Source organism: Myripristis murdjan, chromosome 19 (genome assembly GCF_902150065.1).
Source record: "Myripristis murdjan chromosome 19, fMyrMur1.1, whole genome shotgun sequence".
In the NCBI taxonomy this organism is placed as follows: Eukaryota; Metazoa; Chordata; class Actinopteri; order Holocentriformes; family Holocentridae; genus Myripristis; species Myripristis murdjan.
In genome coordinates, this window is record NC_043998.1 from 16510207 (window position 1) to 16645712 (window position 135506).

Consider the following 135506-nt stretch of genomic DNA (forward strand, 5'->3'; position numbering starts at 1 on the left):
GGACCCAGAGAGGACATGTGAATGTAATATCTGTTAAAATTAACCATAGTCTCCTCGTGGGTCACTCCGCATCCCCAGTATAGAGGCATGGACAGTGGAGGAAGAGGAGGCAGGCACGCTGTCAGAGGACAGTGGCAGTGGGCAACACACACACACACACCTACGTATCTGAGGCACCCATCCTGTGCCTCTGCAGAGCTCGGTTTTGTCTCAGCGGCATGTCATTGAACCCCGCTTCATCCACAGCCTACTCACTACCACTCTCTTAAGCTTTTTTCTGCCTCTCTCTTTTTGTCTCTGGTTCAAATCTGCATTGGTGATTCATAAAGCGCAGCGCTCTAACATTCAGGTTGCTCTGCTGTCTGTGCGTCGCCCACTCCCACGCAACCCAGCGGGCTTGTAGTGAGCAGTCAGATACAGAATGGGGCCAGTTCATTCAAAGCAATAGCTCACTGTGAAGTGGATTTCGGCACCCCTGACAAAGACATGTATTCAGGCCATTTCAAAATCACTAAAAGCTTATGGGGAGAGGTGTCAGCATTCAGGCTTTGTTTGTTAATACCTCAAGGCTGTAGAGGGGAGGATTTTATTTCTACTGTTGATATTGTAGAGTGTCAAGCTGATGCTCTTACGCTTTGCAATAGCTGAACTAGATTTAATTCTTAAAATACACACCAACGTTATGAGTGTGATAATGGGAGGGGTCAGAGCCAGTGTCCTGATATTGATCATTTAAGACTGAAAAGCTAAGAATAGTTTTTTTTTTTTTCATCTGTATTACTGCTTTAGATTCAACCAAATAACATATTTAAATGCAAACTTTTTTTTTTTTTTTTTTTTTATAGGGAGAGACCTCATTGTATATCAAGTCACCTCTCCCCCACAGCTGCAAGAGCAATCATTTATCATCTACTACCATCTAGTGCTCAATCCTGGAAACTCGACCTCAGCAGTGTGAGCCGAAGTGAGACAGCTAAGGGGTAGCATAATACAAAATAATTTTATTGTAAAAAGAACTCAATGAAAGAGGTACAGTTTCCAATTTGACAAAAACTAGTTTCATGAGGTGTTAATTGTGAAACGGCGTCCGCCACAAGACGGTGTTAGTGATCAGGGCATTTGCAGCGTGTTTGCAAAACAAAGTGATTTACAGATTAGAGAAAGGTCTAGAATGATTATTACTACTGGACAGCCGAATATAGGCCATCTGTTCTTGCTGCGATAGAACACAAATCAGAGAAAATTTGCTCATGATATGCAGAGTAAATTAATTTCATTATGCTGATAATACACATTGAGTAAAGATCCAGGCTCTGTCAAGTATTACCTTGAATAGATTAACAACCGTTGTCTGAGCTTCGGAGGTAAGCCCGCAGACCATATGATTAGCCCTTTCTCCAATGACACTGAACTAATCCGCAAGGGGAGCAGAGAATTAGATTAGTTAAGCTGGTTGAAAAGGGGTCAGCGTGAGAGAATATGCCGTGAAGCAGACGCTTAGGCAAACATTTCAGCACTTTGAAATAAGTGGTTCTGAGAGAGGGCAAATATGCCGTGTTGACCGGGACTAACATGGCATGTTACACCTGTATTGAGACTACATAAAGCTAATGTAAAGGCATACCCATCAGGAAGTTATACCCCGAAAGATGGTTTGAGAAATTACATGTACATGCACTTGTAAATCAAGTCAAAGTTGTCTTCATTGAGTACACATAAAAAAGTACACTGATGAAACAAAGCGTAGGCACAAGTACTGGAATCTTGCAGGTCGTTGCGGTTTATGTCGGCATTTTTCCAGCAAAACTAGGCGTTACGGTTGAGTTGCTAGATAGTGAACCAGTCATTTCTCCACCCAAGTCCAGGGATCATTGGCTTGTAGCTGAGACCAGAGAGGGTGTGGGCCTGCAACATGTCAAATGGGAAAAATGCCATCTGTGGAAGGCTGTGGCTAGATGGAAGAAGAGAGTCCGGTCTTCTGTTGCTGTATAGCAGCCCATGTGGGACAAAGTTCTCCAGGAGATGTTTTTGTGTGGTTTTATGAGAGATTTGATTATTGTAGAGTAAGACCACTAGCCACCGGGTCAGCTGAGGGGGGGTCAGGCATGTTTCTAGGCTGCAAGCATCTCCCTCTGTGGCTTCTTCCTGGCACGTTCCTTCTCTGAAACAAGGACAGATCCACAGATTTAGGTGGACATTGAGAGAGTAATATGTACAGTAAGACAGCATAAAGAAGGGAAAACACACCAAAAAAAAAGAAAAAAAAAGCTGAAAGAGAGAAGCGGGGGAATGACACATAATGAAATCTCTCATGGGACAAACTGTGACATGGATCAGCTAAGGTCAGCATACCTGGCTTCTCCTCTGCTGCCTCGGGGACCTCTGGCAGCTCATCTGAGGGGACTTCAGGAAGCTCAACGTCTCCCTAAGACACACACAAAAACACACTTTATAGTAAAGACCTCAAGCTCAAAATGGAAGATCGAACTGTCGCGACAAATAACGCCACTTTCTATTTTGAGACGGATTGAATTTGTGTTTTGAAACTTCATTCACACGACTGATGTCTAATTCTGTATTGTAAACATTTTGGCAAAACCAAATGCTTTAGAATTGGTGAGACTCTGCAAATCTGGGACCAGTGATCCAAATGTGAACAAATGGGTGGATTTTCCAGCAAAAGAAAAAAAAAAGACATGGTGCAGGGTACAAGAATGGGATGGACAGACAGACACATGACTGAACAGACAACCTGAAAACATAGAAAGTTAAAATTTTAAGCATGACAACCACAACAGACTTTTAATTTGAATTAGAAAATGGACACCCCCTGCCCTGGCGTCTCAAGTGATGTAACTTTCATCTGATCATATTGAAAGCGGCAAAGCAGCTATGTTGCTTTGTAATGTGATTGCATAACTTTGTGTTTCTCTATTAAAAAGGTAAAAGGAAAATAAATCAAGAACTGAATGAAGTTCCTTTTCCATTTTATTGTCCCTCAGTGGGAAATTAAGCGATACCTTTTCTTTTAAACATTGTTTAATAGAAAAATGACTGATTTGAAGGCACACACATTATAAGGAAGTCTTTGTGCGAGATATTTAAAACAAGATAAACACAACAAACAAGAAGCATCATCATCATATGATTGTCATGACACTTTCTGTCAGTAGTGTTGAGGTTTGAAAATGTTTCAAAAGTTTAAAACTTGACATCTCTCGTTAATAAGACGGTGTGGGCAGAGAGGTCAGGGCCTGTACTGAATGTATGTAACCACGTAATCAGTACTTATTGTTAAAAGCTTTGTGAGCAAGGTGTTCACAATGTGGGTGAGAGTGACTGTCCTGAATCCTTTCAGTCTGCTGCTAATTAGACTAACCTGAGTAATAGCCTCCAGCTCAGCCAGTACAGCTTCTTCGTCTTCTTGAGATAAAGAGCCTGCCAGCATCTCATCTATTTGCTGTGGAAAGGCAACAATCTCTCAGTAAACAAAGGACAGCTTCAAATTGTGGACTTTAGCAATCAATGAGGACTTAATCACTCCTGACAAAGGTGTATATGGAGTGGCTCGTTCCAAAACAACATCCACTTTGGAGACAGTTTGCTACCAGAAATCCACTTTTCAATGCTTCAGAAAACACAGATGAATTTAGCATGGAGATGTAATTACAGTTTTTCTTAACTTTAATAATAAATTAATTAATTCAAATCTTTTTGTAAGACACAGATATCTCATTTTGGGAAAAAAAAAACAAAAAACTCAACATAAGAATGATCTGTAAGCACACTATGTAACTCGACTGAAATCTAAGTTTGAAAAGGTTAATTGTCCTGGATCTGGGAGATTCATGGGGACCTTACCCTTTGGTACTCAATAGCATCTTGGGTTTCATCCATAATCCGTTCTACCTCCTCAACGGACATCACCTAGTGTAGGGAAAAGCAATCGACAGCAGGAGCCCATCAATATCTAGTAACACGAGGTAAGATACAGAAATATATACCCAGGACACTTCAAGCCGCATACCTCATGCATTTTTTTCAGACACTCATTTCCAACTTTCAGTCCTTCAATGACTTTGATTTCAATCTGGGCAAACTCGAGGTCTTGCACCTACAATGAAAAGAAAACAGGAGCCTTGAGTTACATCTTTAACAGTGGGATACACAGTGACGTAAGCCCACTGTGTGTCAGTGAAGGCTGTCAGATTACACACCATGCGCTCCAGGTTGCTGATCTGGTTCTCCGTCTTGTCTAGGAGCTGGTCCTGGTAGCGCTTCTTCTTCAGCAAGAGGAGGGCTTTCCTGTTTGAATACAAAACGACTGTCAAAGTCGAATCACCTGCAATCAAATCCAAACCTGGGCAAGTCTGAACGATGAAAACAGATGACTCATTTAAAACCTGACACGAGAACCCAACTGTCCCAAGAGAGAAAGAGAGAGAGAGGGAGAGCAAAAAATCAGTTTCCATTCAGAGAGGGTGTGTACGGTCTTACTCTTTTTTGCCATCTTTCAGCAGCTGCTTGGCTAGGAGCCTCTCCTTCTCCAGGTGCAGGCTGATCCTCTTCTGATACTGCCTCAGCTTATCTCTTTGCTGTTTCAGTTGCTGACATCAGGAAAGAGAGAGACATGAGCACAAGAAGTGAAAGTGGTCTCGCTCGAAAAGCCAGTGGGTGTGTTTCCTGTTTCTGTGATGTGTACAGCACAACAATTTTGTCTCAGTTATGCTGAAAATTCAATCTTTCTATTACATGCAGTGGCCTAACCAGTGCTGAGACCAGGCCTGTGTACCAACATGTCACTGGCAATAATTATACCATAAAGTAAAATCTCAAATTTAATGACACTGCCCTTACAATCTTACATGGTGTATTTGAATTAGTGGGGGAAAGCTGTAAGCATTTTCAAACCAGTATTACAGGAATTAAGGTTTTCTTGACAAGAAAGCTGCTTTGGGTTTTATTGAGAGAGCCGGATTGTGCAGTGGTTCCTGAAAACTGTTCAAAGTTATGTTTATTTTTAAGTGTGTTGGCAGATAAAATAACAATGACAACACATGACTAAACTTCTGCGAGGACTTTCTCTGCCTGCAACAGACACCATGTACAGTATCGGAGCTGAATGTGACAGTGGCTAACGCTGGCGAGCATACTCACCAAAATTGCCTTGTCTTGCTCTGTCACTCGGGTGCGTTTCTTCTTGCCAAATATATTTCCCATTCTGACCCAGCATACCAGCTACTATTGACAACCACGAATGAATTTTAATTGCGTTAATACTACATTAATAGTCCAACCTTGCCGGCAAACAGTTTAGCTTAGCCTCCATTATTTGTGTAGTCATCTGTTGACAGTGTCCGCACCCACTTCAGGAAGTACGGAGTCCGAAAAGGGATAAAAATGCAAAAGGTATTGTGAGAATGTATCTGCAGTATTTGTCATAGATTAACTCACTACTAGACAGCTAGAAGCGAATTCAAATCAGTGTCTGGCAATCAAAGTAGTGTTCACGTCTGTCCGTCTTGAAGTATATTCAAAACAAAAAAGGCAAATGCATCATTTTGATTCACATTTATTCATGAGAAGGTGGTTTAGGGACCACAGTTCATTAATGACCAGTGTTCATTTAGACATGAGGGCGATATAGGAGCAAAATACAGCACACTGCTAAACCACACAGTCTTTCAAAAATAAAATCAGTGCACAGATAATCTTACAAAGATTGCATAATATACAGAAAGGTTATAAAATTTCCCAGAAATAGTGCAAGTATACCACCACCAGGAAAAACAACACAACCGTCTTCTGTTTCAATGCCAATGTCAGTTTCCTTTACAACCTGTTTTCCACAGAGCCAAAATGGTTTTTCCTCCTCTATACGTGAGACACTCTGTACTATACTTGATGTGATTCTTTCTGTTCTGGCAGCAGGGGTTAAAGAAGTGCAAAAAAAGCAAATGTTACTTGGGTGGCTACATTTTACTGAAACTAAACCCACAGACAACATTTGGATACTAGAGTATGACAGACTGAGTAGAATGTTTGCTGTGAACAACACATATCCAAATATTGCACTTTGGAAAAAGATAACTTAAAAAAAAAAAAAAAAAAATGTACCAAAAAGGCATCCATCCTTCCCACGCACAAGTAATGCAGAGCCAAGACTCTGTGCCCGAGTTCACGGCACAAGGCTACATGTGTGCAAAAAAAAAGTTGACAGTTTAAGTTATCATAGTTAAAAAGGTTAGAATATGCCAACCAAATCATATGAATGTTAAAAACCTCAAGTGTGTACTGTAGTCTATAAAATATATTTGCACTGTATGTCTTTCCCAGCAAACAGCTTGCCATCAGATAATAGTCATCATCAAAACTCACAAAATTTGCTTGAAACAACTCCTCATGCTTTTAAAATCTAATTTTCATACTTAGTAAGAATGAAGGACAGCATGGCAAATTAGCTCTCTCTCACTTTGTCGAGTGTTAACAAACAGAAAACCGAGGTAAAACGCAGAAGCAATAAAATCGGTTACAATACAAAAAAGTAAAGCAGTGCATTAACAAACATTTTAAGTCACTTATCCCAAACACGTCATATAAGACTTAAAAGCCCACCACTGAAATCAACATTTCAAGCATATGACCACTATAAAGTATGTGCACTCCGAATTTAACAGGTCAACTTAAGAGCTGAACTGCAGTTGAGAGACAGAAGATGGATTCATGTTGCAAGGCAAAAAGAAAAAGGCTCTGGAGAGGCATTTTGTGCCACGCCCAGCCTAAACAGAGGTTACAACTTCATTAAAAAGGCCTCTCAGTATAATGACTGGATAATCCTGACAAACGCATGCCAACAACAATGACTGATACCAGTAGCGTCTGCCCCAAACACCTTAGGATGCCTTTACAAGAAGACGATCAGATTCTACTCCATGGTTGTTCTCTAGCAGGAAAGGAACAACTACCAGGAAGATAAAACGGACTGTCAGTGCTTCATATGAAAGGAGGACACGGTCTTTGACTTCATGCATGAAACACTGTGAAGCAGAATGCATTCTTCATTTTAAGGGAAACGTGATATGTAGTTTGGGTATGACTTTCTCCTACTTTACCAAGTCAGGGGCCATAAGGGTCACACTCTCAATCAAAAGATTAATTGCTGACAACTGGTTAGCAAGTATTACAAAAAAATTTAAAATAAATAAACACAAAAAACACAATTCCTGCCTAGGAGCGGGATGTGTTTGCCTGCTTATCTTCACTGACAGGCTACATACACTCAACTGAATGAATCACATTTGTCTCTCAAGTCTGTTCTTATTGTATCTATAAAGAAAGTTTCTTTCAATTTCCCTATAAATATCAACCTCTCACCTGAATTTCATGAGGAAATTACAATTTAACGGTTTGCTGATAGGTATTGCACCAACAACACACCTCCCAGTATAAGTACTAGCTTATTTAAGAACATCCCCAAGATAGTCATAGCTATACAAACACACATATGTACAATAAACACACACTGAACAGGCTAGATAAATCAAACAAAACACATTTGTGAGATTACACGTGGCACCAAAGTGAAACAGAGTGACAAAGGAGCTCCACAGATTAATGTATCTGTTGAGGAGGAGTTGGTCACTCCTATGGTACAAACCCCCTCTCACTGGAGGCCCAACATACATTCAAAATCTAGTGTCAAAGACAACTATCCCTACAAAATCTGGCTAAGAAAATACTTTTAAAAACATCACAAGAAGCCCCATACATATCTCCATCTCAACACAATTTCTGCCTCATTTCTCCGTGTTTGAAGTTCGTGCCCATGACAAATGTTTGATGAGGACAGTGTGCTACATGTACTGGTGTGCATATTCTCTTCTACATTCTCAAGCTAAGAATTCTACTTCAGAGCTAAATCTGTTGAGAGGAAGGCCACGGGGCAGCAGTCATCTACGCCAAACCCTCATCCCAACATCCATCTGCCACATTTCAAGATAGTCAACGTCCTCTCGAGCATGCATGCTAAGCTGCTCCAAAAAAGCAGGCCTCTTTTTCTGAGTCCTGGAAACTGTGGGGAGATGTGTTTATATGTGGGTTTAGACAATGAGATGTGCATGCTGGTGTAAATGAGGAGAAGGGACTTCAGCCTCAGTGAAAAACAGTAGCAATCCCTCTACTGAGCAGGTAGTCATGTGAAATGTTCACCTGTAATGAGTGTAAGGACCCACTAGAGGGCACTGTAAGAGGGAGTGCTGCTGCACAACATGACAAAGCATCTCTTCTACTGTACGTTAGTGCATCTGTGCAGCAACCAGGCAACATGTAAACTGCCTATTGCCCAACATAAATATATCTATTTCACTAACGATTTATCCACATGCTACTGACACCAAAAACAAAAACAAACAAAACGAAAAACAGCACCTCTCAGTGTCAATGTGCCAGGAGGTGTACGAGTGTGTGGTTCAGAGATGTGCTGCTTTGGTACTATCATGGATGGATCCCAGTACTGCTAGTGCTGAAAAAACACGTTACTGTTTCACAAACACAATGGACGAAGAGTTGAAGAGACGAGCAAAAACACTTAACCGTAATGTCTCCCATGGAGGAGAATGGATGGAAAGTATTAGAAAGCATAAATATTATATATATTTATATAATTTATATATAGTTTCCATTTACCGACTCCCCGTGAAGATTAAAAAAACACAACATTAGAAAGAGGAGTTGGTGTCAGGTCAGTGTGTCTTTGAGAAAGACTGCAGGCCCCTCGGTCAGTGCGAGTCAGAAAATACAAAGCACCAGTGGATGAGGGTAACAGACATGCACACCTCAGCTCCGCAGAAAGAGGGCCTTGAACACCCCCAGCCCCAACACACACAGACAGTCCCAGTTTATGCAAGCCCCCATCGTCTAGGGTCCTGCCCATAGTAGAGGTCTGTCCCGATTGTTTGGGGATGGTGGGCGGAGTGTGGAGGGGGCGAGTGCTGGCGTGTGCCCACAGGCAGCTGAGCCCTAGCAGGTCAGTGTTGAGCAGCGCCGCCCCCACCCCTCTCAGGTGGAGTTCAAAGCTGGTGAACGATGCTGTCTGTGTGGTTCACTGAAACGGAGCCGTCCTGGCGCAACCGCTGCCACTGGAACGTTGTGCTGAGAGAGCCCACTTCGTCCTCCTCGTTCTCCTGCTCCTTGGCAAACTCCATGAACACCTGTTCAGGTGAGGAAATGGAAAGCAGAGGAGAAAGGACAGGAAGATGAAGGACTTAGGACGCTAAGAGTTAACAAATGTTGATGCTGATGTAATGGATATTAGCCTTATTGAAAACATCAGGGGAACAATGAACAAAAACAATCTGCACACTGATAGGTAAGTAAGTTGTAAGTTATAAGTGTACAAATGTATTAACACCACCTTTATACACTTTGGGACTAACTTCCAGCGTGCAGATTCAACTTCAACTTCAATGATTTCCATTCTGTCCAGCACCTACTTATTTTGTTTTATACAATTAATTGTTGTTTTATAAATGTAACTTTTTTTCCCAAACAGAACTTTGGTATGTTTTAAACAAGCTCTCTCAATAAACTTAACTTGACTCTTCAATTTGATGTAAAAATGAAACAGTTAATGGTGTGTGTGTTTTTTTCCCCTGCTCAGACACGTTACAACGTACCTGTTCTAAGGTAGACTGGGAGAAGTTGTACTCTTCAAAGTTGAAGGTTTGTTTAGCTGAAGATAAAGGGAGAAAGGACACATTAGAGCAAGAATCCATTCAGAATTCATTGAATATGTCAGTAAATATGAGCCAGATGGCCTGCAAGTGTGTGTGTGTGTGTGTGTGTGTGTGTCTCGAAGATCAGCAGTGACTCACCACTCTCTAACTGAGAGAATGACTTGGCCAGTGATTTGACATCTTCCATGGGGATCTTGTAAACCATCAAAGTGGCAAAGCTGCAAGACAGCATCAGCAAACATTAGCATCTCATTACACACACACACACACACACACACACACACACACACACACACGCACGCACGCACGCAAAGTGTTGGGCTGGACCTCACCTCTCCTGTCGAGCAGCATGGGGGAAGATTCGGAGGATCTCCTTGTGCAGCAGCGCCACCTGCTGGAGCCCAGTCAGCTCCTCTCTGAGCTTCACCTCCAGGCTGTAGCCTCGACCGTACTTCCCTTTTAGATGCTGGATAGAGCCAATACATCTGATGGGGTGAGACAGAGACTTTAAATAATGTCTGCTGCTTCAGAAATCTCTAACTACAGAACAATGCTATGAAATGTGCTGTGTTAACGTATAAAGGATGCCACACAGTTGAATCCCACTGCAAGAACAAACCTCAGCTGGCCAGAAACCATTATAGCCACTCGGTCACACACGGCCTCAGCCTCTTCCATATAGTGTGTGGTCAGGACAGCTCCCCGCTGCCGATTCTTGAAAGCAGCACGAATGGCCCTCCTACACACAAAATATAATGAGATCAAGGAGCCGTTCAAGCTGAAGTGTAGCAGTAAATGGGAAGGCCCAGGTTCAAGTCACTGTGAGAGGAAGCATCCGCCCTGTCAAAGTATCCTTGAGCAATACGCTGATGCCCTACCAGCTTCCAGCCGTTCTGCAGGTGAACCTGCACTTTGACAAAGGTTATTATCATGGACTGAAAGTACAAAAACACTTTCGTGACTTGAGATAAAAACAAAAAATATTAAAGTTAAAAAATTATACTACGTTGCCTGGCTAACAAACTAAGTAAAACTAAGTCATTATTATCACTGAAATATTTTGACGATTATCACAGTATCAGTAAGAGTATCACAAATAAATATGGGGCCTTATAGCCATCATGTCATGTCAACTACAACTGAGGAATACTTTTGTCATCTATGAATACTCAAATAGTGTCTCACCACATGCGCTGTTTGGACTTGGGATCCATCCCTGTTGAGGGCTCATCCAATAAGACAATCTGAGGATTCCCAATCATACTCAAGGCAAAGCACAACTGTAAACAAAAGAGATAACATGCTAGTCAGCTCCATGTGCAAAAATCTGAGAGAGGAAGTATTAACCTGATAATGAGGAGCTGAAAGTGTGTTTGCACTTGGCAAATTAGCTGAGATGGGGCAAACTTAACCTAAATCTATTTATCTTTTATTCATAAAATCTCAATGAATTATTGATTGTGAATAATGCAAGTCTCGACTCCAGTGAGACATAATTAAGTCTTATTCCAGTAAGGCCAAAAGTTGAAAGCTCCAGGATTGCTGAGTTAGTTTAGGGAGGGAACTGAGTGAAAATGGAGGATTTGTTGTTCTTACCTTCCTCTTAAGTCCTGCTGACAGGCTCTTGGCTTGCTTGTTCAGGTGGTCCTTCAGCTCAAGAGCATTCACCACACTGCGAAACAAAACAAATCCTGTCATTGAGTGACAAATCACAAAGTTTGACAAGGATGACTATGACTGCATTATACAAAAAATTGACCTTAGTTGACAGCAGCTTTGGTTCACAAATGCCAACCTACAAATCCATTTTGTGCTGTGAGTAAAAGCTGTGCCTCGACTGCTGACAAGGCTGGGGACACAGAACACTCAACACACACATACCTAAACAACTGGCATTCACACACTTTCGTCTTGCATCACATGGGCGTGCACACTTGACAATGAATTTGAACACGCACTAACACCAAACAACCCCCTGATCTTGCTCAGCCTTCACTGGTTATTGCAGGACTTTGAGTCACACCACACAGGGACGTCACTACTTGCAAGATTCGTAAAGAACAAACATATTGGAAAAAGTTGTGATGGGCCCAGACACAATAGAGAGCACAAAGATTAAGTTCCTATCTCCCATATGCTACATGATCATCTGTGCTGACTGTCCATTGTAGCAGCCTCATACTGGGAACAATTTAGTGTGCTTGTGGAAATCAGTCATGATGGCAGACTTGTGGATATGGTAACTGAGGGTGATAGCTTACCGTTTGATGATGCCTGGTACATCCTGTCCTCGCAGGCCCTTAATGGCAGCGTAGATCTCCAGGTGCTCCTGTAGAGTGATCCTGGGCCACAGCGGGTTGACCTGCGGACAGTAGCCCACATGCTCTAGGGGGCTGTCCACTGGATGAAACTCTGTGCTATAGTCACCCATCATTATCTGGGGAGGTGTGAAACACAGATAAACACAATTTAGTATGATGTCATGAACTGATATTAATATTACTTATTCATCGTTATTCTTCCAAGGTGGACTTAGAGAAAAATGTAGAAGCAGTATTGTTTAAACACAGGACCAGCTGACAGCACAAGAGTCAGCCATGATCCAGGGGGAGCGTCTGAAAATATCAAAAGAGCTTTGAAGGTGGAGACATGAAAGGAGGAGGAAATATAAATCTGCTATTACTTCTTGGGGAATGGGAGGACACTGGCCAACAAGATGGATGAGCTAGGGCTGTTGACAAGGAGTTTTGGGGACACAGCAGCAAATGCTTCACCAAGACACGGTTGCAAAACTACATTCCAGAAAAAAAGCTTGGCCATCGACAGCTCTCTGACCATATGGGCGGGAGAGCACTCAGCCTGTGATGCAGGACACCGCGTGAGCAGGAGTCTCAGAATGCCATGGTGTACCACTGAGCAGAGCCATAGGTCCTTCTTACCCATCGCCATCAGTATAGTAGAACTCTGCCAAGAACTGATCCCCCCCCGCCGTGATAAACCTACCTGGATCTTTCTCATTGAAAATCTGGCAAAGCAACTGCGTTGTCATGACTTTAAGGTAAAACAAAGAATGTAACTGCTAATCTCAGAGGTATAACGGATAAGTAATTTACTGAGTTGTGCAATAAATTTCTACTCTCACAGGAATAATAAGCAATTATATTGCTACTGAAATTAGTAGCAAGTGATGCTTTTTGGAACAAGTTCAACAACAATTAAAATAGTGACTTAGCCCTCAAAGGTAACATGAATGAAATTCATGAACAGCATCTCCTATTACTGGTTAGACATGGAGGGTGGGTTAAACAGTGTGTACCTGGCCAGCGGTGGGGTCTGTATCACCAGATAGCATATGCATGATGGTGCTCTTCCCTGCTCCATTGGGACCCAGCAGGCCCAGAACCTCACCTGGGGAGACATCGGTTGGGATTTGTGAATTGTGACAGGTAAACTTTTTCCTTACAATGCTGTCGGAGCTTCAGAAGCAGACATGAAATTGGCCAAAAAGCCCAGACCTTTATTAGCAATCATTTTGTGTCACAATCTGTGTTGGTGTTGGCTGGTTTGACCAAGAAGTGAATGTACCTTTCCGAACACAGAAAGATATGTTCTTAGTGGCCACTTTCCTTCTCTTGCTGAGAGAAAAACCTTCTCTTCTGCCCTTGTACTGTTTCTTCAGGTTACTGACAACCACCACTGGTTTCTAAAGAGACAGGACAGCGAATAGAGAAAACATTAGCTTGCATGCAGTCAATAGTTAAAAAAGCCAAAAAAAAGCATAATGGATAAAAGCACACCACGCACACTTAACCGCTCCAATGCACCTTCACATCAGACAGTGTTTTGAGTCAAAAGCTCTTCATTAGTTGCCCTATGTAAAAAGTATTTATCTCTATTTAACATTATTTTAATATGGATAGCACAGTATAACAGCTGCAGAAAATGCACAAAGTGACATGTTTTTTTCTGACAGTAACAGATCAGAATAAGTAAATTCCCTTCAACAGGGTTCACAAACAAGCACCTACCTCTTCACAGCTCTGGCAGTTGAGCGCCTCCCTCACCCTGGCTTTCTCCATCTGCACATCCTCATCCTCATTCAGCCCTTCCTCCATGTTCCTCTCCACTTTGGGCTTGGCCTTGGATGAGATCCTTTGAAAATTATAAGGAAATATCAAGGTTTGGGTCAGCATGCTGTCACTCAGTCAACTCATAAAAAAACATATTCTTCAGATTAAAATATTCAAGATGCTGATTTTCTATTTAGTCTAAACACAACTTTTAACAATCAGCTATTCTGTCCAGAGCTATAATGACTGTGAATCAGATGTAAGCCTCCATCATTACAAGATAAAATGGATTAAATTTACATTTTGGAACAATTTGAAATGTATGTGTTGATGTAGATTATAGGCAATGAGCCTATATGATAAAGCAACTATCTACTGAGGTAATAATCTGAGTTATTCCCTGTAATCTCGGTTATCACCTGCAGAACTGGTCAGTCTTCATTGTCCTCCCTCCGTAGTGGATCTCTAGCCAGCGAAGCAGGAAAAGCAGCAGGATGCACTGGAGATAGGGCTGAACAAGGCAATGGATACATATTAAGGTGACCAGAATCCTGTACAATTACCATTTTTTATGTATTTGGATATCAAAAAAGGTAAGTTAAATTAAATACACACAGCTACAACTGCAATGAGCAGATTCTTCCACAAGAAGTTCTCCTCATAGAGGGAAGGGAGGAAGGTAGCCTGGAAATGGAAAAATGCATCAGCAAATTAACTGAGTCTCCATTTCTATCATTTTCTTAACTGGAGCCACGGTCTAAAAACCCTGACAAGGACTGAAATGTACACACATCATCCCATTTTCACCGGAATTAAGAGCCCGATGAAAACCCTCCTGAACCAGCAGATATCAATTTATTCTATTTGCAATTTAACAATTTGGACTTCTACCGTAAATTGAGAGAATATGCAGTTAAGAAGCTTGCCAAGTTTTCAGGGGAGAAACAAAACACAAGATGCAGCATTTTAGTTGCAATAAATCCAAAGGACAGTAAAACCTTCTGCAAAAAACTGAATACTGATTGCCTGTGGTTCTTACCTTAGTGATGCAGTTGAGGCAGCCCATGAGAGGGTAGAGAGGGTTGAAGAAACACAAGGCATTGTGCAGGTTCCTGGTCAAACCAGGATTATCATTCACAAAAGACAGCTGAACCAGAGAGGCAGACACCACACAAACCTGCAGCACAAGACACACATACATAAAGTTAAGCGCTGCAATGAGTAGCTGGCAGCATGTTCTAAAAATGACTGACATCTTTAAGTCGAACAACACACCAAAAGTGTTGTGTTGCCACAGTTAGAGTAACTGATCCCAAACGTCAATGATTTAGGAAGTTTTTTGCATTGTTTGTATTGTATATAAACATTGCTTATTTTCAACTGCAGTGTTCTTCTTTACAGGTAATGTTCCCAGAGTCTACATCCTCTCTCACCATCATGGAGACCACAGAGAAGAAATCCCTGTTGCTCTGGACGCGGGCAAAGCCAAAGGAAACCACATAGGTGAAGAGGATCATGGCTGGGCCGAAGCCAACGATGCACAACACCTAGGAGCAGGGAGGTGGAGGATGGAGCGAAATGAAGGAGTGATGGTGTAAAAGTCAAAAATCTTTGCTAGCAAGACTTTTCATTATTTTATGCTCATGGTTTTGAGATATTCCTTGGAGATGAATTAATTAAGGACTCTACTCCATCTCTTTTGCCTAAAAAAATAGGTGGAAAAGAAAGCCCAGACTCGGTACAGCTAACATTATTCCATGCACAGACTCACTTTTCCAACTTTTTGATGTTTTAGATACCCCATTAAAAACACCTTGTTGACATCCCTGCCACCACACACCAGCCACACAAATAACATAACATGACTTTCTTTCTTACATCTATAATCAGTTTGGTCCATAAGTATTTGGTCAGCGACACAATATTGATAATTTTTCCCTTGTACACCTCCACAGTGGATTTGAAATGGAGTAATCAAGATGTGATTGAATCCACTGTGATGGTGTACAAAGGCAAAATTATGGATATTGTGTCACTGTCCAAATACTTATGGACCTAACTATATACTGACTTTAAGAGTGAACCTGTAATAAACCACTAGATCCAATACTATATGTATTACATTACATTACATTACATTACTACATGTATACAACAACAGTACAGACCACAGCGGTGAGGTTGCTGGAGGTGAGCAGGTTGCCAGTGTGGAAGGAGAAAAGGATGGTGGTCATGCAGGAGAGGATGAGGTAGTAGAAGGGGATGTCCACTGCTGCCTGGCCACACCAGTAGGCCGAAGGTACCATGCCTGAAATACGGAGTGTGGAACGGCAATTGATCTGCAGGGGAGAACACAGGCAAACAAATATATCATCACATATTTAACAGGTTAGGCTGCTAGAATGTTTTCCACATTTTTCCACTTGTTTTTTTTTTAATATGTTCACTGGATTTGGGGTTTTGCACTCCACTGAGGATCCTATTGTTCAAACACAACCTCCTTTTCACATGAGGCCTTAACACCTAACATGGATGCAGTGTAATAGGGTTTGTGAGGTACTATAGATTCTTAGCTGTTTATAATTAACAACTTGCTGTACAAATAAAATAATCAATCTTATCATCATTGGGGGTGTGTGGCTACCTCTCTGTCTCGAGTGTGGTCCATTGCAAAATAAGCAGGCATCCCAGCTGCAAGCATGCCAAGTATGATGGCCTCTATGTACACCAGGGCGTAAGATGTAGCATCTGGGATTTGCTGAGGGATAGTCATGATAGAGGCATTCAATCAGTACCTTTAAAATTCACTAAAAAGCAAATTACAACAGATTACATTTTACAGAGCATTTTTGTTGTTGAATGCTCACATAGTCGAAAGGTTTGGTCCAGGTTCGGATTTGTCCGGTACCGTTCAGGCCTCTTAAAAGAGCGTTGCTGAGTATGTTGACAGCCATGGGTAAGGAGTGGACCGTGGTGCTGTTGAATGCAACACTGTATCTGAAACCCTGTTAACAAACGAAAAAAGGAAAGCATTTAGAATGGCACCGGTGCCCTTTTTACATGTTGGCAGGTGACCGACCCTTCCACCAAGTGCCTCTTCACTGATAAAATTGGTTCTCAATTAGAGCACTTAGCAGCAGAGCAGCTCTTGTAATAAGAGCTCTTCATTTGCAACACTACCAACATAGGCTGAGGTGATAGAGGGAATATGAGGCCACGACTGTTTTTTTTTTTTTTTTTTGATCCGGTCTCATCAAATATCTGGCAATACCAAATAAATTCAATCTGTCCAATATGAAAGTGACCTTGCTGGATCCTGTTACGTTGATGGCGGCGCTGTGTGGTGCTGCCGCCATGTAGTCCATCTGCTTCATCATCTCCACCTTGATGTCCTGAGACTCCAGGTTGTGGATAAAGTCAGAGATATCAGAGCCTGATGAGAAAGGGAAAACAGACTGCTAAATACTGGGGGGAGACGACATGTATTCAAAGATTGGAGTTGGGGCAGGGGAATGTTAACAAACAAATAACAAATACTCAAAGACGACCATATCAAGACGGTCAACCGGAATTGCAGCTTTAGGACAAGAGGTCACCACATTACAAAATCATCATCATCATCAACATATTTGTGAAGGACAGAGATGTGAATCATCTCATTGAAAGGGTACATTATAACAGTACGTTCAGGAGGCACAAAATATGGACTTGCCATCATCTTACAATTTAATACAATGTCTAGGTTTCATATTTTCAGACTGAAGGATTTATTGTGAAGCTAATTTCCGGAGGCAAAGTATCAGCTGTCAGATTTTGCCCTACAGCAGCAACTTATTATCCATTAAAGAGACAGATCCATCCATAAAATATATTTCTTTTTATTTAGAAAATCTCTCTTGGACTGACCAGAGGAGTTCTGCACCAGGAGGCTGGTTGCGTACTTCCTGGGTGCCTGGTTCCTTTTAAGCAGGTAGATGGGCAGGAACTGTCTGTCAGGGGAGTGGATCTGGATGTTTCCTGTGGCCAGGGACAGGACCAGCACTGCTGCCACAAACACCAGGAACAAGGCCAGACTGGGTGAGAGGGGAGAAGATGAGGACAGAAATGATGAATGGAAGAAGAGGAGAGATACATGGTGTTAGACGAGGGGGAAAAAAAAGGTAAAGAAGAACAGTTAGATGGGACAAAGAAAATTGAGTCAAATCACCCCTGTTGTTAAAACATGCTGGTTTGTGAGCAGAAAGAGGGGAACTGCACTTGCACATGAGAATGGAATTATGGAAGTTGAGTGAGTTTTATAGTTAATTTTTACAATAATACAACTTTAGCATGGTTTTATTCATTAGATATTACTCAATAAAAGAGGAGATTTGTAGGTAAGGATGTTCTGTATACTAGGATAAGTGTCTCAGTCTTGATTGATTGACATGAAACGTTTGTTTTGATGGAAACAGCAAGAATTTTTTTTTTTTTTTTTAAACTATTTAAGTTGTTCAGTTCATATCAAGTTTTTGTAGATGCTCACGTGTAGACAAAGGCCTTCCTCTCTCTGCGCATGTTGAGCATGTGGAGCCAGGCTATGGTGCTGAACTGCTGCCTCCACAAAGCATGGCCTACCACGGCATCTGGCTTGCTGTCTGAGAAAGTCAGCAGCCGCTGGTCAGTATCTTCTGAGGGGGACGCATCGTACTCATCCTCCACCTGCTCCTGATTAAAAACACTATAGTCTGGGCACAGACACACAGACACACACACAAAGTCAAAGAGAGATACTGGTGTGTAAGTACATAGCCCTTTTACTCAAATGGATCATTTCAGAAGAGAACCTTGGCTTCGTTGCTGATTCTCTTCAGATTAGTGCAGTAATTCTACACTCACCAGCTTGGTCCACTTCGGCTTCTGCCTCTAAACGGAGGAAAACATCTTCCAGTGTTGTCATGGAGACCCCATAGTTGATAATTCCCAGATCAGGTCGACAGTCAAGCTCTGAGAACAAGCCTGCAAAAGACAAATTATCATTTGCATCCCTGAGATGGTGCTGGTCAGTTGGAATCACAGTCAAAGCTGGGTCTAAATTACTTGTAAATATTTCGATTGTTAGAGAATAGCATGCAAAGTGGAATTTTTAATACTTTCATGTGAATATCTTAACCACTGTACCTGGCTTTCAATGTGCTGCCCTGTATGGGGACAGACACTGGACTGGTACCCAATTAGACTGAAACCTACTGCTGTATATGGCCCAGATCTAGTTTTAGTGCACTGTACATCAATTATCTGACTGGAATTGGGAAGTATTATTTTTATTGCTTACAGATAGTGAGATCTAACCTGGAAAGGTGTCCATGCTTTCAAAAGGCAGAGTAAATGTCAGCTCCGCCTCTTGTTGCCGTGACAACTTTGCCTTTGGAACATGCTGCTTGACCAATGATGTGATCTTATCTGCCTCGCATCCCTCGCTAACAGACATTCTGTGGAGAAACAGTGTAAAAAGTTACCTAAAAAGATATACAGATGTGGCTGGGATATAACTTACAGACTTTACAAAATGCATCCACAAAAAAACAAGCAACATAAAAATATATTTACATTATTAGTGTGTATATTAGTGTACATTTGATGTGTTGTGAGGCAACAGCTACTTGCCTGAGATGGTATCCCACACCACACTTGATCTTTAGATACAGTGAGGAGCCGACACACTTCAGTTGGCCTTGAGAGATCACAGCTTTGCGATCTGGAGATAAAAATGTGATATATGTTGTTTAAGACAGCCATTACAACAGTAACAAGTAAAGACTTACTACAATGATGCCATTGTGGTTTTGCAAGCTACATCTAGCTGGCTAAAAACAATTCCAAGACCTGCTATAAAAGTGCACATATCGGTAGTAATCCATGTCACATAAGGTTGTGCATAATTACCAAAAGGGAAAACTGGCAGGTTTAGTTAAAGATAGAGTAGACAGGGTATTTCTTTCTGAATCAAAGTTTGAAAGACAGTAGCAGCTATGTGCAAACACTGTGTAAAATTTCTTAGTTCAACGGAAGTTTTCATACTAGCAGAACATTTATCCACATTAATTAAAAAAGACATTGCTCTAAAGAGAGAGAAAAATGAATGCTACTTGAAAAAGCGTACCAGCCAGTATGTCAGCCTCATCCATGTAGTGAGTGCTGAGGACCGTGACTCTGCCGGCTCTGCGGCTCTTCAACAGCGACCAGACCTGGTGTCTGGAGCAAGGGTCCATCCCTGCAGTGGGCTCGTCTAGCAGTAGGATCTAAAACGAGCACAGATAACACAAACTGGTCAGTGTGGCAGGAAGCAATTGTTAGCCTGATAGTGCTATTGACACAAACCTTAAGAGCTTCCAAGCTCAAACATGAGATAAACAAAAATTGAAAGTGAAGACTATTAATTAATGCCACCATAATATGTCAATTTGTCCAGTGGCAAGCTCCGGGTACCTTGGGATCTCCGAGAATGGCAATGCCCACAGAAAGCTTCCTCTTCTGGCCTCCACTCAAATTCTTGGCCTGAGCGGTCATGATCTTCTCCAAGTCCAGATCCTTCAGCACTTTGGTAACCTATAAGGCAGACAAACACAGTCAGCCATCTAAAGCAAGAAAAAGTGGCAACTAGGAAGGATCTATGCCAGAATGAAGGGGAGAAAATGCATGTGAGACATATCACTCTTAATTAATAAGTCAAAAGTTGATCAGAGTTTCAAATTCCATGAGACCCTGAATAAGAATGGATATGGAAAACTGATGGACAAGTTTCTGGGTTGCGAATACATAATTTTTACTATCAATTGCTGACTGGGTTTTTCCAATTACATTTTAGCAACTTGGACATTGATGATTCCAACTTTCCCAGTCATATTGATCATGTGAATGTCTATACACATTTATCTTGCAATTACTGTATTTCTAATATCACTTGAAGGCAGCAATAATGACTACTCATCTCATTAAATGAACTTAAAAACAACATTTACAAATAAAAACAGACTGTTCAATCAGTGTTTGTATGAGTGCTTTCTACAACTTACCTCAGCATCAATGTCTGCAGGCAGTATGCCTTTGATAGCAGCAAATATCCTCAGGTGCTCCTCTACGGTGAGCACATCAAAGATGATGTTGAACTGGGGGCAAATGCCCACCAGCTGCTTCATCTCTGCCCCATCAGCGATCTCCGCCACAGGGGAGCCATAGATGGTGGCTGACCCATCAGTGGGTGGGCAGATGCCACACAGGATGTTCATTAGAGTTGATTTGCCAGCCCCGCTGTGGCCCAACAGAGCTGTGATCTGGCCCTCGTAGATGTCAAAGGTCAAGCCTGGGGAGGGGGAGGTAAAGCACGAGGATAAGGGAAGGAAAGCGCTGAGAGCAATCAGGAATTGCATATAAACAATAGAATGAACTCTGAAAAATTTGATATACTCTATAGACCAATTGATTTAGTCTGCCAGAACTCATTGATTTGTTGTCATATCACATCACCTGCTATTTGAGAAACACTTGACCTGAAGTGAACAAATCAAATGAAAGTGCCGAGTCCTCACCTCTCAGAGCCTCCACCACGTTGTCCCTCTCCTTGTATACCTTGCGGATGTTATTGATGCTGCCGGAGGTGGAGCAAAAGGGCAAAGAAACAACAAAAAAAGGGAGAGAGAAGTGTAAACACACCAGCTGGGTCAGTGTGAACAGCAGCTCTTAGGTTACAGAATGGCCCCAAAGGGCTTCAGCCAGGGCTAATGGAGCCGTTGTGTCTGGCACTGGACCAGGAAAAGAACAAAATGCCCTTCTCTACGAGCTTGACATTGATTTCCTCTGGAAACACAAAAAGCCTACATTTCTCTCCTCACGCATTAATATCAGAAGAGTCTCTAAATGTGTGGTCAAACTCTGTAGTTTATCCAGCCCTGCAACAAGTTACACTTCCAAGAAGCACTTATTACCACTGTCTAGGAACACTGAAATGAACAGCAGCTCTTAGTTTACAGGCTGGCCCCACAGGGCTTCAGCAAGGTCTACTGGAGCTGTTGTGGCTGGCACTGAAAACAAATTCAAATTCTACTGATACACATATGAGTTTGGACTTTTACCGGATTGCCTCTTTCCCTCTGAACTCTGGTGAGACAGGTTCGACGGACTCGTCCCCACCAGGAGTGCCATTCACTTCTGTCTCGTATACCGAGCTCACTTCCACGTAGCGCTTTCTGCGCTTGGACCAATAAGACGGCTTCAGGAAGTACACCAGGGACCGCCTCATACCAAATTCACCTGAATATGGGACAAAACAAAAAGGATAACAATCACTGTGTGATGAGATGATCATGGAAGATAAGATGAGATCAAACTTTAATAATCCCTGTGGGGAAATTGGGCTGTGACCATTAAAAAAAAATAGAATACAACAAAGTAAAAAATTGTGTATAAAGAAGAAAAGTACTCAGAGACATGCTCCACCCATGCTGCTTGCTTATTCTGTAATTTAAGGTTCAGGAGGGACAATGCCACATATGCCATATTTTACAAAGTGGACAGAGGCTAATTGAGCTGGACCTGTTTATTGAGATTTTAGCTCAAGTTCAAGTGCTGATTGAGCAAGCTAAGATTCAAGATGTGTGTGTGTGTGTGTGTACACCTACCTGGAAGGACCTGGTCTAGGTAGACAGCCAGCAGCAGGTAGAGGACACAGTCCAGTACAAGCATGAGCAGGGGGACGTAGAGAGGGTGAGGGCCATTGGCCAGAGTGGAAAACACAGCACCATCTCCCTGGGCCTCCAGGTACACCACCTACATGCAAAAGAAGTCAAAAAGACCATGGCTGGAAGGCTTATATATACTTCAGCTACACTGAATCACTTATTATTAGTATTATTAGTATTAATATAATAAGCCAATGTTTATGAAAAGTGGCTGAGAATATTTCAGTAAGTCTGCAGCATTAACAACATTACCAAATCCTAGCAATAGACCGTTTTTACAGCTGCCATTTTGGCATGAAATAGCAGGCAAACGCAGGTGTTACTCATGATATTAATTAAGGCTCTGTTCCATTTAACAGAGCCTTTCCAGTGAGAAACTAATAAGCTTATTAAGTAATTCAATGTATGTCATATTCCCCTAGATGACCAGTGGAGTGCATTACCTGTGCGATGCCAATGGAGAAGGCACTAGGGGAGAGCAGGCAGAGCAGCCAAACCAGAGGCTGTGGGAAGTCTTTCATCAGCACAGTGAACAGCGACAGGCAGCCAAACACCACTGTCAGCATGGAGCCCACTGTGCTGGCAAACTTAGGCTTCTTAAACAATGGAGTCAGCATGAAGGAGAAGAAGATCTGTGCAAAGAGAGAGAGAGGGATGAAAAGCAGGCAGGAATATGATCAACAGACGGTCAACATCGAGCAGTAAGTGACACAGAGAGGCTTAGAGATTAAGCTCCTGGGGGTAATTTGGAATTAAAAGCCAGAGGTCTAATCCTCACCATGTGTGCTTATGCATTACAACAACTTAGATAAGCCAAACTGTGAAAAATGCTGAAGTTGAGGTTTAAGGCTTAATGATTTGGGGATGATACTAAAGGATATATTAGTTGTTTTTATGTTAATTTCAGCCTATGGCACGAGTGTGGATGGCACACTTTTGTTTTGACTAGCAAATACCAGAAAACTCATGCATTCCCATTCCCTTCCACTGTCCACTCTGAATCTTGACTCACTGTAAACTTTTGCCCTCTGTAACTGCCAGTATGTATCACACAGGCTCTAACTATCTTGAGCCCACTTTCTCATCAGTCACATGGTCTTGTTTATCTCACTGTGTAAATGACATTCCTCTATCTGTTCAGCCAATTTAGCCTACTCAGACTGACTTGCTTCATCTCTGTATGCTGCACCCACACGCGTGTTGAATAAAGACTTTGCTCAACAACACCGACCCAGTAAGAGGCTCTTTTTCCTCAACAATGTGGTCACTTAATCCAGATTGCAGTAGATCTTCAAGGTGACCCTTACCCAACTGAAACACAGCAGTGACTATTATCCAGACTTAAGAGGTAAGGGAATTTTTTGAAGCAAAAATTTATATCACTGTGTTTGTGCTTTGATTCTCCCAGCAGGGTGACATGATCCCATACTTTAAACTGTGTTGTTCACAGAAAAATAACAAACTGGGTTTAGCTGAAGAATAAATGGGTTATTCTATGTGTTCTGGGACACTGAAAGGCATACCTAATGTGGTAAACAGTTAACTGAATGTTGTGGGAGCGTTAATGAAATACTCTACACTCTGAGGAATAGTATTCAGAGAATACTTTAAAGCATTTGGGGAACACTAAGAGAATTAAATAGTGTTCAGGGGAACACAGAAAATAATTCATCTGAATAAAACAGTCACATAGGCAGAAAGAAAATTGGTTGTAGCACCATCAAAAACAATTATACGAACAGTGGTGATTTTATAGGTCTAGCTAAGTATATGTATGGTTATTAAGTCTGAGAAAGCATTGAAAAACGGAGAAACAGGTCCATATAAAGATTGACTCTCAGATTTCCTCCAAACAGCAATTCTGATCTGTAAAGCGAGAAGAATGCCACAATTACGATCTCAAGCAGCCTCATTAAAAGATACTTATGCGAAGCAAAAGCAAACTCTCCACAGACACAAAGCTGAATTAGAACAGTCCGGTTCTAGCTCAGAGCCCATTAAAAGGAATATATAAATCTCTAAAAGCCATGTCCATCTCTGCCTGCCTGCTGCATTGAACATATATTTTGGCACTAAAAATGACTTCAAACGCCAAGGTCTAAATGTGGATTACACCATATTGAAAAAGATTGTCTTATTGTACGTTAAGGCTCCCAGGATGGAGTGCAGGAAGAGAAAATTGTTCATAGTATATAATCCTAGTCTACGCCATGTAGATCAGTTGAACTTTGGCTATCAGAGAGCAAATCAAAGATGACTCTGACTGATCCAAACATCTTGCCAACTATGATAAGGGATATTGAAAATAAAATGTTTAAAAGGTAGCTGAGTTGGTCTCAAAAGAACCCAGTCCAGGGTGAACCAGTCAGCCAGAGCTGAAGTACCACCAGAGTAATACAACTACCACCTTCTTACAGCTATGACACAGCACAGTGGGAAGAATGCAACAGAAATAGGAAATGTGCCTCCCACCTTTTGAGCGCAAAACCTTGTAGGTGGCCTTCAGCCTACACACAAAGATGAAGTCATGCTAACTATCGAGCTGGTAAAACCAGACTATGGCTGAAATGTTGACTACAGCCTCTCTCAGTTAGCAGTGGAAGAAGTCTGAACAACCGTAAACCAAACTAATGGCTACAAAAGTATCTCAGTTCACGAGTAGACCTGGGCAAGGAGTGATAACAGTGATGGGAGGGTTCACCCCCAGCGGATATAGGCGTGGTTACAGAGGCACAAGAAAATGCAGGTGCGGATAGCCAATATTTCCACCAGCACCCCAATATGGTCAAGCTACATCAAGATGCAGGCACAAAGACCCACTGGTGTTTTAGACCAGCAGTTTTAGACAGAACTGAGAGTGGCCCTGAAATAGGCAAATTAACAACAGGTCTAAAACAACAGGCCTAACCCTAACCTGAGCAAACCGATGCCAACGCATAATCACTTCTAACCAGTTTGACCAGTTTAGAAGCCCTGCTGTTGTCAAACTGTGGTTCTGAAGCTCTATGCCTGACACTAGAAATACAGAAACAGATGCAAATTACATTAACATTCCAGCAACACCGATTTAGACAGTAGATAAAAATGAGAAATCTACATTAAAAGCAAATACAACTTAGTGATACTGCAGCTCTCCTGCCATCAGTTCTCACAAATAAATGCTGATTTTCTGAAATTTGCAAATAGTCAATACTGTACTGTACGAGTAGCAGAATAATAGCAACAAATCCCATTGGCCCCCAAGCCTTTTCTGAAAATGATGATGGCTCGAATCATCTGTTTCAGTTTTCCACCTAGCATTCCTAGAAATCTGTTGGGTACAGGATTTGTGACAATGCAAATGTACTATTCATGTGCTTCTGATTGACAGTTCTGCAATTACAATCAAGAGGTGCAACAAATGTCATTATCTTCAAATCCAGCTGAACCACCATCCAGAGGCTCTTCTCCTCAACAAATATTTTCTAAGGCAAAATGTCAGCACAAAATTACTTCTATTATATGCAGAGCTACTCACAGAGGAGATTCCATAGAGAAAGATGAGGAAGAAGATGACAAAGAAGTCACTGTTGGGGAAGAGGGCAGTATACGTGGCAATGATGGACATCAGGATGGACATAGTGGTCACCAGAGCAGCGTACAGGAGGCCCCATGACAACCTGTTGTGGAGCATAACACAATGTGGGCACACACACAATGAAAGACAAACATACACAGAGGGCTCCTATAGATTATCTTCATACAATCAAAACAAAACACAAGCCTCTGAAACCACAGTGACTGGATCTCTCATCCCCCTCACTCACCAGAAAGCAGTGTCATAAAGCCCCATCATGCTCATGGTGTCTTTGAGGCGGTGCTCCTTCTCGGCTGCCACGTTGACAATGAGGAAGGTGACAAAGGGTGTGAAAGCCAAGACCAGGTAGATAGAGATGAGGGCATGAGGGAATTTCTGCACCTCCACAGAACCTGGCTGGCCCATCATCACCACCTTTAGGTTCATTTCACTCCACACCGCACGCTTTGTCTGCATCTAAACACAGAAGGTGGACATGCTGACAGTTAAGAAGTTATTAAATGCTATTCTGAATTAAACCAATTAGGCTGTTATTTTGCAATCCTGGAATTAGCTATATGAAAGATCCAATTTATAAAATGCACCCTTGATAATTCAGTACTAATTGTAAAAATATCTGGGGTTGATACATTCTTCTTCTAATGACAGTGACTCTACAACTACATCAAGACTAAAGCAATTCATATAAAGATAGATATTTTTTATACAATTCCTACAATTTTTCAAGACCAATAAATTATTTTCCAATTAATTTTCCACACTTTTCTGGGCAAGAAAAATATAATCTTTTATCAACATCATGCACGTTTTCTTTCTTGTGCAAGTAACTGATCCTCCACAATACACAGTGTATCATGCACTGAGTATCCAAATACACAGTGCAACATGCACTGTGTATTTAGCTTCTTCCTGGGGAGCGTTCTGCTGATTTTAGCCCGTCTCACCTGGATGATGGCTGCATCGATAAGAGACTGGAGGCGGATGAAGCCGGAGTACCAGTAATTGGCCGCTCTGCAGTTCACTGAGCTGGCAAAACAGTTGGCTGGGGAAGGATAACCACAATGACAATAACCATATAGTCAGCACAACTTCACACTGACACTGCCAAACACTTCAGCTTCATTACTAACAAGTGACAGCCTTATTGGCTTTTATGTGACTGTATCAGGGAAAAGAAAATAAACACAAGTGGCACTTTTTACCAATAGATTCTGTGTAATCACTGGGTAAGGGCAGCTGGTTGTATGGGAAGCGTAGTCTGTAGGAAGTGGCAGAGCTGTCCATGAATACCACTCCCACATAGCCTGAGGGCTCATACAGGCTGGCGTTCTCTAGGTCCTCCTCACTGGAAAACATCTCCAGACGATCCTGCATGTCTGAAAACACACAGAAGGCAAAAGTGGCGACCTCTGACACAGGTTAGATTTGAAAGTCTACTAGACCTTTTTCACAGCAGCCATTCTGACATGTAATAGCAGGTAAAGACAGGTGTTACTAATTACATTAATTAGGGCTCTGTTCCATGCAGGTCTAACAGAGCCATGGTGTTCATGCTGTTTCACTGAAATGGAACAGAACCTAAGTACCAGCTTTGATTACCCTGCTGTTCAACATTAAAATGGCAGCTATGAGAAAGCTCTATTGTTGCAGCTCAACACTACCTAAGGATGACAGAGGTCTGTTTTAAGGGTGATAACTGTGGGTAGTTCATGGGGAGCACAGAAACTCACGCATCTCCTGGGCCACCTCTTCCATAATGTGGTTGGTAATGTTAGTGATGGGCGTGTAGCCCAGGCCCTTCAGGAAGGGGGTGTCATCACGTTCCAGCTCCGTGGTGCTGATGCCTCCATAATAAACGTGAGGATTCAGCGTGCTGATGAGGATCAGGAGGCCCAACAGAAGCAGAGGTAGGATCAACTCCTGGATAGAGACATGATCATAACAAACAGTTCATGAGCATACAGGAAAACATACAGTTTGCCATAGTTCACTCTTGGGAGAAATGCTGTATTCTAAGCTGCTGAATTTTAGATTTCCCAACAGTTTTTTTTTTTTTAATTACTCTGCATAAAAGACTGTTTAACTGCAATGTATAACAGCTAAAGCATACACTCTTGGGAAACAGCAAATAAAACAAAAGCAGGTTTTACTTTAAAAAAAAAACCCTTGCTGAGATGCTTCGTATTAGAAGAGGATATATTGTATACTATGGTCCTTGTACTCTGCCCCTTAGCACATAAATCCTAAAAAACATTCCTGCAAAACTTCCCTTAACACGCATTTCTAACACTGCTTGTTTTCAAGGGCTCCAGCTCCACCACTCTATTTAGTCCTGTGTGATAGGAGCTCCTCTCTCTCGTGCGCTCCATAAACATGATGCCTCAGCTTCACCTTGAGTGACAGGGAGGAAATTGAAACTCTAAACTGGGTGCCAGTGGCACATCAAGACTTGAACTCAGAGCCAGCATGTCTTACAAATGGCCATAGATCAAGAGATGTTTGGGGGCTTGTGCCTCACTCAGTTCCATTGCCTAAAGTGGATCAAGTAGATCATACTGCATACAAACATCACCCTAACAGACTAACAACAGAAACAAAAGATCTAGGTCTCTAGAGATTAGGGTCATAGGGGATTAGTAGTCATGTACACAACAAAACTAGAAACTATTTTGGTTAACCATTAAGATAATCAACAGATTTAAACCAGAAAGTCTGTGACTTGTGCTTGCCACACAACATTGCGTAACACGATTAATGGGATTTCTTTTTGATAACAGACACGGGTTGCGCCAGGCTAAGACAGCCAATGACAAACACTGACATCTCTGGTATGTAGGAAAACAAGCGCTATTATTCACTACTCTGCACTGCCACTTCCTTAACAGCAGCTTAATTCCAGGAGGCCCCCAAATGCTACCCCCAGGAAGAAAAGATGAAACAGAAAGAGACATTAAAAATGCATTAGTGCAACTTAAATCCAAATGAAAAATGCATGGTCTTACAAAGACGAAAAGGGGAAAAGAGAAAGAGGGAAGAGGCATAAGTGGTATCACAAATTCAATTCCAAAATCAAAAGTGTAAAAGTTGGCAAAAGCCCTAGCAAGGAGAGATGGTTTGGGTTTGGTTTGTTTGTTTTTTGCCCAACTGCAGCAGCCTCAGGATTACAGACCCTTGTCCCAGGGTGTGATAACATGACAAAGATAAAAGGCTCACTTAGCAGAATAACAGATACCCAAAAAGAGAGCCCTCTCAGACCAACAGACTGAGAAATAAAACGTAACCCTGAGTGACAGTGCACCAGTCCTACAGGAGAAGTACAAAATGGACTAAAACAGTTCATCACCAATAAAGCAAACCTTCTAACCTTATCAAAAAGGTCAAATGGAGTTTGAGAGGTAAAAGACACTGGTTGATTTGACAAATGTAGAATACTTCACTTATCAGAAATAAAATAGTAAAATATTCAAAAGTAACCAAATACTTTGCCAAGATAAAATAATGGAGACAGTTAAAGCAATAATATAAAGAATGTAAAAAGCCAAACACAAAATTTGCATAGAGTAGCATAAATTACCTACATTATTAGGAGTATGAACCAATTAATTATTGATAACCGACTGGCCTCATTTACCTGCACAAGCCATTTTCCACACTTTGTCTATCTCCCTTCTCCATTTACTTTACTGTTACACTTATTGCTCCATACATAATCTACATAAGATGTTCTGATTATTGACTCTGTGGTAAGATGAGGTGTGTGCAATGAGGACAACTGTCAAACACAACAACAGAAGTGATTACTTGGATGTGATAAGCATTAACAGAGCAGAACTAGCTTGCATCTGAACTTATTCAAACCCATCCCTGGAAAACCACACACCTGCAGACTTTGTTGCTTTGTCCTCCATTTGATGAGTAGGTTCTTGTAGAGAAGACTTCTTGTTTGGTGCCAGACTCCAGCATCTCTCCTATATAAGGGCTGCATGCTTCCAGCATGCCTCATCTGGATGACGTACGGACGAGAAGTCGTCTCCCTAATGCTGGGCTCAGCTGCAAGTGAAAGAAATGCCAAAGAAATAACTAACTTCCACCCTGGACATCATTAAATTTATGTGACTGCAAGAGTAGCCAAGTAAAATACTTAACACATTTTAATAATATCACCACTGTTGGGATGCAGAGCCGGGCAATGTGTCATTTTTATACTGATAACGTGATACAATTAGATATCACCTGGACTTTGGATATTGCAATATTGTGACAGGGGTTGCCTTGTCCAGGATTTAAATGCTGTATCACAGTAAAGGGGTGACATTTTCTTAACTTGCCAGTTGTAGCTGTTCTATTATTTGCCTTTACCTGCTTGGTCATCATAACCACATTACTAATGACTGTTTATTAAAAATCTCACTGTGTAAATATTATGCGTGAGTACTAATAATATTTCCTACAACATGTCACTATATCAATATAGAGGTAATTGGTCAACAATGTAGCGATATTTGATTTTGGCCACATCAGCCAGACCTATGATATTCCTCCCAACACACTGATGCACCCGGGAATACATTGTAATGTAAGGAAAACTACCAATAAAATCAAAAAGTCCTTCATTTTCAGCATTGAGGGATTCATTTTAGCATTAATTTCTATTTTTCCTTGTGCATACCATGTGGAATTCTTCTCAGATGGCTGTTAGTTAATATAAATTTACATCAGCTACTGCTTATTGCAGTGAATTCATTTAATAAAGTAATCAAGACAAGACTATACCACAGTAACACTGGATGTAAGGTTAGCTTAACTTCTCCTTCTTTATAGTATGCAATATGCAGCGGACTGACGCTTGCCCTACTGTAGGTGGGTAAGTTATGGTACGAATAGACGAGTGTACTTTCTCATGGGGTCATGTTTTTAAGAAGGCGTATCGCAAGCAAAATTAACCCGTTATGGCTAAAGTCAACATTTACACAGTGCGGCTAGCGTATGTTAGCCAACCAAATAACCTGACAGGTGCGATGCTGGCATGGCTACCACTCCGTACGCTAGCCATTAAATGTGTTAACGTGAGGCACAAAACCGCTGTCCACTTTGTTGCCCAGGCTCAGTGGGAATTAGAAAAAGACAGTGGCTAAACAGAAAAGTGAAACTGAGAGCCAGCGTTGGCCGAGAGGGGGATTTGACGCTGGCTCCTTACGAGCTAAGCAGCCGTGGCAACTGACTGTACGCAACGCCACAAGCAGGGCAGCTAGCGGGATACAGCACAACACAGCTACTCATAAACACCACGCCAGAGAGGAAAGCGTTCCGTGTACTCACGTATGAAATACATTAAGGCATGTCTTTCCGCGACGTCTGCGTTTTAACGGTCTTGCATTTCAGCATTCAGGTGTTATTTTGTGTCAGCAAACCAGAGCCGAGGTCCTTGTTTCTCTCGCGTCGCCACTTCCGCCTGTCAAACGGCAGGTCCCAGAAAATGTGACGTCGACCAATCACATCTGGGTTACGTGTTAGTGACAGCGGTTTGCACCAATCACACGGCGACCAAAACGCCCCTTATTGTCCAATGATGCTGCGTTCATCATATTTGATTTACTGTAAATAATACAAACTGCTGTGCGGATGGAGCTGTTCATGTCACCCTCCTGGAGGTAATTACAGGTTGGACACTGGACTTGGTGCGCTGTCCAGTTTGTCCCACTCAGGTACGGCTGCAGGATGCCAACCCGGGCGGACAGTAAAACAGCAGGTTATTTTCACAGTAATGCAATCAAAGCGAGAAATTGCTGTTGTACTTCGTTTATGTCTGTTCTCGAATAAGAAGGTATCTGAATATGAATGTTTCCACGTATTGAAAAAAAAGACGTTTCCACTTCTTCCCATGTCACCTGAACGCAGCTTATGATGTTGCAATATAACAAATTCACAACTAGAAATGATCTGAATATTACTATTGAATGCATATTTCATGGCCATATCAAAAAGCTACAGCTTTTGTAGATAAATGTTTTAAGGCCAAAATAATACCTTCTTCTCAAATGGCTTTCACCTCAGGCGCACGTCCTTCGTATTAGTTCTATTACATGGGCCGCAGTAGGCACACCCCTTTTTATTGCTACAAAAAGCGTAATTTATTTTACATAAATCATTTAACGGATAAGTAATGGATTTTTTTTATTCATCACAGCTTCCATGGCCCGTGACCCATGTGACTGTAAATAAATATAATACTTTTATTGCATGAGAAACATAGAAAGAACACTCCTCATCATTTTCAAAAGCAGGTTAATTTTGGTTACATAGACATTTCGATGCTGAAAAGCAATGTAATTACTAGGATTTTTCATCGGCTTCCAGATCGCCACCCAATGTCTCTAAATGAACCGTATTCTTGTCTTCTTGTTCTCAAAATCAAGTTATGGAAACAGAAACACGCCTCCAAGGCCAGAAAATCTCTGTGAGCACAAAGCTGTACAATTCAAGACCAGATTGGACAAAACACATCTCCACAAAGAATAAGGATGACAGCTGCACATAAAACATATGCACTGGTACATATGAATTTGATAAGATTTCCATTAACACTGAAAAAAAATTGTGAAAATACATGAATGAGATTAGGTCCCCCATGCCATTTATGTGCTGCTTAAACAACTGCAAAAAAAAAAATCCATTAAAATATTTCTTCAAAACCAATGAAACACTTATTAAAAGAGGTGTGCACCATCTACCTTCTGTAGACTGTTTTTGTATTGATTTGGATGGATAACTTGACCTGGAAGCTGCTGAAAAAAATCCATTAGTTTCCCATTCAGCTTTTTAATAAATATGAAGCACTTATGCGGAATGAAAGAGGCATATCCCATGTGGATCATGTATTAGAAGTTTTTGATATTGATTTTGAGGCATTGGTTCATATGACCTGGAGGCTGCTGAACAAAAGCCATTATTATTCCATTAAAGTGCATATTAAAAATAAATGAAGCACTTATTAACAAACAAACAACAGAAAGTCAGCAGAAGTATGAGGCGGCTCGGGATTTGATTGCAGGATGCAGCAATGCTCTGTAAACACAGTCTTTATGAAGGGTGAATAAGGGGCAAAAGTAGTGAGAAATGAATTTCTTTGGTAGATGATAGTAGATCTTCTTAGCAGTGGGAAACGAGTCTTTCTGAGAGCAGATTGGTAAACAACACTCCATGCTGTCTGTCAATAAACTGTCACAAAAGTCTAGATTTATCTTCTACTTAGCCATGAATTCATGTGTTGAATGACAGTGTTTTGATGGTGACTTTTTGGCAATCCTTTCTTTAGGTGAACAGGATGAAAAATGGTGGATAACAATGTATATTTCTCGCTGTCTTTTTAGTGCATGGTGATTTCTAAGATACCACTAAAAACCGAGATATCTTTTCAAAACTAAATGACAAAGTCCACAACCAAGTGTGCAGGTGAACAAGCCATATTTTCTAAATCTTCTATATCAAACATAAGGACCTCTGGGCGTCTCCCAAGTGTTCTGTTTGCAGAAAGACCGGCAGTATCAAACACAAGAATGGCATTGTCTGAGAGGTCACTAATCTGCAAAGTCTTTAATGTTAGTAGGAAAAGAACAAATGCTTTCATTGAAAAAAAAAAAAAAAATCAACATGCGAACAAAAGAAAAAATAACTTGACAACTGGACTGGATTCCTCAAGGAGTTCTGTAGTTTCAGCAGCAAAGTGTGAAAAAACAAATAGAAGAATATGATGTTTGCAGGATAGAATAGGGCTCAACGATATGATAAAAAAATCATATTGTGATTAATTTTATGGATTTTGAGACTGCGCAATGATTCACAATTTTAGTGGGAATTATAGTTTACATTTTCACTTTAAAAGCTATTTATCACCTTTATCAAAAAACTGCAGCTCCTGAGATTTGGATATTGCGCTTGGCCATATTGCGATTTCGATAACATTCTGATTAAATGTTCAGCCCTGGTATAGAAATCCAATTTAGAATGAGTGATGCAGCTTGTTCCTGGAGATAATGTGATTTTTCTGTGTAGCACCACAGCAGCACAGGTGTCTGTTTATACAACATGACTGTGTCTGTGTGTCCTGCGGTATCCATCTATTCGCTCCGACATGGGTGGTGAGGGAGAGTGTGTGTACGTGGGCTCTTGGATGTCTCTGAATTGGAGGTAGCTGTGTAGCTGGGAGGGCACAGGGAGCTGCTGGACTGCATCGGTCCTCATCAGTACATCCGATCCCAAAACCTCCCTGACCTGCAGTCTGCAGAGGTGAGACAGACTGGGAACAGGCTCTGAAGGGAGGAAGAGAGACAGAGGGTCAGTCTTTAGTCAGGACCTGCTAAAGATTAACACTCTGAAACCTAAGCAAAGTCACCTGATTTTTTTTTTAAACAAAAAACAGTATGTAATTAAAATTAAATGACCATAAAACTACCAGAGAAATACACAAAAACTTGAAAAAAACTTCAGAAAAGACTTTTTGAAAGAGAATCACCAGAAAACTATATTTTGAAGTATTTAATCTAATATTTAAAATTAAATTATAAGAAAATTACCACAAAATTAATGAAAAAAAATGTTGAAAAAAAAGCACCTGCTCCCGAAAAACAATGACAATAAAAAGATATAAATTGAATTTTGTTCAGAGAGTTAAATAAAATCTTTTAAATTAAAAGGCCAATCAATGATTCCTGGGTTTCAAAGCATTAATAGAAACAGATCTCATCGCACTGTGTGGTTTCATCACTGTACCAAAATTTGGCCATGATGCCCAAGTCTTCTCCGCCTGTCTTCGGTCCAGAATATGTTTTAGAGGGAGAGACAGAATCGACCAGTTTACAAACCCCAGCAGGTAATTCAACACCTCGCTGTCTGCCTCCTCCATCCTAAAAGCATTCACAAGACGAGAGAGACAAACAATCAAGCTTAAACAGCTGATAATGCACCACAGAGTGAGAGAGCAAGAGACAGAAATAGAGATACTCACATCTTGGGTTGCAGCAGCAACGACGGTTCCAGTCCTGCCTTTAGAAGCAGAGGCAGCCAGCAGGCGGCAAAGCGCACCTGACCCAGCGCCACGCAAACCAGCTCCCTCAGTTCCTGCAACTTCAGTGCAGTCCTCCCCTCAGTCCAGTCCCCCCTAGAAGGGGTACTGCTCAGGCTCTCTGGTCGAGGGATCCACCTGTGCTTAAGTATCAGCTGCAGTAGGTCTGTTCTCTCAGTGGCCAACACATGTATCCATTCCATCTCACTCAAACTTGCTCCAGCAGCTATCAGCAGCCTCGCCGATTCACTGAAAGAGATTTTAATACAGTTCAGAGGCAAACATATGTCTTTTAGTTATGTGCATATGCTTGCAGTGTGTGGGACAGTCCCAGGAGTTTGTTTACAAACCTGTACGGTTCATATGATATGACGAGCAAGGCGAAGGAGAGCGGTGAGCGAATGCCCAGGATGTCGGTGCAGTCCTGGGCATCGGGGCTATAACCCTCCCTCAGCAGCAGCTCCACGCTGTTGCTCTGTTCCCTCACTGCCACGTACAGCGGGCTCACCATGCCAACGCCACGGTCACACACACGATCCGTAACAGCTATCAGCCTCTCCAGGATACTGGACACACAGCAATGCATTGTAAAAAATAATAACTTCATTTGCATAGCACTCTTACTAACAAGGCTACAGAGATTTTATTAAACTGTGAATGCAGACATGGAAAGAAACTAAGTACATTCACCCAAACATTATAATCATAATTTTGTTGTACTTGTAATTGATTATTTCCATTTCACATGACTTTATGCTTTTGCTCCACTACTTTTGTGAGGGAATTATTGTATTTTTTTACCGCCCCCACATGTATCTGATGATTGCACGTGCCACTAATAGCAAATAAGGTTTTATATGCAAAACATTCAGCTTAAGCTTCTAAATTACGAAACAGTGTCAGAATGTAAACTAGGCAAACATTACATAGAGCAGTTAGGATTATAGCATCAAAATACTTCCATCAGGTTAGAGTATTTATATTTTAACACTATTAAAGGAACCATTCTTCAAAATGATCACCTTCATGCTTAATACTTCAGTAAATATTACTGGTAATAGACATTTTTTCACAGCAGCCATTTGACAATAAACAGCAGGGAGCATAAAGGTGTCACTAATGACAATAATTAAGGTTCTGTTCCACTGGGCTAAACAGAAAGGAACCTTAATTAATACTTTTACTTAAGTAACATTTCGAATACAATAATTTTTTTTTTACTAGACCAGTCAGTGTGGGAGATTTGGATTAACAAGGCTCTAGTTGCAGCCTGTAGCATGTCATTAACAAACAACTTATGGATCAGTACCGGCAATGGCCAAACTCAGCTGCAGCATGAATGGGGAGCTGCGGCCAGTCGCTGCTACAGGCCAGGTTAGGGTCGGCCCCGTGATCCAACAGAACATGCACACAGCCCTCATGGCCCTCTTGAGAGGCAATCAACAGCGGCGTGGCCAGGTCGTCTGCCTGGGCGTTCACATTGGCACCTGTAGCGGAAACCACGTCAAACACCAATCATTATGTATTGTCATTTAAGTATTTTTCCAGTCCTACATACACACAAGGCATACACAGTAACAGCTGTTTACCAGCATTAACAAGGATTTCCAGGCATTCCAGCTGTCCATACTCTGCAGCCAAAAAGAGAGGGGTGATCTTGTGGTCATCAAGTGCCTCCAGGTGACACACAGTAATCAGTTTGCGCACAATTTCAGTGTGACCCTTAGAGAGTAAAAGAATAAGTGTGTGTTAATAGGTAGGATGCACCTGACAGAGTTGTATGTGTGCGCGTGTGTGTGTGTGTGTCATTACTTTGTAAACAGCTTGATGTAGGCAGGTCCAACAGGACGCAGTGTGTGTTCCGTTCACTTCTGCACCTCGGCTGATCAGCAAGTCCACAACCTCCTTGTGTCCACCATCTACAGCTGTTAATAAATAATTAGCAATTAATACATAATACAGATCCAATTGTGGCTATTACAGTACTGTGTGACCGTTTTACCTGCATAGAGAGGACAAGACAGGTCGTTGGTTGGCTGGTTGATGTTGGCGTGAGCTTTCAGGAGGAGTCGGACCACAGCCAGGTGTCCGCGCTGTGCTGCCAGGTAACACGCAGTCTCCCCTTCATGTGTCAAAGTGTCCACATAGGCACGACAGCCACGGGATGAGTCTGCTGTTGACAGTCAGACGGGGAAAAAGGATGAATGAAATGAATGAATCTTTATCCACTTGATGACAGCCAACAAAGGTCATTGGTCATGAAAAATTGATGTAATTAAGAGGACAGTGAGAAAATCCAACAAAACTGTAACCTTGTGTTGTTGTGGATCCTTTCTTACCAGCAGCAGACAGTATCTCCCTGACACAGTCCTTGCTGCCGGCGGCTGCAGCCTCATGCAGGGCGTTCCAGCCTCGGTTGTCTCGGCTGTCCACACTGAAGCCTCTGCGGATCAGCCTCCGGACTCTCTCTTTGCAGCCTGCCCGAGCCGCGGCGGCGACACTGGACACGGTGTCTCTGTAGCACTCGGTGAAGTCCATCCTCTGCCCCCAGCCCGCCTGGAACAACAGGGACAGGTGAACAGCTGAAAACTCGGGTGCATGAAGGAGCCATGGGTTCACTTCTGCAGCACTGTCACCATTACTATGGTTATCAGTGTTGTGATCTTCCTGACATTCACACTGCACGCTCCAACCTGCCTCAAAATCCCAGTAAAATATGTGAGACGATATGCTAAAAGGATTTCTCACACCAAACCCTTTGCAAAAATCGTACCGGAACTCAAGACGTAACTTCATTTCAAAACACAACTTCAGTCGTTACAGGGTTTGATAAGAAAATAGCAGCTAGCTGGTAGCCAACAAGCTAACTACTCTTACCGTGGGGCTAACGTCAGTGGCGAGACTTCCTTGCTGGATAAAAAAAAAAACTGGCTATACTTTGAATATTGATAATTATTTCACACAGTGAATGCGTTTTGTTAAAAGTGAAACAAGTAATATCTTTGTCCGACGTGGATATAAACGATTAGCTAGACAAACATTGCGAACAGAAACGCAATTCTGCCTTTTTCCGTCAACAGACAAAATACGGCCTCTACGATTCGATTGGTCGAAAAACTAAGCCCCGCCCACCAGGGGGAAAATGGAAATTCATGTTGGATTCAGGTACACTGGGACTATCCAATTGTCCACCACTGATATGGAGGACCTCTTTGATTCTGAAAGAAAGGACAAGACAACTAGTAATATTTCTAATAGTACGCTTATATATAAGTCCCCAGTTTCCCCAACATGCATTCAAGATGCAATGAAAAAGCTTAAATGTATCATCTGTCCTGGTGGAGGTGGGCCAACATCTGAATTTTTAAAGCCGTCTCAAAAGAATGATCACCTTTCATTTAAAAAGTCCATCCAGAGAGCATTAACAATGAAAGACTTTTCGCCCTCTTCACCTCAGGGTTTCATCAATCTAATCCCTAAACCTCAGAAGCAACTGGGGTTCCATATGTTTTTTAAATGAAGATTATAAAATCATAGCCTCTTTCTTTGGCTAAATAAAAAAGTCTCTCCTTTAACACCAATTAGTTAAAAAGTTTAGTAGCCTGATTGGTGTATTGTTCACTAGTTGTTTGATTTATAAGTTCATCTTTTTTTTTTTTTACTATTATGCATGAGTATGAATAAGGGTATCCTGTTAAACTGTTTCTAATTAAACTATTTCTTTTCAAAATTAATGTCTTCCTCTTTTCTAATAGTCTGAAATTTAAAGGTGGTGTCACAATATTTTGCAGTGGTATTACAGTTAGCTGTGAAAGTTCCACTAATGCTTTACTTTGCTTTAGATAAAATCCATGTTATATGTGCACTGTGGTGTGAGTTCCTCCATTAGTGCGCCCATAGCTTTTATGGCCTTTATTTGTTGTTATACTAATGGTCTCTGTGATTCATCATAAACAGGCCCAAACAGCCAGAGACCACAAGAGAAAGGGAAAACAATATTTTGGCAGCTATTTCTCTCTTTCAGGGCAAGCAGATCAGTATAAATGAGTGATAATGTTGCTACTTTGGGTGTGGGACACGGATGTTTCAATTCCTGCTCTGAACTGTTGATGTTTTCCTGCATTCTTAGTAAAGTGCTTCATAAAGTTTCAGCCTCTGCTGCCTGTAAAGATACATTCTACTGAAGCACACTTTATGCAATTCATACTCTTGAAGTTACATTATTTTCCACTGACAAATTTCTATATTTCAGCACTGCATTTTGTGCCTCTGTTAATGTTTATGCTCCTTTAATCTTTTAAATGTCAGGCATTCTTATTTGTGCTGATAATCAAGCAAGTCTTTCAAAAGAAAACTTACTGGATATGCAATATAGCTATTTTCACCTTGCCCACACATTTTCTCAAGGAAATGTTCTTTAACTGGGTAAAGGTATTTGAAAGCTTTTCTTCTGCATATTATGGCAATTATATTTGGCTTGAATTCCAATATATGAAGTAGTTTGTATTTCTTTGTCCTTTCTTTTGGGTGTCAGATGGACTGCTTGCACTTTCACGTCATTGAATTACGTAGATGTTAACTATTTGCACAAGAACGATATTGGTCAGTGCAACATCACATATTGGAAATTCACATAAACACATACGCAACCATGCACTTTCAACATATTTTCCAAGGCAGGGACATTGCTGAGGTTTACTTTCGTTCATGTTGCATGATAAGGCTCTTGTAGTGCTCTACAGGACTTGCAGGTTGATTGTGAGTTGGGTGGAATCAGTTTGGCTCTCTGTCCTCTGTTACAGATACTTCGCACTTAGAACATATTTTCCAGTCTTACAGCTCTTACATCTGACCAAGAAAAAGAGAAAGAAACTTGTTTCCATAGTGACTGGTGGGCAATTCTCTGCTGTGGTAGCCTTATCACTGCCCTATCTGTTTCATCTCCAGGCAACACATATGGCATCCTGCCTTTTAAAACTAGGCCTGTTTCTTTTGAATGTGCGTCACAATGTCTATTTACTGACTAGACCGTGGCGTAAGTGGTTGCCATGTTTGGGCAACAGCCATGGGCAAACCTCATGAGACTGGACATGAAACACGTTCTCATTTGAATTTTTGATGAGAAAAACGTAGGAACTTCTGTCTTCTCAAGAAAACTGTTTACAACCCATTGGGGCATCAAAGTCAAAGTAAATCATCTTCCAACATGTAAAAAAAAATAACGGCCTGTATCCAAACAACACAGGCACTACTGTGCTGTTTTAGTCTCTGAGACTTGTTTCTGTCAGGGTCTTTGGCACTGTCCTGCCTGAGTGAGTTTGACCATTTCTATTGAGTGCCAAGGGTTTTACAACATGGTAATGAGAAGCGCTGGCCTCCTCTGTCCACTCCGCTCCTATAGCTGTTGCCGAGAGACAAAGTAGAAGTCACCCAGGCGCTCAGAGAGACAGAGAGGGGAGAAGAGGCCTTTAAGACAATGGCACCACCATAACTCATAGTGTCCAGGGTCTGGGACAATTGGAGGGGGAGGGGAGGGAGGGGAGGGGATGGGATGGGATGGGAGTAGAAAAACAGAGTGTAAATGGAGTGAAATGAGAGGGTGTGTGTGTGTGAGAGAGAAAGGGAGTGAGAGAGAGAGAGTTGGGTTTAAGATGAGGGAGAAGGGTGCAAGGGCAAGAAGATAGTGACTTTTAAACTTCTAGCAGAGCACAGAGGATGATGGGAGGGCAGTCTTGTGCCAATGAGAGGAAAAAGATTAAATTATGGAATTTGAACAGATGCATCTGATGATGTGATGGGAGTGTGCGGAGTGTTTTGTCTTCAGGGGACTGTTGTTGGTGTGTTCTGCAAAATGACACACACAACAGCGTCACCAGCCTGGGCTCTACTGTGGATCCTGTGTGTGGCTTTGACCGCCACAGCTGGAGGTGAGAAGCTTCACTTTGTACTGAACTGGAGAGAACTCAGCATTTGTATGGTATGTATGACAGATGGAGCTCATCAAGGCTCATGATCAGAGAGTTAGTCTATAATATCAGTTATCATTGCTCAAATGAAATATTACAAGTGAAGAATTGTATAATAAGAAGAGCTGCACCTATTGCTCTGATCTAATAATTTGTTGTGGTGTATCTGTTCAAATGTTACGGTGCAATGATGAAGACTGTTGAAAAGTAGGTGAATAGAGAACACAAATGGTATTTTGAAAGTGTAATTCCTGTCTATTTACATTCACACTCCCAGCAATAGCACTTCATGGATTCAGTGCACATTCTGTCATTTCTCTACTACATAAGATATTTACCAAACCCATCCCACAGATATTGCTGTCAATTTTGACAGTTTGGAACAATCAAACAGTGAAACATCTATAGTAAATATATGTCTAGGATTTATGGATGGGATTTAAAATTTGGTATCCCAGTGTTGAAAAATGACGATGCCGCGTGCTATTACAGAATCAACTTTTTTCCGGTTATTGCTTTCCAGAGGAGGTTACTTGCCCAAAAGGTGGTCAGATCCACTTGGCCAGCCTGCGATGCTATTGGCTCTCTTCAACAGCATCGTCGTGGTCAGTGGCACGGGATTCATGCCAAGCCATCCAAGGAGGGGATATGGCAGCTGCTGGCAGCCAGGAGCTACAAAAGTTCATCTATTACGCCTTTCCGATGTGAGTCCAATAAACATAGCCTTGGATCTGTATATGTTTTTTCTTCCAAATTGCTTCATATGCCTATGCTCAAGTTTTACATCCTTCTTCCTGCTTTACTCTTTTAACAGAAGACCTTTCTTGTCTCTGTTTGTCTAGGAAAGCCACAATGTGGGTATGGTTAAGGGGAACAGAGGAAGAAGCTCCTGACCAGGTTGGGATTATAGGGCCAAGGAGTCAGGGGGTGTGTACTCAGATGGCTTTAGGCACACTGGGACAGTGGAGGAGGGCTGCATGTGTTGGACAGTATCTCTTCCTCTGTGAAAAAGAGGTAGCCGCTGGTAAGTCTAAAATTCCAAATGCATACTAAAACCACTAAGTGATTTAGTGACAAAGTGAAGTGTTGGTCCCATCAATAGGTAGAGCACAGGACTATTACTGCCAGATTTGAGGGTGTGATGCCAATTAGAGCAAGCCATGTAGGAAATGTATGCCCTCAGGGAGCTATAAGGCAACTTAGATAAAAATAGAGTGCATCAAATGCCATATGTTGTGTTACTTAGTAGGGACTAGCCAAATATGCTCTTGTTCTTGTGCGCCCCCTTTTTTTGCAGTGTCCCTGCCATCTTTGGACAGTTACCTGATAGGATTGGCTCTCATGACTGGTGTCTATGCCAGAGCCAAGATGGAAACCCTTCCCACTCCTCCGGACACCAGACAGCTTGCAGTGGAGGTCAGTGAGGTGTTCAATCTAAAACACAGCTGAGATGTGTGAATTTGTGTCCTATCAACCATCAAAGACATGTTGTTCTTTCTCTCTTATGCTAAAAACACTGCTTAGTACATCATTGCCTCCTTTCAATTATCCTGATAATGATTTGTTATCTTCTTGTGACACATGCAGATGCAGCTATTCCCAGGATTGTGGTTCACTCATGCAGGTCAGTTGGCATCGGTAGAGCTGGTGGTCCAACCCAGCCCACTGACCTCTCTGGCTCGAGTTCAGATCCTGCGGCCCTACTGCAGTCCCAGCCACCATCTTGTACCTCCAGGTACCACAGCCGTTGTGCGAGTGATGTCTAAAAAGTGGTACATGATAGATGAGTAATAATGAAGAAAATTTGGTGTGTTTTTAAACATTTTCCACAGCATTCAGTATTCTTCTTTGCTGTTCAGGTTGCAGCTCGCTCCTTAACCCCTTCAGCTGCTGCTCAGTGGTGCCACTGTGCAACACCACAGGAGGCTGCAGCATAGGAAGGTACTGGTGCCATCTGCTGGAAGCCTGTGTGCCCATCACCAGTCCCTGCAGCCCCTATGACTCTGCAGCAAGAGACCGCAGCTTTGCTTTGCCCCCCAGATACTCTGCAGTACCACCTTTCTACCACTTGGTAGCAGACCTGCCTTTCAGAATGAACCCCAGCTCTGAATTAAAAACTATTAGTGTGAGTTGACTTTTATTTCCAGTCGGACCAGTGCAAAACCTTTCATGTATCTAACTAGCCAGTGTTTTTCTTCTGCCTTTACATACTAATAATACCCGGTGAAGATTACGTTTTATTGAATAATTTTCCATTTTCATGTATTTTCTGCAACAGCTGGTTCTGCCGGAGAGAGAGATCATGTTGTATCCTGATGATATTGTGGCTATACAACACACTCGCAACTCAGGAACATTCCTGCATTGCCATGATAGTGACGCATCACTTAGCTCCCCTTGGCGCCAGAGTTACCTGTCTCTGAGGGGGGCCGAGTGGGGCGGTTGGTGGGAGGGAGGCTTCTCTTCCCTGCTCCAAGGAGGCCAGTGGGTAGATGGAGTGGTGTGTAATCTAAGGATGCTGTATGTGGACACTCTGCATAGGAGCAGCCATGATCTGATTACAGAGCATGATGACCTCAATGGCTTCACCCACACAGAAATGACCACGGCCCCTGACATCAGGACCCTAACTCCAGATCTGAGTCCTATATCTGGGCTTCATGTCATCCATCCCCAGCCTGATGAAAAGAACCAGATTCATGTCCAAATCAATGTTCCAACTCTCATAATTGTCAAGATACAATCTGGACAGAGAGCCACCAGCTCATGGTCAGCCCCAGTGCTCCGGATGGGGGTCCCCTTCTTTTCATCTTGCCCAGAAGAAGTGGCTCAGTCTTGGTCTGGTTGTCAGAGAGGGTCCTATGATACTTGGTTTTCCTCTGTGACCCTTGTGTTGCCCTCTGAGGGGGTTCAGATTCTGAAAATCAATGTGATGAATGCAGTGAGCTTTCAGAGTGCTAGTTTTAAGGTTTATGGCTACAAGGCAGTGACAGGGCTCAGTGTAGAGCCACATGGACACCTGAGGATGCTCGTGGACATATCACAGGTGAGAACCCAAACACCCTCTCAAACACAGACATATTTCATCTCTTTGACCAAATAGTTTTGACATTCTGTCAAAGGAATCTGGATCTGGAAATGATAGTTTTTGTTGCCCTTTTCAAAAGGTCAGCCTAGTTTGATTCGCTCACCCTGCACTTTATTTCTATTTTTTAACACATTAGTCATTTATAGCCAAAGTGGAGGGTGGTACTTCAGTGAAATTCACCTGGGTGATTGACGACCTGCAGAAGTTTGCCTACGAAGGGGAATCTTACAGTGTGGTTTTCAAGAAACCTGCTGAGTATAAGCTAATGGTAAGAGGGTTTATTTTCTGCAATGATGTTCAATTAGCTTAGTCACTTGTTTCAGATAAGGAGCGTATAAAGATAAAGATCTTTATACATTCCTTGGTTTCAAATTGTGTTTTTCGACTTGCACAGCAGTGCTGTATTTATCTGACACGGGAAATTAATTAGCCACAGACTATTGCAGGAATAACACAAAAGACAACAACACAAACTCAAATGCAGTTGTAGACATACTAAAGGAATGTATAAGGCAAAGCTCCATAAACATCATTCCACAACCCTGTGGCCCTTCTAGTTCAAGATCTTAATCTCTCTGTAGATAATTTGGATAGTATGAAACTGCTCCCATGCTGTTACAGAATAAAGCGGAATGGTGGATTTGGTACTGCCTATGATGCTCTGGATCTTAGACATGGACCTTCTGGAAAAATATTGTTGATAATGTCCAGCTGACACCTCCATTGTGGAGCTATCTTTGCAGATAATCTCATCCAGTCTGTTACAATCTGCTTTACTAAACCTGTGTCTTATCATCGTTGTTTAAAGAATAACATAATAATCTGTAGCCTTTCCATTATCCAAGGTGACAGCCTCCAACCCTGTGAGTTCCCAGAGTCAGTGCATCCTTCTGACTGCTGATGAAATGGCCCCGCTGGCTGAGCCAGAGTTCCTGTCAGTCAGTGAAGTTGTAGCTGTGGATGCCGCACAACTCTACACCCTCAGGGTCAAAGTGGACATTTCTCTAGGGGTCACTTTTAGGTACAAACCATCTGAGACCTATGCTCAAGTATTTTTCATAGGTGACCCTCAAATATCTTCAGATGTCATTTAGAACAAGAAATACCCATGGAATCATGTGCTTGTAAAGTTGTGCTTTATAATTTCTGGTGTCTCTAAATAATCATGTGATACATGCTATGTAGGTGGGATTTTGGAGATGGCAGTAGCAGGGTTATCCACACCCAGCCTGCCCCATGTGAGACCATGGAGGGGCTTGAGGAGAGAGGACAGAGACAAGTTTATGTCCAGGATTCAGTTAGCCACACCTACATTACCCCCGGTAAGACAATTTAACAGTCATTGTAGGAAAAAATAATGAAATGTTAAGATTATTTGATTATTTGTCCTTAAGACTCTATTTATACTTTTCTGTCTATAGAATTGAAACTGCTGATGAAATAGCAAATATGAAAATTGACTACTAATGATTTTCTGGTTTAGTCAATCAATCAGAAAAATGAATGTCCCCATGCTTTGTTTTCCATCCAGATAACTGCACACTTAAAGTCCAAGTCTTCAACCAATTTGACAATATTGAGACATCCATGAAGATAAAAATCTGCCCTCTGTTGATTCGTCTCATCCTTTCATCCTCTACTCCGGTGCCTTTTGTCACAGAGCCTTTCCATCTGGAAGCTTCTCCAGATCCCTCTCCCTATGGCATCTTTTATAACTGGGACTTTGGTGATGGCTCCAAAGCTGTCCAGGGGATCTATCGTCAAGTCACCCATGCTTATGGATCTGCTGGGATTTATAATGTCACAGTGTGTGCTAACAACAGTTTAAGTGCATTGACTGCCTGGCTCATGGTGGAGGTTATGGAAAAAGTCACTGGGTTGACTTTAAGCTACAACGGACCAAACGAACTGAGTTCTGTTACAGATATCAGAGCTGAAGTTGCCACTGGTGCAAATCTCACCTGGGTGTTTGACTTGGGTGATGGGTCCTTTCAGAAAAACCCCACTGGCAGCTCTGTTTCTCATGTCTATAAGTCTCCGGGGAACTATACAGTAGATGTAACTGTCTCTAACTATGTAAGCCAGGCTCGTCAGTCAATCCATGTGGAGGTCTACAGGTTAGCTGTTAAAGGAATACTGCCTGCAGAGTGTGTCATGAGTGGAAGAGACACACAGTTTAGTGCTCAGGTGAATGGGAACATATCCATGCTGACTTTCCAGTGGAGGTTTGGAGATGGTTCACCTTTGACTGTAGTGAAGGGAAAGCCGACAGCCATGCATACATTTTCAAACCATGGAGTTTTTAATGTGAATCTGACTGTGTTTAGCCCTGTTAGGTCTGTGCCCTATAATGCAAGCGTGTGTGTTGAAGCCCCAATAACTGGCATAAATTTACATGCATCACAGGATGCTGTGGCAGTGGGAGAACAGGTATGTTTCAGTGTGCTAGTTTCCCCTAATCAGACAACAGGTTACCAGTTCATGTGGTTAAGTGACGCCTCTAGTCCCTCTGTTAATACAGCCAATGCTCAGAAGTGCTTTGTCTACAATGAGGAAGGGGTTGAAGAGGTGTCTGTAATGGCAAGTAATAAAGTCAGCAACAAAACAGCCAAATTCAGTATTGCTATTCAAAATCCTGTGAGTAAGCTTTTTGTAGAGCACGATAGTCAAAGTAATGCACTGACTGTCAATACTTTAACATCATTTTGGGTAGACAGTTGCACTGGGACTAATGTTTCTGTCCTGTGGGACTTTGGAGATAGCTCCCCTGTGGAGCAGAGCCAAAATGTCTCCCATGTTTTCACCTCAGCAGGCCAATTCACAGTCACTGCCACAGCTTTTAACGCAGTCAGCCGCCACTCTGTGACACTTGAAGTGAATGTTTTACTCCCGGTTTCAGACCTTTCACTTCACACCAACCAGCCTTATGCTGTAGTAAGTGAAGAAGCTGTTATAACAGCAGTTAGCAGTGCTATCAGCAGCACCAACTACTACTGGACAGTGGATGGTGTGACTACAGCCAAACAGGGAACCTATCAGTTTATATATGTGTTCTCTAAACCAGGGATGTATCAAGTCAGAGTTGTAGCCCAGAACTTGGTGAGTAGGAGGGAGGCAGCTATTTTTATTGAGGTCTTAGAAAGGATAGAGGGTCTTCATATTGAATGTCAAAGTCTGACAAACAGGAAATACATACCAACCCAGGAGAGAGTGCTGTTTATTGCTTCGTTCACCCAAGGCTCCAATGTCACTTATCATTGGCTTGCTACACAGGGAAGTATAAATCGCCAAATTACTGGTGATGGACAGCATTTTCATCTGTTAGTTGAAACTCCTGGCAACATTACTGTCCAGCTAACAGCCTCTAATAAGTTGGGTGAGACAATTAGTGTTGTTTCTGTTGTGGCAGTAGAGTGGGTGACAGGTGCAAGCTTGACAACAAGGTCAAACATTGTGGCAGTGGGAACATCTGTGAATATCTCTGCAACTGTGGTTACCGGGTCTGACCTCCACTATCTTTGGTATGTGAGCTCTGACCTCTTATCCCTGCAGACGGATGTGCCCTTTATTCTCCACACTTTTACAACTTTTGGTCATTGCCTTGTCAAAGTTTCAGTTCTGAATGTCCTCAGCCACAGCAATGTCACCAAACAGTTTGTAGTCCAGGAGGGGATTGGAGAGACAGACTTTCAAATAGACAGAAAGACACACCCATTTTACATAAACACAAGTACTGCTATCTCATTCCATGGGCTAGTCAATGCAGGTAGCAATTTGCACTGGGACTGGAAAATTGGCACAAATGCTAAACCCACTCTGTTTAAAGGTACCACTCAGACTTTTATCTACACTTTTACACATGCAGACATCTACAAGGTGTGTTTGAATGTGTCCAATGAGATAAGCTGGCAGACAATTTCACACACTGTCACTGTCCAGGATGCGATCAAAAGTCTGAGTCTTGACATAAGCAAGTCTACTGTCTGCACTCAGGACCCAGTTATTTTTACCCCAACAGTTTCCAAAGGAAGCAACGTAAGCTTTGATATAGCATTTGGTAAAGGGGATTCAACTCATAGTCAGGACTTTGTCAGAGGACAGCTCATCACAACTAGCCTTCTAGCTGGGACACATTTAGTGACAGTGAAAGCCTGGAATGAAGTCAGTAGTGCTGAAGTGGTGTCTAACATTGTGGTCATTGAGCGTATTCAAGGTTTGCGGCTAGTAAACTGTTGCTCCACTGCTCTAGAGGCTCTGAAAGCTGTTCATTTCAAGGCAGAAGTTCAAAATGGATTTCCAGTCAGCTTCACCTGGATATTTCACTTGGAGGGGTATGAGCCTTCACAGGTTGTAGGGCAGGAAGTGATATTCTCTTTTCCTGGAAGTGGTTTATTGTTGATTACTGTGGTAGCTAGCAATGGCATTTGCCGCAAGACCCTAAATGAGACCACTACAGTTCAGTGGCCTGTTAAGGAGGTCAAGCTTTTCTGTCAGTCAGAAAGGGTCTTCAGTGGATATACTGTGAGGTTTTCTGCCCAAGTGAATAGTGGGAGTAATCTCAGGTACCACTGGGACTTTGGAAACTCAACAGAAGTGTTGGCCACAGACTTCAACACAGCCAGTCATACTTATCATATTGTCGGGAGGTACAACATCACCATCAAAGCGTACAACGATGTCAGTCAAGTGTCCACACAGCTACAAGTGGAAGTGAATGAGCTCCAATGCTCCAGCCCACAAGCTCTTTTAGTCCCAGGGCATTCTACCATCCTCAGGTCCAGACCCAACTATTTCGAAGCAACTTTGGACATCAACTGCTCTGCTTACAAGACCACCTATCTGTGGGAAATATTCAGAACGTCTGACTGTACAGATGGCAAAAAAGATTTCACTGAGAACATTGTAGTCCTTAGTAATCAGGTAGATGTGACTTCACCTTTACTCTTCCTTCCAAAGCATACACTGGAGGTAGGACAGCATTGCCTCGTATTCACTGTTTCACTCAAGGGAACTCCTCTATTTGTGAAACGGAAGATGAAGGTTACAGTGGTCCACTCCCCACTGGTAGCTGTCATCAAGGGAGGCTCGCACAGACTGTGGCCCAGCTTCAGCAACCTCATCCTGGATGGCTCTGAGTCTCAAGACCCTGATGTAGAGCCAGGAGTGGAGGACCAGCTGCAGTATCGCTGGGACTTCATAAATGCAGTACAGGCCTCTTGTTATCACATAAATCATAGTGTTGTGACAACAGTATTTGTTATCACATGAGTTTAATAAATAAAGATGACACACTAATGATCCTACTAGTGAAAGTGGGACATTGTAGCAGCAAACACTAGTATCACATACAACACAGGAAAATAGACTATTAATAATAATATAGAATACAGGGTGTTAAGTCATTATGTATTGACAATTTCAACACAAGTTAAATGGAAATGGAAATATTAATGAAATCATCAGTCAAAAGAATACATTATGTGGGTTTGCAAAACAGCAGGACAGCACACTGAGACAAAGAAAAAATGTGCAATGTGCACAATATGAAAATATATCAAAGATGTGACATACATGCAGCATGAGCTAAATGAAAACATATAAGAATACCAAGATGTGTACAATGTTTCACATCTGAAGCATGTGTGTTTATCAAACAGAATGAGTAACATGTGTGTCATGTTCACTGTAGCAGCCACAGAGGGCTATGCAATGTTCATTTGACAGATGCACAGAACATATGCACAAAGCACACAGATTGTTTATGTACATACTAACTGCTCAGTTTATCAACATAACCTTATTACATGTTTAATTCTGCAGTTGTGTTATTACTGAAACATGGCAGTCCAGCTTTTGTAATGCCTCTGTTTGTATTTGCAGAACTCCACAGAGTCTGAGTCTGTAAACCAACCTATGGGGACCAACAGCAGTACAATGACTGTACTCAGTGATGACCTACACCCAGGCAAGATCTATGTTTTCACCCTCACTGTGCACAAAGCAGGGAGGAGACCTGTCTCTACCACACAATCTGTGAGTATCAGCCATAATCTCACCTCACACTCACACAGTGGCATGCTTTATTTCTTTTAAATGGGTTTTTACTGCATCTGTTTGGATCTGCAATCTAGTTGATAAAACTTCTGTGAAGCTATTTTGAACACTTGTCCCTTGTAAATAAAATGTCCTGGTAAATTTGTTGATTCTGGAGGAAATCAGAATGAGCACATCGATTTCATGCGTGCTGATACTTTAGCTGAGCAAGACAGACATTTGGTGTCACAGGTGTCTTCCTCAGAGTCACTTCAGAGTTTGATTTACTCGCAGTGTGTTGTCCTGGCCAGGCAGCACCCTGTGGTCTCTGCAAAATTTTGGCTCAGCTGTGGTGGTCACGCACACCTCTCTGCCTGTCTCTTATGCTTAGGTATCAGTGTGTGAAGCTCCGGTGTTTCCTGTGACAGTGGAATGTGTATCCTGTTCTGTCCTCTCCTCCTCCCACCGTGTCAGCTACACCACTACAGTTGTCCTCTCTGGACACTGTGGACAATGCAATGACCATGCACAGGTGATGATTCTGACACTAAATTTTATTCTCCCACTTAGCCCTGTTGAACAATGCACATGAAGAGAGAAAACATTTATCAAAGGTATAACAGTAAAAAAAAACCCAAAAAACACTGATAGAGCAAGTGCAAAGAGGGGTACTTGTTAGGTAGTGATGTTACAGCTAAGATGAATGAGCTACAAAAACACAAGCATCTGCTTGAGGTTGGTGTTTATCCACTTAGCCAGGATCCAATCTAAGTGATCTATCGCTAGATAAGAGTATTGTAAATACAATGTTTTGTTATTTGTAGCTCAAGAATAAAAACTCATACATACAGACATGGGATGGAGAGTAGTATTCATGAATTAACATCTTTTCCTCACAGTACAAATGGAGTGCAGAGGACCACAACGGCCTGAGCCTTGACCTTGATGAGGTTGCTACATTCACTGGGGCTTATGCCCCTGATCTGGTGGTTCCATCAGGGGTTCTCCAGGATGGACACACTTATACCTTCACCCTCAATGTGTCTCAGCTGGGCAAAGGACAGTGGGGCAGTGCGAGCCTGACGATTTTACCTAACCATCCTCCCTATGGAGGCATCTGTAGCCTGAGCCCAGAGTCAGACATACACCTGCTAGAGACTGTGGTCACCTATAACTGCTCAGGTATGCCGATACAGTGGTGAAATCCAACTTGCATTTGTATGTTTGTTTGTCACATTAAACAGTGAAAAATAGCTACAAATGTGTAGGCTTCCACATCTGACTCATGATTCACACTTGACAGTTTTTTACTACACCTTGGATCTGTGTAAACTTGGTGTTGCTGTGAATATGATTTTAGATAGACATCTGTGATGTGACATGAAGTGTGTGTGTATGTGGGTGCAATGCAGTGTGTTTACAGTGGACCAACCAGGTCTATAGTACACATCAATTTTCTGTATGACATTCTCCAGGTTGGCAGGATGATGACAACGAGGCCTCTCAGCTGATCTATACCCTCCAGGTGACACCATGTCAACCCACTGGCACTGCCTGCCCTCTGCTCACTCTCTACAGGTGAATATTGGTCCTGACTTAGGAAAGGTGATCCTGACTAGCTGTAAGGCCTGCATATTTAAAAACAGTATTGAGAACTGGTCTTAAGTTTGTTTGATGTCAAAATTGTGATGCAAGCTGTTTGTCATTTAATCATGTTTATCATTATTTATTTACATGGTCGGGAATGTTGTATGGTCTTCATTTATCTCTTTAGGGGAACTCATTCAACATTTGGTAGCCTGGTTCCCATGGGAAGTCCTGCACAACAAAAAGGCATGTCAGTTATCACAGTAACTTTGCTGGTAGAAGATCATCTGGGAGCAAAGGTCATTGCTCTCAACAAGTAAGATACTTGGATTTGAAGTCAAATTCACATTACATTTCAGCCCCTGACATTTTTAATGGAAAATGGAAAACTTATTTCAGGTCATGGCATGCAAAAAAAAAAAAAAAAAAAAACGAAAAAAAAAAAAAAGTTCCTGATTTCTCTTTTGTCCAGAACGTTGACAGTTGAACATCCTGCAATGGGTGAGGTTGCCAGTAAGTGGCTTAGGAAGAAGAGCCAGACAGATATGTGGGCTGTAGTCCAACATGGCAACCCTCTGGAGATCATCGCATACTCCATTGCCCTCACCAGCCAGCTCAACCAGGTATGATAACTTCAATTTTTCAAACATCAGTGAGTGTCACCACAAAAATAAAACAAGCTGAAATAAACCAGCAGCTATCCATCAGGGGATAACTGAAGGGTCAGAAGGCTACAGACTGAAAGTGGGAACATGAGTTTTCATTTGGTAAGAGTATTGATTAACGAGTGTCACCCACCTTTCCTGCAGATGGAGTCAGCGCAAAGTCTCAGGGAGCTCAGTGAGAGGCGGGAAATCCGGGGAAATGTGACCCAAACTCTTGCTTCTCTTCCAATTTCTTCCTTACAGGATGTGGTTCAGGTCAGCTCAGCACTGGCCCAGTCCACAGTGAGTAAACACCACTGCTTTCTCTTCCCATAGTTCTCAGTTTGTGATGATGCATGATACCTGACATAAAAATGTACAGACACAAGGGCAAGGCTACAAAACAGCATCAGTACATCCAATTTGTGATAATGACGGGAAGCTTTCTGGTGATATTACAAATGCCTCCTAGGAGACAATCAGAGGATCTCAAGTGTGGAATATATAGGAGTAGAAATACACACACTCACTCACACAAATGTAGAGACTTCGAGGATCAGGGAGACACCCCACTTTGGCTCAGGATCACATGTCTAAAACTCAACCTACTCACAAACACATTTCTTATGTGTTGACATTTTGCTCATTTTCTGTGTTTAATCCAGGCTGTTGCCAGTGAGTTGGTATGCAGGGGCTGTCAAGAGAAGGTCCTGGAAGCTGTGGGGAAGATGATCCACGTGATGCAGGAGCAGACAAATGTTGGTGTTGCATCAGTTGTTGACACAGGGAGGAACGTCCTTAATGTCATAGGTGCTGAACAGCCACAATGTCCGCTCTCAAATGGTTACAGGCACTACACTAATTGTGCACCAATATCTCAGCTGATTCATAGATTGGCTCTCATAAATGTATGTAAAGGAATGTAAGATTAACTGAATCTCCTTTGCTCTGTCTGTGTTCAGGTAGCATTTTGGCTTCTGTGTCTGAGTCTGTTGGTGTTTCCACTCCTCACTCAAACTATTCAAGCACTCTGGAGTCGGCTTCTATAACCACCCTGTCAGCGCTAGACCATGCTGTGGCCCTCATGCACTCTCTGATGCATTCCCGTGTTCGTGGTGAGGAGCCCCTCTTGCTCGCCACTCCACATATCAGCACCTTTGGTTTCCATGGACGCCCCTCCGACCTCCTCTGCACTCAAAACAACACCTCAAGGCAGTACATCCAGAGAATGTCCTCTTCTACTGATGCATCCGAGGCTCACCACCCATGTCGGTTTCATATTCCCAGCTCCCTAACTGATCAACTAAAGAGTCAGAGGACAGATGTGGTACAGACACTGCTAAGTATGGATGGAGGAATGAGGTCCAATCCTTTGCTGACTGCAGCCACCCCTCCTATCTCCACCACTTTGGTTGCTATGGAATTCACCACCCCTCAAGGCCAGCCAATATCCATTGAAGATCTGGACCCCAAACAGGCAATACAGGTCACCCTGCCCAACAGGCACTCCATGGAGGTGGGGTTAGCAGGACTGGGTAATGGCAATGAAGCTGGATATACACTTTGGAATGGGAGGGTAGGTGAGGGCGAGAACGGGACAAGTCCACTAAATGTAACTCTCCCTACTGATGGATCGCTGAACTTCACAGTTAAAGCTTTGAACGGGCTGGATGAAAATGCGGGGCTATACATCTCCTTCACCTTTAGCCTGGCACCAGGTACAGTGCATTATTTTTAATGCTGTTAAACAACTTTCCACCCCAATAATATGTAAGCACCACTGGGTTGCAATGCTATTTTACTGTGTAAGAGTCTATGATTCATATATTTTTCCTCATACACCTACTTGCCTGCTTTATGCATAGGCACAGTCCCCATCTATTTTTATTTAAAACAGAATTTAACGTTGATACAGTGTTGGGTTGTGTAGTTACCTGAGCGTTACATGGTCCGCATGGTGGCAAAATATCCTAATCAGTTTGTCCATGCTCTCCTGGGCTGCTAATCCAGAATACCGTATTTCTATCTCTCTATTCACTTCTATAGCGTGGCAAAATGGGTCCCAAAACATTAATTTCAGCCCATATATGATCGCCAAACAAGTGGAATATGTCACTATTAAAAGCAACAAGTCATGATAACCATTGTTTGAGGAAATTTAATGGATTCTTTTTCCCATTTGAATTGGAAAATAGATCCAGTGAATAGTGTCTGCAGGTAATTTATGCATAGTAACTTTGCACCAGGAAGAGACCACCTTATTGTACATTCAGAAATAAATGTGATTACACACACACAAACACACACACACATACAAAAAAAAAAAAAAAAAATTACCAAGACTTGTTACTTTTTTATATTAGAACAGTCCTCTTTGTTTAGTCCAGGGCAGCACAGAGTAACTAATAAGGATATTTTACGACTGTTCATCCAGGTGACTATACAACCAAACACTCTGCCAAAGTTTAATTTTGCTTTAACCCTCCTGTACATCTGTAAGTCTTGCATGAAACAGAAATGCATGGGGGATGTTTTGCAAACTGCATTATGCATTTCTAGGGGCTGTTCCACTGAGCTCAGGACATGTCAGGATAGAAGTGAACACCATCCGGCCAGGTCTCAGTGCATCCCAGCATTCCCGTGTAAGAGAGATGACTCTCTCCCTCTCTGCTCCAGCTGCTTCCGTAGAGGAGACCATCTTTCTCTCTCCACTGTGAGTCAAGGCTGTGTTTAGCAAATTGTTTTATAAGTAGTATAATTATAATAAATGCAATTTGATGGGCACTTTGGATAAAACTGAAATGACTGTGTATGTTTATCCACTAAGCTACACAGGGCCTGTACCAAAATGATTAACATAATGACTAGACTTGTACTCATTGCTCATTTTATTGAACACCACCCAAAAAAGAAACATACTTTACTTGATTGGATTTTCCTCCCCAACAGTTTGAACGGGACAAACATGCCTCTCTCTGTCAACCTGAACTCATCTCTGGCTGATGGTGGCCCGGTCCAGGCCTCGGTGTGTGTGTTCAGTTCCCTGTGCCGGTATTACAGTGTGAAGGAGAAGCGCTGGAGCAGTGAGGGTCTCCGGCCACTGGAGGGCAGCACGCTCCACACAGCACACTGTCTAACCCAGCATCTCACCATGTTTGGAGCCAGTCTGTTCGTTCATCCTGGTGCTGTTGTGCTGCTGCCACCGGTAGGACAGAACACAATGCTTGTCATTTGTTGCTGAGTGGAATTTTGAAGCCATTGTGAATTCTTGACCAATTCCACAGCTGTGATGAACACACCTGATCATTTTCGGTGTTACATATTAAACCCCTGATTAAACACAAGGTTATAATGAGGAGGATATCCATCAAAGGATTCTTCCCCCTCTCCCTCCATCCTTATCTCTCCAGTCAGGCGGTCCAGTGCGTAACATGGTGGCGGGGATTGTGTGTGCTGTCCTGGTTCTGATCCACCTGCTGGTGGGGCTGATTGCCCACAAACTGGACCACCTGGACAGCCTGAGACAGAGCCAGATCCCACTGTGTGGCCGACCGGGGCTGTACCATTACAGAGTTCTGGTTAAGACTGGCTGGATGAGGGGAGCAGGTCAGCTGATCAAGCCTGAATTCACAATAGGGATGTGGGGGAAAAAAGTAGAGCCAAAAACTGTATAATTAATCCATGCATGTTTATCTAATTTGTCTTCCACTCCTACAACTACAAAATGTGGTCTTTCATACCCATTGAAATTATTCTAATGTGGTGGTATCACCCATCAGGCACCACAGCACATGTTGGCATCAGTCTGTATGGCGTGAATAAGAGCGGTTCTCGCCATCTGCAGAGGGATGGAGCTTTTCAACGCGGCAGCCTGGACCAGTTTCACTTGGAGACAGACGACAACCTGGGAGAAGTTTGGAAAATTCGCATCTGGCATGACAACACAGGTACTGTGCATGGTAATGTTGGGGGTGCAAAAATATTCATCTTCACAAGTAAGTTAGCCTTAAAATCTTGTTTTCCTTTAAACAAGTGAGAGAAAATCTGCCAGCAGGGTGACATAATTTCAGTTGTTTCCAATGCATTTTCAACAGTGGGAAGAATTTTCTTCAAAGGAGAAATTACCTCATCCCCCGTGGCAGATGTTTTGACTTAAGAAAAATGTGATTTTAGGACTGAACACTAGACTAAACGGCTTGCTGAGATAGATAGATTTTGCACTGCAGTGGCTGCATGTTTCCAGCAAAACAATCTGTGTATGCCTGTGTGTGTGTTTGCATGTGTAGTCCAGTTACAGTCCTGCCTGCTCACACCAGCTTAAATGCCTTAGATCTAAATGTAAAATGGGCCTTAGGTCTGGAGCCATCATGGTACGTTCAGCATGTGGTGGTGTGGGACGTACAGACAGACCACATGTTCTTCTTCCTGCTGGAGGACTGGCTCTCAGTGGAGAAGAATGGCACCGTGGAGAAGGAAGTTCTCGCCTCATGTAAGCTTGCACATAACTCTCTTCTTGTGCGCTGCCAAGCCATCCATCTGAACAAGTCACACAGTGTTCTATTGAATCGGAAAATCCAATTTTTCTTCAAATAATTAAAAACTCTCCCATTGAGGTGAGGTAAATACATTTGTTTTCAATTGAAATCATCACAATCATCATTGTTTCCAGACCTTTTTTTTGTCATGCAACATTATCTTGAAACAAGCAGGGTGCTTTATTTCAAGATATTATTATTAACAGGTGAAACTGCAAACTGCAAGTTGAAATTATGACATTTCACTCAAAGAAGACTGGAACTCGAAGCTAGACTAAATGACTTGTGCAGATAGACATTATTTGCAGAGTGAATGATCCATCTGTGTCCCATACAAACACAGACTTTTATATACACTCTCTCAATATTTCAGCCAGTGTTGCGGCATGCTGCTACTCTTGTAAGCCCAAAATTGCAGTTGATCACAATTTCTTTCTTTTTTAGTGAGGAGGGATAAGCTGAGGTAATTTTTGATATTGCCAATCAATCAAATTTCCAATCAAAATTTACAACAACCTTTCCTCACTTCATGTCCCCCAGGTCCTGAGGAGCTTTCTGAGTTTGGTCGGATTTTTAACTCCCAGCTGCTGTTTGGGATGGCGGAGCGCCACCTGTGGCTGTCGCTATGGGAACGCCCTGCACACAGCCGCTTCACCAGGGGTCAAAGGGTGACCTGCAGTGCCCTCCTGCTACACCTCTACCTGGCACTGGGGGCGCTGTGGTACGGGGCCGTGGGTATTAAGGGGCACAGGTGAGACGGCTAATTGGCCAGCATGAAACCCCAAAAACTTTAAGAGCTGAATAATGTGATAAATTGTCCAAATGGAACAAAGTGTTTGTCTAAATGAGTCAAAAATGTAGTAAAACCTGTTAATGTGATATATTTATTTATTTTTATTTCATTTTAAATTTCATAGTAATAAAATTTTAAATATGTAATTAAAATAATTATAAATATAGTTTTTCATAGCTTTTTGTACAGGTTATTTACTGGTAATTTTCTTTTAATTTGAACTAATTTGTTTATTTGGTTTTTTTTTGGTCAATGTCTTGAAGTAATTTGTGGTAATTTGGAAATTTTCTTGTAATTTAATTTGAATTATATAATGTTTTTGGACAAAAAGTGCACTTGCACAGGCTAATATAATATTATACTGCATTTTTGACTCATGTAGGATGTTATTACATTTTGAGGGGTTATTAGATCAGACAGTAGATATTACATTGTGTTCTACACGGCATAAATAAGATTTTTGCGGGAGTTGTAAACCAGTCTCAGTGCAGATTTTATGGGATGAAAGAAGAGCACTAACATGCGCTTATTTTGTATAGTGGACCGGTGTCAGCTGAGTTGCTGTTTAATATGGAAACGGTTGCGGTGGGGATGACTGTTGCCGCACTGGTGTTTCCTCTTCAGTGTCTCCTCTGCTTCCTGTTTAGAAAGGCTCACAGTCAGGTAACTTTAACTTAAATTATCAATTATATTGCCAGATTTTTTTTTGCTTTTCCTTATGACTCTATCCTCATATGACCCATACAACTAGGTTTACGACATACTGTAAATGAACCAACCCTATGTTCTTTATTGCAGTCCTTCACCTCTCAGCATGCACACACACACACACGCAAACACACACACATACATAAGCACATTCAAACTGTTGCCAATTAGAGGTCATTATGTAGACTTGCTGTGTGACCCTGCCTTGCTTCTCAAATAGCCTTATCTCAGTGTGGAAACAGTACAAGCCAGTGTATCCGCTTTATCGTACTGTACACTTCATGTAGAAATGCTGAGGCAGCATGTGTGTGTTTGGATGTGTAACCCAGGTAACAGTGGATGTGTCGGTTCCTCCATCCCCTGTTTGTCACTCTGTGGAGATGGATGTCTACCTTGGTCAATCAGCTCTCTCCGGTCCGTCCTTCCTGTCTTTGCCAGACTCCTCCGGCCCAGAACAAGACAGTCCTTCATCTGTAAGAACAAACACATACAGACATTCACACATTTCTCATTACATTCGATATGACACTCAGTCTGTCACCCTGATCTCCTCCAGTTACTGGGAAGCAAGGCGTTTGACTCTGGTATCCTGGAGTTCTGGGCTGCGTCTGGCCTGGCCCCGCAGAGGGATGGAGCAGGTAGAGAGGGGGACATGGTGGGGTGGCCGTCCTGTGACAGCCTCCTGGATCTCCCAGCAGCCCCCAACCCTGGCAAGAAGTGTTCTCCTCTGGGCCCCACACGTCTGTTGAGAAGGAAGAGGGCCCTGATGCAGCTCCGTCTGGCTTCACCCTCCTCCCCTGACTCACCCAGCACCCTGCTCCCTTCTCCTTCACACTCCCCTGTGCCCCCTCACCCAGTGCAAACCCACAACCTAACAACAGCTCTGACTCTGTCAGGTGAGAAATCAAAGTTGAAACATTCTATCTCAGGTTAAAGGAAAAACCCATCCCAGAGCCTTCAGCATTTTAGGCTGTTTACATACCCCTGTACTGTATGCCCTCTTTGATTGAAAGCAACAAGTATACCTGCGTTGGAAGAGAAACTTGAACTTCAACAATGTGATTCTCAATGGAGTGAATTCAAAATCCAATGGGCATATTCATAAAAATGTGAAAAGGTTGCATATCCCTAAGTTTCAAGGCAAGGAAGAGAAAACATTCACATTTTACCTGTTTATTTGGCTCACATCACACTGGAAAAATGCTTATATGTTTTGGCACAGAGCCTTCATCAAAGTGTTTGAGGTTTACAGGTTCAGTGAGGCAATATATACAAGGGCAGAGTTCATACACAGCCGGGAGTGGGACCCAATTTACCTGCTCTTTGAAAGCTGTTAAAAAGGCATTATGGGAAATGCACTGTAAGAAATAACTAACCGAAGTAGAAGAAAACAAGGCAGGTTGAGGGATAGTAGATACACCAAAAGTAAATTGCAACACTTCATCACAAAAGAATTCATGAAACTCAACAAACAGAATATTGCAGATTGATGATATGTAACAGTGTGAGGGAACGCACTTATCTGACCCTGTGTTTTTGCACTTGTCAGAGGAGGATCTGCTGATGTCGATAGTGGCAGCGGCTGAAGACACAGTAAAGGTAACCAATAGTGCGTCCACCTCAGACAGCGGACGTGATTCCCCTAGGCCTCCGTCCTCACTCTCAGCCACGTAAGGCATCACCGCTGATTTAAAACCTGTTTTGATCTTCTGCAGTTCGGAGCTGCAGAGAGCCAGCACATATAATGACAGCAATAACATAAGTCAGTTTCTAATTGCACCCCTTTTTCATAGTTCACATCACAACTGTCTCCTGCTTTGAAACTCTTTCTTTATCCATTTTCTTCCTCTTCATCTACATGAGTTTCATCTCTCAAAATAATAAACAGAAATCCAAGTTGCCCACTTTTGGCTTCCATTGCATGCTTGACTGTCCTGGTAGAGAGATCCCTGTCTTTTAGGTCCTTCTCACTGTTTTTCTTTCCAATGAGGTTTGCATGGGGACTCTTTCCTTGTTCTCATTGAGGGTCTAACCTCAGGGCATGTCATTTTTCATTTGCTATAGAACAGACAGATTTTTTTGGCATTAGCTCTATTGTGTTGGAACTATTAGTGGTGGAAGACTCTGAAATGGTTACCACTGTTCACGTCAGCATGAATCTCATTTGAGTGAAGACTTTCTATGCAATTCTCTAATCATCCTTTTTTTCTCTTTTTAGCCAAAGCAGTTCCTGTAGTAGCTGGTCAGAGCAGAGTGTGGATAAACCCCAGTATGGCACCGATATCTATAAGCCCTCCTGTCCTTCTCCCAGGTCCCTGTATGGGACAGGGCTCTATAAGTGCCCCTCTGATCTGTCTGTTGACTCTGTGGCCAGCACCTTCCTCCCAAGTCCTTCTCCTGACTCCACACGCTCTTCTTCCACCACACGCATAGGTGAGATGCTATGAGATGTAAATGACAACACTAGAATGGCATCCTGTTTTCCAGATCTTGTCATTGTGTCTGATCCGTCCATCCTTGAATCCCACCTCCACATCAGGTGTGGCTCGAAGACAGCCTGGCTGGCTGCTCCCTCCCTGGGCACTATGTGTGATTTACCCGCTGGTGGCTATGCTGCTGGGAGCCTGTCTGGCTGTGGTTGGCCTCTACGGCAGCCTCTTCTCCAGAGCAGTCCTTCTGATGTGGCTTGTGTCAGCTGTGTCAGCCTTCCTCACCTCTGCAGTGCTGCTGGAACCTCTTAAGGTGAGCTCCAACATGTTGTCTGCTTTATTCTAACTCCCTTGGTTTATAAGTGATCACTCCTTTGGTCTTTGATAGATTATTCCTCTGATTTACAATTTAGGGAGCCCAAAAAAAGTGTGCATTCACAGGGAAACTGCAAACCAAACATATATCAAAATGGACTTTCAGAAATGAGATTCAAACTCAATGCCTCCATTTGGAGACTTTCCAAACTCTATGATTTTAAAGAACAGCCAGGCTCTATCACCATTTCGTGGGATGGTTAAGGTGCCTGTTTAAGCTAAGAAAGCATCAAAGATTTGTGTCTTTCTCGTGTCTTGATGTAACAGCTGTAATGCTAACCCCTATCCATCCATCCTTCCATGGTCAGGTGTGTGTGCAGGCGTTGCTGCATTCAGCACTGTGGCGGCCTGTAGATCCAGAGGTGGAGGACCAGTTGGCCCAGGAGACCACAGTGATAAGGGCACTGGGAGATCAGGGTGGGAAGGTTCGGCCACCATGCGGCTACGGGCTGCTGCAGGCCAAGGAGGAAGCCCGCAAAGTCCGAGCCCTGCGATCTCTCATGAAGGTGGGAAGAAAACTAAATGACTTAGCCAAGAGAGCGACACAGCGCTGGGCATCAAAATTAAGTTAACTTTCAGTTGAAAATGGGATATAGCATTATTGTTTTTCCACATTTGTTGACTCTGCTGTGCTTAATGTTTGGTAAATGGACACCACTAATTATTTCCCAAAGTGTTATTCAGCAGTCTGTTGCTCTGAGAGGAAGCAGCAGTTGTTTTTTTTTTACCTGAAGAGTGAAAGAGAGTGACTACTGTAGCCAGTGAGCACTAAAGCCAACAGGATCTATTGTTTGCTTTTTAAAGGTCAGAAATCATGATTAGGTTTGCCCCTTAACATCAACAAAAATTAAACCCACTCACAATACTTTGTCTGGACAGAGGATAAACCAAAAGGACATATTTTTCTGTCACTCCTGACAGTTTCTGCCTTTGGCTCCCTTGGCATGTATTTGTTGAGACAGCAAGGAGGCTGAGAAGGACACAGAGCCAGGTAGACACCGGAGAGCCAGAGGGGCTTTGGTGGCAGTTGATCCTAAACTAGCAAAGGTACATGTACCTCCAGAAGCATCTCTTTCTTTTGGTTCATTTCTTCTCTCTCGTTTGCCCTGACTCTGTAGCACTGTGTGTGCCAGCTGTTATTCCTGCTCCTGGTGCTGATGGTGAACTATCAGGACAGTGTAGAGGAGAGGCAGAGCAGGCTGCTGCACTCCTTTGTCAGACGCCGTCTTCACACAGCACCCGGGGGGGCTCCTAACCTCACCTCACTCAGAGGGTAAGGGAAACACTCACCTACATGCTGTCAAAACACTCCACCACACTGAACTCTCACCACTGTCACTCTACAAGTTGTGGGGGGAAACTTTTGAGCCCCGAGCTCAGTGTACATCTGCATTACATGCTTAGTCCACCTGAAGTATTTACTGTGACATGTTTTGACTGATCAGGTGTTGGATGAACAAGCCTCCTGTTCTCTAGCAGTGACAGAAGTGGGTGTGTGTATCACATTTTGTCTTTAAGAAAAGCTGGAAGAAGTGGCAGATATTCCTTCTGATCTGTGTGTGTGTTGTTGTTTTTTAAACCACCATGAGCTTTTAATGATTTTCATGGATTTGTGAAGACAGCTCTGTACATTTAAGAAAATTTGAATCTAGTGAAATAAGAAAATGTAATACAAAATGTTTACATGCCTACCTAAACACACAGATGCACATGCTCATATGTTTTCTTTTTTCACCCAGCTGGCCAGATGCAGGGCAGTGGCTGGACCAAACCTTGGTGCCACACCTACACCAAAAACCTACCATGCTCGTTGTAGGGTTGCCACGCCTACAGTATACACATGCTCTTGGTGCTATGGCGACAGTCTCCCTGGGAAACAACAGCGTGAAGACACGGCAGCTCCTAGCTGACCTGCACATCACAGACTGGACCACGACACAGTGAGTGGATTCATTACAGGCATGATGTGACAGCACCACCAAGCCATGCCAAGTCTGTATTCATTAAAGATACTTTGAACCATCAGTTTTTTTCTTTTGCTCAGAGCAATAAACAGTTCAGTTACTCTTTGGGAAATATAGCGGTGTCAGTTCACAAAACCCTAAAATATGGCTAAGACTCTGCAACTGCATCTAACATCATTTGCCACTAAAAGCAAAACACCCAAACCCTTTGTTCTCCATTATAATGATCAAATGCCACTAAGGCTGAGATATACCAAATGTCATGTCTTGCCATACCCATCTGACCTTTTTCAGTTTACTGCCTCTTTTTTTTACCTATTTGTCCATACAGAATTATTTTTTCTGTCTTTGTCAGATTTAAAAGTCTTTCTGTGGACTTCACACACCACCACAAGGAGTCTGGTTTATTTGTGTGTGTGTCCGTGCACCTAGAGTGGACTCAGGCACATAGAATCACTCCCTCCCTCTTTATTCATCCACTCCTCATCCCTTCATCCTCCTCTGGACCAGATCTTCAGGTGGCACTTGCGGTAACAAACACTCTTCACATAATAACTAATAGAACATAACTATTCTTAAGAGAAGGGCAAGAAAAAAAGTGATAAAATCCACTTGCTTTACACTGCAGGTGCTTCTTCTCCTCTCCGCTCTCCTCTTCCTGCTTGGTGAGCTGTGGTCCATGGCAACTGAGCGTGCCAAGTATGCAAGTCAGGGCTGGCACTGGTTCCAGCTTCTCCTGTCCTTCTTGTCCCTGGCAGCAGCTATACTGCAGCTGTGCTTCCTGTCCCAGGCTACATCATGTGTGCTTGAGGTAAAGGTTCACTCTGAAACACCCATCCAGATTATCTCACCCATAGGTGTCAGCTCGGGTATATAAAGTGTCAGAACTTGCCATAGCCTTTTGTTACGGGAGTCCATATTTGACTTGGCAGTTTGGTCAACTACATCTAAAATCTGACCAAATAATACTATCTTGTCAGTCACCGGCCATTGCTCCAATTGTCCTCAGAATTTTTGTTGAATTAGGGATTTGGATATTATGGCGGCATCTATTTGCACTTTGCCATCTCAGTGTTTGCAAAAGAGATTTATTCTAAAAAAAAAAAAAAAAAAAAAAGAAGAAGAAGAAGAAAAAAGAATATCCAAGTGACACTTACAAAATGATTGCTGACACATTTATGAACTATTTTTACCCAACTTTTCCCACAGAGTACAATCTTATTTGAATTTGCTTCATTTCAGGTTCCATTTTGTTTGAATTGTAGCTATAAAATATGCAGCACTTCTAAATCTAACTGAGCTGAACATCCAAACTCTTTGATATTGAGCTTGCTCTAGCATATAGCCCAATCACCTGCCCTCCTCCTCCTTGTAATGACATGTCAATTTATAGTAATTTTTCATGCATGTTGGCTTCAGCAAGCACCAGGCAGGTCAAAACCCCTCATGTACTGTTGCATAAAACATTAAAATTATAACCTCACCTCTAAAACAACAAAATCACTAACAATTACCTTGTCTATGTTAATGTGTGCATATTACCCTTTAGCTGCGGTCCCAGCCAGAGAACTTCATTGACTTCCACAGCGCTGCCCTACTGGCCAGGAGGTCTTCTCAGTTTGCAGCCGTGCTCCTCACTCTGCTCTTCCTAAAGGTGGGAAATGTCTGTTTCCTAATTAGACAGATTAGAGCTGGTCTGTAGCCATTCCACACTGCTGAATGTCGACTCATTTATATGACTGTGTGCTCCAGCTGCTAGGAACCTTGAGGTTTGTGCGGAGGTGGGTCGTGATCGGCAGAGTGCTGCAGAGAGCCCGGAGGCAGCTGGGGGCTCTGACTGTCCTACTGCTCCTACTACTGCTGCTCTGCGCTCACCTTGGAAACATGGTATGACAATGCAGGAGGAATGAAACAGAGTTCAGCTGAATGTAATAATAAAGAACAGATATAACTGAGTTTTGTCACAACTGTGCCCGTGTGTGTGTGTTTCTTTTCCACTGTCTTGTCTTTAGCTCTTCTCTAATTCAGTGGAAGGCTTTCTGTCGATACCTCAAGCTGGTGTCTCCGCGCTGTCCATCCTACGTGGCCGAGTGGCTCTCCAGAGACTATGCAGGGCCCACCCAGTCCTGGGACCCCTCTACGGGCTATTATTGATGGGGGGAGCTCTCTGGCTACTGGCTAGACTCTGTGCAGCAATTCTCATCCGTACATACAGGTACACACAATCAGTCTAGTGTTGAGAAGGTAAATCCCAGGACAATATCATAGCTTAGATAAATTCAGAACCACCACCATCATTTTTAAGTATTCCTGTGTTGAACAACTGTGTTTATGCAAGACAATTTTTTAGGTCAGTGGAACCCACTCCATCTTTTTGTAGTGAACTCCCATTTTTTTTTTTTTTTAATTGAATCTTTCAATTGCTTTGGACAACCTTTGCACAGCCGAAAGCACAAATACACCAAAGGCATCACAAGCACAAACGTTTTCCAACAGCTTTTCCAATAGCTCTTTCAGTGGTCCAGAGTGCTCCACAAGCACCAAAGTGGCCTACTATTAAGTCACATTGACATGTCTGCCCCAAGATTGATTTGTTTTTAAATTTCATGGAGGTGCAGTGGCCATTCACTTCTTTCAAGGCAAAAGCACTTACAATGGTAACACCATAATTACTCCTGCAAATTTTGTCGCCCCTTGCTGTGTTGAAGTGCAAGTGCCATTGCTGCTGACACTTTAAATTTACCTCCAGCTGAGCAGAAAAGCTACCAGCAGACCAACATAAAGGTCAAATTTTGAGTGTTAAATGGCACACATAAATTATTATATCCAGTGAGCTTTGCAGATATTAATGCAACCATTGCCTGTCCTTCAGGGCAGAGCAGGCTGGGATGTACTGTCCAACCATTGAACCTCAAGACTATGAGATGGTGGAATTCTTCATCAAGAGACTCAAGCTGTGGATGGGACTTACCAAGGCTAAAGAGGTAGATTATGGATGAATGAGTAAATGAGAATCTCCCATTGAGAATTCCTGTTGCTGATTCTGGCCAATTTCTCTCCAGTTCAGACACAGGGTGAAGTTCGAAGGCATGGATGCCCCTCCTTCCAGGTCCTCCCAAGAGTCCCGTCTCTCCACATTGTCCTCCAACCTCCTTTCTTCCCGCTCCCCTTCACTCTCCTCCTGCTACTCGTCCCCCCGTCCCCTGTCCTCAGCTCTCTCCTTGAGGTCAGAGGACTCGCTGTCTGAGCCAGGGTTTGACGTCCAGCCTTACCTGGACCACCTGTTGCCCTGCGTCAACAGTCTACTGTTTCGTTTTGACTGCGTCAACCAGATAACTGAGGACCTTCATGATCTGGAAGTGAAGCTAGAGGAAGCTCAGATCAGGAGAAGGAAGAGATGGATCAGAAGCCAGAGGGAAAGCGCTGGAGGATTGGGAGAGTCAGGAGGGCCAGAGAAGGTGGAAGGGGAGGTGGGGAGAGCTAAAGAAATTAGACACAGGAAGACAGGTGTGCTTTACCCTAAGCTACACATCTCTACTGCAGCCTCCTTTTCTTATAATCCCTCTACCCTTCACCCATCTCCTACTTCAGTCTGCATCCTTCCCCGTGCACAAAGCTCCTACTCTGAATCAACGTTTCTTCATCCTCATTCATCCAAAGACACTCATCTCTCTGAAGTGACAAAGCCTACATCTGGAAACTGTGGTCTGGGCCTATATTCTGCAGAATCTCCAAGCTCTGGAATGATCCCCAGAAGAAGAGCGTGGCACTCTGGGAGCTCTCATTCGGCCGATGCAGCTCAGAGGGCCCTTCAGGCCCCAGGTGGGGTTGTTTTATATAGAAATGGAGGAGTTGGTGCCTCAGTGAAGGCCAGGCCCAGGAGTGAAGAGGGTGTAAGCAGACGTATCAGTGATGGCATCCCTGTAAAGAGGAAGGCTTGGATCTCTGAAGGGCCAGAGACTGAGCAAGATTAATTGTGTGTTCCCACTGCAAACGTATCTGTGACAAACTCAGCAACTCAGTGTAAACACATAATAAGAGGGAGAGAGCAAGAGAGAGAGAGAGAACAAGACAGCAAGAATAAGTATATTTTCTTTAAAGCTTAACTGTAGGAAACTAGTGCAAGACACAAGTTTTCACTGTTGTCTACCTCGGCCGTCAGTTTTTACCATAAGAATATTGCATAGCTAATTGCTATTGGAGTCCTATGAATGTAATTATATTCTGTTTTGCTTTTGTAAAAGGCACGGTGTACGTTATAGCTATGCAGACAAATAAAGACCTAATGTGACTTAATGGTCGGAAAGTAAGAGTTTGTTTATTGTCAAGCATTCTCCTTCATTTACACAAAGAATCAGTCTTCAGTTGTAACTGTACTCTGTGTACTGCAGTTTTGAGTAATGTGTTTAGTTTAAGTGATAACGCAATCAGTTGAATCTTATATCAGCAGTAATTCTGCCTCCTATCCATGTTAAGGAAAAGACCTTTCCAAGCTGATATGAGTAAACAGCTGACAATGCAGCAGCTGACACTATTACCAAAGACACACAACTCTGCACGTGTTAAAGTTATAAATCATGGGATTTTGCCCTTTTTGAATGAAATATGAGGACAAAAATGGAGAGTGGTTTGATGCAGTACATGACTGGAGAGTGCATTTTAAGGATATCTATAATTTCACCTAGACTTCTTGGTATCCCAAATCTCTTTTACTTTTTCCTCTGTAAATGAGGAAGAAATATATAAACTAACTTTGAAGTCAGCAGGTCATGAGGGTCATGATTATCTTAATATGAGGCTACTGAAACAATGTCTCTGCTTTTCTACAGCCACTAGGCCACATCTTCACCTGTTCCCTTCAAACAGGTGATGTACCAGACCAGCTGAAATGGGCAAATGTCCTCTCATTTTTTCAAGTTATAGACTAATTTCTTTAGTACCATGTTTCTCCAAAATACTTTCCAAAAATGTGTATAGTAGAATAGTCAAATGCTTAAATAAGGATTACAAGTATGACAATATATATGCTATATGACTATCAATATGGATTTCATGAAAAGTATTTTAGCTCTACTGCCTTGGTCTGAAAACTACAAGCTCAAGGTGTTATTGGCACTGAACTTAATTGGTTTAAAAGCTACCTGCTTAACAGGAAACAATGTGTCATTTAGGATGAACCTAATTCATCACACAGCCACATACAGTCCACAAGGTTTCATACTAGGTCCTCTTTTATTTCTCATATACATATTTGCAATTGGTATCAAAAGAAGGGCTCTTCATTTCATATGTTGATGATACTATTTTTTTTTTTCTTACAAATAAAGATGAACATAGGTTGTTAACCCATATGATCAATTTTCTAGATAGCATGACTATCTGGTCCAAATGCAATAAATTGGGTGCTTATATGAATGTCAATCCTAAAAACAGAGCCCCGTCAGATCATCTTTGCCCCATTCTCATAGCTAATAAAGTGCATGAATATGTTTCCCATGTTAAGTTCTTAGGGGTAATCACTGATGATAAGCTTAACTAGAAAAAACACATTTCTTATGTTGCCAATAAAGTTGACAAGAATATTGTTATTTTACAGAGAGTAAAATATATCTTGTCAAGAACAAAAACTTTCTGGATCTATATTATTATGACAATATGGTATTAACAAGCACATGTAAAGTCACAAAAGAAAAACATTAGAATTGTCACCAGCTCTTTCTGGAATGCTCACACCGCCCCATTACTTCAAATCATGGAGATGTTAAACATATTTGACATAAATAATCCTGATAAGTAGTTTTGTGTTTGTATTTCTTAACAATTCACTCCTGATTTTTTCAGTTTCTTTGTAGTTAAGTCACAGATCCACTGTTATCACACCAGATCTGTTGACTTCTACATAGTCTAGCTCTACAGAACCAGCCTTGGTCAGTTTTTAATCAGGTACAGAGGCCCAGTCATATGGAACAGCTTTTTAAAAAACAGAAACTAAACAGCTTTCCTTGAAAGGGAGGTATGATGACAGTGAATGAAAGGAGTGTAAATATATGTAATTATTATTGGGGGTATTTTTCTCATTCTTTTAGTTATTTTAGAAATATTTATGTCTGTAAATTTGTGGCAAGCATATACAGCTTTCTTTAATTTCAGTGAGAAGTAGGTTCTTTTTTTCAAGCCATCAGGTGTTTTTTTCCCCCCACCTTTCCATTTTTATGTAACTATATAGCCGTACTTTTTTGTTTTAATTCATCACATACACAAATAAAGAACTAAAAAAGGAATTACATATATGTGTGTGTGTGTGTGTGTGTGTGTGTGTGTGTGTGTGTGTGTGTGTGTGTGTTTAAACAAATAAATAAAAGAGTTAAATCTTGAAAACTGAGGGATTTTGATTATATACTGTGAAATCTTACTTGATTTACAAAATGGTTTGTTGCAATGTAAAATGTGGATAAACAGCTGTAAATGGGCTGCTGATTAGCATCTCTCAGATGCAGTGAGAGACTGTTTCAGAGTTTGGGATTACAGGGACAGAAAGCAGAATCACCATAAGCATCTTATTTTTGTAACCACCAGAAGAAGGCAATCCATAGTCTAGAGGCCCTCTAGACTATGGATTGCCTTCTTCTGAAGTGTACTTGGTAAACATATCATTAATGTTGTCTGGAGCCAGGCCGCAGTAGAAATTGTGAAAAGAATCTTAAAATGGGAGTTATGTGAGCTCTCTTTTTAGTGCCAGTTAAAACGCAGTAGTATTCTGTTAAAGTTGTAGTGACCATGATGTCTTGTTGGAAAGACGAGAAGAATACTTGGTTGCAAGGGGCCAGTGTACATAACCCTGTGGCGCAGATATCCAAATCTTTTCCAAACACTTAAGTTCCTTTTTTTAATCACCTCATTGACATTGTCTCAAGGTCAAGCATTATTTGTCCATTGCTATCATGTTGTTTGGAAATGGTGCGTGTACTTTTGGTTATCACGATTCCACAGTGGCAGTCTGCCTGTATAAAAGACGATGTGTGCCTGTCTTGGGCTACTCAGGTTTTGGAGTCTAAAGGTGAGTCCATGAATGAGTAAGCTCTGGCATTTTCTGTGGTGCTTTTGTTGCGTGTGCTGGATAGCTATTGTTTGCGGTTCTGCATTTTATTTAGACTAATATTGCAGACTTTCAATGAGAACAGTTCTTTGGTGTATACGCGCTTAAACAGTGTCATTTTGCTTTGATATTCTGCTTGACTGAAATGTGCTCTCTTTAATAGTTGACCGAAGGATAGCAACAATGAAGTGGGCCTTTGTTTTGTGTGCCATGGTGGCACTGTCCGAGTGCCTTGTCCAGTAAGTCTGCCTGCCTGCTCCAACAGGCTCCTATGCTCCTATGCTACTTGCTCTGTTTTTGAATTGCATTTCCCAGGACCAAAATGTAAATACATTTTCTGAAATGACTGAGGAAATAAACAGCATGAATTATATCTAAGAAACTTTTATGAACAGATGTGTGTTCCAGAGAGAATCTGATTTTAAATGCAGGCAGCTGGGTCATAAACTGACTCAGATGTATTGCTCAGTTGTATTTTTTTCAAATAGCATCAGGGAAAGGTCTTAGGAGCAATGATGCATGAGCAAAGATCTCTTCACAGATGAATAAGTGTGCCTACAAATGCAGCTGAAAGAAAACGATAGACTTCAGACTTTTCAGATTGCTTCCTTTTGTGTATCCCAGAATCCCTCTAGAGAAGGGTAAGACTGCCAGGGAGATCCTGGAGGAACAGGGTCTGTGGGAGGAGTTCAGGCTGAAGTACCCTTACAATCCCATGGCCAAGTTCAACGACAGGTTCGCCGTGGCCGACCAGCCCATGACCAATGATGCTGATGTAAGTAACAACTGATGGAGTCAGTGGAAGTAAGGTTAGATGGATCAGTGCTGTGGTCAGGCCAATATTCTTGCATGGTTTATTTGGTCCTGTCTGGTTTATTGAATAATTCCCCCCTCTTTCCCTGCTCTGTAGCTGGCTTACTATGGAGTCATCTCCATTGGAACTCCTCCTCAGTCCTTCAAGGTCATCTTTGACACCGGCTCCTCCAACCTGTGGGTGCCCTCCGTCTACTGCAACAGCCCAGCCTGCAGTATGTAATACAATGCACTCGTACACATCATCACAAACGGATGGTTTCATCCTTCAGTGACATGGAAAAAGTCACCCATGCTTTCAGTTCTTCATTTTCAGTACTTTTTAAAAAAAATTCTCTGAATTCCTTTAGAAAGTATTTTTAACTGCGGCGAAAAGTGGTGTATACATAAAGATAATTGTATTGTCGATGTAAATATACACCCGCAGAGTTTATATCACCATACATTACCCATATTTTTGCATCTGTTCCCTTGCAGACAACCATGACAAGTTCAACCCTGGCAGAAGCAGCACCTTCAGAAACAATGGCAGGAGTCTCAGTATCCGCTATGGCACTGGCAGCATGACTGGCATCCTGGGATACGACACTGTGACGGTATGAAAACATCTGCTAACACCTTGAAAGGGAGAAGTAATGTCATTTCATTGTACTTTTGCATTTTATTTCTACTTACACCATTACACCATGACTGAAAGTTCCCAATTTTGAATGAGCACCATATGATTAAACGTAATAATCCACAACAGATTAGGTGATTAAATGTCTAATTTGCTACTCCCTATCTGTGACTCATTTATGAGTGAAACACAAGCATCAACAGAAAATCCAAGGAAAGATCCGTCACAGCACTGGCCACACTGTTTCTGACAACTGAGCTCTGGGAAGTGCAGTGCAAAAGTACCACAGCAATGACTGCCTAGCACAAAAGATGTTACTACAATAATAAAGTAAAATGAAACTGAACTGTATAAACACGTATAGTGCAATGCACCTTTAAAGATCCAGACATGAATTTATATTAAATCCCAGTGTTTGTCTTTATGTCTGGCTGTTAGGTTGGTGGACTTGCTGTGCGTAACCAGATCTTCGGACTGAGTGAGAGTGAGGCTCCCTTCATGCAGTACATGCGTGCTGATGGCATCCTGGGCCTGGCTTACCCACGCCTGTCGGCCTCTGGTGCTACCCCTGTCTTCGACAACATGATGAGGGAGGGTCTGGTGAACCAGGACATGTTCTCCGTATACCTGAGCTCGTAAGGACTGGCAGCAATGTTTTTTGTCACCACTAGGGGGCTCCAGTAGATTAGTCCTGCACCATAACAAGCAAAGTCCATGGCTGCCACTAGGAGGCTTCACTATCTTATTTCTGAAAAAGTCAGTAAGTCAGTGAGTGACATACCAGTTTACCAGTCTTCCCCTAAACTGGAGGTCCGGAATTGAATGGTGTCTAATAAATAAGTCCTTTTTTAAGGAGAAGTGACCTCGAAAAGATGCAAGCCGTTCCAAAGTTTTCTTTCCTTTGTTACAGTGGACAGCCGAGACACACCTCTTTTCATACCCGTCTTTATCTTGCATCTCGAAAGGGTCTGAAAACATGTCTTCCAATTTCATTCCCCTCTACATCACTTCGTTCACTATGTCCTTGTTAGAGACACATCAGGACAAATTAGCACGTACACTACAAAAAATATGCAGTTGGATGCATTCCACACCACATCGGCAAGTGGTTTGAGTGATGGTACCTTTTATGCTTGTATTTAGTGATGTCCTCTTGTGATCCGATCACCCAAAACACATGTCGACACCAAGTGTAAACAGTGTCTCGTGGTAATGAGGGTGAGCATAAGTCTAATAAAGTCATCAATAAACTCAATCTTTTTCCTCTGTAGTCACTCTCAGGGCGGCAGTGTGGTGACCTTCGGTGGCATTGACCCCAGTCACTTCTATGGTCCCATCACCTGGATTCCCCTCTCCAATGAGCTGTACTGGCAGATCACAGTTGACAGGTAAAGCTGAAGATCCACCACCGCAGGACCTCCAAAATATATTTGGAACACGGTGATGTTACAGGCAGTGTGTGTGCTCTGCTTGATACATGCCATATTTCTCTTCTAGTGTTACTGTCAATGGTCAGGTTGTGGCCTGCAACGGTGGTTGCCAGGCTATTGTGGACACCGGCACTTCTCTGATTGTTGGGCCTCAGAGCTCCATCCAGAGCATCAACCAGTGGGTGGGAGCTAGCAGCCAGAATGGAGATGTAAGTGCTGGGATGAGGTGGAGCACAGGACAATTTTTCTGCAGCCTCCATCCGAATGAAACGCAAGTTAATATGGATGAAAGTTGGATCAATTACCAAATGTCTCACTCTTCCCTCTCCCCTCTCTTCTCCCTTCTTGCCTTATTCTCTCTCTTTCCTTGTGCTCTCAGTATGTTGTCAACTGTAACTCTGTTTCCCAAATGCCTGATGTGACCTTCCACATCCATGGGCAGCAATTCACCGTCCCAGCGTCTGCCTACGTCCGCCAGGTAAGTGCATGCAATCTTGTGCTGGTGTGCAACATTGTTCACGTCACTGTTCTCCTTCTCAACCTCTCCTTTGTCCCCGCACAGTCATACTATGGCTGCCGCACTGGCTTCGGCAATGGAGGTGACAGTCTGTGGATCCTGGGTGACGTCTTCATCAGACAGTATTATTCCATCTTCAGCAGAGCCCAGAACATGGTGGGCCTGGCCAGAGCCAGATAATCAAATCAAGAATGTTTGATTAGATGTCTTCAAAAGCAATAAAATAAACTGCATCTCAACTGGTGTAATGCTTGTTTGTTTAAATTGCACTACAGTGACAGAGGAGACAATGAGAATTGTGGGGGAAATTATTTCTTTGTATGAGAGGTGCCAAGTTTTCAGAAGAAGTTTCTTACTCAGTTCAGATGTTCTGAATCAATTCTTTTATCACGTGCAGCATGGGAGAGGCACACAGCAAGGTAGCTGGAGCTCTCTTGGGGGTTAGGGTGTCTTCTCAGACTCAGTTTTAATCCAGTAAAATGAACCAGTCCAAGGGCATGTCTGAAGCCACGGTACGAGTTACAAAACATTTCTTAAATGAACGTCCCTTCCTCTCATTTCAAACTTCCTTTTTCTTATCAAAAGTGGGAATACTAAAGTTTGCTGAGACACACACCTATTGACGCCAACTCCCAGTCAAAGGTCTCCCAAAGTCTATGTTTTCACTAATTCCTGTTTCTTAAAACACAGATGTGTTTCACATCACATTTCTGATAAACATATTTCCAAGCATTTCTTTTTGTACAATCTTTTTCCTACATTCTTATTGTCATGCAGTATACAGCTAACACCCCCCTCGAAATGGCAACCTATGTAAACAAATCAGAGTAGACCCCTGTGGTCTGATATGAAGACATGACACATTAAACATATGTATTACCCACCCTCGTATTAACTACGGACACTACTATTTTACTTATTTTATCGGTGGAGTCCTGGTTTACCAACATGAATGGTCTCTTGACAGATTTTTACATGTTTCTTCTCATTATTATTATCATTATTATTATTATTATTATTATTAGTAGTAGTAGTAGTGGTAGTAATAGTATTACCCTATTTCCTTTCATGTTTATATTTTAATCACTGGTGGTGGAGCTTTTAATGAACTGAGATCAAGTCTGCTAAGAATGAAATGTCTTAAAACTTTACCATTAATTCTATGTCCTCACATATTTATAAATGTATCTAGTAGTAAGCGCCATACCGATAGTTTATTTTAAATTAGGTGAATTCTTTTAGCTTGTAAGCAATAGTAAACACACATGACTTATACTATAAACATAAGAAAAAGAAACAAAATGAGCATACATAAAATCCTGTATAACAATACCCTCTTACTGCTAACACTCAATTACCCAGCAGTTTACCTTTACCTAAACAACGTAACAACCATGGAACATTTGAGATTTCATTAGCATTGACAGAATGAAATTCAGACAAGCTACATATGCAAGAAAACAACTTTGCGTGGAAGATTGCTGCACATAGTGTTGAAGAAGAGGCATCTGGTGGATCTTGTGTGGTCCCCACCTTTGTGGTTCAGTGGAACAGGCCCAATGCGGTGAGCCAATGAGGGCCAAACCGGGAGAGGTAAGAGGAGCTGAAGATGGAGAAGAAGAGACTCTCGGTAAGAGAGCTGCTTGCCAAAGCAGCAGAGGCAGAGCCCATGGAGAAAGAGGAAGCTGACACCCTAGAGCAGTTCAAGAACCAACCACTCTGACTGCCTCCCTGTAATTGCATCTTCCACTTCTGTGAATCAACCCTGAAATGACCCCTTGTTTCTCACAAATAACTTCTCACCCTGCAAGGTCAGCCCATACATACTCCAACACACTGCAAGAAGATGAAGTAAAAACACCCACAACTGAACCAGTCAACGGTGGTGTCCTGATATAAATCAGTTCTCTAATTTTTTTTGGTAATCCTCTGATGCTGTGGGGGAGAAAGGTATAAAAAATTGAGACAGGGATCTTTTTGAGCCATTTTTTTGCCACTCTGTCATACTGCACTCTGAATTTTTGCATCAATTATTCTTGCCAGTGTTATTTTTTAGGTTTTGAGTGTATAGTCTAGACTAAACACATAAGAAATCTAGTCAGTTCATCTTTGTATTTGGCAGAGCATTCTGTCGTATTTTGCTCTGATTTTTTGCATGAATTATTTTTGCCCCCTCCTCTTGGCAGCTAGCCTTCTGTTGCATTTAAAGATTTTTTGGCCAATCCTGTTGGGTAAGTGAATAAATAACAAATACATTGTGACTGGCAAGCCTTTGGTCTAGTATTGCCACCACAGTCAGCTTTCTCTTTCCATTGGGAGCCTCAGCCTGTATAGGCAGGCCCACACATACTTGGAGAGTATAGTCTCATTAAGAATATGTAGCACTCATGGGTCTCATACTTTTGGTTCAGTGGTGGCTAGGGAGCAGTCTAGTCTCCCAGAGGACATTTTAAGTGACCTGTTGCCTGGGCCCTGTAGGATGGATAATCGGCTTTGAGGGCAGATGTTTGTCCTGGAGCTCATCCCAGGGACAAGTCACCTCGGGTTGATATCCCACCGTGTGAGCTACCTTGAATGCCCTGCACTTGCCTGAGGTAGAGTGGAGCCAGATCTGAGTTGCCATGTGCTCTTGTGCTGTTATTTGTGCTTTTTTACTGTATTTTGTCCATGTGCCTGTACTACACCCAGCTAGGTGGATGGACAGTGTAATTGTTTACGCTGACTACTGGGGTTCATGCTAGGATTTTTGAAGAGAAGTTTAGAAGTTTTCATTGCGTGATCTGATCTCAGCCACCTGTATTTTCATATAGCATTGTTTTCCTGGGGATTTTCCAGGTGGTGTTGTGCAACATTAACGCCAACTAGCCTCACCACTCTGTCTCTGTTACAATATATTAAAAGTTAGATTCTCTATGTGTTGCCTAGCTGTCAGGGAGTGCAGTAGATTGTAGATAACCCAGCTTCTCTTGGCATTTGAGGTCTTGAAGATATTTTGAAAAGTAATTTTGGATTAAAAACCTAGATCAAATGTACAAATTCATGTTCTGTCACCTGAGTTGAACATTTACCCAGCAGCACAGCAATACACACAATAGTGATTAATATACCAGATGAGTATCTCACATTTTTTAATGATTGACAATTGCAGCAGATGTTCTTATTGTTTAACTGGGATGGCAAGAACAACAGCTTTGTTTTTAGCTTGATCACTATGCCGTTCAGTTTATTCAATGGATTTTGGAGGAGTTTTAATTAACCCAAGGATGGTGGAATTTCCTCCTCCAGAAGAACACCATGTAATCCTTGAGTTGGAGTGAACTCAGGAAAATAATCAAAATTGGAGTTAGGAGGTTTTCATGTGACAACAATGTAATGTTGAACAAACATAGTAAGGACAATTCACACTTTCACCCTGTACTTAGTCACTAAAACCTATTACTAAAACCTGTACTGAATAAAATCCTGCTTTTGCACCATCCTGATTGTGCCACCTTAAAGATAAGAACACACAGAGAGAAAGCAAAGGTTTTTTTCCCCCACAGTACAGAAACAATGTTTAGGAGGAAGTTGTTAGGTTTTATTTTTAGTAGATTTCCTCCTAGGCTGGACTGACTCATGACAAATATTTGAGTGAATACAACAGGTAATTTTTCTGTGTCCTGAAATTACTGTAAGCATTTCAGGAAATGCATGGACTCCCACTGACATATTACTACTTCCTGATGAGAATAAATCACTGCCATGTGCACCTGACTTTACAACTAGGTAACACCTCACTGCTTCACCATTGAGACTGAAGAGCGGAAGGACAAGAAAAGGAGCTTTTAGCATCAGACAGCTCAGACTGTAAACAGGTATAAAAAGGAATTGAGACAGCGTTCATTCTGTTGCATTGTGCTCTGAATTTTTGCATCAATTATTCCTGCCAGATTGCCTTCTGTTGCATTCAAAGATTTTTTGATGAATCATGTCAGGTAAGTTAATAAAAAACAAATACATTGTGATACATAGACCAGGCCTCGTACTACACAGACAGCTTTCCCTCTATATGGAAGCCTTGCCCTCAGCCTTTCTCTCTTGGCCGGCAAACACACTTTGGTGCCTACTGTTATGTGACATTTTATTAATTTTGAGTGACAATCTCCTGTATTTTGTGAGAGATTTGCATGTTGAGTTGCACATACTGTATACAGAATTTCAGATGGCTGTAGCTGCAGACCAAGCAGAAGGGAGAGAGGGAAAATCTGGCTTCTCCAACTGGATGTCAGAGCTGCCAGATCAACTGCATGACATTCCCCTGTGGAATTTGGCAATACCAGGTATGATGCTGATTTCCAACTGCACAGCATCTTGCTCAGCTGTTGCACTGTACTAAATACCGTCATGGCTTTAGGTCATTAACAAACTTGGCAATTGCATGATGAAGCCAGTAGGGTATGGTGGCTAAAACCCACTGCTATTCTTAATAATACTAAAACAATCAGCTTTATTAAAGTGATGATATTGTTGCGAAGTTGGTGTGTGTGTCTGTTTGGCAATTCCTAGGTAGCCATGATGCAATGAGTTATGACCTGGACATAAAGTCATCTATAATGGAGCCTGATCAGCTGATATGCTTCAGCAGCCTGGCTTGCGTTCGCCAAAAGGTGTACAACTGGTCGGTCACTCAGGTCAGAATTATTTACCTCTTGTGATTGTCTACTGTGTGCAAGACAGAGAGATCAGATCAAAGTGTCAGTGTCAAACATTGTATTGGTTTGTGATACAGGAAGTGAACATCACTGAACAACTGGATGCAGGGATCCGCTACTTTGACCTGAGAATTGCTCGCAAACCAAACGACAGCGACCCCACCAGGCTGTACTTTGCACATGGCCTGTACACACGGACAGATGTCGAGGTGAGGATGATGAGAAAAATGCCATACATAATCTCATTATTAGCATGCTATGCCATTATGGTGGATTATGAACAACTTTCAAAACCTAGGGAGGCAGCAACACTTCACCAATATTTGGTCTGTGGATAAGCAGTCACTACTGGCATGCTGGATTTTCTTTTTTATCTGCCAAGCAAAGACTTTGTCCATTAATTACAGTGCCACCATCAGGCCAATGTGTGTAGTGTTTTCAAGACCCAATATAACGACATTCATCATCCCCCCATGTTTTGTCAAAATTGGACCAGTGGTGTCACAAACATTACTCAGCAGGCCAGTCAGTGTAATTTGTGAGGACAGCTTTTAGCATTTCATTTTAAAAAATGCAATTTTGACCTTTAAATATAACATTGCCATCAGGCCAATAAGTGTCATTTTTTAAAATGCCAGAGCACGGTACAAAGATGCATCACCCTTCCAAGTTTCATCTAAATAAAGCCAGTGTTGTTGAGATCACTTGATATACCGCATTTGACAAATGGACCTCTGAACACAGCATCATCCATAATCACCAAGGGAACAAGATATTAAACAAATAAATACATACATAAATGGGTGAGGTATTTCATCCAATACTCAATCAATCCAATACTGAGCTACATAGGCATGTTTTTTTTTTTTTACTTCAGAGGTCAGGCTCAGTTATAGAATATAAAACTGTTCGAAATTAGTGTCTTACTCAGGCACCCCTCTCTTGGTAATGGGCAGTCTCTTTAACACTATGGTCATCTTGCTGGCTGCCTATTAATGATTAATGACCAATTTTACCATTGGCTCCCAGGGCCCTTCTAATGCTCTCGTAGAGGTATATGCAATAAAATATGTAAATGATCCACCAAAGTGAACCATCCCTTTAAGCATTTATAGCAATTGAACTTAGACATCAAATTAAGTTAGGGAAAATAGTGAGGATCTCTTTATTTGATGCACTTTGCACTGGAAAATCACTCCTCTCCCTTGTGGTTAGACTGTTCTCAAGGAAATAAAAGACTGGGCAAAAGGACATCCAAAAGAGATCCTGATCCTGGCTTTATCCCACTTCCATGGGATCGACAAAAGTGTTGAAAAGGAAATCTACGGCCATCTTATCAAATTCATCAAGGACCTGTTTGGAGCCAAACTATTCCCTACAAAGGTAAAGCACACAGGAGAACATCTGCATGCCTCTGAAAAGAGACGTTGAGATGGATGAGTGAAACCTATCACATTATTAGTGTAACTTAGCCAACAACTCTGTCCTTCTGAAATAAAACCTCAAGCTAAAAAAACAAAATAGCTTATGCTGCTTTCAAAATTAACAACTCCTCCTTTGACCCAACAGGAAACTCCTACCCTGAAATTGTGCTGGGAATCAGGGAGAAACGTCATAGTTTCATTAGAATATCCACGTGGTCAAGAACATGACCCCGACATACGGGGAGGGATAACTTACTACTATGGTAACAGTATGTATCCTGAAGAAATCAAATCAAAACTGGATCACTACTTGACAGATGAGAAGCGTTATAACAGTAAGTTTCTACAGTACTCATTGTACTATAAGGTGCTTTGGATCACAGCCTCCACTAAACTGCATTATGTGAAAATACAGTTCTCTTTGTAGTGCAGTTCTTTTTCATGTGGTGATGCATGTGCACTATCACCTAAAAAGGGTACTTCATTCTACACATTTATGGGATTGCTGACCTTTGCCCTCTGTGATCGACAGTTTTCTTCATCTGCGGCTTGAATCTGACTCTGCCGGACGATATCAAGGCAGTCAAGTACATAATTTCCTTAAGTGCCACCCTCGTCAAGGCCACTGAGAAGAGTCTGCCGTCTATGCTGGAGTGGGTGAAAAAGCAAACGCCTGGAGATGGAGAAAAATGTGTGAACATCATCGCCTCAGACTTGGTGAATCGTGACGACTTTGTCTCCACTGTCATCAAGCTCAATGACAAACTGCTAAAAACATAACTGAGAGTGCCGTGGGAAACCACACGTCTCCCTCTCTGTCTATTACACACACACACACACACACACACACACACACACACACACAATTTACTGTTAAGAACAGAGGACTGGATTCTATTGTTAAATGAAGTTGTCTGTGTAGGTTCCTTTTCTTGTGCACTTTTCTATAGAATGAGGATGCAATAAAATTCACACTCACACTCATATTGAATTGTTGTGATGATTGGTCTGTTCTTGTCAAAGCACCCTCATGCAACCAAATTATATGACTGCAATAAAGGAAAGCACCTCAACCTCTCTGCAGGGGTGGACTTAGTGATTTTGGGGTCTGAGGCAAACACATGCATGGTCCTCCCATATCCCTCTCTTCTCCCCCAGGTCAATCCTTATTTATTTAAAAACACCACTATGCACCTGTGGGTGTTGCCAGTTTAGAACCCTGTTTAATCAGAACTGGAATGACAATTAAACAGAGGCGACCAGCGCAATGGAAACCTCCATTACTTTTATTTTTAAACACATGCACAATGTGTTCAGCACATCTGGAAACTTGCTCAAATTCCCTGTTTCGTGACAATGAAAGAGGACAGGACAGGACAAGATAAATACAATAAACACAACTATACAACACAATGGAGAATAAAAAAAACTTAATTGTGTGCATTCTACATGTTTGCTAAAGAACACTTAATATGTTTGTCAGTGCTAACTATTCCGCCAAAACAAATAGATGGCTGTCACTCAGAAAAGACCACTTCACTTTTCAGTATTTATTGTCTTTTTCCCACCACATGCAGGACTGCTGCTGTGGGCTATGCATAGCAAATTCACATTTAAGAATTAGTCTGGAACCACTAATTTGTCATCCCCCTCTTCCTGGCTGTTGTGGCGGCGCTGTGGCCAGGGGCGGACTTACCATTAGGCAAAACTAGGCGGTTGCCTAAGGCCCCAAGTTCCTGAGGGCCCCATAAAACTCCTCATACGCTTATGGTTAATACAGTTGTTACTTATTTGCGCACATTAATTATGTTTTGATTAAAATCCTTTCACTAAAATGCCAGCAGAATGCTTATCGTTTTATGTGTGTCTCGGGGCCCCTGTTTTGTGTGTTGTCTTGTAATTTCAGAGGGCCCCATGCCTGCCTTTGCCTTGGGCCCCAAATTTCTTAAATCCGCCACTGGCTGTGGCTGGTCCTTATGCTGTGTTGCTGTGGCTGCAGCCTGCCTTGGTCGAGGGCTCCTGCTGCTTCTGCTGTCATGTTGTCTGCTGGTGTTTCTATTGCATTAAGACTATTGTTTGTACTTTGCTCACAGGGTAGGCACCTATTGCACACCTGTCCAGCCAGGAGGGTGCATGAAAGCATGGCACAAGGTGACAGCAGCAGCTGTACAAATCAAATGTGCAGTAAAGGTGTTTTTAATATACTGACCAATGCCAGACTGAAATGGCTGTGACATTGGTCTATTTCTTAAGAGAAACTCTCTTATTTACAACTTTATGAGGTGTTGCTGGGGGCCAAGGCGGTTGCCGACGTTTACCTACTGGCAAAGTCCGCCTCTGTCTTTCTGTTGCCTGTTCTCAGAGTTTCGCTGGTGTGTTACAGGAGCTGGAGATAGTAACACACACTGGCTTAGCAGACAGTGAGTGTGTTGGATTAAGATGTTAAGACTAGCATGGGGGCGGGCGGTGTCAAAAAATAGCCGTGGGGAGCCTGTTCGTCTGCTAAGTGTAGTTTTGGGGGGATTGGACAGTCCCCTGCAGATCTCCGGGGGTAATACCAGGGGTGTCGGACAAACTCCTCACCTGCCAACAAGCGACAAGTCCCCGCTCCTCCTTCCCCGGCCCGCGCGCTGCCGATTCAGGTAAAATGTAGCTCAGGTTAGCTGTCAGCTAATAGCTTGGTACTTTGACAAGTTGTGGCCAGCGTTAGCATGCACAGAGTGGACTGCTTGTAACATGGAAATTGATGACACGCTATCTGGCCAGGTGATAGCTTACTGTTAGCATCATAGCTAACATACAGTGAGGTATTTTTGCCCCGTTAGCGTATGCTCTCCTTTTTATTACAGGCAGGTGAATTAAGCCAAAGCTTCATTCAAAAAACATACTATTTAACGCGTCTCTGGTTATTGGCAGATGTGCATTGCGTACAACCCAGGTTTTAAGACACTTTACGTACTTGATAGGATTCACTCTTCAATTCGGCATACAGTTAAACACTGTATGCGCAGTATAATACATGCAGTAGATGGGAGCTACTGTAAAGCCATTGAATCATAGCTAGTGATAGCTGAGTTAGCCGGTAGCATGAAAGTGGCTGCACTTTAGTGGCTTGCTTGCTTAATATACAGAAGCCAAATTGAAAAATGGTTCTCAACAATTAAGAAAACATACAAGTTGTATTTCCTGACGCGTACGGCTTTGTCGATAAGCAGTGTCATTGTAAGTTGTGACATTTTTAATGCAGCTAAAACACACCATGGCTTCTGTGTGGCTATTGGCTAACTAACATAATAACCACTCTATGGACACTGTGTAGTTATGTGCTATACAGTACATTCTGTCTAATCGAGGATACTGTAAAGCCACCTTATGGCAGTGATAGTTAGCTATGTGGTGTGTATGTCAGTTTAATTGCTATTTTGGTAGAATAGCCACCAGTAAACTTCAGGCATTGGGGATAGCCAGTCATGCTAATGTTGCTAGCTGTTAACCAGTGTTGTCTAATACAAGATTTAATGTTCAGCCAGTCAATGTTACATCATGCACCGTTACTAAACGCTTACTCAGTGCAGATGCTCAGTGTTTTCAAGGAATTTGCTGTTGACATTTGTTGTCATGTAAGCAGCTGTTCTAATCTTTTACATGGATACTGTAAGTATGTACTGGTATACTTGGACTTATAAACAGGGATACATTATTGTGCAATGTAGTGGTAAAATTAGGAATAATGAGGAATGGCTTGATCACTTCAATGTAGCTGGCACAAAGATGTTTACAATATAATTTTGCATTTAGCTAATATGAAACTTTATTTATTTAATTTGCAGTTATTTTTTTTTTATTTTTATTTTTTTATCTGACAGATGATTTCTTTTGCCCTTTTTACTCCATAATATTTAAGCATATTGTGATGTTTGTTGCAAGTCATGTGTTGCACGCTTTTGTATCCAGTTCCTCTGCTACTGTGAACATGGCATCAGGGAACGAAGAGCCATCATCCAGTCCTCCCAGACACACCAACAGGTTAGCCAAGGAGAGGTCACCCTACCTGCTGCAGCATGCACACAACCCTGTTGACTGGTGAGTGAGTTTCACATGCAGAAAGACACTTGGCCTTAAAGTCTACAGTACATTGCCTAATGTCATGTTTGTCTTAGGTATCCATGGGGACAAGATGCTTTTGACAAAGCCAAGAATGAAGATAAACCCATCTTTCTGTCAGGTAATAAACACTATTACATCTGACACTGACACACATCCTGGATGATGGAATTGTACATGAATGGAGCAAGAACACATAAATGGACACATTAAGAAAAAAAGTGCCACATATTTCAGATTGAGAGGAGGTAATAGACATATTACGTTGAGGGAAGAGAAATCCGATTCCACATGAGTGAACACATGAATTTATACTAATGTACTACAGTAGTATTCTTATTGAAAGTGTAAGATCTCTTTCACGCCTTAATGTCTTTTTCTTGGTGCCCCCTTCTTAGTGGGCTACTCAACATGCCATTGGTGCCATGTGATGGAGAGAGAGTCTTTTGAGGATGAGGAAATCGGCAGAATCCTCAGTGAGAACTTTGTCTGCATCAAAGTTGACCGAGAAGAGAGACCAGATGTCGACAAGGTCTACATGACTTTTGTACAGGTGAGTGTGTGCATTTAGGATTCTTACACATGAGTGTAGTAACGTCTCTGCTGTCGTATTTACCCTTTGTGGATTTGGATGTGCTCTGTGTCTCCAGGCAACAAGTGGAGGTGGAGGATGGCCCATGAATGTGTGGCTGACCCCTGACCTACGACCTTTCATCGGGGGCACCTACTTCCCTCCCAGAGACCTAGGACGAAGACCAGGGCTCAAAACTGTCGCCATCAGAATTATGGAGCAGGTAACAAGACTTCTCTCATACACTTGGAGCATGTTTTGTTTTTGGACGCTTGCTTGAAGATTGTTTGAATTTTGTTTTACAATTCAAAGTGTTTCCCCACTTAGGGAATTGGGATGCTGCATGTAAATGAATCAGTGATTAAAAGTACATCATGATTGACAGTTTCACAAAGTTTAAACATGCAAGTATCCCTGCCAGTTATTATCATGATCAGATGTCCAGGTGGAAGAGCATATAGTGTATAGTGTAATATATACTGTAGCTGTAGCAGATACCTAGCCTGCCTTTTGGTCATCACTGTTTATATTGATGTACTGTAACTTCTGCTTCTCAGTGGCTGAATAACCGTGCTGCTTTGGAGTCGAGTGGCGAGAGAGTCCTAGACGCTTTGAAGAAAGGGACAGCCGTCGCTGCAAACCCAGGGGAGAGCCCTCCTCTGGCTCCAGACGTTGCTAATCGCTGCTTTCAGCAGTTGACCCATTCTTATGAGGAGGAGTATGGAGGCTTCAGAGATGCTCCCAAGTTCCCCACACCAGGTAGAGACACTAAAAGCCAAGCAGAAGTGGCCATCTCCCTGGCTTTGAACCCTTCTGGAATTGTTTTAATCAGACCTGTTTAGCAGATTCTTCTGCCCTCTCTCCTTTCTCTCTCTCTCTGCTTGCATTCCTCACTCTCTCTTTATTTTCCCACTCACACTACCTCTCTCCCTCTTACTGTCTGTTCTCTCATCACTTTTTCTCTCCCTTCCCTCATAGTGAATCTGATGTTCCTCATGACGTACTGGTCTGTGAATCGCTCCACCTCAGAAGGGGTCGAGGCTCTCCAGATGACGCTGCACACACTCCGCATGATGGCACTGGGAGGCATCCATGACCATGTAGCGCAGGTTAATACACATTTATGCAAACAGACACATACATAAACGAGTGTGTGTTTGAACATAAACATAAAAACTTTATTCTGATTTGTGCAAAACCGGTGTGAGTCTGTAATATAGTTGTTGGAATATTATAGACATTAACTGGTGACGAGTCATAGTTAAAGGACCATACCAGTGATTTTGTGTGTACTTCATGCTTCTGCTAATCTTTTCCCAAAGCAAGCACTTGCAAAAGCACAAAACAAAAACTTTCTTCACATCAGTGTTCCATCATTGGATTTTGATTATATGTTGTGAAATTTTAGTGCCCCTGCATGATCTGTAAAATGGTTTGTTGCAATCAAAACCACTGGCATGGCCCTTTAAACAAATTCATAGAAATTAGTATTATCAGCAGAAAACACATCTCTTTGTCTTTATGTTTATCATGTATGCATGGATTATCTCTTTTTCCTGCTCTCTCACTCGCGCTCTCTTTCCCAGGGTTTCCACCGGTACTCTACAGATTCCTCCTGGCACGTTCCCCACTTTGAGAAGATGCTGTACGATCAGGCTCAGCTGGCGGTGGCCTATATAACTGCCTACCAGGTGTGTGTGTGTATGTGTTTGTGTTTGTGTATGTGACAGTGTAATCATCACTTCTTCATCCCATCTCATCAAAGTAATTCACTGCCATATTAGCCAGGCAGCCTAAAGCATCAGGGTGAAACCGTCCGTTACCTTATTTTGAAACCATCTGCAGTTGCAAAAATAAACACAAACTCTAATGATGGCAGGGAATATACTAACACACACTCACAATGACAGAGCTGGCTAATAAGGCATTACAGTCCTAAATTATCCTATAACAGCATAATGGGTTGTTATTTCAATGTCAGTAACAATGCAGCTCATATAAAAATGTTACTTTTGTTATCAACCCCTGTAAACTTGAGATTAGATTACTAAAACGTTATTTCTCCTTGTGCCACATATATGTGTGTGTGTTTATGTGTGGTAACAAGAGGGACTAATACACACATTAGTCCCTCTTTCAGTTGATGCATTGACCTAGTCAACAGGAAAAAAAAATGTCTGAAAAGTTTACTTTTCCTAAGTGGAAATACTTTCACTACTTTGATTTTTATTTTTATTTTTTATTTATTTTTTTTTTTTAGTACGCAAAAGTGTGACACTAACATCAAACGTCCGCTCTTATTTTGTTTCTCTAGTTGTTTACAGGAGAGGCAAGTGAGATATCCTGATTTTAAGACAAATTGTGACCCCTAATTTTGGGGGTCTAACAGGAAGGTCATGAGTACTTTAATGAATTACTACTCCCAGGGAATAAAAAGTGAAGTTACATTTCAAATGAGTGTTAAGTAATAAGTGGCTTATTTGGGTAATAAGCCCAACACTGGGCAATTTTGAATGAGCACGTTGTACTCAGCACTTGAGTTGGATGCCACAGTTTTAAGTGTTTCCTCAAGAGTGTATGCTTGGCTGGCCTGTTTTCCAGAGTGGACAGAGACTAAACACTAAGAAACAAAAAGTTAATTAGGACGCAGACACACACACATGTACACACAAACACATACATGCTAGTGTTTCTTGTGTTTAATGAGCAAAAAGAGGCTACCTCAGCACTGATATTGGAGGTCCCAGTTAATATGTGGCATATAAATAACGTGTCTGTATTATTAAGGTTATGTTAACATTGAAATATGACTCTAAGCAGGTGTGTGCGCTGTATTTTTGTTTTTCCAGGTATCGAACGAGCAGTTCTTTGCAGATGTGGCCAGGGATATACTGCTCTACGTCTCCAGAGACCTGAGTGACAAGGTGAACCATCTCCTCCTTTGTTAGCACGTGTGAGAGGGTGTGTGTGTGTGTGTGTTATGTTATATGTGTAAGGTGTTCTACTTCTATCCCTATTAGGACCAAATGCACTCACAAGGATAGTGTGATGAGGAAACTGCTCTGAAGTGAGAACGTTTTGCCAGTCCATACTACAGAGGGATTTAGGACTTTAGAATGATGGTTAGAATTAGGTTTAGAATGGGTTAAGGTTAAAGGAACAGTCCACCCATAATACAAATAAAATATTTTCCCAATGAGCCTAAATACAATTTATCTGTCTAGATAGTTTGTGTGATTTAGTGAGGTTTCCACCCTACTTTTACCTTGGCTCCTGGCAGTTTGATACTGTGGAGCTGGATGGGTATTTCTTGAGGTCAGAAACTTACATGGGGAAAAACTCATCAGTAGCAGCTCTTTCCATAAATGATGACATGGAGACTCGGAATAATCCACAGTCGTCAGAGCACCAGCAAATTGTATCTCTCCACCTCTAATATGTACTTGTGTAGGGTAGATGGGTACAGGTTGGTCAGGTGTTCTTCCTGAGAATATAGTTTGCAGTGAAACTCGTGAAATCAGTGATGGTTGTGGATTATTCCTTGTGACCGTGTCATTGTCGTTGGAAAGATTTGTTGCTGTTATGTTTTTCACATGTAATTTTTTTGACAGTTTGAGCGCCGTAAACGAAAACCCATCTAGTGGGTTTGTATTGGTGCGCCAGTTGACAGCCTGGAAACGTCGCCAAATCACATAGAAACTGGATGGATCAGTTGCACCAGGGCTTCAGTGGGAAAATAGACATACATACATTTTTTTTTTTTTTTTTTTTTTTTTTTTTTTGTATTTTGGGGCGAATTGTTCCTTTAACATGTAATTTAGTCTTAGATAATAAATGCAGTCAATAGAAAGCATTCATAAGCAGAGCCAAACAAAGTGTAGTTGCAACTTCTGTATATATTTATATATGCAGCTATATCCGCTGCTAACAAAGCATATTCTTACCTGCAGGTTCCACCAGGAGATGATCAGTTTTGTGTTGGGTGTGTGTGTGTTTGTGTGCATGCACGTGTGTGTACATGGATGAGGGATAAGGGTGGTGCCCTTTGACAAATAACACTTATAACCTCTGCTCTTCTCTAAGGGTCAATCCCGATCCCTTCTACTACACAGGCACGGTGACCATTTTCTTTTGATTAATGACTTGACGGCACCGAACGGGGCACACAATTAAAACCACGCTCATTGTGATCATTATATTCTCCAAGATTTATTATGTAATTATACGCTAATGAATTATGCCGCAGTGGTAATTTACCATAGATAGTATGTTTCTTTTGTGCTGCGGTGGCAGACGGGGATTTTCCTCAGCAAAGCAGGGTTCTCAGAATTACTGTTGAAATACCCTACACAGAGTGCCTGAAGGTGCTCTGTGTAGGCCATATAAGGCCCTGAAAAAGTCTTAAAATGTCTTTAGTGATAATTTGCAAACCCAGGGTGTTGAATATGCTTGGATCTAGCATTTTAAGACTTAAATTCAGTTAAATATGTTTTTGCGTGCTCTTGGTCCGGTGAGAAATCAGCCCAGTCACAAAGACCTGTAGTTTCATAGATCAATTGTTTCACCTTCATCTTCATATTGGTTTCATTTGCAAAATTAGTTCTGAATCTCATTCTAACTGGCATTAAAAAGTGCTTAAAAGTCTATTATTTAACTTGATGGAACTACGCTGCCCCGTGTATAATAGAGCAGGGCTATTGAAGCCAGCTGTGCTGTCTAGACTCAGGGCAACACTGATTCGAAGATAATGTTCCTCCTCAGCAGACTTTTTTTTTCTGCTGTCCCTCTGATTCATTAATCAGTCAATTATAAGCCCACCAAGGAAGAAAGAGAAATAACCAGCACAGTAATGTTGAGGTCTTGGTGATGAAACAAAAATATCAGAGCCACCCTCCTTTTCATTAAGTGAAGTCCAGTGCCAGCAGTCTTTCATCCCTTCATATCCATATTTGTCTTGGCTGATTAATGGAGAAATAACATCACTTTTGTAGCAGTGATTCTGAAGAGCCACGGAGAAGTCCACTGAGAGCGTGCACGCACACACAGACACACACAATACACCACAATGTAGATATGTTGGCCACTGAGAAATCCCTCTAGAGCAGTGTGGGAATTAATATTGTCTTGTTCAAGGTCACATCAGCAGTACTTACAGCTGCGAGAACTAGAACAGTTTTAGTTACACATTTACAGTTTCTCTTCAAATCAAATTTACCAACACTGGTTTTTAACCAGCGACCTTAACCTCTGCTGTTGTCCCGACGTTGTGATCATGTCAAAGCAAATTCAAGTTGTTCAGTCAAAGGGAATATTTGCTCCAAAATAGAAAAAAAAGAAAAACCCCGATCCTGGGGTTAGGTTTAGGGTTAGTTTCTAGTCTCCTGGCTCCTGGCTCCTCCCTAGGTATTCGATTGTGGAGCTCAGACTGTCAAAAATGTGCATGTGAAAAAAATCAGTGGTATAGATACCCACCATGACACTTGCAAACCGCATCTCTCTTCTCTGAACACGTACGAATTTGGATAGATACAGTTTGTTGGTGTTCTTTGGCAGGAAATAGTTTCCAATGAAACTGTTCCCCCTCGTGGGCGGTAATTTTAGTGGTTGTCAGTGTCATAATTTTTGTGAAGGAGCTATTGCTGCTGAGTATCTGGATACATAGATTGCAACGGGGTAAGTGGGAAAATGTCTTTTTCTGATCAGGTGAACTGTTCCTCAAACTCGAACGGTTTAGAAGGAGGTGATTTTTTGTGCCTTTTGCCTGTTTTTAATGATCACAAGAAAGGTTATATTATTAAAACTTCACTTGAGTTACCAGTTTTTACATCACAGCTGTGCACTCTCACATTATTTTTATAGCTGTCTGCTAGTCTGATAGAGTCAGTGTCATGAGCCATGGGACTGAACAGCATCTGCACTTTTTTAATGTCAAGGCTGTTGTACAGGCCTTGTGTGCCAGTCATACACCTCTACATCTCAATCTGTCTGACTACTCACTGAATACCAATTCACCCTCTGCTCCCACCTCCCTTTTTCCTTTCCATCTTCTGGCACAGTCTGGAGGATTCTACAGCGCAGAGGATGCAGACTCTGTCCCAATGTCAGGGGGGCCGGAGAAACGGGAGGGTGCTTTCTGCGTCTGGACGGCCTCAGAGGTTCGGGAGCTGCTGCCTGATATAGTGGATGGAGCCGATGGTGGCGCTACGCAGGCTGACATCTTTATGCATCATTATGGGGTCAAGGAGCAAGGCAATGTTGACCCAGAACAGGTGAGTGGTGCTGCATTGTATTAATATTAATAATAACACCAAGATTCCTGGTGACATTTGAATGTGGTCATCTTCTGTAACATTGCACACTGAAGTCACTTTTTGTTTACGCAGACTGGAAAATGTCATAGTAAACACCTGAGTGTTTGCATGACAAGTTAAATAAACAGTCTGAGCAGATATCTCAGGGTATTAATTGGATTCTGCTTAGGCTAATTATGTACTAACTCTATCAAAGTATTACCATGGCAGTTGCCGCAGTCTAGAGTGTCACTTCATTCCTGTGCACGCCCTCCTCCCTTGTGTGTTGCCAGGACCCCCACGGGGAGCTGCTCGGCCAGAACGTGCTGATAGTGCGCTACTCGGTGGAGTTGACGGCTGCTCGTTTTGGCATCAGCGTGGAGAAAGTCAACGAGCTACTGGCTTCTGCTCGGGCCAAGATGGCAGAAGTGAGGAAGAGCAGGCCGCGCCCACATCTGGACACCAAGATGCTGGCCTCATGGAACGGTAAAGTTGAGATAGGGTCACAATGACAAGGCTGTTTTATGTACCTGAGCTTCTGCCAATAAAATGAAGCTTAGTAAGGACCATTCCAGAAATGTTGGAGTTTTTGTTTACATCATTACTTTTCTATATTACAGTATGTCATTTGCTTGTGCTTCTGTGTTATAAAATGTTTTTAATTTGTCTTGTTGTTTTTAATCTGCTGTTGCTGCCACTCACTGTGTGCCAAATTTTGCTAAATCAGTGTATTATATCTATCAGCCATAGGAAGTAGCAAAATTGCAGTTTATTTATATAAACATGTTATGGATAATTAATAGGAGTCACTATTTCTTACTTTTCCCATCGGCGTGACGCAAACTTAGAGCCTCCTCAGCATTATTTGTCCAACACAGTGTATCAAGGGTAGTTAATAAGAACAAGAACAGAAGGAACACTGCACATGCACACATACACAGACAAATGCTCCTCACTGGGCTGACGTCTTAAGACAGAGTGTGTTAGTGAGGTAATGAAGCGCTGCGATCCCAGGAACTTTCCAATTAGACGCAAGAGTGTCCTTCTCCTCTCTAATGAAGAAACCCCTCCATTAATCACCTGTCCTCCGCAGCAACACTTTGAACACCAGGCCCTGCACTCAGCAGGCTTTGATACGCTACATGAAAGGGGAATAGAGGGAAGCAGGGAGGGAGGGATGGAGGAATGGAAAGAGGGAAGAGGAGAGAGAGAGAGAGAGGAGGAATGAGACAGAGCAGGGGAACTTCAAAGAGCGGGAATAATAACCAACTTGGGAACTGCGGTGCTGCCACATATTTGGTAGCCCAGAGGAGCGGATATTTTAAACCAAACTATCGTAGTCATTTCATACCCTACTCCTCCTTCCACCCCTCCAGGTCTGATGTTGTCGGGCTACGCTCGCGTCGGAGCCGTGCTGGGGGACAAGGCCCTGCTGGAGAGAGCGGTGGAGGCCGCCAACTTCCTAAAGAATCACCTGTGGGACACAGAGCAACAGACCATCCTCCGATCCTGTTACCGCGGAGACCAGATGCAGGTGGAACAGATGTAAGAGGAGAAAGTTTAGGCCAAAAAAGTTGAATTAAAGCAGGGGTTCTCAAGTAATATTGTGTCATGCATGATAGGCTCCTATCAAGTGACCAAGACCAATTTTATAAGAGTTTGTCCCAGGAACCTCCATTAAGCTAGGGTTTTTTAATTTAAAAGTTGTATAACAATCACTGTATATTTTGGAAGATAAATGTGATGAGTAGAATAGTCATTCCTGTACATCGTCTAGTTGGGATAATTTTCAATGAATTACGTTACCGTGAAATTTAACTATTCCCCATTTTGCTGGGGACCTCAAACCAAATAGTCTGACGGAATAACCATTCCATTTCCATGCCATTATTCAGTCTGAAATTGCCCCTCCGCCTATGGAAATAGGCTAATATGATTTCTGTGGGCGAAGGGATTTGAACCCCGCTAACCGCAACCACTGTGACGTAGTTTTCACTTGACATGGTAGCTGCTTTAAGCCAGTTTACAGTGCCGCTGCGCATCAGTCCAGCTTAGCAACTAACGCCACCTGCAAATCAATGTTGGCACAATAGAGACTAAACTGGCATGCTGAACGTGCGTGTTGCAGGAAGACCCACCCCTACCCTAACTCTGATTGGCTAACCCTAACTTTAACTGAAGGCAACAAGCCAGTCAGAGGCAGGTAGGGTGGGATAGGCATGTCCAGTATGTCAGTTTAGCCTCTCCCATGTTGACACTTTGTGCCGTTTATGTCAGCTCAGTTTGTTGATGAAAGGGGCTTAAACAAATGCCAGAAAGCCATTGAAAAATATTTGTATGAATGATTCAGTCTAATTCTAACAAACAGACCTTGGGAGCTTTCCAGCAGGGCTAGTTAATAAATTAAACTTTAGCCAGATATTGTTGGCAGAGTGCAAAAAACATCTTCCCCTTTCAGAAGTGCCTTCAGCACATAGCATTGCTCTGCTTTCAGTGTTTTTAGTTGTAATTCATTTTAAACATTGATAGCAACATCTATGGTGTTATCTTCCATTTTCTTGTGTTAGCCAGTGTTAGCTGCTATGATCTCTGTGGCTCTGGCACAGCAGAACTACATCATCAATGTTTGTTGTGCCCTACGGAGGCACTGATTGGGCTGGTCACTTTTTTAGCTGAGAAATCGCAGTTGATTTGGCAACACCAGACCCACTGAATCACTCTGAATTTTTAAAAAGTGAATGTGTGATTCACAGATCTGGAACCAGACTAGGGGACCTCTTAAACTTGAAAAAAAGGCCCCTGGAATTCCTCACATCCCAGTCCGAGAATGAGTGTTTTTACAGTGTTGGATTCACAAATGTTAATCCTATGATCTTGGACACTTGAGCATTTTTTGGACATGAGCCAACCTTCTCCCTATACTAGAACCAAGCAAATGAGTGAAGGCTCTCCTGATGATCTTATCCCCTGACAGAAAATGGGCGAAGGACGTTGTCAACGCAATTAGCTGATGAGGAGTAAATTTATGGGGATGTAGTCATGCTGGTTCATACCAAGGGCTGCACAATTAATCATGTGTAATCATGCAGCATGACTAAGGTTTCCACAAGTAGCCTAATCGTCATATAATGTAATGTGGCACTTGATACCTGTGGGGGATTCTCATCTTTTCTCTGACTCTCCTCCACAGGGAGTTCAGACTTAGTTACAGAACAGTACCAAGGAGCTGGCAGGGATTCAGTGTCTTGTGCAAGGGCACGTCTTGAGGGCATGTTCTTGCCGAAAGGGGATTGAGCAGACCAGAAGCAGTTTCTTATCGCTTGATTCTGCTAGAATTACTCATGATTCATCATTGTAACAAACAGTTACAAAATATTCATCAAATTCAAAACTTTTTACTCAACCTAATTTTTGTTTTCCTGTTGTCTAATATTGTCTTGTTGTGCTGCACTTTAGTATATGTGCCAGTATTATAGTACGCCCATTTATATCCCTGAAACAACTTTGTTATTATTATCAAGGATTCACCCACCAGCAGATCATGGCAATGAATGTGATAACTCAAAGCCCTTTTCCAATCTTTGCATTGTGGGCTAGATTAGAGGACTGAATTATAACATCTCTGGGGGCAGCCATAGTCAGTGCAGCCATAGTGAAACCACTGGTTGATCAAACCAAATTCGGGACAAAGACATAAAATGTTATTGAGGATTCAAGTCATTTTGGGCATAACCCCTGCTCTTGTTCACTGAATGCACATTAGTTACAACGTTCAGTTAACTGGTTTAAATACAAGTAAAAAATATAAAAGCTAAGCTTACTCAGTTAATTTGTGCATTTGCCAAGAATGAGTCCAGTAACAACTAAACAACTAAAACAGGCTGAAAGCTTGAAAATGAAAATTGGAATTTATGAAACATAACATATAAGTGGTACAGTGCTTGCAGGCACGCCTGTCTCCTGTGATTACAATAGAGATGACTGACATAGGGAGGAGTAATGTGAATCATCATGACAGCACCACACAGCAAGACATGTTTAGTAGTACAGTGGACTAAGTGTGCAACGGATCCCAAAATTATGGATTGTATCACGGTTGTATCATGTGCAACTTTGCATTTCGTTTATTCCGTAAAACACTTTTCAAGTGCTTCCCCTCTTCGCTGGCCGTGGCTGCTTTTGCAATGAACAGCGCACTTTCTTCACATGACCATACTTTGCACTTTGGTTTGTTTTTCACTTGCAAAACATACATCTCCCTTGTCTATCTTTTCAGTGCACCTCTGCATTGGGATTTAGGGAGTTAATACATAAAAGCTCACTATGATTTCACTATGATGCTTATATTTAATATATATTTATATTAGTAATCCGTGGTTCACATGGGTGCCAAGCATTTGTTGGTGATTGGTATGGATCACACATCAGCTACATTCTGTTACACCCCTATAGTGGACTGTTTATGCTCCTTTTTCCTCTCAGTGTATGTTGCGAGTACACAGTTGGGACTTATTTTCTAAACAGGTAGTAGCAGACTTCTCCTACTCTGCCAACTGCAGATATACATCAGCAAACAAATGCTGTGGACCAACTGTTTTCACAGATTATTAGCTGCTGGACTGCAGTCCTCTGATGCAACAATACCTTTTTTTTATCTGTCATTATTACAGAAAATATTTTGAATTATCTGTCGAAAGCGTTAAAATTTGGTTAAACAGAATCCTTGGTCTTGCCATATTTGTTCAACACGAAAGAAGATGTTCTGCAAACATTGGTTCATACACGTGTACACACGCAGCCTCTTGTTGATTGTACAACAGTCCTCTACTCCAGGTGTCCCCGTTCTGTTGCCTTGGCCAGTGCTGTGCCCTAGTTACTGTGAATGAGTGAGTGCGAAATGCCACCGAATCAGCAGGAAAATATGCCAGGAGTCCCACAACACACATGATGAAACACACACCCAATTCTAAACACACACGTGCACAGATGCGCTCTTGTGCCTTTAACACGCTGGCCGTATTCCACAGCTTCCGTCTCATTCATACTTGTCAAATTCAGGATGTGTCAGCAGTGAGAATGCTTACCAAGGCCCTTTTCCAAAGCCTGGTTTGGTTTCCATGCATGGGTAAATGACTCTGTCATGCCAGGCACGTATGAGCCGCGAGCTAATTTACCAGGAGGAATGGTAGGTGCTTTGAGTAACTGGGTTAATAGGCTGTGCAAGTGTCGAGCAGTTGGTGCCATAGATTTTCTGTGGTCCGTGGTTGGCACCGGATGATTTAGAGCACTACTGCTGCCCTCGGAGAGCAGAGAGGAATGCCTGACAATAAGAGCACAGGGACCTTAGCGAGGCCCTGGTGAAACATGGGAAATGTTGACTTGCAATTCAAGTGCTAATCCATCTTCGGTGCTGAGTGCTCATTGCTGTGGTGTTTCTGCAACTTCACCTCCCAGAGATCACCTGTCAATCACACAGGGAGGGCGGGATTGTGAAGTGTTTTTCTTTGGATTTTCTGCTGCTGAATTTTGAATTTTGTAGGTGATGCTCTTTTTTTTGAGGCTGTTGAGCCATGGTGGCTGTTGTTGTTCTTGCTAGTAATTACTCAATGCTGCTTCTATTTATTTCAAACAAATAAACGAAACCAGACACCATTCATCAGTGGTATAGACCTCAGACGTAACTTTGACTGCAAATTTTTGCCCAAATATGGAATTCCCTGATCCAAAACATTTTCTCAATGGGGAAAATCCATGGGCTTTTCACAGTTATCCCTGCCATAGTCTGTGATTTAATCTGGCATTCAAAACTTGGATGCTTTTTATCTGCACATTTCTCACTTAAATGAGACTGGATCCCTTGAATTCTGCTGCCACTTTCTAGCCAAAATAATTATTTTGCTAAAACAAAACCTGCAGTCCGTGTTGAATACTTAACTGTTTTTGTTTTTGCTGTCACCGGCTTTACCCAATAAATTTAGGACCAGCTTGCTGTTCAGTCACATGCAACGGGTCATCATGTGTGGTTAACCACTTAACAGTTAGCAATTTGAGCTTTGAAACTACAGTGATCATGTTCAGGTTAAAAAGAAAAAAAAAAGAGATGATTTTTTTTTCTTTTTTCAGATACAAAAAAAGGTTAAAATGATTTTTTTATGCTTAGAGCTCAAAAATAACAAGACATCAGAGACAAATGCAGACATGACTTCTGAGCCCATTATCAGTTGTAATACACACTTGCAACATGGAAATTTATTTTAAGGTACAGGTCACCTTAAATAATAAAATTATATTTAAAAAAAATATTTTCCAACTCACCCCTAGTGCAGCCCAGATAGTTTTTGTGTGATTTAGTGATATTTCTAGTTTCTAAGGACCCTTATGCTAAGAGTTTTATGATGAAAATTGCCCTTTATCCAGGTAACCTTCATGTAGCATACATGCTCTTTTGCAGCAGCACTCTGCTTTACTTTCACATAGTTACACTTTTTTTTTTTTTTTACAAGAGGGAATGTGTCCTGTGGCCTTTAGGGAGATGGTATGAGTATTAGAAAGAAGCAAAAGCCAGAGAGAGTGAAAGTAGGAGATAAAGTATTAGCCCTCAGTACATGAGCTGGTGCACACAGAGCAATTAGTTGAGAAGTACAGGAATGTATGAGAAGAATTCCTCTAGTCTCTGGATTGTCCCAGGAAAGCAAACACCAGCAGTGTCTCCTGATTAATGAGACCAGCCGGGAAATCTCCACGGATGTCTTTCTGTTTTTCTTGTCTTTGTTTCTAACCTCTCTCTTATTCTTCGCCTCTCTCTCCGGTTCTCTGTATCTCCCCCTCTCACCTCTGCCATTTTTCTGTGTGACATTATTTCATATGCTTTGACACTGAGCATTACTTCAACGGTACATTTTCTAGCACGGGCAAGCGCATTAAATTACTCACTAACGTAAAGGTCACCACTGTTGTAATGATGGGATTCAATGTACTATATGTGTGACCCAGATCGTCGGCTTGTTCAGGGGGAGGAAGTGAGGCGGCTAGTGTACGAGGGAGCCATTATGAAGTTATTACAATAAAACGGTCTCTCAGCGCTCTATGATATGGTAGACTGACAAGGCTTTTTATCTTTTGTCTGGGGGAAGTGACTCATTTAACACGCCCAATTAAAGGTGTGAATGAAAAGCCTGCTGAGTATTTGTGAAAGGCTCTTACCTGTGTGTGTGTGTGTGTGTCAGGAAAGTCCTCTTGAGACCATCTGACAGGCTGTCATCTCAGTAACTGGAGTCACCTTAGCCAGATGACATATGGCTGTGTGAGCGAGTGTGTGTATCCTGAAGGAGTTTGGTGAGCATGGGGCTGGCAGTGTGTCAGCGTGGGGAAGCAGACAACATGGCAGTCTCTTTTAATGACCAAATTTAGTACACAGGCCCATAACAAACATAACAAACAAAGGAAGAAGTTTAGAAATAATGAGAATTTGGTGCTTAGGCTAAAACACAGACTGCTCCAAATCAAGCAGTTGAAAAGGGAAGTTGTCAAAGAGATGACTGGTGACTTTTGCAGTGATGTAAACAGGTTTTCAGTGTAGTGAGTTCCCACGACTCACAGGTGGTCAGCTGAGTGGGTCCTACGGAAATAACAAACACAAGTTTGATGTTATATGTGTTTATCATTATTGTTATATTCATGTATGTGTTGAAAATGTATCTGAAAATGAAATAAAACCCTAAATTTGACATTGTTCTTTAAGTTAAAGAACAATGACACATCATCGTGACATACTCCGCACATGTGGAGTATGTGCAACACGTGCACAAAACACTATTCAAATAAAAACAAAATGATATCTGTGGCACCATAGTAGCACCAAACTGAATTATAAGCAAACAGCAAATAGCCCTAGAATAGGGATGGAAAATTGCCACGACCAACAACTACTAGGATGCTAAATTTGTTTCCTTAGAAAAATAAAATTAATTGATTCAATCAGTGTGAAACCTGTATCACAAACAAACTTTATGGAAACTCCTGGGAAAAACCTGAATGTTGACAGGAATAATTTAGACAATGTCCATAGATGTCCATTGCTGCTAGCTGCGTCATTTTAAGTAAGGACTTAAACATATTTCTGATATCAGTGCAGAATAGTTTCCAAGGCTGTTTGGAGAAGCATTTTCACCATTCCAGAGTGTTGTTTTGTGAAAATGTTACTCTCGTTGGGTTGAACTTGGCCACCTCCTGTGTGCGTCGTCATGTGTGAAATTCTTGCTGGGCTTAGTCTATGACTCAGCCCTTGGTATGTCTGTCTGTCTGTGAGCACAGGCGTAGATGTGACTTCTCACCTCCCGCTGACCTCTCAAAGCCCTTGGGCACTTCATCTCATCCAAATCCTCCCCTCTTTCTCATCCTTTCCCCATTCCTCGCTATCTCCGTCCGTCCATATGCCACCCTCTCCTGACACGGTGCTATCTGCCCCGCTGTCACCGTACATCCGGCCACACTCACCCAGACGGGGTGTGGGCGTTAGAGGTGGAAAGGGAAGGAGCAGTGTGGGAATGTAGAGCAAGGGCTTGGCATTTGGGGTGACAGGTTTAGGATCTGGAATCATGGATCTAGGAGCTGGGACGGGAGACAGATTGGGAAGGGCACATCTGTCTTCCTTATTCTATCACACTCTACTGAAAAGTAACCTTTATTACAGGGTGTGTGTTATGAAGAAGACAGAGAGGGATGGAAACAAAGGAAGCACCAAGTATAATGGACGTGTGGGTGGAGACGCCAGTTGGAAATGAAGAAAGAGAGAGGTAGAGTGAAGGCTGCAAAGTGACAGTGAAAAAGATAGGTGTATAAAGAGAGAAGAGGATGAAGGAAGGGGATTGAAGAGGGCACAAAGCTCCTCTCAGGAGGTTAGAGGGGAGGGGATAGAGTGACATATGAAGGAAAAGGTGGCACACCGATGCTAGAAGGAGGTAGGAGGGTCCAACTCTGCCAGATTTGTCTAATCGCTGCACTGCCTCACTTGAAACTTCAAAGACCGTGTGCACATTTCTCTGTTTGAGTGTGTACATGCCTCTGATGCCTTCCATGACAGGCACTATAGAGAAACAAGAAGCCAAAGGAATAATCTCGCTCTGAGAAAAATACAGTGGGGAGACCCATTACCGACCAAGTGTACCATTTAAACTGGAGAGCAGTTTTATAATGTCCCAAATAAGTTCTCCAAGCTTTTTGTTGTGCCACTTGCAGCCAATTCCTTTGGGACTCTCTACTCTCCGGGTAGAAACTGCAGTTTGTTTTACTTTGGGGCTGATAAACAAGCATGTGGGCTATAAATGTTAAGGGAAGAAACACAACAAGCTTGAACTAGTTCACAAAAACAGTCGCTCATCTCAACACTGCCGGCGTTGATCTATCAAAGAAATCCAGATCAAATATGTCCTCATTCTCTCTTCTCCCATTTCTCGATCTCTCATTCCTCTTTCTACCTCTTTCTTTCTCCAGATCGCCGCCTATCTCTGGTTTTCTGGACGACTATGCCTTTGTTGTCTGTGGCTTGTTGGACCTGTATGAGGCGACGCTGCAGACAGAGTGGTTGCAGTGGGCCGAGGAGCTGCAGCTGAAGCAGGACATGCTCTTCTGGGACGTTCAGGGTGGAGGTTACTTCTGCAGCAACCCCAGTGACGCCACCGTTCTGCTGCAACTCAAGGAGGGTGAGGGATCAGTTAATGAACAGAGAGAGAGATTAATGAAATGAAGTATGGATCTATAATGATTGCATCACCCTCACAAAACACAGTTACAAAATCCTTGACAAAATAAATTGTGCTCACTAGATAAAGGCATCACATATAAGATAAAACAGGATACTGACCAGCAAGTCTCAAAAAACCCATAGTTAATTATTATAATAGAAGACATTAAATTGATGAGCCTTGTCTCATTAGGTAGATTAGTACAGAAAGCTCAGTCATGATAACTGTTAAGCCTCGACTGAGGAACAGCCCAAATAGTGCTCACTGAGACTTATGGGTCCAAAGCCAAGACATACAGCCAGGTGTTAGTCCAAAAAGTGACTAAAAATGATCACTAAAAATTCAAAATCTATCTTGAAATGTACTGACAACTAAAATAGGGCCAATATGTTGTCGCGTCCTTGTTTGTGTCAGAAGTCTGGGTGCAGCATTTTGGACCATCTGTGCTTCGGTGATACTCTGCTGGGTAAGAGGTGACTAATTTCAGAAAGCCTCTTTAGCTATAGAAAATAAATAAGAGATTGAGGCTTCTGCTGCAGTGAACCTGCTGATTGGTCCAAACAGGTCGGGAGATGAAGGGAAGGAGAGATGGATGGATGGTTAGCTGAAGGATTACGGCTGCTGCTGCAGCAGCATATTGTTGCGGTTCAAACGAGTTGAGTAATGGATGGATGGATGGGTAGCTAGGTTAGATGGATAGCTACAGGATTCAGACTTCTGCCGCTGGCAAACTGCTGATATCAACACTTTGCTATGGCTCTAACATGGTGATTGAGTCAAGCAAAGGGGCATGAATGGATGGGTGCAATCATGTATTCATCTATTCATCTATCCATTTCTCTCCCACCCAGCGCTCTATCGATTGACCCCAAACTCAACAGAATGGAACCAACTAATGTAATATCCTAGCCACTTCCACCATACTGCCATAATTCAACCAGAAGGGAGGGAGGAATGGATGGAGGATAGAGGAGAGGAACAGAGCAATGTTGACTTCCTCTGTCCACTTCTAGTACAGGGCAGCCCGCGTTCACTCCCACAGCTTGAACTTTTCCATCACAGAAGCGCAGTAAGACTGCTGCTTTAATTCCTCAGCTACCTTTGATCACCAGACCTGTCAAATCTGACTTCATTCTATGTCGCAGTCCATCTGCCTCTGACAGATTGAAACAGCCAGGGCGATGTACAGTGGGAATCAGAAAACCCTCTCTGCCTCCTCTCATCTCACTCTCTTCACATCTTCACTTCACCCCCGTCCTGCTCTCTGCCTCACTTTGCCTCTCGGTGTCCTCTGATGCCCTCATGTCAAACAAATCCTCTCTTTTAATTTCAGCTCAAAGGTACGCCATTGGCAGTAAAGACATAAGTGCATATTTAAAAAGGCAAAACAACAAATATCATTTCATGCTGCAACCCTGACAACATGACATCAGCAGCATCAAGCGGTCCAAGAATGTTTCAAGGTTTTCAGAATTATATATAGAAATATCCCTGTCTTTGCAAATCAAATGCCCACTCAACATTTTGAAATCCCTCAGTTGTTCTTTGTCTACCTAAACTGTGAATCCAGAGATGGAGTCGTAAATACAGTGCTCGTGCTATGATTACAGATGACCACTTATACCTTTCAGTAGAATTTGGACAGTCGTCTGCTGCAAGAAAAATGAAAAAAGCCAACAATATCAAGCAACACAATTTACTGATGTTTAAGTTTCTTCTTCAGAGTTATTGTTCTGCAAGAGGAAGCACTGCTCTGTCTCCACGTCTCTTTGAGAGCAGAATGTGGCCCTGTGCTTATATAGTACAATGTCTTTTGCTGAGGCCAGGCTGTGTTGTGTGACTCTGTGACTTTTCAACCTTTTTATCCATGTTTTTGTTGTAAGTCATGTTGGAGGGTCAGGTTTTTTTTTTTTTGCCTTTTTCTCAACAAATAGGGTAGATATTTCTTTTGCTGGCTGTTTGTTGGGACGTGGTTTGAATGCAACAACTGCGTCATACCAGCAGTTTAGATGCTGTGACCCCACAACTGGATAGATGGAGGGATGGAATAATGATAGATCTGACCTTGTCATGTGACGGAGCCCTTCTTCAGTTGCCGGTCCACTCCCAGTTGCTGGCTGCTGGCAGTTCAGAGAAGCTGCCACCATGCAGACACACTGACACGTACCTTTGATCTGTCAGACCACAGTCTCCAGCCTGGCTCCAGTCTTTGTCTTTTTCCTTTTAGTTTTTCTCTGCTGCCAAGCTTTCTCTCCCTCTCTGATAGCAAACGGTTGCAGTGGCTTGTCTCTCTCACTTTGTTTACCCATTCTCTTTTCATCTCCACTCAACTGCCTCTCTCTCTCATTTTATGCGCTGTCATTAGCGTGTCCTTTTCCTATCCTAATGGATCTCGTACTCGACTTTGCTCTCTCTTTGCTCTCTCTTTTTTTTTCAGGGTTTTGTTAAATGGCATCTCTGTATAAGGCACATAGCAAAGAAAATATCTCACAACCTTGCAACTCCTCCAAGCTGCATGAATCACAGCAAGTCGAAAGAAAAATAGTCCAGCTTGTCGACTAACAGTTGAAATGTGTCGGTTTTTCAACACTTGCAACTCTGTATAAGGTAGAAAATTTGAAATTTGAGAATGCCATTAATATCAGAGTCAGTCTGGATGTTCCAGGTAGCAGATATATATATATATATATATATATATATATATATTTTGTCCACAGAAATAGGGTGGACACAAACACACATACCCTCACAGTCAGTAGTCTGTGACAGATAGCCTGGTGAAAATAGCTCAGACAGGAGTGCGATACCACAGATGGGTGTGGGGAAAAAGGGAAAAAGCTAATAGTTATTCTTGTTGCAGCCTGTTGACAGATTAGAGACGACGGTGGTGTGTGTGTCTGTGTAGGCGCGTGTTTGTGTGCGCCGTCACACACCTGCATCTGTGTGTGTTTATCGGAGGTGACGTGTGAGAGGTTTCTCATCTGAGAGGACTGACTGTGCCATTATGGCGGTGGCGCGGCGTTGGGTTGAAGCCCATTAGTGATGCTACTGCCGCCGCAGTGTGGACGCCTGTCCCAGCAGCACAGGCTGTCACCGCAAGACGGATTACCACACGGCGCTGCCACTCTACATTTTACAGCCTTGCCACACTCCTCTGCGTGTGTGTGTGTTTGTGTGGAGTAGGGTTAAAGCGATATATCAGCTTGCCAACATATCTGGCTGATATTGGCTTTTTAATAAAAGTTGGATCTGGCCACATTTTCACATGTCATCATCCTGGATTTCAGTGGAGATTTTGAGTGCTGTCAGAGGCTTTCCCGCTACACCAGGATCCATACAGTTTTTGAATAGTTTCTGGCATGATAGCCAAATTATAAGCAGCACAAAGTTTTAGAAGAACCATGCTAGTTTTTTCTGTTTCACGTGTGCGATATTCCTCTCATGACATACAAAGAAATAAAATACCTTGGTCGATGATTTGAATGATGAAAGAAATTTATTGTCCAGGCCAGTATGCTGCTTCATAGGTTTAGCATGTGTTCTGTCAATATAAATTGTTCATTATTTAGAGCTTTCGGGACACTTGTGTATAGAGCTCATCTCTCATGTAGCTACAGGAAAAGCAGCATGCAGGAGCTCATGGTGGCTTACGTTGAGGCTATGAGGCTGCTGCTTCAGGTTCCCAGATGGCATAGTGCCACAACCGGTTGTGTTCTCTGGCGTTTGTGCATGTGAGGCGCTCCTAAAACATCTGATGTACAATTTTATGTGTCGCTTGGATGAGTCAGAGAACAGCATCACAGAGGCTTTAACCAGCCCTAGGAAAAGCTGCTCGCACTACTCATCCAGGCTCTGAAAACACTGGTGAAATAGCCTACATATGAACTGTTGTGAAACAGAATGATGACTTGTTGTGGTTTTGTCGTGTATGTCATTTTTTTTCTTTTTTTTTTTTCTTTTTTGTACTATGGCATGGGCCTTCTTGTTGGTCCAAAATACATTTTTTTGTTTGTTTGTTTTTAATTGTTATTTCTTCAATATTTCTGCTTTATTAGACAGTCACAGTAGGGAGAGACAGGAAAGACAGGGCAAAGAGAGGGCATGACATGCTGCAAAGGGTCTGGGTCATTTCGGCATAGCTTTAGTATTACACGGTACGCGCTCTGCATGGGTGGGCCACCAGGGCGCAGTCCGAAATAAAGTTTGAATTGAATTTGCAGTCGTATTTTAGAACTCCAGCATAGTTTTCCCTATCTTTTATCCAGCCATTGATTTCTATTCATTCCTCTGTGATATGAAAATGAACTCTGAGAGACTTCAAACTTTCTTCTCACCAGTATTCACTGTAATAAATTCCACCACATTAGCTTTCTAGTCTCTCTGCTGGAAAATAGTAGTATTAGTAATAGAAGCCGAACATTATAAGGTGGGTGTTTCAACCAGAAATTCAGATTTGAAAATCGAGGGAATTGATGGGTACTATCATGATTTGCAAAATGGTTTGCTGCAATGTAAAAAGGGGATAAAAGGGCCAAACATTCAAAATCACTGGTGCGGTCCTTTAATGCTCTGTAGCTTCATTTCAGAAATATTGGTATTGACATTTTTTTTTTTTTTTAATGATACAGCTTTGGTGGAAGCCAAGTGGAGTGTATGCTTCTAGGTTTATCTTTCATCTCTGTGTGCAGTTCTATGTGTTATGAGTTTGTTTTTGTTTGTCACAGGTTTGTTTGTGTGTCTGCGTGTGTGTGTGTGTGCGTGTGTGTGTGTGTGTGTGTGTATGCTAGAGTTTGTTTTGAAGCAATTTTGTCACTGCCTTGTGTGTGTATGAACTCCTCTCATGGAGCTCTGTTAGGAGAGCCAGATGTAAAATGTGAAATAATCTGGCGGACTTGCGCTTTGTGTGTGTGTGTGTGTGTGTGTGTGTGTGTGTGTGTGTGTGTGTGTGTTTTGCTATGGGGCTCAGGGAGAGTAGAGACATACCGTTGTATAAAATCAGTTTACTTCTAAAGTTCTGTCATGCATGGCTGTTCAGTTGTGTCTTTATGGGATTGCAAATTCATGCTTGCTGTTAAAATATGGGGCAAGTACAGTAGAGATCCCTGGGTGAGTGTGTGTACTTAAGCTGTCTCTCTCTCTCTCTATGATACACACACACACACACGCACACAGTCACAGGTGTCAGGGGATTGCTGAGAAGCAGACATGTAGTGTGAGGTCGCAGGTCATGAGAAGATCACCTCCAGGCTCTCATTGGGCACTGATAGGAGATAAGGACCAATCACTTAACAGGACAAAGTCATGAGGTCATCTGTTTGAACCATCACGTCGCAGCACATATCACAACTCTGGCCAGAGGAGACACTTGTCTTATGATGGGAAGGCGTAGTGGGCGCCTGATTACTTATTAGTGCGTTATCTTTCTTGTTAGCTTGACATATTTTCAAGGAAAGCCTAATGTTTTGGGTCTGAGGCGTCACATTCAACATTAATCTCAAATTTATCCCTCCTTTGAGAAGAAAACACAGAAGATGATATCTGCTGTGATCCGGTCCTATTTTAGGCACTCGGCCACTGTTCTGACTCTGCGCTGTGGTTTTGCCTGGTTAGAGCCGTGGATCTTGCCTGTGGCTTTCCTGCATCTCCAGCACAGTGTAAACTAAGCTGCTGTTGTATTGCCTTTTTAAATATTTTGGGTCTTTGGAATAGGCACAAGAAAAATCCCTGTTCAGCACTGTACTGAAATCGAGTAGCAAACGAGCAATATGCACAGTATTAGCTTCCCTCAGTGCATGTTAGGCTTCTCATTGATGATGTGTTGAGAAAAGGAATGGAGTGCAGAAATGTATGAATTTTGCATCAAGCCAAGTTCGTAGCTCCTTCCTCTGATCAGAAGGAGACGTGGGCTAATGGCAAACAAGCGGCACAGTGCAATAGTTCTTCAGGAAAACAGCAGACAAGCATTCTCCAAATGAATGTGAAGTATTTGAAGCAGGGGATAGAGACACAAAAAGAAGATCTGATGGATGATTGTAGGTGAATAGCTTTCAGCACCATACTTACCGTAGCTTCCCGGGATGATGCTGCCTGTTTGCGGATTGCTAGGATTCTAATCACGTGTAAAGATGAATGAGCAGGATTTGCAATATGGAAAAGGAGCTTCCAATGCAGAACTGCTCGCTTGCTAAGAGATTTAAATCAAAGTGTTACACCTCTCAGTGCAAGGTGAGTAAACTACACTTCACTTAGCATTCACAGGGAGATTGAAGAAAAATGTTTTTGGGCTCGTAATGTATATTTCTTCTTGGCATATTTTGAATTAATGTTTTTTTTGGGCATGTGTCATCTCCTGATGATACGCAACATCACTTAACTCAAAAGAGCAATTTTTCATGTGATGACAACTCTATTATCTGAGTGATTCACGGATGCTGAGCGACACCTTGGGAAAATATCAGAACAGAAAACAGTTTTTTTTCACTGTAATGGTGTTTTTGGGTGTGTCCCCCCGTCCCAAAACCTGTGTGTGTGCGTAAGACTTCAACTAGCAAGGCCCCCTGACAGTGTCTTGTGTGTATGTGATTCTCAGATCAGGACGGAGCGGAGCCCAGTGCCAACTCGGTGTCGGCATCCAACCTCCTGCGTCTGTCCCACTACACTGGGAGGCAGGAGTGGCTCCAGAGGTCCCAGCAGCTGTTGGCCGCCTTCTCCGATCGCCTCACCAGGGTCCCCATCGCCCTGCCTGACATGGTCCGGAGTCTCATGGCCCAGCACTACACGCTCAAACAGGTTGGACCACACACATGCAAACACGTTGACTAGTAATGTATCTCAGTCAAGGCAGGTGTTAATATATGTGTTTTATCCTTTCAAACACACTCCCATAGCCCCACAATCACAATCTTCCATTCTATATTGGTGCTTATGATGTTTAACTCACTGTAACAGTAACAACAATACACTAATTGCTACAGTAACTCTTTTTCTGTAGATATACAAGGATACAAGGAAGTTTATTGGTCATTATACAACAGGTTGTATAATGAAATTAAAATGTGGTATAGAAAATAAAATTATTAAACATGGAGAAGTGCAGATGGTGCATTCAGTAGTCTCACAGCCTGTGGGAAGAAGCTGCTCTGTAGTCTTGTGGTACGGCAGCGAATACTTCTGTATCTTTTGCCTGACAGATATGTGATGTATTTATCTCATTATACCAGATCCACAATATCTAGAATAGACCACCGAAATGGTTTGGAGCCTCCAGCTGAATCACTTTTCCAGAAGAATGGGAAAACACAGGGGGGTACAAAATGACTGCTTCAAATTCAGTCTGAAGCTGAATATGACAGCTTTGCTTAATGTCTTTGGTTTTGGCATGAATATTTCTATTGTTGGATGTCTTTAAATTCTAAGCTACAGTGAAAAACCATAGTTGACATTGAAATTAGCATCCCAGTGAGTGTTTCCGGTCCAAGTTGTAATTTGATAAGACATGTAATGCATCCACCCTGTGGTGTTTTCCAATGTCTCCATTTCTAGGCTGTTTCAGAGAGTCCAACCTACACAAAGACAGCGTAGGCCTTGTTATGCATAATTGCTGACAATTGTACAATGTTCATCTTTCTTTTTTGCACCAGTGTGTTCCACTGCTCTTATTTTTTTTATTGTGTTTCTTGTTTTGTATCCTGTCTCTATGGCTGTTACAGCATCCTGATCATAAAAGTTTCATCTTAACTTGCGCTCAGACTGTGGTTTAAGTTGGAAGCTCCAAGTGCCATGATCGCCCCTGGAAACCACTTATTATGCAGCACTCTCATTTAAACAAGCAGCGATTGAATTGTGTGAACATATATTCACACTTAGCCAAGGACATCCCCCTGACAAATCATTTTTCTTCGGGTTTTTAACAGCCGTCATGTGCTCACGGGTTATTTGAGCTTTACACCCCGGCTTATATAATCAGTCTTGAAATATTAACACCCTCAGTTGGCCTGAAAGCAGCATAGCCAACCACAGCACAACTCACCTCCAAGTTTCATGGCCACTCCAAACAAACTTTTAGCCTGAAGCTGTGTATATAAAGAGGAACAGAGAAGCACGAGAAAAGAAAGCGAGAGGGAGAGGGGTCGTGGGGGATAGTTAGTTTTCTGTCCATCATATGTGACCTGTGGAGGACAATTCAGGGGAAGAGGGCGGCGGTAACAAGCTCGGGGTCGAGGCCAGGTGAGGCGACCCCAGAGAAAACACCTGCCTCCCTTGTTACTGATACAAATAGAGCACTGACCTCTCCTGCTGTCTCACTCCCCCTCCCCTCCTCTTAGTTGTCTCCCTTTCCCCTTCTTATTTCACTCTGTTCATGTCCTCTTGTTATCTCTCTCTCTCTTTTCTATTCCTCTTTTTTTTTATCGGCTCACTCCCTTCTCTGTTTTTTTTCTTCTCCGGTAGATTGTGATCTGTGGCCAGAGGGATGCCCCAGACACCAACAGTCTGCAAGCAACAGTCAACTCCCTCTTTCTTCCACATAAGGTAAGTATTCAGGGTGGTGCATTTCTGTGTGTGCAGAAGTGTGCATCTGCGTCATCTTGACAAACTAATGCGTCATCGGTCCCTAACCTTGAAATTACAAAATCAAGTTGAATCCATGCACATGTACATAGATGTGCATGGAATCACTCTCCAATTGGTGTCTTGGAGTGCCAGCAGGTTTTCAGTCATACATGCACACACACATACACACACACACACACACACAGCCTGGGACAGTGCCTGGGGTGTTGGCTGGTTCAAGTGCGGCTGTTTAAAGGTCAGCTTTAGTCTCTCCTCTCCTCTCCTTTCCTCTCCTCTCCTCTATTCCAAGCTGCAGTGTAATAACCTCTCAGCTATCTCCAACAGGCATTAGCTGACCTTCAAGCCCTTTTCTAACATCTCGATGCCTTATCTGTCTAAATCTCGACTCTGATACTTCAGTTCCTCCGTGCGGGTGTGTGTGTCGCCCTGCCAAACCCTGATATAGCATGTCCGTTAATGTATTTGACATCTGTCAGTCTGAGTCAGACTTACACTTGACTCCAGATAGAAAACGGCCTTAACATTTCCAGTTCCCATGGCCACATTTTTCAAGCATTTTCAACTTGGAAGCTGAAACATTTAGAGAATGCTCTGCAGTGCATCAACAAAACTGTCTACTTTACCGCTTGTTGATTTTCTTGTGGTTTCTCAAAACCTAAATTACATTTATACTATGAGTTAACTTGCAATGACACTTTGAACCTTTTGGGTCTAGTGGAAGATAGAGAGTGTGTGCAAAACATTGCCATTTTTCTTCATTTTCTTAAAATATTATTTTGAATGTATATTGATTTTATATGTTGTTTCACTTTGTTTTACTGCATTTTGCCTTTGTTCATTGTTGTCCCTCACCCGATGAAGAGGGAGGGGAGACTATGAGTTGGTGTGTCTGTTCATTTGTGCATCACACAGTAGCATAACTTGGATTTCCACCAAATTTGGGCCGAAGAAGAAGCCAACTTTTCACACCCCTTGGCAAAAAGGGGCATGGGAGTAGGCTTGCATATCACAAAAAGGCTCACAATTTCTCAATTAATTCACATGTCAAATATTCACGATTGGTGAAGGACAACATATTTATTTCATATATTGAATCTTGCATGTTTATTTTGATGTTTACTTAGCCATGAGATTAAAGAAATTGTAATCTCAGGGCGACTAACCTGGTTAAACCTGCTGTAGAAAAGATTTTTATTTGAAAATGCACCAATCTCATCTGGCAGACAGTGTGGGACTCAGCAGAAAAGTGTCCTATCCCCTGTTTTTGAGATCAGATAAAATAATGGATATTTTGCAGCTTTAGAACTGAATCAGAACTGTTCTCTAATCAGCAGTGAGCAATCACTCTGTCCATGCAGAGAGAGCTGGACTGACCAGTGTTAAATCTTTTCCCTCTGTCATCTCTCTGATTTCCTTTGCTGTGAAACATCACACACTGGCTGGTTGATAAACCTGAGTGTGCTGTGTGCAGTTTACTGACATCAGGCTACACGACTTCAGGGTATTGAAGTTCAAATTATTGAAACAGTTACCTGTCACTGACCGCCCATGTGTTGCATAATGTAGCTTTAAATCAAGGGTGCACACACACAAACACACACACAGAGCCTCACCATTACAGTTGTGTTAGACCTCTGAGTTCAGTGTTAGTTTAATCGTCCAGTCCCTAAGTGAAATTAGACCAGTGAATTAAAGCTGCAATTGCCCAGTGTGCCCACACGCACATATTCTGGCTCTCGCTCACACACACATTCACAGGGCCCTACTGAAATATAGATGAGTTGTGCGGTATCAGACGGTAGCTGCAGTCACATCAGGCCATGGCAGACCCCCGGAGAGAGACGGAGAGCGAGAGCGAGCCAGATAGAGCTGTTATCAGGATGTGTGTCTCATTCAGAGGAATGTATGTACTATCGCACCCAGCCAGGGCCCGTCACATGCTGGGCCTTGTTACTGTCATGCTAATCCCAGGAAACTCTCTGGAGCGGATGGCAGTTATTGTAGTGCAGCAGGATATCCACAAGTCCTAAGAAGTATTAAAATGTCTTAAATGCAGGTTTTAGTGGTCTTATTTTTTTCACCAGGTTTATTTTTTTTTTAATATTTAATTTGATACCAGTATTAAATTAAGTATATGTGTCGACAGATTCTTTACATGCATTGTGTTGTTTCACTAACAGCTGTGACTGGGACCAGCAGTGGTGTTTGTTTGATTTCCTTATATTGTATTACATTATATACTTTACATTTACAGGCCAGTCAGCATGCGTTTTTACCCTTAGGTTAATACAGAACAGGCTTTAATAGCACATTCTTTAATAAACATAAGTGGACATAAGTGGATTATGAATATTTAAAATGTATATAATGTATATTTAATACACATTCTCTGGTTTCCTCTTTCTTATTTTGTCCCCTTTACAGTTTCTTGTTGTTGAAAATTCAATATAGCTTCTGTCTATGGTCATTCAGAAATAAGCCTGTTTTTTTTTTCTAATCTAATTTAATTTAATTATTTTTTAAAATCAGTTTTCACCTCGATTCTGTGTGCTTTTTTTAAAGGGGTGGTGAAAGTCTTAATGTTTGAGTTCTGAAAACTACCGGAATAATTGCCTACAGGGAGGTGTTAATGCACATGTTGGTGCATCCACACCCATTTGTGAATGTGTTTTCTCCAGTGTAATGTACCAAATTGCCATGTCATGCGTCAGACCTAATTGCAAATCGTACTGCCTCATCCTGATTGAGGCCATTGGTATAATATCTGCTAATGGTAGAGCTGAAGATCAATCATTTAGCAAGGTTTAAAGAGCCTATAGGGGAAGTAGGAGAAGAAAGAGGGTGGTGAGCAGAGGAAGAGTCTCAACACCACCACTGGGACTAATAAGATGAAAAAGTAGAAATAGACACACACAGCAGAACAAAGAGTTACTGTTACTGAGCACTCCCAAGTGGAGAACAGCATGTCTTTATTAGTGAAAGAGAGTCAGTGGCTGAGGTTTTAGTTTGCACCTGAGAGAGAAACCGAGGTCTTCTGAAGACTGAGGGGTGTTTATAGTTATGGAAGAGAGACATTTATGCATAGGAGGCGCGGAGGGAGCGATACTCTGTGTGTGTGTGAATGAGAGGGAGAAAGAGAGGGATTGAGAGACAGAGATAGAGAGAGAGAAAGACGACCCTCCGGGGCAAGTCTGTCAGAGTGAAACGACAGATCCAGTTTTTCTCCTAACGAGCCTTTATTGAGCCTTAGAGAGTGAGATGGAGGGAGAGATGGGAAAGGCGTAAATGAGAGAGGAAGGAGATGGTGTGTGTGTGTGTGTGTGTGTGTGTATGTGTGTATCCAGATGCGGTGAGAACAGCAGGCCATTAGCGGCAGCAGCAGCAGCAGCCTTGGCTAGGTTGAGATGTGATGATCCAGGACTGCACTAAACACACACACACATGCACACACCCTCTTGGGGACTGGACGCCACCCTCTCGAGGACTAGCACCGCTTCCTGCGGCAGCTGGTGGAGCACACACAGACCACCACACAAACACACACAGGGCCAAACACAGATATACATACACTCACTCTCCATATGCAACCAAAACAGTGCCGCGCACACTTGAACACATGAAGTCACGTGCATGCTGGCAACACACACCCATAAACACACATGTATCACTGGAGGAAAGGAAGCAAGAAAGAAGAGAAGGAAAATGAGATGAAGGAGAAAAAAATACCAGGATGGTGTTGGGTCCATGAAATGAACAAAAAAGTCTTCAGATAAGTTATCTAATTTTTAGATTTTTATCAAGAATTAAAAGACCCTCATCCAGTTAAAAAAGAGGCAAGTGATTTTTGCAGTTTTTATGCTCCATGACCACACTGGTTTCAGAACATGCATTAGCTACTGTATATTCAGACAGAAACAGGCTGTGTTTGCCCCGTTTCTTTATCTGGTTTTTGAATTGGCCTTAAATTTTAATTCTGGGTAGCATTGCAAAAAAAAAAAAAAAAAAAAAAAAATCTTACATTTGTCTCTGAAATGTACAGATACACTGAAAGAGACAAAGTGGTTGAGAGCAGAGGAGGAAAAATGCTGAAAGATGAGCACCATTAGGAGAAAACAAATATGAAACAGTGTAAGAGTGATGAAGGATAAAGAGCAAATGATGGAGGAAGGCAGGGGAGGGGGGTCTTGTGAGCAGTGAAATGAAAGAGAGACAGGGTTGAAAACCGAGATAAACTTCTGAGGTTGAGGAGGTTGCCCTGTAAGTCACATTAGCCAGCTACCAGCAGAGCACATGTTTACTTTGAATCCAATCACTGCCTCCTCTTCCTCTCCAGTTGCCGCGTTGGCCATCTTTAATTGTGGTGAACGAGCCACTTCATGCCATCTCACGATAATCTAAACATGCACGCACACACACACACACACACACTGTTTAGACCCTCACCTCATATAATTTATTTGCTATTTTAATTCACTGTGAGACACCAGGCTTCTCTGTTCATTGCAGCACCCGAAACTCCTGATGCACTTTTTTGTGGTTGAAATCAATTACAGCCCCAGTGATCATGCGGAAACATTGCTCTTGATTGTAATTGCTGCGATAAATCGTGGTTAATTTTTCTATTATGCAGTAATATAGTTTGATCAGTGCTGGGTCAGGATTGCTGATAGTAGAGGCTCTAAAGAAGATATGCAGTCTTTCTAGCACTTCTGCATGATTTTCTGCCGAGAGTGTGTGTGTGTGTGTGTGTGTGTGTGTGTGTGTGTGTGTGTGTGTGTGTGTGTGCACGTGTGTGCATGTGTGTGTGTGTGTTTGTCCTTCCTTGACTTGCTGTCCTTCCTTGCCTTCCCTTCTCTGCTCCTCTATCCCTTTATCCCACCATTGTCTCCGTTCTAGCTCAGTCTTACCACATCTCTGTTCCCTTGACACACTTGTTTAAAGGAATATTCCACCCAAAAACTTGACATTTCCTTTACCATTTACTCATCTCTGAGTTTACTTGAATGTCTGAAAAGAAGTTTGTAATCATACACCTTTTGAATAGTGAAAGTCCCCCCCAAAAAACTGTTAAAATCTTTCGGTTGGAATGGGATCAATTTGCATTGAAGGGGCAGCTCTCAACTTTTCTACCAAAATGTTTGGGGCATGCTGAACAATGATTAGAGAGTCAAGACCTGGATTATGCTAAACAAAGAATTTGAAAAGTTTTTGTATAATTTTTCCTGTTGTTTGTTGAAGTTGCCAACCAACTGTATTTGAACATTTTCTCTCCATGAGGCACGCAGTCAAACATTTGTCAGACATTTAAGACAACTCATGGTGAGTATGATTGCGAGAATGACACAAAATGTACCATTTTTGGATGAAGTATTCCTTTTTTCCCTTTCATTTCCCTCTTCCGCTCCAGTTGGTAGATGTACCATGCTTTCCGTTGCCCAGGAACATCCATGCTGATGCCATAATCTCAGCTGACCAGATGTGCCAGGCACGCCAAGAGAGTGTGGGGAAGTATGTGGGTGTTAAGGGGTGAGGCTGAGGTCTGCCTAGATTATGTATAGAGATTAGACTAAAATAGGAGTCTGTGGCATCAGATAACCTGCTATATGTAAATATAAGAGACATTTTTTTTTCTCCCTGAAAAAGGATTTAACCTAAAGCCCAGCTGTTAGTAATGATACCTGCATTAAAGGATAATAGCAGCATATTTGACATGGGTTGCAGAGTGTATTGTAAGTCATGACACTAGCCTTGAACTAGAGGACCCAGGGTCAAGACCCCATGTAGGCAAACATCCTCTGCTGAAGTGTCCTTGAGCAAAACGATGAATCCCTACCCCCTCCAAGGATGCTGCCCTGTAGTTGACCCTGTGCTCTGATGTATAGAAAGTGGGAAAGTGGGTGGGTACATCATTCCTTCATTGCTGGTGAGCTGGCAGTTTTGGAAGTAAAGGTCAATGAGAAAAATACCACAGCTTGAAATTGGTTATGTTTCCAGAGCAGAATTGTTCCTGTGTGATTTGAAGATCACTCTGAACTCATTAAATGCTTTAATGGTTTACAAAATGTAATTATGCATGATTTGTAGCGTTCGTTTTTAATCATGTTCACGAAATACATATCCTTTTAGCCATTGTGAGAGTCGCTCAGACGAATCAGATATTACATACTTATCTGGACATTTTAAGTGATATTAGAAAGTGGAATTCTTCAGCACAGAGTTTATCAGATGGCATTACAGATCAGAAAAACATCTATTTTAAGATTACATCACAGAATATAATGTAAGAGTTTATGGCAAACTACAAGTCTGTGGAAATAGTTTAAAAGTGAGTTTCAAAAGAGGTAAATGACATTCATGGCTGAGGGCATTCACTCCAAAACCAGTGATCTACGCACCTTCCTGCTCTATTAACTTACATGTCTTACATGAATTTACATTACGCGTCTGTTCATTTTTGTTGACACGGTCAAGTTACAGAAACACCATCAGCAGTTCGCAGCTAGTTACTTTAAAGCTGAACTGTAGGTTAGTGTGGTCACTGAAATATTAAGTTGCCAGTTTGAGCAGAATTAATATTTTCTGTGAATCTATTTGAGACATCACGTCATCAATTTCTTACAGAAATGTTGCCTTTTTCCTATAATGCAGTGCATCTCATTGGGGTGCTTTATGGGACACATTTGCATTAAAAGGAGAACCTTCAGAGATTCACATGGCATTTACATTAAAAGGACATTGTCTCTGAGTTTGCAGGGAATTTCCAGTCAATGTAAAGTGGAAGAAACAAAGCTACAGCATGGCAGCAGTGCTGAATGATGGTTTAATGTAATAACTTTTACCGTGCAAAAACGCATGCAACACGCACAGTTTTTTGGATAAACTTATAATATTAATAATGTTATACAACAATTCAAATGTCCTATTGTAATATTTGGCATGAAACCCTCTGTCAGGGCTGCTCTGATGTCATGTTTATTAGTCTGCCCCACTTACGCTGCTCTCCTGCATGGCATGCAGCAGAAAACTTTTCAAGTCCTCCTGTCTGTGCTGCACCCGTAGAATCAGACAAGCAAAGAGAGGGGTTATTTTGGCTGGCTCCCTCTGGAGTGCTCTTAAGTCAAGGAGAGTGGATGCGATGGCGGCAGGGCCATGTGTTAAAGCCCTTAGGTGTCTGTGGCAAGCATCGAGGACTGTTGGGTGCTGGTATTTGGGTGAGAGACTCTTGGGGGCGGGAAGACTTGGAGGTATTTCAGGGATATGGAAGGAAAACAAGGGAGAGTTGGAGGGATTCCTGGAAGGAGATAAACTGTAAGAAGACACAATTCGTGTATATTTCTAAAAGGAGATTAGTGCTTTCGTACACCCACTACACTCACGTCTTTTCCTCACGTCCCGCAGAGGGAGGAGGAAAGGATGAAGGCAGCGGGGAAAAGAGGAAATTGGATTGGTAAGAGGAGACAAGGGGGATAGAGGGAAAGGGGAAGAAAGAACGGTCGTGGCTTTTAAGATAAGAGAGGGATCTTTTGAAGACGTGAAACAAAAGACTGGGATTTCCTAACAAGACCTTAGAGACTTGCAAAAAAGTCAGCAGGTTGAGAGGAAGGACACGAGGTAGGGGAAGAGAGGGGCTGAAATAGAGGGACTAACTTGACCTAGTAACAACATTGCAGTTAGTGCATAGGAGGATTAGCACTGCTTTAGACAGCGTGCAGCTAGACTGACACTTCTCCTTGGTGACCTCTGACCTCCCCTGCTTCAATCCGCTGCCTTATTACCCCCCAATACTCCTTTTCCCTCTGTATCTCTCATCTCAGTCCCTCTCTTCACTCAGCCTGTGTCTGTGCACGTGTGTGTGTGTGTGTGTGTGCGCGCGGTAGGAACTGATTCTATTGTTCTTTGCTAATGACCTGCTAAGCCCAATGACCAGTTAGAGCCTGGTAAGGTGGCTTGATTGACAGCTGTGGCTAAGGTCCCTAGATGGATCCGGTCACAGGAAAGTGCTTTCCAGCTGGACCCTAATGCTTTGCATTGGTCACTTATCCTCTCTGTCTCTTGCTTTTTCTCCCTCTCCATCTCTTTGTCTCACCATATAGGATCATCATCATTCTTCATAGATTCACCTATGTACTCATTTCTTTTAGGTTTACCTCACATTCATCCTTTCTATACATCTTGACCATCTGTATTTCTATGTATCTAACCATCCATTGATTCATCCATCTACTCATCCATCTACTCATCCATCCATCCAGCCGTCTCTCCAGTAATTCCACCAGTCCATGTGCCAGTCCATACATGCATTATGGTATGGGGGAGGTGCATGTGTACTTAGGATACAGCTGACAGCGAAGGGCTTTAGTGGCGTTGTTGGAGATACGATCCTCTGCCTGTGGTCTTATCTTTGCTTGTCTGTATGTCTGCTTTAGTTGTGCTTGTCGCTCTGCGCTTATCCACATCTCAGCTCGGTAAATAAAGCTCTCGCTGAACAGATAAGACTGCGCACATGCATCGCACACACCAGCAAACACGCACACATATGCCCACGTGCAAGCACATGCACTCACACACAGACTGATGTTCTTCCACACTCCTGATCTTTGCAGACTGTGAATGATTCCAGTGATCTGATCAGAGATGTAGAGGACGTTTAACCGACCCTGACTGAGCTCAGCCATTGTTTTATTTGTGAAATAGTTTGTGAAATACAGTTTTGTCTGAACTGCATGATAATGGCCAAGTGGATAGTCTTGGTTTATTTAATGTAGTCATTGACAGTCATTCTTCCGAATTTGAAGAACAAAATTATTTTATTATTTGATTTCTGATGTTAGCGCAACTGTTTTCAACAGCACACATCCAAATGCAGTGAAATATTGCAATATTGTTAACATACCAGTTTTCCATGATTTTAATATTGACAAATATGGCATTATACAAAAATGGCATTATTGTAAATATTATTATAGTTCTAGTACAACACTTTTTAAAAAATCATAATATAATTATAATCATTTGGACTACTTTTTTAGTTTTAGATTATAATAAAACTAAATTGCAATGTTTATTTTAATTTAACATTTTCTCATGCTGTGGTGGCACAGCACTACTGGGTGAATATTGAGGGAACAAAACTGATGTGTACTTGGACAGCTAGTCTGATACTGAAGTCCACCCTCTCCTCTATCGCAGGATCTCCTGACATCTGTCTTAGTCTCTCCCACTCTCATCAAATAGTCTTTGCTTGCTGCCTCTCTCTTTTTCTGTTTTCCTCCCCCATCTCAGTTTTTTTTCCTCCCTTATAGATAAAGCATCTCTTACTCCCTGTGCTAGATCACATTCTGCTGTCATTAAAAAATGGCATATGTCTGTGTACATATATTACTGTAGCATGAAATGAGATGTGGGCTAATGCACATGACTTCCTCCACTGTGTGATGTAACAGCGCCTTATGTTCCAGCTGCTAATACCTTCACATGTAACATATAAGGCTTCCAAGTTCCCCTTGGGACCTGCATGGGTTAATAAGTTCCTGTGATGATCTGGAAATAAAGTTGAAGTTTCTGTCACTTTCTGACGCTGGCATGCTGTGTTTGTGCACGGCCTAATGAAACACCTCTCATGGAGTCCTGGAGTCTTTAATCACACAGACGGTGGCTAGTAGTTCTCTGGGTCACTAGATTGGGCTGTTTCCAGAGTGACTGCTTACTAATCTATGACCATCTGAAACCTGGTCCAAGGTCTCAACAGAAATGGTTTAACTACAAGACAGCATGTCTTGACAGTATGGTATGTTCATTTTAGGCTTTACACGATCAGGATTTTTTTGAGCCGATCACCTATCACCGATCAGTGAGTTTAAATAAACCGATCACCGATCCGATCACATGAGGGAGCAATATGTCAATTTAAATAACTTATTTACTGTATATACCATTTACTGAGTATCAACAAAAGTATTCTTAAGCATTTTTTCCAATGTTTAACAGTCTTTGCCCTGCCCCAAACTGACAGAGGTACTGTAGTGTTGCTTGAGTTTTATCTGTCTCAGACACTTTGAAGAAGTCCCACACCACCGACATGTTTGTTTGAATCCGACAGCAAATGATTCAAGATTCAAAAAACTTTATTGTCCGTCGCATAGTGACAGGGCTCAAAACTAACATGGCGGTGGTGTGGAACTTCTTCGGACTAAATGAGACAGATAAAATAATGCAACAGGAGCATCTGCAAAAAGTTTCAACACGACAATGACGTCATTGATCGGATCGCCGAATTAAGACATTACAGCCAATCACATAAACTGCATAAAATGCAAAATATCGTCCGATCCGATATAGCCGATTCAGATCGGTGGAAAGCCTAGTTCATTTATGTTCATAGGACACATTGGTCAATGATATTAAACTTCTAGCCATCAAATATCCACCCTAGGCCATGATCACACAGGACACACCATTGAATACTGCAGCTCCTCCAAGTGATGTGCATTGCTTTTTTGACATGGCACATTTTTGGGAATTTGTGTTGATGCATCATGTTGAACATGCTTCTGCTTCATTATCCCGGTCAGATGGATAGGCTGCAAGTATACCGCAACGTGAATGATGTCCCCTGGTGTCTTTGAGGGGCTTCCAGGGGGTCCTCAGCAAAATGAGGACTAGTTTAATTTCAGTAGCATGTAAGAAATTTAGAAAAAAGAATGCAGAAAAATGTATGGGGGATCACTGTATCAGTGTGTTTCACTGATATAGTATGAATATACTGAATATCACTGCTTATTCTGCTTGACACATATGTAAACTCTAACAAATGTTGTTTTGCCCTGTTTTTTCCAAACTCTATGAGGTTTCATGATGCCGTGAATCAGTTGCATCAAGTTTTGTTAAAATACTGCAGTCCATAACCATGTCCAAATAGTTTCATCTCAGAATGTTTGAGCCAGGAGCACAGAAGCCTGCACATAGTTTGCTGCAACTCAAATTCATTACGGGTTACTTGTGATCCTGGCATAGTCTTTTTGTCCACAGGGGATCTTTGTTTAAAGTGGTGACTTCTTTTTCTGATTATTTACACCAGAAAGTGGTGTTGCATGATCCCAGGGGCACTGAAAACAGCACTTTTTTCCCTTTTTGCAAAGCTCCTGGAGTTAAATACATTTCAAGCTTTACCAATGGGGTTTCAGACAGGTTTTTAATAGTCTCCAAGCAGCAGCAATAGCTATGGCTAGTGCTTCCCCCAAGCTTGTGTTCAGTGCCCCTTAGTAAAAATTGGAACCAGGCCTTATGTCAGCTATCCCACAGCCAATTTGCTACTTGGAGCCAATCTTATCTCTTCAGGTCTGTTAGTAACATTTTGTATTTTCACCATTCAGATAGAGAGCATTGTGCTTGTCTAAAAGAGTAGAAGGAGCAGATAGAGAGAGCCTCTAAACAAATCCCCAAGAACCCCCTTCATTTTCTCACCTATCATCTTACAACTCCCAGCTTTCTCCATTTTTGATGGAATACTGTATTAGGGCATTTATTATATGCTGAGGTCTAAAAGCAGAACAATGACTGATTCACAGAAGTAGCTATTTCTCACTGTGCTTGACACTGAGCAGAAAATAAAAAAAAAGAATCTGATCTTGCTAAAAGCAAACCAGCAACAAAACTGAATCTTGTGTGTCAGTCTCATGTCTCCGGGACAAAACCCATCAGATGACTGTCATGCCATATACCAGTTGTAACCCTGTCTATCAGCAGTGCCTTGTAAAAGCCTGAGACATTCTACAGTGTACTGTAGAATGTTTCTGGGTCTGGGATACACCAATGAGAAATAAATAGTATTTGAAAAGATAATAACAGTTTTAGATGAGCTGCTGGGTTTCACAGAAGAGAGCACAACTCAGTGACAGATTTCGAACTTTCCCAAATTTTGCCCTCTGCTTCTGCTGTGATGATGAAGACAAACTGCTCAGTGGAATATCTAGTAAACTGGATGCAGTGAGATATAGCGATGTATGATTTACTCTTGTTCCTGTCATTTTGCCTTCCAACTACAACGAAGCAATGAATAATCAAGATCTTTCTTCTTCAGACTGACCATCTTGTTGAAATCTTTTTGTGGAGAAAAAGATGTGCAGCTACATTTTGGTTCAGTTTGCGTACTCCAGCTTCCTGCGTTTGCTTTCTGTTCATGTACCTTTGGAATCTTATTTAATGTTTTCTGCACAATATGACCTCTAAGCCGTTTTGAAAAGAAATGGACTGTTGTTGCACGTCTCGTTTATCAAAATGCCCTTTTAAGGACAAGGCACTTACACCACAGCAGTTGACTGACATCCTGCAATGCCAACCTGTGTGGCTTTTTTTTTTTTTTGAGGACACAAGGTGAATACAGCATTAGAACAGACTTTTTGCTGATGTCTGAAACATCGAGACAGCTGGCCATGTTGGAGGTGAGTGTCCTCCGGGAGGATTGTTTGAAGGAAGCCAGCGTCAGGAAGACAGCCAAGTATGGAGACTTGGTAGATGTGTGCTGAAGGCAAAGCTGGCGTGTGTGTGTCGTGTTGGGTCTACAGGAGGTTTGCTCAGGGCCAGTCAGTCTGTGGGGTCTACACTGTCTTGAGTATGGATTGGGTAAGATGTCAGACCTTTTACAAGACATCTTACCATCAAACGCCTGAACTCCTTGACATATTTGACTTATAATGACTTGACTTAATTTTTACGACTATTTCTTACAAGAATTATCTTTCATCTTCAATGCAACATAAGCTGATGAAGCATATAATAGGTGTCAGTGGCTGATTGAGGGGAGAGGCTGTTAATTCTGTTCAGGCACCAAGGCGGCCTCACATCTGCTTGCAGACGCCGGTGATTTAGTGGAGAGGGTCCTGTAGAGTCTGTCACCAGTCGAAAGCTGATGCTCGGTGTGACAAAAGACAGAACACACAGCCTGAACAGAGAACACACTCAGTCGCCTGTTATATGGGTGCTTCACCGCTGTAGTGGCGCACTCTAGTAAACTTGGAGGATGCTGCAAAGATGTTCAAAAACAAAAAACAAAACAAAAAAAGGATGAAAATAAGAAGATCAGAGCCAGAGAAATATCACCCTTTATTGTCTTACAAGATCCACAAGCCATGGATACCTCATTACCCAAAATGCCAGTCACTTGCATATCGTCCTTTGCAACTTGGCAATGCCCACACTCCATGCCCCCCCACACTCCAGGTCACATCCACTTGCCCTCCACCTCAGCTTCCACTGAGTCAGGCTTCTATTTTTGAATTTGTAGTCTCCACTTGTCCAAGTGATGTCACTTGGCAGTTTTTTCCCCCTTCTTGGAGCTCCTCCAAGAGCCACAGAGCACTTTCCACCACTTTTTTCACATTCTGTGTGCTACTCCCTCTGATGAGGAAACACATAGTTATGTGTAAACTATGGCAAACCTCCTTTAACACACAGTCTCTTTGCCTTTGTGTCCCCAGCTTCAACTGATAAGTTTTTGAGTCAGTTGCCAAAATGTTTATCTATTGGCACTGAAACTGCTGATATCTATGCTGATATTGAATGTCTTTAAATTTGACAGATTTTAATGCTAAAAAACACACACATACACACAAAAAACAAACAAACTTGCTAATATTCAGTTTCGCCCTACATTTAGACCATCACCAGTGCCTGATGAAAACCCCTCTCCAAAATGTCAACTTTTCAGCAACTGAGATAAACAACTTTGATCTAAGCTTGACCACGATGGGTTTCTGAGCTTATCCAGTGGGCTTTGAAAGGATTTTAGAAGCCCTGGAAGCTGGAGAGTTTTCTCAACTCTTAGAGGATCAGATCATTCTTGAACTGAAGCTGAAACTTCAAAAACTAAGTTTGTGAAAAAGAAATATATGATATATTTTCTGCAGACGAGTAGTGTATATTTGTCAAACAGTGAGCCACCTTTATCATATCAGTTGCACGACATGACTTTTGATAAAAGGCCAATGTCAGTCTGAAATTTCAATCTAAACTTGTTTATACCCCTACCTCTGCCTGTCTGTTCTTTTCTTTCCCAGTCACCTTTTTTCTCTCTCTCTCTCTTTCTCTCTCTCTCTCTTTCCTTACTTTGTCTTTTTGCCTCGATTTCTTTACCATGTTTTATGTCTTCTGTCCTTGCTAATTTTCTGTCCTGTGTCTCATCTTGCCCTGTGTCTCTCATGGTGCAAATTCAGATGAATTCATGGCACTGATGGTGAAGTCGGTGTCAACGCATGACTGATAATTTGTGCATGTGGCTCCGCTGCACCATCCCTTTGTGTGTGCACGTGTGTGTGTGTTTCTGTCCTGGGGTGGCGGTCCAGATGCCAAGTTGTTATGATGACTGAGTGGGTCCCCGTCTGTGTGTGTGTGTGTGTGTGTGTGTGTGTGTGAGAGACAAAACGACAGAGTGAGAGGGGATGCAGGGAGTAAATCTCCTCATGCTTGGCTGCACACCGCGCTATTCACAGCCACTGGCATTGCTCTTCCTCAGGTATGACAGAGCTTCTCAGATGTGTGTGTGTGTGTTTGGTGTGTTTTGTGTCAACCCGCCAGGTTTTTGGGTCTTCTGTGCTGTCAGAGGTTGGCCTTAAGCCGTGTGTGTACTAGCTGGGTTAGAAACCAGGGGAAAAGAAAACATTAAAATGGTTCAAGAGTTTCTGAAGATATATGTACGCGCATGTGTGTGTGTGTGTGTGTGTGTGTGTGTGTGTATTGTCAGCTCAGGTACACTGTGTACTTTTAAAGCGTGTTAGCCTGGCTGGCTTGGCAGAGTGAGAGAAAGAGTGGGAGGGAGCTGTCACTGTAAGGACATTTAATGGGTGGAAGCTGCATGTGTATATGTATTTCTGTGTGTGTGTGTGTGTGTGTGTGTGTGTGTGTGTGTGTGTGTGTTTGTGTTTCAGGGTTGCCTAGAGTATGAACGGATTAACCTGGTGGGAGTTTGACTTCGCTCTCATGTGTAGCCAACTGTGCTGTCTGCAGCAGCTTCCCACACACACACACACACACACACACACACACACTCACACACATCTATATTGCATCATACACATTTTACACAGCACAATATGCAAGACTACACACACACACACACACATCATCCAGATAGGTAAGCGTGCCAAGCATTCACTTGACCACATTCACCAACCATGTATATTCTCAGTTTAAATCTCTCCCTCTTTCTCGCTCAGTCACACACAAACACACACACACACACACGCACTCACAACTACAGCATGCCCTGTCTAATCCCTGGGGGGAGTGTGTCGAGTGTGTTGTTGTGACATAGGCAGACTATAGTGTGACCTTTAAGAGCTGTGCACTATCGCCTGGATGTGGTCTGAGCTGTGGGAGGTGGGGAGAGACGGGCTGAGGCTGTCGTGGAAACAGAAGAAGAAGAAGAAGAAGAGTCAAGTGGGACAGGAAAGGTTCAGCTTGGCAGGGAAATCCTCCTCTTGTCTCCATGGCAACGGTCACACTATTCTGACCACATTCCATCACACTCCCTGCCCGTCTTTCCCCGTGTGTATGTGTGTGTGTGTGTGTGTGTGTGTGTGTAAGGGAGTTCACAGCCAACCGTGCACAGTGCTTTGTCTAAATCCAGTTTCCTGCTACAGCTTCCAGTCAAACTGACTGACAGCCAAGCCTCTGCTCCATCCAAGAAAAAAAAAAAAAAATGGAATCATCATGCAAGGATAAGAACTGTGTCTAACAGGTGCAGCAACTTGTGTGGAGAATGGGTAACATTCAACAGAATAGCATCGCTTCATTAGCCTCCAAGGAGAAATGTTATTTGTCGGACAGCGCATAAAGCAATAGACAATAGAAATAAGTCTAACATGCAGACAGTGTCCCATAGCAGGGGACGGGCAATATAACCCACCGATGCTTTCTTGGCATTAAAAGTGCAGATGGCTACCGGCACAAATGAGCGTCTAAATGGCTGAGCGGAGCACTCGGGGGGCATGGAGACGGCCGGCGAATAAGAACGGAGGGCTCATTGAGACAGGATGGAGAGGATGCAGACAGCTCTGCGTGACGGCCTGTATGATAGCTGGCTGGCAGGCTTCGAGGAGAGGGAGGAAATGCCTGCTCTAATGGTCAATGTGATCACCGAGTGAAATAGGCAGGCTGCCGGCAGGGGCTTGCTGAGACTCCTCAGTCCCTGCCAGCCGCACAGCAATGTGTGCAGGTCAGAGTGAGAATTGGTTTGGGGCGGTTTGATTAGGGGGAGTGACCTGGTGTTTCGAGGGCTCATCCTATCACCTGCAATCTAGTGCTGAAACGATGAGTCATTTAATCATTTTAACAATTTATTAAATCAGTGTACCATTTGATAGTTGCAGCTTCACAAATGCTGAGGTTTGCTTGCATTTATCAAATTCAAGTTTAGGGTTATTTCGAGCCTTCAGTCGCTGTTGCAGTCTCACAGAGATTTACAGCCTCACAGTTTATAGAAAACAAAATGACCTGAACCCTCATAACAGGCAAGAAAAAAAAAAAAAAAACAGCAAAAGCCAATAGGGCAAAAATGAAAGAAGTCATGTGAAGGATCGCAGAGAAAGAGAAGCGCCCTCCAGGCCAGCCACGAATGCACAGGGTGTCGAGCGGGCAATTATTTGCTGTAATCAGACAAAGTCAAGTAGTTGAATGAAAACAAAACAAGTGCATCAAATCAAAATTAGAATAATATTCCAAAAGAGTAAACAACAAAGAAGCAGACGTCGCATGAATCAAGAACAGGCAGCAGGAGCAGCAGCAGGTTCTGGCGCAGGCAGACGACACAACAGCACATGATGGTGATTTATCCATTTTATTTGGTATAAAATAAACATTACCTCTTTTGGCTGCTGATCAGAGCAAGTAAGCAATTTTAAAATATAGCTTTTGGCTATAGAAACTAGTGACTGGAATTTGTCGTCATTTAAACACTGTGTAAACAAAATGATCCGCTGATTAATCGAAAGAATAATTAATAGATTAATCAACAATGAAAATAATCTGTGCTTGCAGCCCTAACAGAGTTGATCCCTCAAGGAAGTGTCCATCAACCGCCATCCGTCCTGTCAGAGGGTCAGCCCGGTGCCTAAAAACATAACTCTGCCTGTACCAGCTTCTGCTTAGCGTTTCAGAGTGATCAAACTGTAATGTAACCCGACAAGCCGCAGCATCTCAGATGTCAAAGCAGATGTGTAAACAGATGTGTTCGCCTGCACAAACCAAAGCAAACAAAACTAAATCAGTGACTCAGATTATTTCATTTTGGCACAGTTGAAATGATAGCTTGGTGGTTTGGACTCAAATATTTTGTCTGTGTGTGGCAATAAAATAACTAACTAATCATATTTCGGGTTAATTCTTTTGAAGAATTATTATTATTTTTTAAACTCAAACACTGACCTAAGACAAACAAAAATCCTATACTGTGTGAAGATCATGTGAATGCCACAACTCATTATATCCTGCTTAATTACCTACTGTAGAGCATTATTTATTTGGTTCATACAATGCATTAATTGCAGTAGCCACATTTCATATTTCATTTGGCATATTCACTAGACGTGCTGTCGGTGAACAACAGCAGCGTGTATTCCCAAAATGACACCTTGTGTGACGACTCGACAAATTTGAATTTGAATAAAAACCATCACAATTAATATGATCGCAAACTGAATCATGAATTTCCCCCGGCAAGATTTTAATACTGTAAAGGGCATTTGAGGTTTTTTTTTTTTGTTTTTTTTTTGAGGATTTAATTACAATGTGTGAAGCAGTCTGGGCAACTAAATGTCAGTACCACCAGTTTATCAGCAGGTGCTTCTATTTCCACCAGTGCCAAGTTAATGTGGATTCTGAAACAACCTCAGCAAAACGTTTATTTATTTATTTTTATTTTATTCGCTTTTTTTGGGGTTGTTTTTGTTTTGATTGTACAGTAGCTGGCATGCACTGAACACTGAATGGGTTTATTGGTAGTGTAATCAAGGGTGACAGTGTCCACGGGGGTAATTGCAAGGACAAGGAGGTCAGATGTGTCTCATGCAAAGATCAGCTCTGATGATCATCTGGTCCTCAAACAAACCAGCAAAACAGGACAAGGACAAACCTCTTTGAATGCAGCAGTGCACAAGAATCCAACAAAGCCTTGCCTTAAAGTAGAATCTAGTTCACAACAGACTTCACGTGTCCATTCTTTGATATTTTCAGTATTTTGAGTATTTTCTTTGTGTGTTTCTTTCTTTGTTTATGTATTCATATCGGTCTTCAGTCCCCCTTATCTCGGCCTGTGTGTCACTCTTTCCTGACAGCATCTCCACCTGAGATGTGTCACTAAACCCGGCTCCTCCGTTCTTTCTTTTTCTCCACGCTCCCTCCTTCCCTCCATCACTCGCAAGTGTCTGCGTGTTGTTTGTGTTGTCGTTTATTCCTCTGTGGCGAGTCAGGGGTGGCGGCGGGCCAGGAGGAAATGACACGTGTTTGACAGGAAGCCGCCTCAGGGACGGACAGTGCAGCCCTCTTTAACCACGCTCTGCTGCCTGTCCAATACCAGCAGCACACACACACACACACACACACACACACATTCAGGCAGATATGAAGAGGGGCCATAGCTTTCCATCCACCTGTGCCACCTCAATCATTCAAATGTATTTGTTTAGTTTTATTTCTTTTTTTGATGGCGATGGGGTCGCACTGATGTTGCTGGCACACACTCATAAACAGCTCTCCTAAAAATAACATAACAAAGGAACGAAGGAATGAGGGTAGTGTGTGTACGAATGTGTGTGTGTGTTTGAGAGAGAGAGAGAGACAAATATGACAATTGAAGGGACATGGGGTTTGATCAATAACAAAACAGCGGGACCCCCTCTGGTGACTCGTTCCCTGCTGAGATGCCCCACTGACTCGTAATGTTTCAATGCAGATCCAAACCCCATTATAAAACTGAAAGTAGAGATGAGAAGTTTGCTGTCCATTTTTAAAAACCTGAACACTGCGGGTGGGAGTGACACTAGAGTGTCTGCAGTTTCTTAAAAAGTCTTAGAATGTCTCAAATTGAAATGTTCAAATGTTAGACCATAAACATCATTAGTCTTGAATCAGAATTGATCTAGTTCTTCCAGTCAGCTGTTCTTATGTTATAAAACACTAAGGGCCCTATCTTGCGCCAGACTCCCTAAACCCGTTTTTTAGGGATTTAGCATTGCGTAAGAGGCGTTCCCCCGCAAAAGTTGCTATCTTGCGCACCTGCCGTTATCCGCAAAACACCTCCGCTACCCGCTATATTATGCATAGGCGTGTTTTGGGCGTTACGCCAGTTAAACCAATCAGTGTGCCAGGTGCCATCGCCTTTAAGGGCAGGCTGCGCTATCCTAAATCCTAAATCCTAAACCCGCGATGGAGAGAGGGAGGTAGATTTTCTCAGGGGTTCTACTGAGGCTACAGCAAGTTGGCTTTATATACATATTATATATTATAGTATAGGCGAGATAATTCGGGAGGTGGAGCCACATGTGTCCAAGTGGACGTGTCACAAGGTTGTACTGATTGAGTAAAATCCCCGGGTCACACCACACACACACACAAGAGGCAGAGGTGGAACTATGTGTAAACTAATTTATTGACAAGGTAGATTGGGCAAATAAAATATTAAAAATAAAAATATAGCACAGCTGCTGGCTTATGATAAAACAATAAAACGTGCTGGCGTACGTGTCCAATTAAAACACTCTTTCCTCTAAACAGTCTATATGAGTAATATACTCAGTCCATTCCGGCGGCGTCCCGGTATCAGTCCGACCGCGTGCGTGGCGAGGCTCCGTCGGGGCGCGCATTGAAGCCGCCTGGGCGCGCTCTTGTAAAAGCCCAAAAGCGGATAGCGGGTGGTCCTGACCGCCCGCTATCTGCTTTCCCTAACGTGTGTGCTCAAGATAGCAATTTTAGGGATAGCACATGAAACACGCCCACGGACACACCTCAAGGCACAAATAACGGAGTCGGCATAATGTACAGCGGGTAGCGTGGGCGCAAGATACCGTTTAGGGATAGCAGAAGCTCCTAAATGCGCAATTCACGGGTAGCGGGTAGTGGCAACGGGTAGCGGGTGGCACAAGATAGGGCCCTAAGTCTACATCTGAACCTGTTATTGACCTGCTACACTTACCTGTTGCCAAAGGATTTACTGCAGATTAACTCAGTTCACTTTATACTTACCTGTCTTGTTTCACTGTAGAGAGAAAGCCAGGAAAATCCTCCAACTTCCCTGTTCCAAAAAAAAAAAAAAAAAAGCAATGGTTAGATTTATTATACCACCTTTGATGTGGCTATCTAATCTAAGAGTTCATAGAGTCATTTAGTAAATTGTTGACCATATTCATACCCGAAACATACCTTCTGCCATGCACCAAATAAATAGTTCTGGCCTTTATACTGTGCTGCACCAATTTTCTGAGACCTGAAGACATCCTGGACATGTGTCGCGTGTGACTGTGTTTTGAACAGGGGCAGATCTAGACAAATATTCATGGGGTGGCAAGAGGGTGGCATGGAGACTTTAAGGGGTGGCAGAAATATATATGCTGATTTAATACCAAACGATCACATATATCAGTATTTGCTTGGAAAACCCCCAAATGAGGATATTTTAACTCAAAAACATTCTATTATTGTGGTACATGAGTAAAGCATTGAATAGAAAACCAAAAGGTGGCATTAGAAATATTTATTTATTTATTTATTTATTTATCAACCCCTTAAATAGTGGGAGTGTCATCTTTTGCTGCATTTACTTGCACTCGGACATTTGACTCTCGTAACAGCGAGTTTCTGAACAGCCACAATTAAAAAATAAATAAATAAATTGTCTGAAATTGGGGTGGCAACTAGGGTGGCAAGGCATTTTCCTGCCACCCCCTAGAACCGCCTATGGTTTTGAAGTCACGTGAAGCATGATTCACGATGCTCTTTGCTTTTCACCCGATTAAACTCGTATCTTCCCTCCTCCCTCCCTGGCAGGTCCTGATGCTGGCCGACGGAGACACGGAGGACTTCCTGTACCAGCGCTTGCCCGTCCTCTCCTCCCTGTCCCAGCAGGGCGGCGCCGCCACAGCCTATGTCTGCCAGGACTTCACCTGCGCTCTGCCCGTCACCGACCCCCAAGAACTGCGCCGGCTGCTGCTGGATGAACACATGCAGGCGGAATTAGGATGAAGGGATAGACTGACTCCAGTTTAACAGGATGGTTGTAATCCCTGTAGACCACCATCGTCCAATACATAACCCCCCGGCTACGCTAGAGTTAGCTTACTTTTCCTTACTGTGGCTAGCCAGTCTAGCTCTGCTATGTATTAGCATCCCTTTAAAACTCTCTGTACGCTACAGTGGCGGCAGCAGGAGTGACTGAGGGCCGACTCGGGCCCCCATCCCATCACTATTCCACACCTTTCGCTCTTATAGTGTAGCGCTAGCCTGCTCTTCCGTAGCAATACTAGTAGCCCACTCCTGTATCAACCTAACAGTCTTTCAGAGATACTTCATCTATCAGCTGGACTTTGTCATGGTGGAAATTCAGTTGTAGGAGACTATTAAAGTCAGTAACTTCAGACAATGTCTTTGTAAAGATATACGCACAATCGCGCACCAGCAGTGGCATCCTACTGAAAATATGTGTTGTCCCAGCTAGGGAGAAGAGTTTTAGCTTGACCAAGCCTAGAGGTGAAGTACAGACTTCCAACAGGCCGTTATGGCCCGAGAACCACTAGGATGAATTGCACTGAGAATTTCTTTTTAGGGTGAGCAGAATCTGTTTTGGGTGAAGGCAGGCCTGTGTTCCAGCTCCCACTTGCATGTCACATGAATATGACAGTGGAAGCCTGTGTTTCCATGTGGCTGGCTTGGTTTAGTGTGTTTCTGAATGCATGTGTGCATTGTATGTAAATTTATGGAGAAGGTCAGTACATTTTGCTGTGTGTGTGTGTGTGTCTGTGTGTGTGTGTGTGTGTCTGTGTCTCCATGTCACAGTGAATGAGCTGTCCTCTGACGAGTCTCCGTTTACCATCTGCTCTCAGCCCCATTTATTTGTCTGTTATTTCACTAACTCACTGCATCATGAGATGGTTGCTCTCCATAGTGTAGTGCCCAAACTGTCTTTGATCGTAAGGTATGGACAACACCAACACACACCATGTATGCACACAGCAGCCCTTAATCAATAAAGATGCTTCCTTTACCAGCTGTCTCTGTCTGATTTTGGAAATGGTGCTTTCTGATACCAACCCTCACTTGTTTTAAGATGTAACAGAACAAATGACATGTTGAAATGGATTTTTGTGATGCTCCTTCTCTCTGTGTGTCTCTAAGTAAGTCCAAGATGGGGAAACTCCAGCAGGAATGTTGTTTGTGTGTGTGTGTGTGTGTGTGTGTGTCCCAGCAGGCAGCCTATCTCCCTCCCGCTCTATAAATACACATCATACAGAGAGATACCCACTGCTGTGTATTCTTTTCTTGTCTCTTCCCCCTGTAGGCTGAGGGAATGTAATGTAAACTCTTTGTGACTCTGCGCATTACATAGAGAGAGGAGGAGGAGGGCATCTGGGAGTGTGTCTGTGTGTGTTTACGTGTGTGTGTGTGTTTGAGACAGATGGGTTGGCTGATGTTGGACGCCGCGGCGAGGGAGTTTGTCTCCGAGGGCTTTGGAAGTGCGGAGAAAGAAAAACAGAAGCAGAGAGGGAGAGGACGCGAAGGGAAACTCGGCGGACGCAGCGTTTCCATGGCAGTCGTCGTCCCTCTCGTCCTCGTAAGAGCCGAAAGGAAACGAAGGGAGCTTTACCCATCGACATGCTGCAGGACCACCTAGCCGTCTGCACTCATTTACTGTACCTCTGCATCCCCTTCTTCCTCTCTCTCTCTTTATCTCTCTATCTCTCTCTCTCTCTGCCCCCCCCAAACACCTCCTCTCAGATTCAGCGTGGGCCTTGTTGCCTCAATGAGGGAAGTCATCTTGGCAGATGGGCGCTTCTGTGGAGCAACGAGAGATTGCAGATTGCACAGAGAGAGAGAGAAAAAGAGGAGAACAGGGCGAGGAGGAATAGAAAGTAAGGATAAGAGGCACAGAAATAGAGAGAGGGACCCCTCTGTTCCATTTTAGCTCTGTCATGTCCTGACCTCGGCTTTCTTAACCTGTCACACCGGGTACAGTCATGCTTTTTGTCACTTTGGCTCCCTTTCATATATTCCCTCAGAACGCCTCCACACTCTCTACTCACACTCCTCTCTCTCTCTCTCTCTTCTCCCTCTCTCTCTCTATCTTTTGTCACCAACACATCATGCCCTTCCCTCTCTCATCCCATCTGCTTCACCACAGCTTTTTATAATCAGATTAGAATTACTTTCTCCTCATTGTTTTCCTCTCCTTTTTTCCCGTTAACACCACCCCCGTCCGCCCCCCAACACACACACACACACACACACACACACCCCTGTGGTCACCCTCCTCCCCCACCCAACCCAGCAGTCCTCTTGTTACCGTGCCGCACTAATTGTTTTGATGAGCTGCACCAGCTAAATTTTAATTAGTGTTGAGATTAGGGGTTGACCTCGGCTAACCTGTTGCCTTGGTAATTATGAAGCTGGAATCGACAAGCCACCAATTCGTGCATAATTTACACATTAAACGTGTGTGTGTGTGTGTGTGTATCATCATTTCATTTGTTTTGACAGCCCACTCACAGATGGGAATGGGTCTGTGGAAGCCTGAGACTATTTATGTCCATGCATTTTGGGCATGGGTGTGCATTTGTGTCACATTTTGATTGCAAGGTTTTTTCATTTTTTTTTTTTTTTGTTGTTGTTGCAAGAAAGATTATACCCATGTTGTTTGCATTTGTGTGAGATTATGTGCGCATTTTATAATTTCACACTGTTTTTGGATGGAAGGAAGTGTGGTTGGGACGAGGCTGCATGTGTGTGTGTGTGTGTCGTGATTTCATTCTGTGTTTTGGATGAAAATATCATTGTGCCGTGCAAGACGATCCCTAATTGTGTGTGTGTGTCTTGGATGGAAGCAAGTTTTTGTAAAGTAAGACTGTGCATGTGTGTGTGTGGGGTGCCGTGCCTCGCTATCAGATGTGGCTGCTCCGTCTCAGTCTGCCTGTGTGATAATGAGGCCACAGGGGGCCGAGTGTAGCGACACACCAACTTAGATGAAGAGAGGGGGGAACATTCACCGTCTTTTGAAGAGGAAGAGGAGGGTTGGAACTAAAAACCGCCGGTCTTCATGCTGCGCCGCTTCTCGTATACTCTACTGCCATCGCTCAGCTCAAAGACCGCATGCCTCTCTCCGAGGTTTTTGTCATTTGTGCCTGCTCTGATGCATCGACACTTTTCCAAATATAGATTTAAGTTAGAAAACCCTCACATTTGGAGCTAAGTTGCTCTCTAGAAAAAAAAAAAAAAAATGAAAATGTTTGTTGCTAGGGAGAGTGTTAGAGGAAAAGTGTGTGTGTTTGAGGTAGTCAGGTAATCGATACGTCTGAGCTATATAATCACCCTGCTGAGCACTTGAGGTGTGTGTGTGTGTGTGTGTGTGTGTACGTGGGGTGTGTGACAGACAGGGAGACAGTCAGCGCAGGTAGCAGGCCACCCGTACAGCGCTGATAAGCCCAAGAACTCCCAGAGAGGAAAATCAATACTTCTGCTCATCAACCCAGTCTGGTACCTTGGTGATTAAACACACACACACACACACACACACACACACACACACACACTCTATATCTACTTTCCTTTTTTTAAGGCGGTTCTTCGACCATGGGTTCCCTCTGCCATTTTCAAATGCCAAACAAAGGCTTATGATATATTTTATTCGACACAATCATCTCTTACAAACAAATCCTTTTTTTTTTTTTTTTTTTTTTTTTTTATTCTTGAACCACATTCAATAGACCTTTTTCACAGCAGCCATTTTCACATAAAATAGTGTGAAGAGGTGTTACTAATGACATTAATGAAGGCTCTGTTCTTTTTAAGCGTAGCACAGCCTTTAGAGTGAGTCAGCATGAAAACCACGGCTCTGGCTATAATGTCGTTTAATGTCATTAGCAACACCTGCGTCCACCCTGCAGTTTTATCAAAACGGCTACTGTGAAAAGGGTCAGTCAGCTAGGTGGGTAGCTAATACAGGTAGCTAGTTGCTCCTCTTCCGTTCAGGTAGCTGGCTGTGAAGTACTAAAAATTCATCAAAGTGGAACATTTTGTTGTAAGTGTAAATGAACAAGAAAAACTATTAACCGAGTACAAACAGAGCACAAATATGAGTTAACCTGCTTGACATGATAGTTATTTCAACAGTTTCAGTATAGCATGTTAGCGTGCTCTTTTAAAACATGTTAATATTTTGGATATTTTGTAGTTGAGATGTTAGCAGGTGTATTTTATCTCGCATAATAAAAGTCAGACTGTCTTAGGCTTGTGTTAACCATGGTGCTTAGTTTCTGCAGGAAAAAATAAAAACCTAACGGTAAAAAAAAAGCATTGAAATCTGTCGAGGTGGCCAAATGATAACCAATTGTAAACTATAAAAGTCATGGATTTGCAAAGTGGTAATAAGCTCATAACAGCAGTAGGTTTGGATCAACACCTTTTGAGGACATATAAACAACACTAATCCTTTTTGTTAGCTCTGTAAAGGCTTAGCTTATTAGCTTGTGCCTCAGTGCAAAAACGTAAGTATTTTGAAGTGAAAATAAAAAGAAGATATGATTTTTTTTATTTCAGCTCAGAAGATGGGTTATCACAAAATTGCTGACCCGTCACAGAGGGACAGGTCAAATACAACCTGGGAAGACCACATATACTATAAATTTTAATTTTGCTTTTTTTTTTTTTTTTTTTTCTTTTGCAATAGAGCATATCTTAAAAAAAAAAGGGTCCAATTTGACCTGTAGACAGCACAGACTGGAGTTTATAGACCACAATTTGAGTCAAGGATTTGATTCTGTAGTCATAATCAAAATCTTATATTTATTAATAAACACATGCAGTAATGTAAGACTACCCTTTTTGTTTGAAATGTGAAAAACAAACAAACAATCGCTTTAATATTATTTATTCTATTGAAAATACAAAAAAACAAACAAAAAAAACCCACAAACAATTGAGCTAAAAGTTTCAGTTTCTGGTTTTCTGTTAGATCAACACGGTCGTTTTTTTAAGAGTCGTGAATGAATCAGTTTAAAGTGTTTCATATCAATTCACGAGTGATTCATTTGTTTACTTCTGTTTAAGGTTGAGTCGAAGCAGCAGAATGTACAACTGATGCATCGAGAGCACCGCTGCAACA

At 42.3% G+C, this 135506-nt stretch overlaps 7 protein-coding genes across 12 annotated transcripts; 4 read left to right on the forward strand and 3 right to left on the reverse strand.

Moving 5' to 3' along the window:
* Positions 1-981: 981 nt before the first annotated feature.
* On the reverse strand, positions 982-5376 carry chmp6b (charged multivesicular body protein 6b). The gene is made up of 8 exons (XM_030078279.1): positions 5158-5376; positions 4498-4607; positions 4218-4305; positions 4028-4114; positions 3862-3927; positions 3380-3460; positions 2353-2425; positions 982-2161 (listed from the first exon to the last, which is right to left on the reverse strand). Exons 1-8 carry the CDS (start codon positions 5218-5220, stop codon positions 2112-2114), a joined length of 618 nt encoding a protein of 205 aa, XP_029934139.1. The 5' UTR covers positions 5221-5376; the 3' UTR covers positions 982-2111.
* Positions 5377-5556: 180 nt separating this feature from the next.
* Positions 5557-31430, reverse strand: abca5 (ATP-binding cassette, sub-family A (ABC1), member 5). Its single transcript, XM_030077625.1, has 38 exons — positions 31418-31430; positions 29979-30148; positions 27829-28018; positions 27301-27474; positions 27043-27140; positions 26328-26554; positions 26039-26180; positions 22965-23153; positions 22462-22609; positions 21916-22093; positions 21373-21431; positions 20860-21146; positions 20273-20392; positions 19947-20085; positions 19451-19541; positions 19136-19275; positions 18683-18802; positions 18330-18531; positions 17711-17877; positions 17110-17237; positions 16672-16809; positions 16449-16562; positions 15973-16143; positions 15238-15351; positions 14844-14981; positions 14420-14488; positions 14224-14315; positions 13763-13886; positions 13320-13437; positions 13051-13142; positions 11996-12171; positions 11331-11406; positions 10920-11014; positions 10354-10473; positions 10067-10219; positions 9873-9952; positions 9675-9730; positions 5557-9209 (listed from the first exon to the last, which is right to left on the reverse strand). Exons 1-38 carry the CDS (start codon positions 31428-31430, stop codon positions 9069-9071), a joined length of 5049 nt encoding a protein of 1682 aa, XP_029933485.1. The 3' UTR covers positions 5557-9068.
* A 2242-nt stretch (positions 31431-33672) lies between these two features.
* asb3 (ankyrin repeat and SOCS box containing 3) lies at positions 33673-38241 on the reverse strand. Of its 3 annotated transcripts, none has more exons than XM_030078669.1 (10): positions 38037-38241; positions 37499-37715; positions 37162-37329; positions 36972-37084; positions 36749-36881; positions 36469-36646; positions 35510-35725; positions 35103-35408; positions 34868-35001; positions 33673-34407 (listed from the first exon to the last, which is right to left on the reverse strand). In XM_030078669.1, exons 2-10 carry the CDS (start codon positions 37695-37697, stop codon positions 34175-34177), a joined length of 1680 nt encoding a protein of 559 aa, XP_029934529.1. In that variant the 5' UTR covers positions 37698-37715; positions 38037-38241; the 3' UTR covers positions 33673-34174. The 3 variants fall into 3 exon arrangements, with proteins under 3 accessions (XP_029934529.1, XP_029934528.1, XP_029934527.1); XM_030078668.1 differs by having other exon boundaries at positions 37162-37332; XM_030078667.1 differs by having other exon boundaries at positions 37472-37715.
* A 2769-nt stretch (positions 38242-41010) lies between these two features.
* Positions 41011-67444, forward strand: pkd1b (polycystic kidney disease 1b). The gene is made up of 40 exons (XM_030078160.1): positions 41011-41086; positions 41649-41829; positions 41968-42149; positions 42423-42541; positions 42713-42860; positions 42985-43250; positions 43404-44171; positions 44350-44481; positions 45089-45234; positions 45399-45535; positions 45745-49418; positions 50638-50778; positions 51146-51428; positions 51722-51824; positions 52021-52149; positions 52306-52456; positions 52643-52780; positions 53143-53287; positions 53440-54195; positions 55037-55190; positions 55517-55682; positions 55888-56083; positions 56257-56424; positions 56832-56966; positions 57553-57763; positions 58345-58468; positions 58843-58986; positions 59070-59409; positions 60063-60183; positions 60732-60946; positions 61053-61255; positions 61626-61823; positions 62436-62590; positions 63057-63257; positions 63637-63811; positions 63910-64150; positions 65034-65168; positions 65310-65496; positions 66154-66265; positions 66344-67444. The coding sequence occupies exons 1-40, from the start codon at positions 41011-41013 to the stop codon at positions 67253-67255; spliced, it is 12168 nt and encodes a 4055-aa protein (XP_029934020.1). The 3' UTR covers positions 67256-67444.
* Positions 67445-70545: 3101 nt separating this feature from the next.
* Positions 70546-73936, forward strand: LOC115377782 (pepsin A-like). The gene is made up of 9 exons (XM_030077796.1): positions 70546-70616; positions 71002-71152; positions 71288-71405; positions 71668-71786; positions 72248-72444; positions 73081-73197; positions 73307-73448; positions 73619-73717; positions 73802-73936. Exons 1-9 carry the CDS (start codon positions 70561-70563, stop codon positions 73934-73936), a joined length of 1134 nt encoding a protein of 377 aa, XP_029933656.1. The 5' UTR covers positions 70546-70560.
* Positions 73937-77957: 4021 nt separating this feature from the next.
* Positions 77958-80704, forward strand: LOC115378228 (PI-PLC X domain-containing protein 1-like). Its single transcript, XM_030078415.1, has 6 exons — positions 77958-78075; positions 78302-78426; positions 78525-78656; positions 79663-79830; positions 80017-80206; positions 80404-80704. Exons 1-6 carry the CDS (start codon positions 77958-77960, stop codon positions 80649-80651), a joined length of 981 nt encoding a protein of 326 aa, XP_029934275.1. The 3' UTR covers positions 80652-80704.
* Positions 80705-82141: 1437 nt separating this feature from the next.
* spata20 (spermatogenesis associated 20) lies at positions 82142-131396 on the forward strand. Of its 4 annotated transcripts, none has more exons than XM_030078058.1 (16): positions 82142-82513; positions 83826-83954; positions 84032-84096; positions 84374-84528; positions 84626-84769; positions 85104-85305; positions 85525-85655; positions 86133-86237; positions 87396-87470; positions 90603-90815; positions 91130-91322; positions 92213-92381; positions 100329-100537; positions 107169-107368; positions 109028-109108; positions 130184-131396. In XM_030078058.1, exons 1-16 carry the CDS (start codon positions 82311-82313, stop codon positions 130376-130378), a joined length of 2469 nt encoding a protein of 822 aa, XP_029933918.1. In that variant the 5' UTR covers positions 82142-82310; the 3' UTR covers positions 130379-131396. The 4 variants fall into 4 exon arrangements, with proteins under 4 accessions (XP_029933918.1, XP_029933919.1, XP_029933920.1 ...); XM_030078059.1 differs by lacking the exon at positions 82142-82513 and adding an exon at positions 82581-82637; XM_030078060.1 differs by lacking the exon at positions 82142-82513 and adding an exon at positions 82656-82678.
* Positions 131397-135506: the final 4110 nt, after the last annotated feature.

Bases quoted from the DNA above. Each gene is read 5' to 3' on its own strand.
- chmp6b (XM_030078279.1), bottom strand. From the start codon at position 5,220: ATGGGAAATATATTTGGCAAGAAGAAACGCACCCGAGTGACAGAGCAA. The intron at 4,115-4,217 runs GTGTGTAATCTG...TTTTCATTGTAG, and splicing joins TCAGCAACCTGGAGCGCATG to GTGCAAGACCTCGAGTTTGC. The intron at 2,162-2,352 runs GTATGCTGACCT...TCCTTGTTTCAG, and splicing joins GGCAGCAGAGGAGAAGCCAG to AGAAGGAACGTGCCAGGAAG.
- abca5 (XM_030077625.1), bottom strand. The intron at 19,276-19,450 runs GCAAGTAGCTGT...GTTTCTCCACAG, and splicing joins GGTGTGGGATACCATCTCAG to AATGTCTGTTAGCGAGGGAT. The intron at 18,803-19,135 runs GTTAGATCTCAC...TGTCTTTTGCAG, and splicing joins AAGCATGGACACCTTTCCAG to GCTTGTTCTCAGAGCTTGAC.
- asb3 (XM_030078667.1), bottom strand. From the start codon at position 37,697: ATGGACTTCACCGAGTGCTACAGAGACACCGTGTCCAGTGTCGCCGCC. The intron at 37,085-37,161 runs GTAAAACGGTCA...ATTTATTAACAG, and splicing joins GTCTTGTCCTCTCTATGCAG to CTGTAGATGGTGGACACAAG. The intron at 35,726-36,468 runs GTACTGATCCAT...CTGTGTGTCCAG, and splicing joins GCTGAGTTTGGCCATTGCCG to TATCCTGGAGAGGCTGATAG.
- pkd1b (XM_030078160.1), top strand. From the start codon at position 41,011: ATGACACACACAACAGCGTCACCAGCCTGGGCTCTACTGTGGATCCTG. The intron at 51,429-51,721 runs GTATGCCGATAC...GACATTCTCCAG, and splicing joins GGTCACCTATAACTGCTCAG to GTTGGCAGGATGATGACAAC. The intron at 65,169-65,309 runs GTATGACAATGC...TCTCTAATTCAG, and splicing joins GCGCTCACCTTGGAAACATG to TGGAAGGCTTTCTGTCGATA.
- LOC115377782 (XM_030077796.1), top strand. From the start codon at position 70,561: ATGAAGTGGGCCTTTGTTTTGTGTGCCATGGTGGCACTGTCCGAGTGC. The intron at 70,617-71,001 runs GTAAGTCTGCCT...TGTGTATCCCAG, and splicing joins CTGTCCGAGTGCCTTGTCCA to AATCCCTCTAGAGAAGGGTA. The intron at 73,198-73,306 runs GTAAAGCTGAAG...TTTCTCTTCTAG, and splicing joins TGGCAGATCACAGTTGACAG to TGTTACTGTCAATGGTCAGG.
- LOC115378228 (XM_030078415.1), top strand. From the start codon at position 77,958: ATGGCTGTAGCTGCAGACCAAGCAGAAGGGAGAGAGGGAAAATCTGGC. The intron at 78,076-78,301 runs GTATGATGCTGA...GGCAATTCCTAG, and splicing joins GTGGAATTTGGCAATACCAG to GTAGCCATGATGCAATGAGT. The intron at 78,657-79,662 runs GTGAGGATGATG...CCTTGTGGTTAG, and splicing joins ACACACGGACAGATGTCGAG to ACTGTTCTCAAGGAAATAAA.
- spata20 (XM_030078058.1), top strand. From the start codon at position 82,311: ATGTTAAGACTAGCATGGGGGCGGGCGGTGTCAAAAAATAGCCGTGGG. The intron at 85,656-86,132 runs GTTAATACACAT...TCTCTTTCCCAG, and splicing joins TCCATGACCATGTAGCGCAG to GGTTTCCACCGGTACTCTAC. The intron at 87,471-90,602 runs GTGAACCATCTC...CTTCTGGCACAG, and splicing joins CCAGAGACCTGAGTGACAAG to TCTGGAGGATTCTACAGCGC.